Below are 144179 nucleotides of genomic sequence, written 5' to 3' on the forward strand. Positions count from 1 at the left end.
TTCCTGGAATTTTATTGGAAGATCTTGAAGGTCAAAGTTCTGGAAAGTTTTATTCTGTAAATTTAACGTAGTTCCACACCCCTGTGACGTCATAAGATTTTCCAAAGTCAATAATTTAGTGACTGGAACATAAATTTTGGTGGAATCTTTTTTAATAGTTATTGTAAAAAATCTTGTTAGCCATAAAATATTTCAAAAGTCTTAGTTATATTTGAATAGTCAATAATGTGTTTCAAAATATTGAATCCAAGGACAATAACTCTGTTTTCATTAAATTATTTATCAAGTCCATTATGCAATAGATTTCCTATATTTTTCACAAACATTTTACCAAGGTGATAAGGAATTGTTATCTGTGTCTTTTCATGTAATTACATAAAAAATTTAATCCATCAGTGGTTTTGAATAGCTGAGCTGTATGGTGCCAGACTTGGGTTTTTTATTGGGGTATACATACTCTGGAAGCTATAGATTTGAAATTATTATGGAAAGGTATGGATTTTTTTCATAGATAACTATAACAGATGTACATCTACTAATATAAACGGAAAAAATGATATGTAAACCATGCTATAAGGAAGTTGTGTCCATATTAGTTTGTTTTTTAACATTTTGGAGAATAAGGCTAATTCAATAATTTTGCACTTATTATACTAAAACTTGATGAACATATTGAAAATGACATGTGTTTTAGTTATTGACATGTTTCCTGATAAATAAATGCAATTTAAATTATTATTTCTTTTTTCATTTTAAAATAACAACAGATAACTGTTTCCAATGAATTTCATAAAAATCTACATAGGGGTACATGACTTCAGTAGTGACTGTAATGAAAATAAATCTGGAAATCCTTAACTAATTTGCCTTTTTTCATTACTCTGAATGTTAATCTATTGATTCCAAACAAAGAAATGCTACCTAAACCCCAAAAATTCAGGACTAAGGACCCACCTTAAATCACTTTCAAGTTAGCAGTCAGAGAGATTGCCAGTGCTACATAATTGCCATTATTTAAGAATTGAAGGAAATCGGACAATCTATTGAAGACCTTGAAAGTAAGTTCTTTCTTTAATAATTTCCATTAACAATTCTAGAGTATGAATGGAAGTATGAAAATGATGAGTTATAGTTATACATGTATGTAAGACAAAGAGAGTAGTGATCAAATATAAATGTATCCATAGTTTTAAAAGTAAATTACACTGATATAGAATTAATGCTATGTATCGGTAGATATTATAATATCAGCCTTGATGTAAGACATTATTATATATGTTTACATATTTTTTTCGTTAGGTTCTATATTTGTGATCTTGAAGACCACATCAAGAGATCGTTTTCTTCTAATAATTATAAAAGCTTTTGAATGATGTATGCCTCATAAGAATACAAAATCAGGTCAGCTAATAAAGGAACAGAGTTTGTGCCCATGGGAATCAGACCTGATCACAAAATACTACACAGATATGGTCAATGAGGAACTCCAGCATCTTTTTAGTATCAGCTCCAGGTTACTTGTGCTTAGAATCACAGTGATGTTTGACACAGCTTCTTTGGAAGACTGATCACAAGATATGAATATTTTTGTGTTCCATTTTGTTGAAGAAGCAGCTGTCTATGAACCCAGTTTTTACTTTGTCATGAGGAATGGTCGTATAACGAGTTCAAAAGTCATACGTTTTGATGCTGTCGATTCAGAAAGTTTTCTGTGATTTCAAATTTACTAAAAGTGCTTTCGGAATTTTTTTTAAATCCACATTTGATTTACACCATACCTCGCATATGCAATAGTACAATACATCTGAATTGTTTTCCTTCACACGTGTTAATATTTTCGTGAGAAAGCAATATGGGGGCTGGTAGAACATGTATTGGATTCAGTAATATATACCTGTAAAGCATATTGCAATTCAATGGATATATTTTTAATTTAATCTAAAACAAATTTTCCCATATCAGTCTTTAATTCCAAACTACATTAATAGTTCGGGGTAAAGTCTACGCAGAGACCCCCTTATAATCTTTACCTAGAGTGCCAGGGGCCCCCAGCATTAGATGTATATATAGGCATAGGTATACATACACACACATATATATATAAATTTATACATATAAATATCTACATATACAAACACAAACATATATACATACTCATACTTATACAAACACACACATATAATATATGCATCTGTTATATAACAAAATTCATTAACATGTTTTGGCAAAAAAGGTTGTTATTTTTACACACAAAAAACCCAACAACAACGCAACAGTATATGTACATAAAGGACCTGAAACTGCCATATGAGGAGTTGACCATTCAAAAGTTCATATCACAACCCCCATGGCAGCACTACAGGAAGACAGGACCCCTCCTCATAGTGGGAACTTCTTGCAAAATACCAATATATAAAAGGTTTATTACAAATTTTATTTGATATAGAAATATAGTTGTTTGTAATCAATTCAAATTGTTCAAAATGAACTCACATCGAAGCATAATTAAAAATGTGCATATACAGATATTTTTTAAAGGTTTCATATCAGAAAAAGTCATACCTGCAAAGGTGTATAAATTACAATTTGTCTTTAATTGCTTTCATAACCATAGCATATTTTCCCCCTGAATTTTTGTGTACACTTCTGTATACAAATTCAATTTACTTTTTATGTGATTACATATTTCTTGGGGTTTTTCGTCTTTGTTATCTAATCTACAGTACATTTTATACTTGTATATTTTACAGGCAATAAGAGATATTATGCTATTCAAAAAGAGTGTCTTTTCATTGTAAAATCCTATCACAATTGTTTTCCATGATTTATCAAATTTTAAAACTTGTTTAACAATGCCCCATATATGAGAAACATTTTTACATTTTAAGATAAGATGTTCATTGTTTTCTTTAACATCTCTGCAAAAGACACAAAAATCATTTTCTACTATTTTCCATTTCTTCAGCAATTCTCTGTTACACAATAGGTTATTTAACAATTTATAATTAAATTCTGATTTACTTCTGTCTCTTATGGATAAGATTTTTTGTTCATAAATAGATTTCCAAGCCGTTTTTGGTATTTCAAAAGCGTTTCCGTAATATGTTTGGTATAATGGAGATATAAATTTTTCATGGCAAAGAATTTCGTAAATGAAATTTGAATTTATATCACACACTTTAACATGTCCTTTACATAATAAATCGTATGATGTATTCCCATAAAAAATGTTTTCGTATCGTATATTAGAAAACTTATAGCTTTTGAAGGTTTTTGTTATAACTGTTTTTATAATCATATATTCACAAATCCAGTTGTTGTTTTTTTACATATAAGTTTGTCATTAAACCATTCCAAAGGTTTTATGCCATTTTCATTTACAATATCATTCCAATATTTAAAACCACGCTTCAGCCAATTATGAAAAAATATTGGCTTGTTTTTGTACATAAAATTCTTCTTACACCATAACGGTTCTTTCAACAATGCATTCAGATAAAATTGTTTTTTATTTCTTTTACATTCGTTAAAAAATACAAGTATTTCCTTGTAGAATAGAGGAAAATATTTCATTATTTGATAATCATTTGATTTGGTAATATTTGTTTTACATAGATATTCAAAATCAAAGTCTCTTTCTTTGCACAAACTATCTACAAAAAAGAATAGAGTTTTTCTCCCTTGAAATCCTGTTTATCCAAGATACTTTTATGGATTTTAATCTCAAAGATTCAAGGTGAAGATAACGAACAGTGATCAATCTCATAACTCCTACAAGCAATACAAAATAGATAGTTGGGCAAACACGGACCCCTGGACACACCAGAGGTGGGATCAGGTGCCTAGGAGGAGTAAGCATCCCCTGTTGACCGGTCACACCCGCCGTGAGCCCCATATCCTGATCAGGTAAACGGAGTTATCCGCAGTCAAATCAGTGTGCCAAGAACGGCTTAACAATCGGTATGAAACACGTCAGACAGCATTTGACCCAATGCGAGGTTGTATTGACGAACTAGATCGTTATAACGACTATAGAATTTGCGAAATGCTGACTTCAATCGAGACTGTTGAAATCCCTGTTCCATCAACTTGTTTGTCAGTAGCTTACCTCGATTTAAAAACTGACTATACCCAGAACAAGCTCTTGCATATCGAATCAGTTGAGATATATAAACACCATATGCAGGTGATAATGGAATATTGCTACATAAATGTGGGAAGTTGACGATGGAGAAGCTGAAATCATCCCGTTTGTCATACAGTTGAGTTGTCAGTTTGCCGTTAATGTCTAATTTCAATAAAATATCTAAGTATGAAGCAGAAGTGGACGACTCTGTGGTGTCCTTTATTTCGAGCTCACAGGGATATATCAAATCGACATATGAATGAAAGCTATCATTGTTAATAGACAAAACGTCATCGATATATCTAAAAGTCGAATTGAAGGTCACAGCGAGAGATTTTTTCTTCTCACGTAGAAGTTTTTGAATAAATTCTGCTTCATATGAATATAAAAACAGGTCAGCTAACAAAGGAGCACAATTCGTGCCCATGGGAATTCCAACATACTGTTGGAAGACCTGATCACCAAAGACCACGAAGATATTGTCAATGAGGAACTCTAGCATATTTTTTATTTCAACTTCAGAGTACTTGTGCGTGGAATCGGGGTGGTGTTTAACAAAGTAAGTTTTTGAATGACTGATCACTAGATATGAATATTTCCGTTTTCCGTTTTTGTTGAAGAAGCAACTGTCTATGATGTCAAAAAGTCTAGTCTTTAATTTATCGTGAGGAATGGTCGTGTATAGTGTTGAAAAGTCATAGGTTTTAATGCTATTGATTTGGGGAAAATTCTGTGTTTTCAAGTTTACTAAAAGTTCTTTAGAAGTTTTTAGAATCCACATTTGATTAACACCACTTCTGGCATATGTAGTCGCACAGTGAGTTTGAAGTTTCTCCTTCACAGTTGTTAACATTTTCGTGAGGAGCAAAGATAGGGGCTTGGTAGAGCACTTACTGGATCCAGCAATGTATCTTTGTTTGTAAGGGTTTTTATGTAGTTTAGGAAGCCAGTATAGGTACGGTAACTCATATTCATTCGACCCATTGACTGGAATATTAAATGTGTCTAAAACTGAAGCATGGTTTTGAAGAATTTTGTCTTTTGAAAGGGCAGTTGGAGTATAAGTATGATTACCAAAAGTGGAATTAATGCCAAGTTCGTTTAAAATACAGTTGTAATAATGAGCCTTACAAACAAAGACAATGTTGTTACTAGCTTTGTCAGCTGGAACCAGAACATATTCCTCATGTAACCTATCTAATTCTTTTATCACTTCTGGTTTACTAAATACAGAAGGATAGATGGTACGTACTTTTGTTTTCATGTGTCTAATGCGGGATTTTAATATCCCTCTTATGCTTTTAACCCATTCTGACAATGTATCAAGTTCTTCTTTTTCATATTTAGCCCATCGTCTGGCATAATCTTCGACAGAACTTATAATAGAGATGAAGTTCTGTCGCCAATTAAAAGACCGAGGTTCTCTGTATTTAGGACCTTTAAGAATAAGTGATTTGAGGTCCTCATTTTCAACTATATCAACATCACCAGTAATGACATGTCCAGCTACATCAACAATTCCTATGCCTCCCTTTAGGATACTTCCAATCTGTGTATTTCTTTTAATTCTATCTCTTTTGTTCCAATTAAAGTTATATAACAGACTTTGAAATTTCTTAACTACTTCTTCATTTGGAAAGTTCAGAATTGATCCAACATATATAATCTTTGATATTGCTAGGCTATTGATGACACAAACTTTACCAAAAATGGTTAGTTTTCTCCCCCCCCCTACCATGATTCAAACAGTTTTTCTAAGTCATTTACAATTTTTGTCCAATTAATTTATAACATGTTTCTTTGTTGTGTCCTATATAAATTCGAAGAATTTTTATGCTATCATTGTTTACGTTAACATTTCTAATTTGTTTATAATGATATTGATGAGGACCCGTTGAGATGCATTCTGTTTTCGACATATTTAAATACATACCCGAAACATTGCTGAATTTTGCTATCACTTTTAAGGAATGTTCTAGAGAGGTTTCATCTTTAAGAGGAAGAGTACAATCATCTGCATGTTGTATAATCTTAATATTTTTAGTCATTCCTGGTTTTTGAAATTCATTAGTATTTGAATTCGATCTAATAGTTACCGCTAATATTTCTATAACAAAAATAAATAATATTGCAGAGATGGGACATCCTTGTCTTAAACCTCTCTGCATATTGCATGTTTTGGACATCCATCCATGAATTTTTATTCTAAATATAGATTTATTGTATAGTATGTTGACCCATTTGAGAAAGTTTTCGCCAAAGTTATATTTTTTAATTAAGAACTTTCGTCATACAGTTCCATTCAACAGAGTCGAACGCTTTTTGGAAATCAAGATATAACATTATTGATTCTATATCATTTTCTTCACAATATTAAAAAATATCAATAATTAACCTTGCATTCAGAGCTATATTTCTATCTTTTATGTAAGCTGATTGATTAACGTGTATTGCTTTATCCAACACTTTTTGTAGTCTATTAGCTAAAATGAAAGCTATTATTTTGTAATCAGTATTTGTAAGACTAATAGGCCTATAATTGTTAAGACTCTGAGGGTCTCCTTTCTTAAATAAGAGAGTAATTAAAGATAGTCTTTGTGAATATGTCATTGTATTTTTTTGGAAGATCTCATGAAGAGTGCATAATAAAATTGTTTTATGTTTTCCCAGAAAGTTTGATAGAATTCACAGGGTAATCCATCAGATCCGGGTGATTTATTTTTTTCATATTGAATACTGCTTCCGTACATTCTGATAGTGAGGGAAGGGTGTCTAATTCATTTTTTCTTTATCATTTAGAATATATTAAATATTCATTCACTTTATATTATCATTTTCATTATTTGATGTATACAATTTTTCATAAAAATTGCATAGAATCTAATATTTCATCTTCATCAAAAACTGTACCTTTTTCATTTCTTAATGATTTTATCACATTTGATATTTGTCGTCTCTTTTCTAAATTTAAAAAATAAGATTTATTTCTTTCTCCCTCTTCAATCCATTTTGCCCTTGATCTTACTTGTGCTGCTTTTGCCTTTTTGTTTATTAATTCTGTCAATTCATTTTCTAATTTTCTTTTTCTATTCTTATCTATTTTTTCATATGGCAAGTCTTCTATCTTACTAATTTCTCCTTGAATAGAATTTATTTTGTTTTTGTAAGATGTAGATATATTTTTCGATAAATTAATATATTTTGTTTTTATATTCCTTTTCAACTTTTCCCATGATTCTAGTGCATTTTCTATATCAAAATTATAGTTTTTTAGGAATACATTCATTTCGTTTGAGAAAATTTCATTTTCAATTAAAGATGTGTTAAATTTCCAGTATCCTGGACCAATAAAAGAAAAAATTAAACGCTTTTGATCAGACATCCTTGTACCGTTTGAGCGTGAACCAGGAATGTTTTGAAGCCTTATATTTTCACATTGAAAACAAAAGGTATCTGATATTAAAATATAGTCTATTCTACTTGTTGGGATATTTACTCCGTTACACCAGGTATATCCTTTTTTGTCGCTTTTCATAGTTTTCAACATGTCGTGTAAATCGAGCTTGTTCAGGAATTGTTTTAGAATTATAACACTTTTATCTGATTCATTTTCTGTTGAGCAATTAAGGTCACCACATATCAATATATCATCAAAATTGTCTGTATATTTACTAATCCATTCTTTAGCTTGTTTAAAAAAAATCGCATCTATAATTGATATCGTTTGAAGCATATACATTAACTAATGTAATAATTTTTTCATCATATGCTATGTTAACCATGAGTTTCCTGCCTTCATTAGATTTATGTACATTTAGTATTTTGAAATTCAAATCTTTATTAAATAATATTGAAACTCCTCTGCTGAAAATTGAATCGGAAAAGCAATGTATTATCTTCACCTTGCATTGATACACCTCTCCACCTTGCATAATAATTTAGTACATTTTTTTCAAAAGTTCCAACAGTCACAGTAGGTGTGGCACGCTAAAGAACCCTCACTGCTCAATGGCCGTAAGCGCCGAGCATAGGCCTAAATTTGAAGCCCTTCACCGGTCTTGGTGACGTCTCCATATGAGTGAAAAATTCTCGAGCGAGACGTAAGCAAGATACAATCAATCAATATAGTGGGTTTCTTGCATAAATATTATGTCAAAACAGCTATCATTAATCCAGGTATAAAATTTTATACGTTTTTCTGCAGTATTTAAACCCCTACAGTTCACTGAAATAATTAACTTGTTCATGCGTATGACTGACTAGCGTTTTTTTTTTGGGGGGGGGGGGTAGACTTAACTCTGTTTTTTGCCCTGCTTGTTCCTTGTTGATCTAGAGGAATTGTTGGTCGCTGAATTTTCGTCCGTATGCTGCAATTTGACTGCCATGCCGTCGAGGATACGTCCAATCTTATTTTCAGCTGGCCAATGTTGCATTATAGTATGATATGTTCCAGTTACGTTCAGCCCGCTACCCCAATAAGTATCCCATGTCGATTCCACCAGAATATCTGATTTTCTGATTTTTTTTAAAAGCACTTCTGAATTGTGAACAATGCTGTAGTTTGGATTCCAGTATTTCCCGCATAACGGAGGCTTTAGATGAAATCCAAGCATCAGATTCCAGGACCTGACCTCCTACATGTTTGGCATCTAAGGTGGTCTCAGCTTTACTTACGGCCTCTGCACGGTTAAAGTCACCAGAACGTAATGACTTGATGTGCTCGAAAGCATGCTCGGTTGAAGGATAAGTTTGCCCGAAAACCTTTCATCTAAATTACATAAAGATGTGAACTGCCACGCGTCATGCCGACATATTTCAGAAATGAAGTTAAATTCACACCCTACTTTCATTTCTTTCGGAATTTCCTTCAGCCGTTAAAAGAATGGTTTCAACTGGAATCTTCATTAATGTACGTGTGAATGGATTCTAACGCATTGAATGGTGGGGAAATAGTGAATTTGTGCTTACTGAAGAAAGAACACATCCCTTGGACATGATTGATTGAATGTTTGACGTCCCGTTGATAATTTTTCACTCATATTGAAATGTCTGAATTACCTAAAATTTCATGGATAACTATTCAACATGCATGAGCCAGTGTCTTTTCCTTTATTTAAAAATAACATTCACAGACAGATGGACAGACAGCGAATGATGACTCCATTATACCTTCTAAACTAATACAGTAGTCTCTGTGAGAGAACAGATCGTTAAAAAATCTAAAAGAAAAGTTCATAAGTTAAAAAACACATGTAAAATGAAAATAATCATAACTTTCTTGAATGTTAAAGAATTCCAATCAAAATACCAGGCGCAAAACTTCATTACATACTTAATATATACACAAAGTTTAAATAAAATTTTAAGATATACATGTACTCTGGACAATGACTACACCCCCTCAAAATGGAAAAAAATATCCATAACGTCCTTGAATGTATTAAAATCTCAGTCAAAATAGCAGGTGGCCAACTTCATTTTTCATAAAAGATATAGTTTTTAATAAAATCTATTTATCGGTGTTAATGATACTCTCTGGACAAAAGTATGTCAACGGACGGACAAGCTTATTCTAGCTCAGTATATCTCCCTATACTTCGTTTGTAAGGGGGTATTAAGAATGTAACAGTATCAAACACAGACAGCTACAAGATGTTAGTTTATACAGAATTTAGGACAACACGTGAATTTGATTTGAGTCTTAAACAAGATATCATTGTGATGGCAAGCATTTCATAAAGGTCCCGCTTTGTGGCATTAATTGCTAATAAACTCTTTCAAGAAAGATGAACAAATCCCTAACTTATACATAAGCTGTAACTCATTGGATATAAGTTCATGTATATGAATTTTTAAATCAATAGCTGCAGGAACAGACTACAAAGCCTGGAAAATTTTCAAATCCCTGAATTCTAAAGTTCAAGCGTAACTCTTTCAAAAATAGGAAAAGATTGTGATCTGTAATCTATTGATAAATAAATACAGGTATAAATTTTCAAATCAATAGCTGCAGGGATAGACAAAAAGGTCGGAAAACTATCAATGCTCGGATAAAGGCACAGGCTGGTCACTACAGTTTTTTCGCCTATAGGCGGGTCCCTTTCGTCATTGCAAGTATATACATGAATGGATGATGTAAAGTTTAATATTGTCAATTGCCATGAGCGTGTTTTAAAGCTGCAAGAAACAAAAAATTTAAATTAATTAACTATGCAACAAGTGACATTACTTCATATTAGGTAATATTTGACTTTTTAATGTAGACAAGTAATCAATTTTAAAACATTAGTTGTGAATCAGTTTCGTGTTCGTTTCTGATCTTCAGCATATGACGACCCTTCGGTTTGACGTCTTGAGCTGTTTACGTCAGATACACTGGATTCTATTCCAGAGCTGTGACGTGTTTGAATGGCTGTACTGCTGTTTCTAAGGTTTGATGTAGAGTGTGCCTCCCTCAAATTAGGTTCGTTTCACTAGCTGTATGTTTGGTCTCGACAGCTTTAATCTTCAATACACAAAAAGACCATGTCAAGGTGACCCTATGATATAATGTGTACTGTACATGTACATTCTTCATTGTTATGTAGTTTCATGAGCCAAAGCAATTGTACAAGGGACTGATTCAAGCTTTCCCCTAACATTTGGTTTTTCAATTTAAATAACCAAAAGATACTGTCTGTATGAGTTTAAAAGGTTTTTACAAAACAAATCAAGGTTACAGATTATGACAGCTCATTACAGAGAATTTATTATTTGTTGTGTCAACAAAGATTTGGCTGTTATTGTTTACAAAAGTTTTGAAAATGTATGATCATCGATCTAAGTTTTGATGCATATCACATTTCAGGTAGTCTTTAGGCAAACTGTCAAATACATCACAAAATATAAGCAAGAGATGCTTGGAAAACATACAATGTATATGCCCCTATGGTGCAAAATTGAAAAGTGTTATACACATGCATCATTTATTTGATAGTAGTATCACCAATTCAAAATATTGAGCAGAAAATATCTTCCTATGTCAAGAGTGGTTTACCATGTGACCTAATAATCAATAGGGGTCATCTACTCCTTGTGTTGTACCAGTGTACCAAGTTTGGTGTCATTCAAGCAACTAATTCTTAAAATATAGGATACAATATATTACTATGTCCAGTTTAACCCTTGTTCTTTGACCATGTGTCCTTAAAATCCACAGGGGTCATCTTCTCCTGAAGATGTACCAGTGTACCAAGTTTCATGTCTGTCAAGCAAAGGGTTTGCAAGATATTGAGCAGACAATGTCTGGCTATGTCCAGTTTGACCCTTGACCATGTGACCTCAAAATCAATAGGGATAATATTTTCCTGATCATGTAGCAGTGTACCAAGTTAGATGTATGTCAAGCAAAGGGTTCTCAATATATGGAGTGGTCAGTATATTCCTATGTCCAGTTTGACTATCAACATTTGACCATGTGACCTCAAAATCAATAGGGGTCATCTACATCCTTAGGATGTACCATAGCTGCAATAATGTAGCCCTATCCAATTTTTTTTTATTCTGACGTTTTCGGGATAGGGCTACAATTCCATAGGATCTCCGTAATGGTGCAAAATAATTTTATGAATAACCGATAATAAACTCTGTGTATTAGTCCCAAATGTTGTTTACACCAAAAGGAGTAACAACTTTGTGCTCCGGCATGTCTAATAAAGGTGTTTTTCATTAAATATAATGTACAGCATGCAAAATTCTTCGTCTGCTCCGCCATGCTTGTTATCGAGATATCTCGTAGGTGTACCTAATGAAAAGCCTAAACATTGACAATCAGCGCGAAAATGTAGTTACTCGAGCCACTTCGACAAAGAAAGGAAAATCATATTGTTGCAGAAAGAATTTACACTCTGCTGTTCGGCTTTTAACTTGATATTAAATTCAAACCTTTTCAATACCGACGAAATAGCTTTCGCCTCTATACTTGTCCATTGATGTAAATACTACCTTATATGGCATATGCAAATGACTTGACAACCGGAAGTTGAAACTTCAGTACATCAAACATGGCGCACAAATATGAATCGAGAAATTGGAATTTATCGAAATTGTTGAAAACGGTAGAATAGAGCCTCACAAATCTAAAGTTGCAGGTTGTATATTTATATATTGACTAAGAAACATAGAATATCATTTTATTTACGTAAAGAAAGTCAGGAAATATTTAGAATGAGCGCAAATGTTGTGGGAGTGAATCACTCCCGCATTTGCACCATTACGGAGATCCTAAGGAGTTGTAGCCCTCTCCCTAAGAAAAAAAAATCAGAGAGAGCTACATTATTGCAGCTAGATGTACCACTGTACCACGTTTGGTGTCAATCAAGGAACTAATTCTTAAAATATAGGCGATAACATCTTATTTTGTCCAGTTTAATCCTTGGTATTTTACCATGTGACCTTAAAATCAATAGGGGTCATCCTCTCCTACAGATGTACCAGTGTACCAAGTTTGATGTCTCTCAAGCAAAGGGTTCTCAAGATATTGAGCGGACAGTACATTCCTGTGTCCAGTTTGACCCTTGACCTTTGACCATGTGACCTCAAAATCAATAGGGGTCATCTTCTCCTGAAGATGTACCGTACCAAGTTTGATGTCTATCAAGCAAAGGGTTCTCAAGATATTGAGCAGACAATGTTTTCCTATGTCCAGAGTAGATTGGCCCTTGAACTTTGACCTGAAAAGCAATAGAGGGCCTTTTCGACTCATAACCAACCCGAATATGAAATATCATTACGATCAAGTGAATGGTTCTCGAGATATTGAGCAGACAACATGTGGTCTACCAATCGACGGACAGGTACAAAGCAATATGACCCTCTTCTTTGAAAGGGGGCATAAAAATGCAACACAAGATTATCGAATATACATCACAAGATATTGAACATACATCACAATATTACAGAATATACATCAAAAGATATATAATATACATCACAAGATTATCGAATGCATCACAAGATATTGAAAATACATCAGGAAATATTGAACATACATCACAAGATAATCGAACATACATCACAAGATATTGCACATACATTACAAGATTATCGAACATACATCAATATATTGAACATACATCAGAATATACTGAACAAACATCACAAGATTATTGAATATAGCAATGTTTTAAACGCCATAGTTTTTCCTTAAATTATTTTCATATTGTAAATGTTGCTAACACAAAGAGTTGAATAATTACCATCATAGGTGAAACTGGATTTAAACGTACCTTGATTGTTTGGCAATGTCTTCCCACGTATCGATAAGATCTGCCATAGACGGTCTGTGATGCTTTTCTGAATTAACACCACGTACAATAACTTCGTCGTATATTCTTTTGGTAGCGGTATCATATTCTGGAGGCCCTTTGTCACTGTAGATGTGTGGAAGAATCTAAAAGCAAACATGTTCTACGTCACAATGTTGATTTAAGTTAAGTACACTGTTCAAACTAGGACATGACGTAATCTAAACCCCCAATATGCAGCCTCGCTTCTTTCAGTTGAATTTATATCTTTTTCAGCCCGAATCTGCTCTATCGGAAGCAAGTTGACAAACATCTATTTACATAATTATATTGAAATACAGAATAATTTGTAACCCGTCTAAATATTGAAAGAATATTGCCTTAATACAGTCTGACTTGATTCTAATATCTTCCACTTCCGTGGTCCATAAATTTATCACAATAATGAATTAATTAGGTCATGTAAACGTAAGTATCTGTATACGTTGTTTTCCCAATGTGGAGACCCTATCCTTGACCTTCCTCTGCCCCATCATCTATGATCATGTATCAACTTGTCCTTAACATGATAATTTTACTCTAACAAATCTTCACTACCTCACTCTTTCTCATATTTCCACATGGAACTGAATAACGTTCAATCTTCTTGATTCGGTTCGTACGTCGCTTTATCTTTCTTGAATAATGAAGGATTCCACTGACTTCCGAAACCAGTCTTGCGTATGAAAACACGTCACTTTTTGGAGAGTGCATGTTGTTCTGTATCACTTCAGGACTTTGCCTTTGAAAATGAAAAAGTTAACGAATGGTGATTTTAAAATTTAAAGTCATTTTTCAATGTATACTAAGCAATCCCCAATGAAGGTCGCCGTCTACTAATCAGGCTCAACAGAAATGTACATGTAACAGTTATCATTAAATAATAAATTTTCACAATCATATTCTATTACTTGCATTATCGTTATGTTACAAATCCCCTGTACTTCACAAAACTCTGAACGTTAGACCAACTGGTCAAATAGAACCAAAACAAAATTATTCAGTGAGAATGACATTCAGTAGAATTTCATAAACCTTTGCAAACCGACCTAACGTGTATAATACTATTTCTACAACAAAGGATTATTTATTTCAGGTATTAATACAGTTGTTGTTGTTTGTTTGTTTTACGTCCCGTTGAGAGTTTTTCACTGATATTTAGATGTACCTAGCTGTAGTTGAAGTACCTACAAATTTAGACCTCAGCGCTCAGAATCATAGCAGTGAATATTTTTTAACGTTCCAACACCTGCAGTGACATAGGACCAAATCCTTGATTCTCACTTCTAAATGCCGAGCATTTCGCGAAGGAGCAATCGTTATCAATGTTTACATCTTGCAGTTTATGTTGGTCCCCATGGTACGAGCAGGCCTCGAACTCACAACCTTCCAGTCACGAAGCAAACGCTCCACCACTGAGTTACCGCTGTACCATGAACGTGTTTGTATAGTAGCCTGCTTCGATTTAAAAACTGATCATACTTAGAACAAGCTCTTGCTAACAAATCAGTTGAGATACATATACACCATATGCAGGTGATAATGGAATATTGGTACGTAAATATGGGAAGTTGACGATGGGTAAGCTGAAATCATCCCGTTTGTCATAAAGTTTAGTTGATAGTATGCCGTTAATATATACTTTCAACAAAATATCTAAATATGAAGCAGAGGTGGACGATTCTGTGGTGTCTTTTACTTTGAGTTCACAGGGATATATGGAATCGACATATGAATGAAAATTATTCATTGTTAATAGATAAAACGTCGTCGATATATCTAAATGTCGAACTGGAGGCCACAGCAAGGGATTCTTCCTTCTCACGTAGAAGTTTTTGAACAATGTATGCTTCATTATCTAACAAGAGGCTCATGGACCACATCGTTCACATGAGTTACCTTGACCCCTATCTAAAGATTTTTCTGATATATTTGTATGTAAATTTTGGTCCCTATTGTGACCCCAACCTATTCCCCGGGTGCCATGGTTTTTACAAACTTGAATCTGCACTTTGTCAGGAAGCTTTCAGGTAAATGTAAACTTTTCTGGCCCAGTGGTTTTTTAGAACTAGATTTTTTTATTCCCTTTATATTTGTATGTAAAACTTCGATCTCCTATTGTGGCCCCATCCTACCCCCGGGGGCCATGATTTTAACAAACTTGAATCTGAACAATGTCAGGACGCTTTCATATAAATTTGTACTTTCTTGACCCAGTGGTTCTTGAGAAGAAGATTTTAAAAGATTGTCCCTATATATTTTCAGGTAAAACTTTGATCCCCTATTGTGGCCCCATCCTGCCCCTGGGGGTCATGATTTGAACAAATTTGAATCTGCACTATATCAGAAAACGTTCATATAAATCTCGGCGAACTGACCTAGCGTTACATGAGAAGAAGATTTTTAAAGATTTTTTTTAAATATATCAATAGATAAAACTTTGATCCCCTATCGTGGCCCCAACCTACCAATGGGGCCATGATTTGAAAAAAAAACTTGAATCTGTAAAACGCTTTCATGCTAATGTAAACTTCTTTGGCCCAATGATTTTTGAGAAGATTTTAAAAGATTTTTTCTAGATACTGGTATGTAAAACTTTGATCCTCTATTGTGGGCCCCATCCTACTCCCAGGGGCCATGATTTTAACAAACTTGAATATGCAGTATGTCAAAAACCTTTGATATAAATCTCAGCTTTTCTGGCCCAGTGTTGATTGAGAAGATTTTTAAAGATATTTTTTCTATGGATTAGTATGTAAAACTTTGATCTTCTAATGTGGCCCAAACCTACCCCCGGGGTCATGATTTAAACAAATTTGAATCTGCACTATGTCAAAAAGCTTTCATATATATTTTAGCTCCTCTGACCAAGTAGTTCTTGAGAAGAAGATTTTTAAATGACCCCGCTCTATTTTTGCGTTTTTGTGAATATCTCCCCTTTGAAGAGGACATAGCCCCTCATTTGAACAAACTTGAAAGCATTTTACCCAAGAATGCTTTGTGCCAACTTTGGTTGAAATGGACCCAGTGGTTCTGGAGAAGATGAACATGTGAAAAAATTACATCAACGACGACACCGACGACAGACAGTGGACAAAATTTGATCAGAAAAACTCACTTGAGCCTTCGGCTTAGGTGAGCTAAAACAGGTCAGCTAACAAAGGAGCACAATTCGTGACCATCAGATTCCAACAGACTGTTGGAAGACCTGATCACCAAAGACTACGAAGATATTGTAAATGAGGAACTCCAGCATATTTTTTATTTCAACTTTAGAATACTTGTGCGTGGAATTCGAGTGGCCTTTAACAAAGTAATGTTTTGGATGACGGATCACTAGATATGAATATTTCTGTTTTCCATTTTGTTGAAGAAGCATCTGTCTATGATATCAAAAAGTCTAGTCTTTCATTCATCGTGAGGAAATGGTCGTGTAAAGTGTTGAAAAAGTAATACGTTTTGCTATTTCAAATTTACTAAAGCTTCTTTAGAATTTTTTAGAATCCACACTTGATTTACACCACTTCTGACATATGTAGGCGCAAAGTACGTTTGAAGTTTCTCCTTCAGAGCTATTAATATTTTTGTGATGAGCAAAGATAGGGGCTTGGTAGAACATTTAATGAATCCAGGAATGTATCTTTGTATGCAAGGGATTTTAAGAATCCATTATAGGTACGGTAACTCATATTCATCCGACCCATTGACTGGGATATCAAATGTGTCTAAAACTGAAGCATGGTTTTGAAGAATTTTATCTTTTGAGAGGGCAGTTGGAGTATTTCACGTTTTTTGTTTTACAGCTTGCTACATGGTATGTGAAGGATGTGGCGAAAACTATATAGGACAAACCGGGAATAAAGTATCCGACCAAGTATGTGTCCATAAGCAGCAAACTAGGGATTCATCTGTGAGAAACACCCCATGTAGCGAGCACTTTGATGTGTGCGGCAGAGGACGTTTAACATTTTTTCCATTTTTTAAAGTTAAAGAAGAAAATGAACAATTACGGCGGGCAAAAGAACAATATTTCATTGATTTTAACCCGAAACTTAATGCATAATTTACTATAATCTATATGTACTTTACATGTAGAATTGAATTCATAATGTTTCGTGAATTGAAATGTTTATAGGCATGTGAATATGTGTTACATATTACTATAATGTATAATTACTTTGGCGCTTTATTTTAACATTAATTGCGCCAAATCGTTTACGTTGTTTTTTATTATGACGTCATGTTTTTCAAATTCCACTGAAGAGCCGTAGAGCGAAAGCGCTTTGTAATAAATGTGAAATCTTCATCTGAATTTTCTCTCTCAATATTTAGCCTATACCATGGACTTATTTTATTCTAATATACGAGTATACACACAAGTACATACAATGTATGTGTAAAATATTATGTTCAATATCATCCTTAGAGTTACAATTTTTTTAGCACATATTTATGCTGTTAGCATTTGGTCGATGATGTCAGATCTGGCAAGAGAATGCAAGGTGAAGACAACGAACAGTGATCAATCTCATAACTCCTACAAGCAATACAAAATAGATAGCTGGGCAAACACGGACCCCTGGACACACCAGAGGTGGGATCAGGTGCCTAGGAGGAGTAAGCATCCCCTGTTGACCGGTCACACCCGCCGTGAGCCCCATATCCTGATCAGGTAAACGGAGTTATCCGCAGTCAAATCAGTGTGCCAAGAACGGCTTAACAATCGGTATGAAACACGTCAGACAGCATTTGACCCAATGCGAGGTTGTATTGACGAACTAGATCGTTATAACGACTATAGAATTTGCGAAATGCTGACTTCAATCGAGACTGTTGAAATCCCTGTTCCATCAACTTGTTTGTCAGTAGCTTACCTCGATTTAAAAACTGACTATACCCAGAACAAGCTCTTGCATATCGAATCAGTTGAGATATATAAACACCATATGCAGGTGATAATGGAATATTGCTACATGTGGGAAGTTGACGATGGAGAAGCTGAAATCATCCCGTTTGTCATACAGCTGAGTTGTTAGTTTGCCGTTAATGTCTACTTTCAATAAAATATCTAAGTATGAAGCAGAAGTGGACGACTCTGTGGTGTCCTTTATTTCGAGCTCACAGGGATATATCAAATCGACATATGAATGAAAACTATCATTGCTAATAGACAAAACGTCATCGATATATCTAAAAGTCGAATTGAAGGTCACAGCGAGAGATTTTTTCTTCTCACGTAGAAGTTTTTGAATAAATTCTGCTTCATATGAATATAAAAACAGGTCAGCTAACAAAGGAGCACAATTCGTGTCCATGGGAATATAATTTGAATATAATTTGATTATGAAACTGTTATACATTGCATTTGGTATTCAGTTGGAAGCAGTATAGCGTAATAAACTCATTAATATGTCCAGTTAAGAAATACATATTTCTATGAAATTCAAAAAGGTCACTGTGATCTAAAATACAATATAAAATACATTGGGACTTATCACTATAATCATTATGCATTGGAAACGAATATGGTTGAATTTAAAACCAGATGGTAAAATTAAGCCACAAAGTTTTCTATAAACCACCTTGCTAATACAAAGACGTATTTTGGTCACTACACTTTTCAAACTTTAACCCATATAGCCGTAGTCTATGCGCTATTGTCACATGTTTCATATTTCATGATACACTACTGTAACAACAGTTTGACTGTCCTTAGAAGGGATGACGAGTGGAAATGTTCCATAATTTCCACATCTCATTTACATGCTACTATTTCTCTGACTGTATACTGAATTATTTACATGAGATTGATCACTGTTCGTTATTTTCACCTTCCACAAACACTATTCACCATGTTTCAATGTGTGAGAAAGGAGAATTGTGAAAAGTTCATTAACAACAACAACGCAGACGACAAAGAGACTTATAAAAGTAATCTAACAACACAACTTATGACAAACAAGATGACTTCAACTTCACCATCATCAACTTCATATATCTGAGTAGCAATATTCCATTACCACCTGCATATAGTGTTTACGTCTCTCAACTGTTTCGATACATGAGAGCATGTATTGCCTATGATCAAGTTTTAAATCGAGGCAGATTACCGACAAATAAGTTTATGCTACAGGGGTTTCAACAGTTTCGTTTAAAGTCAGCATTTCGCAAATCTATGGTTGTTATCGAATTTTTAAACAGTTCTTTACATACTTTACATACCATGGATTACTCCGTTTACCTGATCAAGATATAGGGTTCATGGCAAGTATAACCGGTCAATAGAGTTGGTTACTCCTCCCTAGTGTATCCAGGAGTCCGTAATTACCCTTCTATTAATTCTGTATTCATTGTGGCAATTATGAGATTGATCACTAATCATTATTTTCGCTTTTGCTCTATAACTGTTTCAGGAGTAAAGGGGACGTCTTTCATATTGTCGTGGAAAAAAACATCCCAATTTACTTATTGCTCTTGGCATGATATTAACCAAAGGATGAGATTAATCTGCCTTGATATTATTTCAATCACTGATTTATTTCTTACCAATATTGCAGTGCCGGATCCCTTTCCAAAATGGTGCTTTCAAGTAAACAGTTATTGTGCATCTGCATTCTAGCAAATCTCCCAATGTTTGGAATGAATACCTGTAATTGAAAATATAACTTAAAAACAGAATAATGCCGATAACGAAATATATTTCACCTGTTATGTTTAGTATGATGATTGATTGATTATATTTTGTTTAACGTCCCTCTCGAGAATATTTCACTCATATGGAGACGTCAGTATGATGATATTGTCAATATAGATGTAATCATTCAAAGAGACTTTTAAAAAAATCACATACATGTACGCACTTTAGATATGCATATCTCTAAAGAGTTATATACATTTTTACATATATTGTACGGATAACATCTTCACCTTTTTATGAAACGGTGTGCAGATATCTATTTATAACGCACTATTTAGCGCATTAGTCCGCACACTGATGTGTATCATCAACACAATGAAAGGCGAAGATGACGAACAGTGATCAATCTCATGACTCCTATGAGCAATACAAAATAGAGAGTTGGGCAAACACAGACCCCTGGACATACCAGAGATTGCATAAGGTGCCTAGGAGGAGTAAGCATCAATGTCGACCGGTTACACTCGCCGTGAGCCCTTTACCTTGATCAGGTAAACGGAGTTATCCGTAGTTAAAATCAGTGTGCCAAGAACGGCCTAATAATCGGCATGAAACATCTCAGACAGCATTTGACCAAATGATAGGTTGTTTTTGGCAAACTAGATCGTTTTAACGACCATATAATTTGCGAAATGCTGATTTTAAACGAGACTGTTCAAACCCCTGCACCATCAACTTCTTTATCAGTAGCTTGCTTCGATTTAAAAACTGACCATACGCAGAACAAGCTCTTACGTATCGAATTGTTATTTTATAAGATATTGTATTGTAAGTTACAATTTTATATTGATGATTTTGACTAATTGTGAGCGCAAGGAACGACAACTTTAAGCAAAGTTATGAATTGGGAGAGATTTAAAAAAAATCACGTGTGGAAATCGAACTAACTGCAAAGTGGACCAATATGGAAGTAATAATATTGTAAGTAGTCAATGCATAGCTAAGAGCTAAAGAGCTCTATACTTCCCAGTAGCTAAGTACTTCGTTACTAGCTTGAAAATACGGATGTATATTTAATTGTTGTTATAAAATTTAGAAATTCATTTCAAAATTAAGGATTATCTCCCTCACGCATAGCTCTTATCCTTAGATGAATTTGACTCCACTCTTTTGGCACACTGTTTTCCCTTATAATAGCTCTAAAACTTCATTGTTATTTCGGATTTCAAACATTTCGGTTGAGCATCACTGAAGAGACATTATTTGTCGAAATGCGCATCTGGTGCATCAAAATTGGTACCGTATAAGTTTTACATTAGCCATTTAATAATTAAGATGTTCAACATCAGCCTGTGTTTGTGTATAGCCCCTCCCTCCCCAATTTTGCATCGAGCAGGACTTTAAACAATATACATCCATCCCACTTTCGCAATATTTATAAAGGATTTTTGATTTGGCAATTCGTACTATTCTGTCAAAATTAAAGAGATAAATTGAAAGGATTTTGACACAAATTGGTATGTTTACTACTTTGCTAACCCTGTGGGTAAATTGACCCCATTTTCCATAAACGACCTTCATTCTCACAGGGTTTTGCCACAATATGAGCCAACTGATATATATATATATATATATATATATATATATATATATATATTTGTACAATTTTAAAATAAAGGGCAGATTTGTTCTTCTCCCTTTTATATGGTGTGTGTATAAATGTACAAGTCTAGTGCCCTTCCAATCTGAATCATTGCACTGTATATTTAGAAATTTCTTATGGCTTATATTGACTTTGAACACATGAAATATATCTAAACTTTTGTAGTTTTCATTCATGCAATCTGGCCTGGAGGTTATAAAACTTTTACCCTACTCATACTCTAACTCAGCCATGTTTGTTTTGAGTACAACTTTGAGCAAGCTCCGAAGCACACTCATAAAATCTTGAGCATATCCTCCACGAGTATGGTTTAAATTATAAAAGTTTTTAACCTTGGCTTTTGAGTACGAGTAAGGTTTAGACCACGGAATTCGAGTATGAGAGTATAATCTCCAGGCCTGGTTCTTAAATCATCATTGATATACATGCATGTTGATTTCCATCATGTTAATATGAAGATATACTGGTTCTATGATTTCCAGAAACATGCCTTACTAGCAAATGGTTTTTCATCCACTCTGCTCACCAATGTTAATGCGGAGATCTGGCCCCAAGATAACGAAACAACTTAAGTTAAAGTCAAAATCGGAAAATTGCAATGAAATGATTGAAAAGTCAATCATTCCAAAAATACATTTGATATATTCAATATTGCTTCATCAAAATTCATCATGTTAATTGATCTAAACAAATGACTTTCAGAATTGAGGACTGAAAACGCTTGGCTAGCATTAATCAGTAAGAAGCACTACAACAGATGTGAAATATACAAATTTTTATTTAATAAGACTTGTCAGCCAAGAAAACTCCCCCCAAAACATTTTCTTTGTATCAGAATTTCACATTTTAACTCACTACACTTTGAAAAAGTTTATCAAATCAGAACAAAATGATTTCATTGTGAAATATATGATATAACATATTTATTTTTACAATCAAGGTACCTCAAATGGCAACATGAAAATACATAGAAATACTGCATTTACGTTTACAAGTAAAGAAAGAAGTGATAATATAACAAATACATGTAAATACAGTGTCATATATTGTTCAAAATAAATTATCCACTTATATTTAGAATAGATGGCGGTTCAGAACATATGCATTAAATGAATTTTTGTTCACCATTAAGCAGTGTAGTAAAATTCTTTACTGTTTTTTGTTCTTTAATATCACCAAAATATTTCTTTCCTCAACAAACTTTTCACATTTGATATAGAAAATGAATCTCTAATATAAAGATAATTTTATGAAGATATAATTTTGAAAACCAAATTACTACTTAATGAGGTACTCTACATCGTCATAATGGCTGACTTCCTTTTAAAACTTGGATGAAAATATAAATATTTGCAATATTAGTATATTCATTAAAAAAAAACCAACGCCTAGCTGAGTATCTCAGTAAGTTAGCATGTCGACTGCTGAACTGTAGATCGTGTGTTCGAGTCCAGAAGGGGTTTTAATTTTTTTTTTCCAGATTTTACTTCAACTGCATTTTTTGACTAAATAAAGTAAATCTGAAAGTTTTCAATTTCAAAATATGGTTGTACATTTCCTCCACTTTTCATCCATATCAAATTTCTCGGGTGTAGAATACCTCCTTAAGTTTAGAATAAGTGCAATTTATTAACATTCATGCCTCGTTCACACGGAGAATTTAATTCGCATCAAACGTCAGTTAATGCGAATTAAATCTGAACTGCGTTCACACGGAGATTTTAATGTGCATTAGTTTACTTCGAATTAAAATTAACGTCGCGATTTAATGCGAATTAAATTTACTTCGCATTAGCTCCGTGTGAACGCTAAGCGAAGCTAATTCGCATTAAATGTACACGAATGCGTAATGGCAAATTTGGGTCACATGCATCATACTCATGGTCAGCTATATATATTAATGTCAGTTTTGTACGAAAAACTGAGCAAAATGATAATAATCACTAAAACATGTACAAACAGCATGCCATTATATAAATATTGCATGTAGTTTAGGGTAACATTGAAAATTTTCACCCCGAGAAAACCATTGTCAACCGAGGCGCAGCCTATTGGTTCTTGAGAAGATTTGATCCCTATTTGTGGTCCCACCCTACCCCCGGGGCCATGGTTTCAACAAACTTGCATCTGCACTATATCAGGAAGCTTTCATGTAAATTTGTACTTTCCTGGCCCAGTGGTTCTTGAGAAGATTTTTAAAGATTTTCCCTACATATTCGCATGTAAATCTTTTATCCCTTATTGTGGCCCCACCTTACTCCCTGGGGCCAATGGTTTTAAGAAACTTGAATCTGCACTATATCAGGAAGCTTTAATATGAATATCAGCTCTTCGGGCCCAATGGTTCTTGAGAAGAAGATTTTTAAATGACCCCACCCTATTTTTGTGATTATCTCCCCATCACAGGGGACATGGCACTTCATTTGAACAAACTTGAAAGCCTTTTACCCACGAATGCTTTTTTGCCAAGTTTGATTGAAATTGGCTCAGTGGTTCTGCAGAAGAAGTCGAAAATGTGAGAAGTTTACATGAAAGGTGAAGATAACGAACAGTGATCAATCTCATTACATTTGGCTCCACTTTTTGGCACGCTGTTTTTGGGTATATTTAGCTCTAAAACTTCATAGTTATTTCGGATTTCAAACATTTCGGTTGAGCATCACTGAAGAGACATTATTTGTCGAAATGCGCATCTGGTGCATCAAAATTGGTACCGTATAAGTTTTACATACATACAAATGGACGGACAGACAACAGGTGATTAGAAAAGCTTTCATGTAAATATAAACCAACTAAAATATAAACAAGATACACTGGCGGATTTAAAATCGAAATCTGCAGGTCAGTGACCTGATACTTCATCCACTGAGCTGTGCAGATACATACCAGCAAATTGATCGATACAAGTAATTTAACAAAACATTTGAATTGCCATCTTGTGACATAATGTTACAAAATCTAAAAGCCTTGATGTAGTGAGCAACCTTACATTTTTTATCTTGATATTATACATCCTTTTTACCTATCTTTTACATCTTATCATATGATATGCAACAGAGTACTTGGCAATGTGGACTTCACAAGCTTACTGTCAAATTAATAAACATATCTGAAATGAAATCGTATCATGCTTATGATAAATTAAGGTTAATCTAAACAATCAACGAGATTTGAATGACATTTTAAACAACTAGGTCATACACATATATCCCCCAATTGAACTTTGCCAAGAATAAGAATGTATTGGTAATCACTCTATCTAGTATGATATCAATTCACATAGAAATTTCCAAAAGTTGCTTTGCAACCTAAAGATATGGTTAGTGAGGTTCGGACATAAAGAGATTTTACAACTCTATCAATACCTTTGTAAAGTCTTAAATGCCCCCCCCCCTCAAGTATTCTATGATACCTTTCCAACAATTATCACAATGAATCCATTTTTTGTTTTCCATATACTGTCCTTCACATTTGCCACAAACACTAGTGTCGCACTCTCCAGCATTTTCATCATCACTATGATCGCAAAATGCGAAGTGTATTGTAATAAATATTCCACGAGTTGGTTTGTATTCCTCTGAAGGGAATTGACTTGTGTCTGAAACCTTAAGTTGGAAACTTTTGAATGAACATCAAACTGGTCTGGTATGTGAACATAACATCGGGAAGATTTAAACCTTGCACAGCAAATTACTGTTCCATATCCATGTTCTCCTCTGTTTCGATGTCATCTTCGGTTTCGTTTACATAGGTTTGATCTTTGTTGGACTGAATTCCTGGGTCAATATTAACTTCAGTGATATTTGTTAATGACTTATTACTTATTATACTCATCACTTGTCATGTACTCTTGGCATTTGGCAATGACGCTTGTAACAGTATTTTCATGAACAGGTCCAAATTCATCTGGGTGAAGGAACTAGGTGAAGGAACTAGGTTTGGGTTCAGAGTCTGAGGTACTAGTACGTGTGTCAACTGTTTTGTTAAGGCATCTAAGATATTGTGCAGTAACTCATCAAATATACTTTCCATGAATGAAATTCTTTTCACCATACTATCCATCAAATTTGGTACATCACTGTCAAATGTATCGCTACTACCAGCTGTGTCAGTACTCCCAATCTGCATGCTTCTGGGTCAATATTAACTTCAGTAATATCTGTTAATGACTTATTACTTATTATACTCATCACTTGTCATGTACTCTTGGCATATGGCATAGACACTTGTAACAATCTTCTCAGGAATAGGTCCAAATTCATCTGGGTGAAGGAACTAGGTTTGAGTTCGGAGTGTGAGATGCAAGTACTTGTGCGAACTGTTTTGTTAAGACAGCTAAGATCTTGTGCAGAAACTCATCAAATAGACTTTCCATGACTGAAATTCTTTACCATGTCATCCATCAATTTTGGGACATCACTGTCAAATGCACCAATACTACCAGTTGTGTCAGTACTCCCAATCTGCATGCATTGTATGTGTAATACAGTGGTGAGTTTTTAATAGAGTTGTACATTTTGCTTCAGTTCCTCAGAGATAACTTCGTACATATTTGATCCATGACATGAAACAGTTGTCCATGTAAGTTTCTTCAGACTCTCCTGTTCAGTATCTTAAGTGAACTAGTATGCCTCTTCGGTGATATTTGTTAACGACTTACTTAAGTTCTGATTTCTCTCCGTTTCTTTGAGGCTTCCAACATCAGACGATGATGATGTCGTAACAGTGATTTCACAATATCGATAAGATGGAGGCTTTCCCTTGCCATCATATTTTTGTTTGTCAGCTGCTGAAGCCTTGAAGCAAGTAGACTTCACATGCATCGTAAACTGGTAGTGAACTTTAGCCAATATATAGCCAACAATATAACGAATTTTTCCTCGAGCTGTGTCACAAAGTGAGTCCATAGAACGGTTACTACACGAACCACTTCTAACGTCATACAATGATGCAATAATAGTGCTTTCACTTGCTGTTTCTTTGCATCCTACATGCATAATATGTTAATGAGATTTGGAAATAAAGGGATTTTACTGACAATTACGTCAATACTTTTCTATGCATCTGTTCAACCTATGACATATGATATTGTAGTAGTTTGGGCTATACAGACATATAGAGCACCTGACTAGTAATGCAGGGTTCCCCAGTTTGATTCCCGGTCCAGCCACAAATTCTCTCCTCTCTCCTATATGATATATATATATATATACTACATTTGGTGCCATTGACCACCCCTGTACAAATTAAGGAGGGGGGAATGTAGTAGTTGAGGCTATACGGATCCTGGATATCCGCCTGGGTAGCTCAGTGTTTAGATTACAGGACTAGTAATGCATAGGTCCAGGGTTCGATTCCCAGTCTAGCCATACATTTTCTCCTCCGTCTTATATACTCCAATATTGTACATATATGTATATATGTATATGCATTTGGAATTGCTTTTGTTAAATACAAATGTAACTTCAATCCATCATATACATATTCGACCATCACCATACACCATTGATGTTGTCTGATAATTCATCAAATGGTAAATGAAAGAACTGTCGATCTTATTATAGGTATTGCACTTTATTTTCTATATGTTGATATAGCAGCATGCTTGTTTTCTTAAATTCCTAGAGATAAGCAATCCACTGAAAATGATAGTAAAAACTCAATTTTGCTATTTTAAAATAATCCACTAGCTATTTGCTATGAGTACAAAGTTAATTTCAATCCCTGCAGCAGGTGTGACACGATGAAGATAAAGATCCCTTCCTGTTAAAAGTCATAAGCGCTGAGCATAGGTTTAAACTTTGCAGCCCTTCAACGACAATAAAAAGACCGCTATTAATTAACTTCCTTACGTTTAATTAATTTTAAAGAAATACAAATTTAAAAGATGTCAATTGGTAAGGACGATAATGACTTGGTACTTATTTCACCTAATTCTGACCACTGTGCAGCAGTTTTGTAAGAGATGTGAAATGTACAAGAAAAAATAGCATACTGTAGAATCATTTAAATTCGTGGGGGCCAATTTTCGTTGATTGCTGAATTTTTACGGGTTCGTAGGGATGTAATTTCTTGGATTTATATATTTGTAAAAAAGATAACTCTGGAACGTCTTTATTCGTTGAGGATGTAAATTCGTGGGTGAGGGGTACCCACGAATTCCACGAAAATTGAGCCACCACGAATTCTAATGATTCCACAGTAAATTATTAATACTTGGTTTATAAAAAAAATTCTCATACAAGTATTTAAATCACAATAATATGAAATGCAAAAGTCGGGTATTTCGGTAGGTTGGGGGTATTTCGGTGTTTTATGGGGTATTTCGGTAATTCTAGTTACCCGGGCTGAAAAAGTGTGAATTTTGTGTTCAGTCTGTTCATATCGAATGTTTGAGTATGGCTAGATCAAGACATCTCATATTGCTTTGAATATGTTAAAACAAATATTTTGAACTAATTACAACTCCGTTCTTACCCTTCTTTCATACAAGTACAACTTTCTATAATATGTAAAAGTTGGCCTCACACCAGAAACTATTAACTTGTAAGCATTGTGTAATAACTATAATGCTATCTACAGACAGAAGTTCTTGATGTACACAATGTGCTTTTTTTCCCCACCATACCTGGTCGTAGATTCAACAGGCAGCCCGTAGTGCAGGTCAATTGTCTCGGCCACACTTGTTGCTGCGGAGCTTCACCGGAAATAGATTGTTAAATATGGTCGACCCGTTTGAACTCGAAGGCTAATAGCTGGTGAAAATGAATCAGAACTCCCGAGTTCAAATATTGTGAGGGTTGCCACAAACAGTTATATTTTAAAAGTGAACCCTAAGATGGAATGAAACGGATGACGGATGCGCAAAAATCAACGTAGTAAAGGAAAATTACATGTAGAGTGTGGTGTAGGGTTAACGACGGCGACCTAATTCTTCGAAGTTGGGCTTATTTTTTCTAAGTTTCTGTGAAGTCGGGTAAACGATTTATGTTTTACAAAACAGAACAATATGCTGGCTTTCAGCTGGGAAAACTTTTTATGCATTATCACAATTAATACTGAAGTTTTGAGAGTTTGAAGCGAGCAACCGAGAATTAATGACAGCTCAGTTTTGTTAGCTCCCTTTTCATTATTATAATATATATACCAATTTGCTCATATTGTGTCAAAACCCTGTGGAAATAATGATCGTTTTCGTGTATGTTGCAGGATAACCTCTGTAGTAGAATTTTTTGTTTGTTTTGATATATAAAAGCCGACGCGTTAGCCGAGGTTTTTATATTTCAAACAAGATTTCGAGACCAAGGATGCTATTTCATTTCTTTATTTCTATTTTACTACAGATTATATCGATTGCTTTGAATACAGTTCAAGAAAAATTTGTCTGTGCATCGCCATGTTTATATGTGCATCGCTTTCGGAATCCAGACGATTGGTTATACTGAATGACAAATATTTTTCAGTCACTTATGAATTAAATTTACAACATATATTGATTGATTTCTCATGATTATAAAATTCAATTATCAGTCATAGAGTTGATTGTTGCATTTGCAAATCTCGAAGTGCAAGCGGTGTGTGTATGAATCAGTAAATACTAGTATGTATGAAGGTCCGTCTTTGCCCAACTATCTATATTATACTGCTTGTAGGAGTTATGAGATTGATCACTGTTCATTATCTTCACCTTTCATGAAGGTAAATACCCGGTATTAGGTTAATGACCACAGTATTTCTAAGAAAAATATGTGATTTTTTTTACTACCCATCTAGGTGATGAACGCATTAATGCAAGTGTGCTAGACAAACATCATATGCCAGCTAATGTTTTCCTTATTCCGCCTGAGGTAGATGCTTACATTAAAGACCTAGTAAATGACAGAAGAGCCTTTGAATTTCTCAAACTCCAGGACCAGGCTCTGAAACATGTACAGAAAAAAGTCTCTAGATGCCTGGGCCCTCTGGCTGAGATAAGAATTGGATGGGTCCAAGATGGGGACAAATCAGGCAAATCCATTCAAGAAGTCACTGAACTCGTAGAGAAAAAACTATCTTGATGATAGGACAGGTCAATTCTGTCTGTATGAAAGACGTTTATCATGGCTAGCTAAATTGTTCAAAAGTGTGGCCAACGCTAAAACCATTATCAAGGACCATAATGATGACTTTGATAAAGAAGCTAAACTCTTTGGATCAGATTTTTACGGCGTATTGGATCTTAAAGCCAAATACAGAAAACAAGCAAGAGAAATGGCAAAGGAAAAGAGACCAGCAAAACGAATACGACCCTTTCAATTGGGACCCTCGGGCAACAGCAGCGCCTCCTCCAAGCCTCAAGGGTCGTCTACCATGTCGATGGCAAACAAACCCATTCAACAGAAAGGGGACAAGCCAGCCTTTAAAGCTGGAAAGGCCAACAAACCCCTCAAAGCAAGGTATGTTTTGCCAAGTAGACATAGACATAAATACTTACACAGCACAGGAAATGATTTTTTTTTTCAAAACAGAAAAGTTACTTCAGATCATTGCAATCTTCATAGTCTGATTTGGCATCTGGGTTTTGTAGAAATAAATCAAATCCAGTCATCATTAGGGGGCAGAATTGCCCATTGTATAGCAAATTGGGAAAAGATAACTTCAGACCAACTGATAGTGTCCACAGTTTGTGGCATAAAACTGGATTCATAAAATAGTCAGTTCAGAATCTCACCATCCCAAATCAATTGACACTTACCAAAGAGGAAAATTTAGCATTAGGTCTAGAAATCAAAGAAATGTTGACAAAACAGGCAATGGAGCTTGTAGATCTGGCGGTGACAGAAAAAAGATCAATTTTTGAGTACTTTATTCATTCGCCCCAAAAAGATGGGGGCCTAAGACGTATCTTCAATCAAAAAAAGATGAACGAATTCATACGATACGAACACTTCGAAATGGAAGGGTTTCAGGTTGTGAAAACAAATCTGAGGCAAGGGGATTTCATGTGCAAAATAGATCTCAAAAATGCTTATTTTTGTGTTCCAATAAACCCAAGCCAGAGGAAATATCTAAGATTCAATTGGCAGGGGAAGTTACTACAATACAAAAGCCTTCCCTTTGGTCCGGTATCAGGTCCTCGCACTTTCACGAAAATAATGAAACTCATACTCGCAATCTTGCGCAGAATAGGAATTCGAATTGTGGTATATTTAGACGACATGCTAATAATGAATCAGACACAAGAGGGACTGATAAAGGACAGAGACTCCTTGATTTGGATGCTACATCATTTGGGGTGGGTGATAAATTGGAAAAAGTCCATAATGAGTCCGACTCAAATACTGGATTTTCTAGGGTTTCATTTGGACTCGAACAACATGATAGTCCCCCTGCCTCAGATAAAGGTAAACAACCTGACCCAAAAATGTTAGAACGTTTTACAGTCAAACCAAATTACAATCCAAGAATTGGCAAGTTTGGTTGTATCGTTAAAAGCAACTGTAGAGGCTGTAATACCTGCAGCTCTGTACATGAGAGAATTTCAGATGCATCACATAAAATGTTTGAGAAGATCTCAGAATGATAAGAATTTTGTAGAAATGCCCAATCATTGCAAAACAGAAATTCAATGGTTGGTCCAAAAACTAAAAGACTGGAATGGGAACAAATTCTAACTGTGAGCCCACAGTTGACAATAGAAAAAGATGCATCAAAAGGGGGATGGAGATTTCATTGCCCGTCACTCAAAATAAGAAGGGGGGGGGTGTGGAACATGGGAGAACAGAATTTGCACATAAATACTTTGGAAATGAAAGCCAGCAGACATAGAAATTAAATCATTGACCAATACCAAGGAAAACATTTATGTACATCTGAAGATGGACAATGTGACAGCAGTCACTTACCTGAACAAAATGGGGGGGGGGGGGCAAATCTTGTATTCTAAACACAATCACTAAAGAAATATGGGAATACTGCATGTTGAAAAAGATCATTCTTACAGCAGAATACTTTCCAGGTTGCCAGAACAGCATAGCAGACTGGGAGAGCAGGAGTGTTCATGAACTAAGCATAAACAGCTGGGGACTAAATCCAACAATTTTCAATCAAATAAACAAAACACTGGGACCTATCAAAATAGACCTGTTTGCAGACCGATGGAATACACAGGTTTTCCAGTACATCAGTTGGAAAAACGACCCATTAGCTCTCTCAGTGGATGCTTTTCTGAAAACTTGGGAGAAAGAGAAGAAAGCATATGCTTTTTCCCCATTCTGCATGATCACCAAGTGTCTATCCAAACTCCAGAGGGAAGGAGGAGAACTAGTGTTAATAACGCCTGCATGGCAGACCCAATCATAATATTATTATCCCCTATTGTTACAGATGACAATTGCAAATCCAATTATATTGCCACCGCAGGAAAATCTGTTAATGTCACACAGGGGAGACATTCACCCAACGATCCTGAAGGGTGCCCTAAAGCTAGTGACATGGGAAATTTCCGGAAATTTCCGGAAATGCAGGGAGTTTCAAAACAAACTTCAGAGTTACTCCCCGCAGCTTGGAGACAGAGTACCCAGTCAGCTTACAACAGCTGCTGGAAACATTGGACTCGTTGGTGTGATCAACAACAAATTGATCCCTTTTGTGCCCCTGTGGAATATGTAGCAAATTTCTTGTCCTCCTTATTTCAAAAGGGTTTTGAATATAGGACTATAAACAATTACAGATCAGCTATTTCAGCATTTCACACAGGGGTTAAAGGTAAAAACAAAATAGGCCGACAGCCTTTGATAATGCAGGTTATGAAAGGAGCTTTCAACTCCAGACCCCCTTACCAAGATATAATGAAACCTGGGATGTTGACAAGGTCATTACACATCTGGAGGATATGGAAGAAAACCAGAACCTACCGCTGAACGAACGGACTTTCAAAACATTGACCTTGATGGCATTAGCTTCAGCTAGTGTAGTCTCTGAACTTCAGAAACTGGACATAAGTTTCATGAATGTTCACAATGATGAAATTATTTTTACAATTACACAATCAACTAAAACTAGAACAGCCATCAACAAACCTCTGATAGTTAATTTTCCAAAAGTGGATAGGGGCAAACTTGATGTATACAGTTGTATTTTAGAGTACATGAGGAGAACAGAACAGTTAAGAGGGGGGGGGGCACCAATTTTCCTTTAGTCATACCAAACCTCACAAAGGTGTAAAACCTTGTACTTTGGCAGGGTGGTTAAAATCAAAGATAAAAAAATCAGGAATAGACACTGATGTGTTCAAAGCCCATTCTACAAGAGGTGCTTCTACATTCAAAGCGTTTAAATTTGGTATGACCCTTGGTCAGATTATGTCTAGGGCTAATTGGAAATATGCAGGCACTTCCAACAGATTTTACAATAAACCAATTAGTGCCAGAGATGAATTTGCAAACAAAGCATTAACAATGTCTACTAAAATATAATATGGGAAGAGAAAGAAAATTATTGCTTTGAACTTGCATATTTATACCTTACATGTACTTCAGCTTTACAAAATGAATTTAGAAATTTTATAAATGAGCTTTAGCGCACGCAATGAAATTAAGATTTTATGAGTAAAGCTGAAGTAAGGTTTCGCAACCCATCCTCCCCAAACACTGATATTTCAATTGATCAATGTTGTCATTAGAATAATGGCTAACAATTTTCTTTCCTTTTTTGTATCACTTTTTGGCAATGAATAATGGACAAGGATGGTTCTCCCATGGATGACATGACTACCCATATAAGTGACCATGCAGCATACTGGAACTGCACCATAATTAATTTTCTATTAAGAGTTGTATTTCAAAACGAACTTTGAAATATAAAACCTTTATATTGTTTTCATAGACAATGATTTTTCTGACTGATGTAATTGTACAATAAAAATATATTCACACAAAACACAGTCTACACATTAATATTCAATATATAGGCTATGGGTTTTTAATTTTTACCTCATTGAAAGAATGGGAGAAAACTCAAGACAAAAACAATTTTAAAAAATCAACCAAAAAACAAAAATGAATATAAATTCATTTCTGCAGCTACTAATTTCTCAGCCTCTTCAAGAAAAGGAAGATCTCGCGAGATCTCATGCTTTAAATAGGCTGGGAATACCGGAAGCTAGAAAGATTACATACAAACTCCCCGTCGAGGCCTCATTACGTCACCTACGATAGACCTCTCCTATGTGACGCACCACAATATACAGATTTGTATATTGTGAGTCCGCGATTATCACGCAGACAAATTACACTAAAGAAGTAGTTCGCAGTTAAAAGTCTGAAGATATTAATATTAAAAGCATTAATATAAAAGTATGGATTTTATTTTAAACATAAAATGATCTAAAGATCATTAAAAAGTAGGGAGACTCTGTTCAAATTATTGTGTAAAGTAATGAATTTGATGTTTACGTTCTTGTTTTGAAAGTTGGTTATATTTGACGTAATGTTTTTTCGTCATTCTACAGTGACGTCACAGTATACGCGGCGTACGAAATCGCTATCCCATAATGCCTAAGTGGAAGAGTTTGGTTTGTGAGCAAACGAACTCTGGTGGAAGTTTGAGATTACATATTCATACTTTACTTCAGCTTTATTCATGAAATCTTAATTTCATTGCGTGCGTTAAAGTGCACTTATTAATTCTTTTCCGTTGTCTTGAAGAAGGGACAGGTCCTCCCGAAAATTTGACTATCTGGTTGTTCGTGTCGTTCGTCATTTTAGTGATTTGTATAATTTCTGTATTTGACCTTGTATCCATGTTGTGGATCCGACACTTTTAGGTATCGGGTGTTGTTTGCCGGGGAAATCAATTTTACTTCGCAATAGCCGTAATTTCGCTATATCCGTGACTTCTGATTTGCCTGATCATCCCTTGTTCAAATTGTATACTAAGGAAACTTTTTCTTTGTGTCTTGCTCTGTCTCTTAAATTCAAATGAAATCTCTGAAATGACGTCCACACATATATACAAACACACACACATCATCTATCTGTCCTGTCGTCTGTTTTAAGTTGTGTACCGCGTTCTTAAAAGTTGGAGTAGAAATTCCAGCCAACCAACTTTCCCCACACATCCGTGTTTTGGATCTTTGAATCAAATGCCACTTTAGCAATGCACATTGACTACCATTATGCATGCAAACAAATAAACAGCATAGAAATCATTCAATTTCCGTTAGATCTTCTCTATGAATTATCCAGTGTTTTAAACCCTGGTCACTTTGCCTTCGTATATGTTTTGCACACGGCATGCTGGGTCAAAAGGTCAAATTATACTAATCGTAAAAATTACACGTATGGAACTTGATTTTCAGTGTCGCAGATAATGTTTCATTTATAGCTTGTGAAGTAGATTTTAAAAGATATCCGATAGCTACAGTAACTTTCATGAATGTCTAGACCGATTCTGAACAGTCACTCGCCTAGCTCTAAAACTATCTCAATCTTCAGCCTGAAATAATCTATTAGATCTATACAGGCCTACCTCTACGTCTGATAAAAGTCCTACCTCTGTTACGTTACCTGTGATATTTAAGAAATGAACATCACTTTTGAGCTGTTCATGGTCAGTATGAACGGATTTGGATTTGAAGCAAATTCTGTGAAGCCTATACCGATCGATTCCTCGAAGATTATTGAGTGTTATAAGATTTAAAGGACATTTGACAAAGTATAAGGTAAGTCTAGTTTGTTTTATTAATTTTAGAAACGGCATACCAACATTTTTATTCTGACCTAATTCCGTCACGAATGTAAACACGCCGCCATTTTGTACGAATACTTATTGCATAATACTGTATCTTTAGACTTAATTTCATAACGGAATAAATGCCATGTATTTAGATGAACAGTAATGAGTATTTGCATTTTAGTCCGTTATAGACCATGCAAAGTAATATTTCTGTAGAGTAGATTTTACAACGGAATAAATGCCAGTAGTATAACGCCTCTCGATAGGGAGTTCAACTGAGTGCAGTTTTGAGTGTGGTCCGATAGGGAGGTCAACAGAGTGCAGTTTGGAGTGTAGTTTGGAGTGCGGGTTTTATAGGCGGGTCAGCGGGGGTCAAGCAGTTGGGCAGGTGGCCGGGAGGCCACCTGGCGCGGTCAAGCGGGTGTGGCGCGGTCAAGCTGGGCAGAGCTGGCGCAGTCAAGCTGGGGAGGTGGGGGATAGCGTGTGAACGTTTTGATATTCCTGGTGTATTCAGTGGCGTAGCTTCCATTGAGGCAACCGAGGCAGCTGCCTCGGTTAAAAAAAAAGAAGACCTTTTACATTGTTAAAATGCCTCGGTAATATTCGAACCCAAGCTACGCCTATGGTATTCCTTTATGTTAAATTTTGAAATAAAAAGAATTAAAGAACAATAGTTGAAAAGTTTACACATTTATTCAATGAACAAAATTACACGCACATAATTTACTGACCTCGTCTAACAACTGCCAGAAAATAGACAGGTGTCAGGTTTCGTTTTCATTTCTCGGAAACGCGGGTATTTTCTGAAAATCGCGTTGACTTTGTTTTGTAAACAATGAACTCAGCTATTCGGTATTTCTATATAACATGCAAAGAGTTTATGCATATGTGCACTAAATTGTGTGGTTTGAGTCTGATCTTTTTGCATCAGGCCTTTGTATTGAATCTTATGTGATTGATTTTTTATTGTTGAACTGGAGAATGTTTCACTCATAAGGAGACGTCATTACGGCCCGTGAAGGACTGCAAATTTTAGGCCTATGCTCGGCGCTTACGGCCTTTGGGCAGGGAGGGATCTTTATCGTGTCACACCTGCCGTGACACGGGACCTAGGGTTTTGCGATCTCATCCGAAAGACCGCCCCATTTAGTCGCCTCTGACGACAAGCAAGGGGAAGTGAGGACCTATTCTAACCCGGATCCCATATATTTTTACGCTATATATTTAAATATAATTCATTTTTACTCTAAAAGCACTTTGGACCTAACTCTATTATGGAAAACAACTATCTGTGCACTTCGCACCCTATGAGATCACATCGAAAAAGTACGTCACGACGTACATCTTACAATTCATGTCTGTATGTTGTCGTTATATTGACTGTCGTTATCAAGTGATAAGCCGTATACGTGAAAAATTTTCTTGTCATATAATATATTATTTCAATTTCGTATCAAATCACTCAACATTTTTATATTTGCGCGAAGGTCATAATTCACATTGTGACCTTGAAATCGCCCCTCTATTTTCTCCAAATCCCGATCATCACTACGTTATGTAAGAAAATCTAATTTACATAATGATTGTGAGCAGAATGTAAAGGGGTAACGATATACCGTGTATGGTGGTGTTTAAAGTGTATATACATTTATATTCCTGTTACCAAAGGAAGAGTTAGGACACACTTCTGACACATAAAGAAACCCCCCTTTCCGCATTTGATTATGTCTGGCATACTCTTGAAAATGAAAAAAGAGTATCCTGCATTAGATGCATTTTAAACTTCCCTTTATCGGAGCACTTGGTCTCTCTGTAGATGTAGGTTTTTACTATATCAACTATCTTTTCTTTCTTTTTTTAATATAGGAAGTCTCATAATTGTTCATGAAAAAGTGAAGATAATGAACAATCTTATAATGATTACACAATTGAGAGTAGGGTAAACACGGATCCTTGTTCAAGTAAATATGAGTGGTGGCAACTGCTATGCATTATTTTTGTATGGGGACGCCTTAATTCAATGAGAAATAATTTCTCGGAATTAGTAAAAGATAAACCAATTTGTATGTTTTACATATTCTTGAACATGCAATTTTTAAAACCATTAAAAAAAACCATATGGAAACGGGTCATACAGTTTGAACGCAATCACACAAGTTCACTCTTCTTTTTTAAAGGTTCCAGGGCTTTGATGGCTCGTTGACCTCATTGCAAAAGTCATTACTTCGATTTCTAGTGGCTGTCAGTCACTTATACAGGGGCCTAACTGTCCGCATTTCTAACAGGGTACACGGGAAAATCTAGCGATCAATGCTCCATTTCACTGCAGATGTACCAGAGGTTGTTATTTTTCGATGCTGCGAGTTTGGTTGAATCTAGTTCCTCCACCTTTTTTCCAAGGATAGCCATGTGCTTGGCGACCTTCTGTTCAATTCAATGATTCTGTTGCCAATGCTGAGGTGATATAGATAATGAAAAACTTTTTTTCTTTGGGTCTTGAGGATATTCCCAGCTCTCTCCTCGGGCTAGTTCGGGGAATAAATAGATTTCTGACAGGGCAATGCATGGTCTGAACCATTTTCACTGGTGAGTATCTAATGTCAGCTATGCAGACCTCTCATACGTTGGATAGTCAAATGCTATCTGACGTATTTCATACCGATTGTTAGACCGTTCTAGGCACACTGATTTTGACTATGGATAACCCCTTTTACCGGATCAGGATATAGGGCTCTAGGTGGGTGTGACCGGTCGCCAGGGAATGCTTACTCCTCCTAGGTACCTCTGGTGTGTCAGGATCTGTGTTTGCCCAACTATCTATTTTGTATTGCTTATGGGGGTTATGAGATTGATAATTGTTCGTTAAATTCGCCTTTCGTGTATTAGGCTGTAATAACCCATTAGGATACTCTTGTGGAGACTGTCGCTTGTTAAACACGCTTTTTATACTTTTTACAACGCCTCTTTTTCCTTTTCTTTCCTTTACCCCCTTGGACGGCTCCGGCTATGGCACTAACAACCATAAGGAGGAGAATGGAAAATATTCTGTGTCCTTTCTGACACCTGACTCCGCGATCATACTTCATCGTAACTCGACTTTTCTCTTCAATACACCTTTCGGAAATGAAGTTTCACTAGTGTTCTACCATTTAAAAAGGGCATGGGGGTCCCCAGAGAGGTCATGATGTGAATGTCGATGGTATCGAAATTGTTTTTTACTCAGTTTCAAATATTCGGCCCTGATGGGTTCCCATTTGGCTTGTTGTCCGTCCACCAGGTGAAACGTACAAGGAACCACCCTTAATAATTTCAATTCGTTGGACCCCACCACTTGAGGGTTCACGACATCGCAATACACGTACATGGATTTCAGATTTTCGTAGACATCCATGGTATTGTTCCCCAAGTAAGTCACGTTGATCCATTTGGTCTCCTGTTCGTTTGGCAGGATGAGTTTCTGACTATCCATATCGAGCTTGTAAGCTAAGGATGTGGGGAAGCGAACGCACAAGGGGATTTTTTTTTAGTGTTTTCCCTTTAAACTGATACATGACTCGCTCGTATTTTTCGAAATTAACTAATTTCATGAAACTCTTCTTTTGGGTTACCCATCGTTTTCCATATCTTTTTCATACTTCCTGCCAGTCCTTCGTTGATTTCGTCGATTAAAGCCTCGGAATGAACGTAAGCTCCGTTTCTGAAGTGAATTCGGACGATAGCCATCTTGCTATCGATGATTTGAGTCCAGGGGGTATTGGGCCATTCGACCAGTACGAGACACTGCCTCAAAGGAAGCAGCTCGACTTTTTCCAGTCGAAATCGTTCCCATTTGAAAATATCCGGATTTTTGACGTGTTTAAGGTACTCTTCTGGGACGAGGATATCGAAATAAGCCTCTTCCACTGTGATGTTTTTCAAGGCATTGGGAAACATCATTTCGGTTAAACCGACTTTCCAATCCCCGTCCGTCAAATCCAGGGATTGGGGTAATAAGATTTTAAACTGAGCTTTCGTATTGCTCGGAAAGGATTCCTTAGACCCATCACTGGGGAGGGTAAAATAAAACCCTTCACGTTGAGCCATGATGACTCAAATGATGAAAATGACCAACTTCCGTCTCTTCATACTGGTGCCCATCTTGTAAAGAATCTTATGTGAGTTCGCTTCGTAATACCCGTGTTATAAAAAAATCACACATTTTTGTAGGTTTACAACTTTTATTTATTGCATATTTCAGATGAAAAATGTCATTTGATGTAGCTTTTTCCTTCAAGTAGATGCAGGTCAATATTTGAATGAATTCAGTTTTTAAAGACAGTGTTTCTCGTTATACAGTGGTGTGATGATTATGTCGCATCGGTTAGTCTTCCTCCTCGTCGTCGTCTTCCTCCTCATCTTCCTCCTCCTCGTCTTCATCATTGTCATACTTATCTAAGTAATATTCAAGTAAATATTTGTGTTTGCGAAGAGCCATCTTGATGGATTTCTTTAATCCTTGATTGTCGGACACAAATTCATCGATGGCGTCCGTCACCTGTTCGTGCGTTGTGTCTTCTTACAACTGATACTGATCGTAAAGGAACCGCTCATACAGTTTTCTAAACTGTTGGTAAGTTTCTCCTTTGGTCTTTTCGTCTGCTTTCTTACTAGCTCTCTTTTCTGACATATTTTGGTTCAAGTATTTCTCGTATCTCTTCTGCCACTCTCCGGCAATATGTTTTCGCGCTTTATGTGCCATTTGACGAAAGACGATATTCTCTTCCTCTGCGTCACTGTCAGTATCACTCTGTGTTGGAGAGACATCACTCATGTCAATATCCTCTTCCTGATCGCTGTCCCCGTGTTTTAGTCTTTTGTGACGCATCATGGCATCTCTGCGAGAAAATAAACCATGACACTCTGAACACTCAATCATGCTAACTGCTCGAATGCATAAAAGTGAATGAATAATTCCTGGCTTTTAGGTTCTTTATATGTTTCCACCACCACCACGCAATTACCGGTCGCATTGCTCAATGATAGAGTGTTTGTTTCCTAACCGGAAGTTCATGAATTCGATTCCTCCTCATGCCATCGCCAACCTCAGACGTAAACATTGGTAGTGATTGGTCCTCCAGATGCACAGCATTTACGGGTCTTTAGGAAGGCCTTATGGTGGTAGGCGTTTGCAGGCTAAAGAGCCATCAATGCTACGGGTAGAACCACCAAGCATAGTATTTCATCCACAAGTGGTGTATATAAGGGTGAAAATTTCTCGGAAGACGTGAAATAACCAGCCAACTACTACCATCCACACTTTTGTTCACATCATGGGGCTCACGGCGGGTGTGACCGGTCAACAGGGGATGCTTACTCCTCCTAGGCACCTGATCCCACCTCTGGTGTGTCCAGGGGTCCGTGTTTGCCCAACTATCTATTTTGTATTGCTTGTAGGAGTTATGAGATTGATCACTGTTCGTAATCTTCACCTTACACACCCTACCTACACTTTCGTTAACACCACATAACCACATACCACAACCCTTATTTTCATGAACATCACATACCACCACTTATACACCACTTACCACCATTCACATTTCCATAAACAACATTTACACACAGCTAATGCCACATCAGATGCTAACACATGTGTTTTAACACCTTTTTCTTCTACACCAATCACACCACTACCTATACAGGTCTGAGAATTGATAGTTTTACATATCAATATCAACGAAAGAGATAGATCTACCGTTATTAGTTTGCACGTATCACCATCATACTACCACTCACATTTCCATTAACACCACCATACTACCACTCACATTTCCATTAACACCACCTATACACAACTTACCACCACTCACACACCACTTACCACCACCTATAAACCACATACCACCACCTGTACACCACATACCACCACCTGTACACCACTACTGCCACATCAGATGCCATCACTTACATCTTCTTTAACATTACTCATACCACTACCTATACAGGTCTGAGAATTGATAGTTTTACATATCAATATCAACGAAAGAGAGAGATCTACCGGGATTAGTTTGCATGTATTACCATCATACTACCATGCATATTTCCATTAACACCACCATACCACCACTCACATTTCCATTAACACCACATACCACCACCTATACACCACATACCACCACTTACCACCACCTATACACCACATACCACCACCTATACAACCCATACCGCCATCTGTACACCACTACTGGCACACCAGATGCCATCACTTACATCTTCTTTAACATTACTCACAACATTACCTATATAGTTTTGCATTTCTTGGCATAACAATATTAATGAAAGAGATTGATCTACCGTTTTTAGTTTGCATGTGTCACCACCATACAATCACTCACATTTCCATTAACACCACATACCATCACTTGTACACCACACACTACCGCTTATACGCTAAATAACACCTACTCCCCATTATCGGCACACCAGTTCCCATGACTTTTGGTTTCTTTAACACTACTCACACTATTATCTATATAGGTCCTTAATTTTGCATTTCTTTCCATAATATTAATTAAAGAGATTGATTTAGTTTTATTAGTTTGCATGTTTCACCACCATATCACCGCTCACATTTTCGTTAACACCACACACTACCAAATTTTCACTAACACCATATACCACCAATTTTGTACCACATACCAACCCTCACATTCTCATGAACACGACTACTGGCACCGCAGTTGCCACCACTCATATTTACTTGAACAAGGATCCGTGTTTACCCTACTCTCAATTGTGTAATCATTATAAGATTGTTCATTATCTTCACTTTTTCATGAACAATTATGAGACTTCCTATATTTAAAAAAAAAGAAAAGATAGTTGGTATAGTAAAAACCTAGATCTATAGAGAGACCAAGTGCTCCGATAAAGGGAAGTTTAAAATGCATCTAATGCAGGATACTCTTTTTTTCATTTTCAAGAGTATGCCAGACATAATCAAATGCGGAAAGGGGGGTTTCTTTATGTGTCAGAAGTGTGTCCTAACTCTTCCTTTGGTAACAGGAATATAAATATATATACACTTTATACACCACCATACACCGTATATCGTTACCCCTTTACACTCTGCTCGCAATCATTATGTAAATTAGATTTTCTTACATTTTATAGAAATACCGAATAGCTGAGTTCATTGTTTACAAAACAAAGTCAACGCGATTTTCAGAAAATACCCGCGTTTCCGAGAAATGAAAACGAAACCTGACACCTGTCTATTTTCTGGCAGCTGTTAGACGAGGTCAGTAAATTATGTGCGTGTAAATTTGTTCATTGAATAAATGTGTAAATTTTCAACCATTGTTCTTTAATTCTTTTTATTTCAAAATTTAACATAAAGGAATACATCAGGAATACACCAGGAATACCAAAACGTTCACACGCTATCCCCCACCTCCCCAGCTTGACCGCACCAGCTCTGCCCACCTGCCCAGCTTGACCGCGCCACACCCGCTTGACCGCGCCAGGTGGCCACCTGCCCAACTGCTTGACCCTCGCTGACCCGCCTATAAAACCCGCACTCCAAACTACACTCAAAACTGCACTCCGTTGACCTCCCTATCGGACCACACTCAAAACTGCACTCAGTTGAACTCCCTATCGAGAGGCGTTATACTACTAATGCCATATATCAAAATGAACACTAATTGCACATTTCCACTTTATTCTGTTAAAGACAAAAGGAAATGTTTCTCTTCAAATTAATTTGATAACGGAATAAATCGTATGTATTAAGATGAACAGTATTGCATATTTGCATTTTACTCCGTTATAAACAAAAAGAAATGTTTCTGTACAGTTTATTTGATAACGGAATATAAATTCAAGATGAACTTTAATGCATATTTGCACTTTATTCTGCTATAGACAAGAAATGTTTCTCTTAAAATTAATGTCACAACTGAATAAATGCCATGTATTAAGATGAACAGTAATGCATATTTGCATTTTATTCAAACAGGAATGGGAGGGGGAGGGCTTTGCCATAAATTGCGATGTCCTTTAGTAACGGAATAAATGAAGTATTTGTTAATGAAAACAATAGATTCAAAATCATGTTAAGGTCCATGTCTTTTTCATTGCATACAAAGGGCAGTGTATTTGGAGTTCATGTACAGGAGAAATGCATTTGTGTACATTTTTAAGTACTGTTAATTATACCATTTATGGCATACAGGAACATTAATCTTCAAGTCAATGTATTTCAAATTTTTATTTCCATGTTCTCATTTTGCACGGACTTTGAATGTGTTGCAATACATGTTGTGAATTAAAAGTCCTTTTAAATGGCTGTAAACAGTCCTACATTGTGTACACTACCTGTAACTTTGATGGAAGGCATTCTATTGAATGAGTCGCAAAGCATGACCGTCTACTACGTGTTTACATATGGGTTTTGTACATTTGAAGCTCACAAGAAAAAGTACATTTTCTTCATCACTTCTTTTGAAACATCGTCTCTCTATATATACTCCTGTTATTAGCACCGTGGTGCGAATTAGTTTTGGCCATTCCACAGATGAAAACGTGCCATTTTTACAGTGATAACCCCAAAAATCTCCAAGCCCCATTTTTCTGATGAACTCCCCTAAAGAAACCCTTTTCCCGGGAATACTTCCCTTCGTGGAGCTTATAATCTCCTGTTATTAGCACGGCGGTGCGAATTAGTTTTGAGGTATTTATATGAATGTCGTCTCTCTATATATACTCCTGTTACAAGTGTATTAGCACCGCGGTGCGAATTAGTTTTGGCCATTCCACAAATGAAAACGTGCCATTTTCAGTATGGGATGACCATTTATTTCAAATAGGAATAAAAAAAATAATCTAAAATTTTGAATTTTCTGTGGATTTTATTTTAAACAGAAATTTCACTACGAATCATCAATTATTAGTATTTACAACTTTTAACGCTTCTGACGTTACGTAAAAACGTCAAATATTATTAGCACCGCAGTACTAATAACAGGATTAAGCCTATAAATATATAAAAATATTCGGAATTTCTCGGCGATATGTCAGTTGTTTACAATAAATATCCAGACATGACGCAAATTGTGCACATGAAATAATGACGTAGTGTCTGTATAACAAGAAAAGATTGGGGTCAAACTCCCCGTCGAGGCTCATCTACGGAAGCATATTAGGGCCGCAGCAGTATCTTTTTTTAGTTTGTTATAACAGATTAATAATTTGTTTTAACAGATTATTAATTTGTTATAACAAATTAGTAATCTGTTATAACAAATTAATAATCTGTTATAACAAATTAATAATCTGTTATAACAAATTAGTAATCTGTTATAACAGATTAATAATTTGTTATAACAAATTAGTAATTTGTTATAACAGATTATCAATTTGTTATAACAAATTACTAATCTGTTATAACAAATTATTAATCTGTTATAACGAATTTAACAGATCATCAATATCAACGACAAGAGATCATAATAGACAATCGTGGATTTTTCTCCATAGTCTCCACATATCAAAGGAAAAGACAAAAAAGCTATGGCCCGGGCAAACTTAGTATGAGAAACGGAAGATGAAGAATTCACACTAAAACAATGTGTCCCCTTTCTGGGAAGGGGAGGTATATTTATTCATAAATATTTTTAAAGAAAAAATGTGAAATACCACCGGTACAAAAACTTTTCAATCAAGAACATGCATGGTTAGCGATAAATGTAGTACGGCCGAAACCCGAAAGTCCCAGATAGCGATTTTTTCGAGATTTCTCTCTTAATGCTGCATGTAATAACACATAATTTGCAGAGGTTGCTGTTTGTAACCTAGGTACATAAAAAATATAAACTTTTTCTGAGAATTCTTCTACAAAAGTACCAAACCAGAGTTTTCACCTGCCAAAAAGCGGTAAATCTAGCAGGTTTTTATAAATGTCGGAACCCAAACACAGTCGAAAACACTGACCGATTCCCACAGCCCCTTTGTAAATACTGGGTTCTAAGTAATCCTATTCATGCAAACAATATTGATTAAGACTACGTTTTATGTTTCTAACACAGAATAATAAAAAATGCTGTATTTTGTAATCGTGATATTGTTTTAATCGGAACAAGCGTAGGTCCCCTTAGTTTGGTAAATTCGTACCTAAACAGCGTACGCGTAAAACGATAGTTGGGGATGTCTGTCGGTAATTAGTCATGATTATGACATTAAACATTGATTCTGTTGCCCAGCTCTGGCCACGCGAATGTTCCCCATTCACCCAGTCATGTTATTTTGAATAAAAATCAAAACTGCGAAAGTAAAGAAACTATACTCCCTAAAGTAAATAATGTAACCCCAAAAGTGTGCTTTTACAATATTTTGTCATTTTGATTAAGAAAGAAAAGGGAATTATGATAGTACAGTCTTTAATCGTCTTGATGATGGAATGATAATGTTAAAATTTGTCATTTCTCTTCGATAAATTACATATAAATTACCTATGATTACTTTAAATCACACTTCGTAAGCATTAGTAACCTACACTACATCAAAATAATAATTGAATTATAAAATTATTCAATTAATTCAATAACGAATATGCTTCAATAACCGAAGTTTAAAAAGAAGCACACTTTTTATAGTGTATATATCAAAATGGATTGAAATATTCATGCCAAGAAATCCCGTCCGGTCTGAATTCGTTGGCTTCAATAGGACCATATTACATGCTGATTAATAGTAGCCGTCGCTTATCTCTTAATTGCGGTCACTGCATGATTTATTACGGTTTTTCTATACCGGAGATTTTGCTAGGAATTTCTTGGCATGGCAAAAGATTGCGTGTACTACACATGTGTAATTACAAAATATGTAGGGTGACACAATAAAATGTATGGAGCGCCAAATTAACATAAACTCAAATAATTGAAGATATCTTCAATTATTTGAAGATAGCATCAATTCATTTGATGCGCTCAACAATTTAATTAAAGATCTCTTCAAATAATTAATGATATCTTCAATTCTGAATTATTGCGCGCATTAATTGAATTGATGATAGCATTACTTCTTCAGCTGAATTGATGCGCGCTTTAATTGAATTAATGATCTCTTCAAATGAATTAATGATATCAACAATTGAATTGATGCGCGCTACAATTCAATTGAAGAGAGCAATAATTGATATAATGCGCGCATTAAATCGATTGATGAGAGCAATAATTGAATTGATGCGCGCATTCATGCATTTGATGAGAGCAAAAATTGATTTAATGCGCGCATTAATTCAATTATTGCTCTCTTCAATTGAATTAATGATATCTTTAATTCATTTGAAGAGAGCAATAATTCTTTTAGAGAGAGCAACTATATAATTAACGATATCTTCAATTCAACATATCCACAATTGAATTAATGATCTCTTTAATTGAATTGTTGCTCTCTTTAAAAGAATTTATGCGCGCATTAATTCCTTATACAAAAGCATCGTAAATAATTAAAGATATCTTCAATTGAATTAAAGAGATCATCAAATTATTTATACCGAGCTCTAAATTAATTATTGCAAGCAAAATTTCTACTGAATTGATACTCTCATCAATTGAATTGAAGAGAACAATAATTGAATTAATGCGCGCATCAAATCTATTATTGCTCTCATTAATTCAATTGATGCTCTCATCAATTGAATTGAAGAGAGCAATAATTGAATTAATGCGCGCATTAAATCAATTTTTGCTCTCATTAATTCAATTGATGCGCGCATTAATTCAAATGATGAGAGCAATAATTGAATTGAAGCACGCATTAATTCATTTGATGAGAGCAATAAATGATTTAATGCGCGCATTAATTCAATTAAAGAGAGCAATAATTGAATTGATGATATCTTCAAATAATTGAAGATATCTTCAATTATTTGAGTTTATGTTAATTTGGCGCTCCATAAAAATGCGCATATAAATGCACCATATATGCAATTGCGATTTATTTAAGTTACCTTAGATATCTAGAACTCAGTCTGATTCAATATTGTCTATAATGCTAAAACGCAGACTTTCGGTAGATCACAAGATCGGCGACCGTGTTCAGGTTTCGAAATTTATAAAACGTACTAGATTTACCGCTTTTTGGTATCCGAAAACTCTGGTTCAATATCTTCTTTATAGAATTTCCAGAAAAAGATTTACGATTCTTGTTTAATATGTCAAACAGTTATCACAATAAGTTTGATGTCATTCTATCAACTATTAAGAGAGAAATAATGCAAAAATCGTTATTCGGGACTTTCGGCTTTCGGTCGTACTACATTTACCGCTTTCCAACAGGCATACATTTTCAAAATGGGTTTCCTGCAAACTGAAAGTTATGTGCTCAATATAAGATCTAGCACCATGTATTAGAAGGCTTTTTAAGTTACAATTATTCACAGTATAACTGAAGTGGCAATAAAGCAAAACAAGAGATTCATGGACCTTAAAGATGGCCTGAGTCTGAGCTAATCTGCAAAAGCTAAATATAATATGAATAGAATTTACATTATATGTACCTCAGATATGCAACCAGGAAAATTAGTATCGATTCCATAGCCTTTTGCAGTAGTGACACTTTTAACTAATGCTCAGGTTACCAATAAAGCATGTGGGCCTCTTGTTAAATTAATGATTTTAAATAGCAATTTAGTAACTTGAAATAACAAATTGATAATTTGTTATAACAGATTGATAATTTGTTATAACAGATTAGTAATTTGTTATAACAGATTAGTAATTTGTTATAACAGATTAATAATTTGTTATAACAGATTAGTAATCTGTTATAACAGATTAATAATTTGTTATAACAGATTAGTAATTTGTTATAACAAATTGATAATCTGTTATAACAAATTAATAATCTGTTATAACAAATTATTAATCTGTTATAACAAACTAAAAAAAGATACTGCTGCGGCCCTAATATGCTTCCGTACTCATCTACGTTTAGTGAGAAAACTTTTGAGATTGGGGTTTCATTCACTCGACATGATCATTGCTTTTCCAAATTTATTTGTGATCAATTTGTTTGGGTAAAATTTCAGCGGTCATCAATAATAATGGCAGGTCAATGTCATACACGTGCAGTGATAGGCCCTAGTAAACATGGCATTTTGCAGTCAACTTCTTCACGCCACCCCACCCCCACTCCGTTTTTTAACTGAAGATGCAACGACGTGGCTGGATAATAAGCCATCGTTTACACATTGAATGCAGTTTTTGATTTATTATAAGATATTCTCTTTGAGAACATTTGTGACTTGGTGAATACCCCCTCCGAAATACCACAAAGATGTTAATGGCCATATGGGTCCAGTAGTCGGTCTAGAAAGGTATTGATTCACCAACATTTGACATGTTTGAACGATAATTACTGTATTGATAATGTTAACATGCAACTAAAAAAAACCACTGAATTCTCTAATCATGGAAAATTACTATTTTATAGTAAAATTAGAAAGAACTAGGAATTACAAGACTATTCGAAATTTCAAATTAAAAAATAAAGAAATAAAATAAAAATGTGAAAGTAGCACTCTCAAGATTAACCAAGCTAAGAATATCTGTCTACCCTCTAGAAATTGAAACTGGTAGATATTCAAAATCATGTATTCTAAAAGAATGTCTTTTTTGTCACTTTTGTATAACTACTGTTCAAGATGAATTACATTTTTTATATGACTGCTTCATGTATAAAGATATAAGAAAGAAAAATCAATATATGCACCCAGGGGTGCATAAGCCGAGTTGCATGGGATACATTGTAAAGTCAGGAATGATGTGGCATATTTATAATTGTGAAGAACTAATTTCAGTTTTAAACTTTTCAAGTTACTGTCCAGAAACCATATTTGTCTGAAGTTTTCAATCTATTTTTGGTCACTGTGACCTTGACATTTGACCCATTTTCTCCAAAATCAATAGGGGTCTTCCTTACCTGGTACATAACAATATCTTTAAGTATATATCAAAGTTTCATTTGATTCGGATTTAAACTTTCTGAGTTATCATCCGGAAACCAAATTTTTCTGAAATTTTCATTCTATTTTCGGTCACTGTGACCTTGACCTTTGACAATTTTTCTCCAAAATCAATAGGGGTCTTCCTTACCTGGTACCCAACAATATATCAAAGTTTCATTTGATTAGATTGTAAACATTTCGAGTTATCATCCGGAAACCAATTGTTGACGCCCAACCGCCCGCCCGCATCACCAAACCAATAGCCGAGTTCAACTTCGTTGCAACTCGGCTAAATATTACCCTTTGAACACTTACAATTCAATTCAAAATATAATATATCAAAGGAAACCCATTGTAAAGCCTTGCCAATGTAGTTCATGCTAGAAGGTTATGTGAATTTTGAATTGCGCAACAAAGTAAAGTGCTATAACACAGGGGCTAAGTCCGTTTTGGGACCGAACTCTGTGATACCATAAATATAGATCACATAGTTCGGGCCCAAAAGGGGCTTGGCCCCAATCTAATTAAAATTAGATCCTATGATCCGCTCATCTACTATCGCTACACTAGGTAGCGATAGGAGATGAGCAGATCATAGGATCTAATTTTAATTACAGGGGCGTATCCAGGAATTGCGGTTACGGGGGGGGGGGTGCCACTTTATGAGGCAGGGGGTCTGTGGGCCGCCTTGAGGCCCCCCGAAAGCTCCTGGATTTCACAGGTTTTATAGAGCTTGAAATATGTCTCCTATTTAATCATTTGTACTATTTTCTATCATTTTGTGAAAGTAATAAAAATGACGCAAATTTTAAGGGTCTTTGGAAAACATTAAGTTCTCCCAGTAAAGTAATTCAAGAAATCAAAAAGATTTTGTCATTTATTTCTCCGGGAGTGGAAGGAATTATTGCTTCTTTTATCGTTTAATACAATTTTCTAAACAAGATACCACGATTTACCTTAAATTTAAAAATTTTAGGAGGGGGGTTGCGCAAAAATCCGCCACAGTTTTTAAGTTTTTGCCATCATATATCTCATATTGTGTAACATAATTCACATTGTATGCCAACGTGCTTGGTGAATCAATAAATTTAATAATTCTAGGAGCTAAAAAAGTAACCAATAAGGTTTCAGAATTTTCACTTTGAGGCCAAATGGGGAGCGAAACCGACATGGTTTCTCTCTCTCTCTCTATATATATATATATTTATTTTATGCGACAGCCAAATCATATTGTAGCTTCTTTGCCTCACACAAACACACAGATATATATATATATATATATATATATATATATATATATATGATCCAGCGATATGGAAAAGCGCGGAGGGGGGGTCAACAAGATGATCTAGAAACTGCACTATATCATATCCCACGATTCGATGAAAATAATTATATGTATACCACCCAGTGCTAATTAATCTATTATTTAACTTCTACATGAAAAGAAAACTGGCATACAAATTGGCAGTATGTTGAAAAACTACAACTACCCGGAAACCCCCCCCCCCCCCTCTAGATCCACCAATGAGACGGAGAGTATATTTAAACGAAAACACTTGCGTGCGGGTATTACTGTCTTATGACAGCAACTACTTTGATAATTTGTTAGTTTTAACTCTAATGAATGAAAATAAATACACTTTTCAAACTTAAATCAGATAAAACCGCGAGTATGGAGTTACCTTAAAACACCTCTTATGAAGCATGATTTCACTATCGAAAGAGTGATACAAGCTCTCAATTATTTTATATGATTTTTTGGGGGGAATTTTTCACGGAATGATTAAAAATACTCGAGAGCTTGTATCATTTTTTCGATGGTGAAATCATACTTCATAAGAGGTGTTTTAACGAGCTATTAAATAAAAAGTTAGTGCTACCTTAAATCGCAAATGCCCCTGAAAGTGCCCATATGGATGAAAGACTATGAACAAGTGAAAATAACGAACATAAACCATATAAAGAGTACAAATTACAGACGGGAAAACAAGAACCCCAGAGGTGGGATAAAATGCCAAGGAGGAGTAAGCTACCCTTGTTGACCATTCACAACCGCAATGCGCCCTTGGTCAGGTAAACGGAGTAATCCGTAGTCAAAATCAGTATTTTAAAGAAAAGCCTATAGCTAACAATTGGTATGAAACAAAACTTAAAGAATGACAATTTTGGACCCGTCCGAGAGTCAAACGCTCAAATATTTTTCTCAAATCTATGGCAAATTCTACGCGCATTAATGACGTATATGGACATTTTTGGATCATGCTATTGATCTGCGTCCGTCGTCGTTTATCGTCAGTCGTACGTTAACAATTGAACATTTTTTATTTCTTTTTGATGCATGTTTACATGCAATTGTCTTGTATGTTTGTATATATTTTATGCAAAGTATTGATGATCAGACTTTTGATCTATAAACATTTTTTCAGCACAATTTCTAACTCTTTCATTTGATTTACATATCAAGGGGAGGAAAGAGGAAGGATAAATATTATTACCTTTAGCTCATTCTCTTTACGTGAGAGGAATTTGTCGTCTACGACATAAACATTTCTGGAACGCAAGCAGTTTACCATCCATTTAGCATCATGGAATGCTTTCAGTAAACAGGCTAACTGGTGTAGAATGGGTATGTAACCCTCTATGTGGTCACCATAGAGTGCATCAGTAGCAATGTCAAATAACGACTCCCCAGGCAAGCATTGGTAATTCTATAAGAAACGTCATAATTAAAATATTAGTGCAGTAGTTGTATGATACTGTATATCGAGTCATCTTATCAAAAAATGAAAAGTTGTTGCTTTATTCTTTGGCGGATTTTTATTTTGCATATTTTCAGGTCACCTTTACTCCACAATAAGTCACACTTATCAATAGAACTGATATACAAAATTCTAACTGAATTTCTCAAATTTATTCAAAATGTTTGCTTTTATGGCGTGCTACAATTTTAAAGTTCGTCATAATTATTTTTTTTTCAAATATGAAATACATGTTTTGGTTATTTTTCGACTACTTCCATTATTTCCTTCCTCAAGAAACGGATTAAAGAAAGAATAAGGATAATTTTGGCAACGTTTTGTGCTATTAACCTTGCAAAATTGTATAAGTTTCGGAATATATGCCACTGTCCAAACTGACAGCTTGACAAATATACATTACATACCAGTATCCATAGTTCTATACTGGAATGTTTTCTTACCATTGTCAGCTTGCCCTCCTGTAATCTAGCCTTAAGAGGCCACATGTCTGAAACAATACACAGAGCCTCCTTATTTAAGAGAGATAATTCGTCTTTCCACTCAGGGAACAACTGCTCCGAGACCTCGAGTCTAGCCATCTTCAAGAAGAAACTTTGTATCATAACGATATATAGAAGACTATCACGTATTGAAATCTCTCTTGTATCATTTTTCTCCATTACTAATACCTGTACATTGAGGACCCTCTCCACTCTGAATTCGCTTTTAATGTCGTCTGGTGTAACAACTACCATTCTTCTGCTGTTTTGTTGATTACAAATATCTTGGTAACTGTCATACATTGTATAAGGACCTATAACAACATGAAACCATGAATACCACAGTTGTAAACTGTATTTGGCATAACAATGGTGCCAGATTTTCATTGCATAATTTGTAATTTCATTTCCCTACGTGTAGAATTATATCGATAACTCCCTGTAGCCATATCATTATGATTATATGTGTTTCAGGAAAAAACTTGTTTTTAATAATCAAGTCCCTCTATTATTTTGATCCCATGGAATGACAAATATAATATTGCCTCTCTTGGCGGGAAACATCACGTCCACTACATGCACTAGATATAACCTATTGAAACAAGTGTAGCTCTACTCGGACCCGACAACTGTGTCGTCTCCAGTCGACTAAAGATGCAATGAATTGACCATTATGTCACATCATTTGTCGAAATGCGCATCGGGTGCATCAAAATTGATACCGTGTAAGTTTTACATTACGACCCCTGGGTCGAGGCCTCTGATGGTGGACTGTTAGTCCCCGAGGGTTTCTACAGCCCAGTAGCTTAGTACTTCGTTACTAGCTTGGAGACACTAATGTATTAATAATTGCTGTGATAAAATTTAGAAATTCATTTCAAAATTAAGGATTATCTCCCTCATGCATAGTTCTGATCCTTATACGAATTTGACTCCAGTCTTTGGTACTCTGTTTTTTAGGGGGTGGGGGGAGGGGGGTCTTACTAGTTTATTGTTATTTGGGATTTCCAATATTTCCTAAACAAGACACCTTGATTTACCTTAAATTTGAAACTTTTAGGGGGGGGGGGGGCTGTGCCCCCTTAAATCCGTCACTGGATTGTATATTGTTTAACGTCCCTCTCGAGAATCTTTCGCTCCTATGGAGACACCAACATTGTCGGTGAAGGGCTACAAAATTTAGGCCAATGTTCGGTACTTATAGTCTTTGAGCTGGGAGGGATTTTTATCGTGCCACACGGGATCTCAATTTCTGTGGTCTCATCCGAAGCACCGCCCCATTTAGTCGCCTCTTACGACAAACAAGTGGTACAGAGAACCTATTCTAACTTGTATCCCCACAGGAACCAAGTATCATGTACAAGATTTAGAAAAATATTACCATTTTTCCAGAGTATTATGTAAAAGATTTAGAAAAATATTGACAATATCGTCGTGGTCTTTGGTGATCAGGTCTTCCAACAGTATGTTGGAATTCCCATGGGCACGAATTGTGCTCTTTTGTTATCTGACCTGTTTTATATTAATATGAAGCAGAATGTATTAAAAAAACTTCTACGTGAGAAGAAAAAATCTCTTGCTGTGGCCTTCAAATAAAAGACACCACAGAGTCGTCCACTTCTGCTTCATACTTAGATATCTTATCGAAAGTAGACATTAACGGCAAATTGACAACTCAAATGTATGACAAACGGGATTATTTCAGTTTCTCCACCGTCAACTTCCCATATTTATGTAGCAATGTGTCACCTGCATATGGTGTTTATATATTTCAACTGATTCGATACGCAAGAGCTTGTTCTGCGTATGGTAAGTTTTTAAATCGAAACCAATCTAATTAAAATTAGATGTTAGATCCGCTCATATATTCGCAACACAAACATCTAACAACATCCCATAGAGAGTCACGTCAGAAGTCAAATTTGCAACAGCCAATCAAATTTCCCCCTTCATATCGATAGGGTATTATCCCACAATTCCATGCATTGTTTACGTAAGGAAGAGAAAAAAAATGGCGGCACCCACGATCGTGACTTATTTATCGCGTGTTTTCTTTAAATTTTAAACTATGGCGACATCGGGGGATCTTTTCATGTATACTTCAACAAAGATGACATTTAAGTAACTGTTCTTGTTCATTTTCAAAGCCTCGAGATCAAATACCTTCAAAGCGGTTTTAATCGCTTCCATTTCTTCATCGGTCGCCATCTTTGATAAGTAACCAAATACAGTATATAATGAGGATTTTCATTGGATGACGATGACATTCCACCTTTGTAACGATTGGTTAATTTTTCATGCAAATTTGACCTCTGACGTGACCCTCTATGAGATGTTGTTAGATGTTTGTGTAGCGAGTATGTGAGCGGATCTAACATCTAATTCTAATTAGATTGAATCGAAACAAGCTACTGACAAACAAGTTGATGGTACAGGAATTTCAACAATCTCGATTAAAGTCAGCATTTCGCAAATTCTATGGTCGTTATAACGATCTAGTTTGTCAATACAACCTATCATTGGGTCAAATGCTGTCTGGTGGGTTTCATACGGATTGTCAGGCCGTTCTTGGCACACTGGTTTTGACTACGGATTACTCTGTATACCTGATCAAGACATAGGGCTCACGGCGGGTGTGACCGGTCGACATGGGATGCTTACTTCTCCTAGGCACCTGATACCACCTCTAGTGTCCGTGTTTGTCCAACTATCAATTTAGTATTGCTTATAGGAGTTATGAGATTGGTCACTGTTTGTTATCTTAACCTTTCATTATATACGGAACATATATAACCAAGAAAACATGGAAAGTGGTGACGGACGGACAAAAAACTGAGATATCAATATAGCAATCCGAATACCGGTATTGCCTCTAAATTCTTTGAAAATGCTCTCAAGTTATCATAAATTATTACGTTCCAGAAAAAGTGCCATTATCTCATTAATATTATTTTTTAAAGGTCCCATAACTCTGTCAAGGCAAAGCCGATCAGTCTGAAGATAATATGGGTCTTCCTCTACCCAAATTAAGCTACATCGATCATTGTGTGGTGTCATAGGTTTTTACAAAAATCTTTATTAAATTAAACTTTGCGCATTACAAAACTTTATGTTTCATTCAGTAAACTATTGATACAACTGTAGTTAAAATGTTTATATTTTACATTTAATAATGAATAAATGTTGTCAAGGACAATAATTCCTATGCTAGTATTTCCTCTACTGTATGTCTCTAATACAATGATTCCCATAATATCCACAATAAGCAGTTTTTATAAACTGTTGTCGACATTTAACCATTTTCATTTTAACAAGTTCTTATCTATCTTTTATCATTCTATTTTACGAAAACGTGTGATTTTCTGATGTTGACCTATACTTTTGTTTTTGAATGTCTGACATCTTACATTTCAAAATGGCGGGAAAACACGTCCCGATTACGAAGACAATATTTTGAATTCCCAGACCGATTACTTGCAAGTTTATTTTTAGAACATACTGCATATAAAATGAAGTGGAAATAAATTCAACCGTTTATGTATTTATTCAAGTACATTGAACTCTGTAAATAATCGGTTAAAACAATTAGCTGATTCCCTGAGTTTCAATTTATCCGGAGAAGACTATATGTCAATTTATTTACCATCCGGAGATTTTAGCTTAAACTTCATTTATTTCAAGAACATGATTAAATACATATAATTTGAATTGAACAAATACATATGCACTTGTATCAATTTCTCTCTTATCCGGAAATTTTGAAGAGGGAAAATGTCTCTATATAAGCACACGCTTTGCTTTTTAAAAAAAAGAGAAGGGAAAAAAAAAAGGAAATTAGGAACAAGAAGCCCATGGGCCACATCGCTCACCTGAGTTACATTGACCCATATTTAGAAATTTTCCTTATATATTTGCATGTAAAACTTTGATCCCTATTGTGGCGCCAACCTACCCCCGGGGGCCATGATTTTTACAAACTTGAATCTGAACTATGTCAGGAAGCTTTCTTGTAAATGTAAAACCCCTTGGCCCATTGGTTCTTGAGAAGATTTTTCATGATTTTCCCTATATATTTGTATGTAAAACTTTGATTCCCTATTGTGGCCCCACCTTTCCCCTGGCGAGCATAATTTTAACAAATTTGAATCTGCACTATGTCAGGAAACGTTGATGTAAATGTAAACCTTTCCGGCCCAGTAATTTTTCAGAAGATTTGTAAAGAATATTTCCCCTTATATTTGTATGTAGACTTTGTATCCCTTTTTGTGGCCCCATCCTACCCCAGAGGCCATGATTGTAATTGTAACAAACTTGAATTTGCACTATGTCAAAAAGCTTTGAAATAAGTTTGTACTTTCCTGACCCAGTGGTTCTTAAGATTTTCCCTATATATATATATATATATATATATATATATATATATATATATATTAAAATGTAAGACTTTAATCCCCTATTGTGGCCCTATCCTACCCCGGAGGCTATAATCTTAACAAACTTGAATCTGCACTATGTCAGGATGCTTTCATGTAAATTTCTACTTTCCTGGCACAGTGGTTCTTGAGAAAAAGATTTTAAATGATTTTCCCTATATATTAAAATATAAAACTCTTAATCCCTATTGTGGCCCCGAACCTAATACTTGGGGTCATGGTTTTAGAAACTTGAATCTGCACTATGTCGGGAAGTTTTGTTGTACATTTCAGCTCTTCTGACCCAGTGGTTCTTGAGAAGAAGATTTTTAAATGACCCCACCCTATTGTTGCATTTTTGTGATTATCTCCCCAATGAAGGGGCGTAATCCATTTTAGACGTGTATTACAGGCATGTGAATTACTAGTATAGTGAAGAAAATGAATTATAAGCATTGGTACTAGAAATCATTTTGTTCATCAACAAATAATCGAATTCCAAACCTTCTATTAAAGCCCAAGGTTTGTGTTTTGTAATAATTTATGCTGCCAATCCTATACTGGCACAAAACTAACGAACCTTCTTTAGCCTTCCTTAATTCAATCAGTTCTTTGGGTGTACCCTAAAAATGAAAATAATTTACCTTATACATTTATTTCAAAAATGTAAAACTCGAATATAGGATTAAACATTCTTTTTGAAGAATTTACCGATGTGTAAACTCCAGACATTTTACTCACAAACTGAATAAAAGTGCGAAGCATTTTTATGTTAAGTTTGTGAGTAAAATGTGCGGAGTTTACACATCGATAAATTCTTCAAAAAGAAAGTTTGATTCTTATAATTTCAATTAATTCACTGTATTAACAATTTCAAAAATTGGAATAGTTTCCCCGCACTACGGTATTTGTTTTCAGGCGCGTCGTGTAAACTCTCGTTCAGCTTTATTTTTGTCCAATCAAAACAATTGTAATGAATAACATTGGAATTATTATGTTATATTTCGTGCCGAAATGGTAAGTACTGAATACATAATTACCCTCTCAATGTGTTCAGGATCCTTACTTTGTAGACTACCCATTGCTGGTATACTCTTTGACCCCCATACATCTTGCATTCGATTGTATATTTCTGATATAGGTATTAAAAGCAATAGGCAAGTATCAAACAAAAAGTATATTTGAAAAACGCCCTACCTCCAACTTTAGCCAGGAACATTTGTGACAAATTGACGCTGATTTTTATGAATAGTTTTTACCCTAAATATTCAGTTTAGGTATGAATCATATATTCAATATAGTTCAATCATTATGTTTACGTTTAAGTAGCAGATATACAGACAAACACGCATATAAAGAGGTAGGCGGGAAACAATATCACCTCATTCTTCTATCTCACATAGAATTTCTCTAATATTCAATTGTTTCTTTTAGCTAAAACGTTTCCTTGGATTTCTTACTGTAAGGCTGAACTCTGCGTTTAGAAACTTCCTGCAAAAAGTCGCAAATACGTTCCTCGATACTGCTAAGATCAAGTCTGTCGTTCGGCTCATTCTCTAAGGCGTCTAGAAGTATTTTGTTGACCTGGTCTGGCATTTGTTTTGTTTGGGTTGGTTTCCGTTTATTTATAGTCACCTACAACATATCTTCAATATTATTTATATTTAATGTAATTGATTCAGTAGATGGTATCATTTATCATAATGAAATCAAGATGCTTAAAACATATTGATTCAAATGTGAATTCTCAACAATTTCAAAAAACTCTTAGTAAATTTGAAATTACATTTTTTCCCAACATCCAGAGTATAAAAAACTACGATTTCTAATACTTTACACCATAAAAGTAAGACTAAGGGTCTTCACATCAAAGACAGCTGCTTCTTCAATAAAAATAAACTTGGAAAAATCCATGTCTTTTATTTACTTTGTTAGACACTATTCTGATTTAAGGAACAAGTAATCTGAAGTTTATATTAAAAATATGCTGAAGTCTCTGTGACAACATCTATGTAATCTTTAGAGATTATGTCTTCCAGCAGTTTGTTGGAATTCTATCGGCACAAATTATTCTCCTGTCTCAGGGAATCTGTTTTTGTATTTTTGTGAAGCAGAATTCATTTAAAACCTGGCTACATGAGAGGAAATTTCTTGCTGTGACCTTCAACTCAACATTTACATATTGTACATACATGGACGTTTTACCTTTTAACAACATTCATTTACATATATGGACGCTTCACCTTTTAACAATGTTCATTTTTATTCATTTCTCGATTCGATATACATGCATTCCAATAAATTCGAAATAAAAGACACCACAATGTCATCCACGTGTATGTCATATTTGGATGTTTTTCAGAACATAGGTCTACGTTAACGACAAACCAACAACTTAATTTTCTAACAAATAGTATGATTTCAGCTTCTTTATTATTACCTTCAACTATTCACGTAGTAATATTTCATTATCACCCGCATATATGGTGTTTATGTCAACTGATTTGATACGAAAGAGTTTGTTCTGTGTATTATCAGTTTTTAAATTGAGGCAGACCACGGACAAACAAGTTAATGTTACAGGGGATTCAATAGTATCGTTTAAAGTCAGCATTTCGCAAATTATATGGTTGTTACATGTATAACGATCTAATTTGCTAATACAACTTGTCATTGTTTCAAATGCTGTCTGGCGTGTTTTATGCCAATTGTTAGGCCCTTCTTTACATACTTATTTTGACTATAGATTACTACGTTTACCTGATCAAGACATAAGTTCACAACGGATGTGACCGGTGGACACTGGATGCTTACTCCTACTTGGCACCAGATCCAACCTCTGGTATATCCACGGGTCCGTGTTTGTCTAACTCTTAATTCTGTATTCCATTTGATTGATTTTTCACCTTTTTACTACACACAGAAACATAGATGTTACGCACTTTTGATTGTGATATTCCTCTTATACTTTTTATCCATTCTGACATGGTCAAGTTATTTTTCATATTTAGCACATCGTCTGGCATAATCTTCGGTATAATTAAAACAAGAGGCCCATGGGCTACATCGCTCACATGAGTAACTTTGGTCCATATCTGAAGACTTTCCATATATATTTGCAAGCAAAACCTTGGTCTCCATTGTGGCCCCAACCTACCCCTGGAGGCCATCATTTTTACAAATTTAGATCTGCACTATGTCAGAAAGCTTTCATGAAAATGTAAACTTCTTTGGCCCAATGGTTCTTAAGAAGAAAATGTTAAAAGATTTTCCCGGGCTATATATTTGTTTGTAAAACTTTGATCCCCTATTGTGGCACAAGCCTAACCTGGGAGGCATTATTTGAGCAAACTTGAATTTCCACTATGTCAGGAAGATTTTATGAAAATTTCTATTTTCCTAGCCCAGTGGTTCTTGAGAAGAACATTTTTAAAGATTTTATTTATTCCCATGTATAACTTTGACCCCCTATTGTGGCCCCAACCTAACCCCGGGGGCCATGATTTGAACAAACTTGAATCTGCACAAAGCTTTGATGTACGTCTTAGCTCTTCTGGCCCAGTGGTTCTTGAGAAGAAGATTTTTAAAGCATTTCCCTACATATTTCTTTTTTTTTTTGTGTGTGTAAAACTTTGATCCCCTATTGTGGCCCAACCCTAACCCTGGGAGGCATGATTTGAATAAACTCGAATTTGCACTATGTCAGGAAGTTTTTATGAAAATGTCTACTTTCCTTGTCCAGTCGTTCTTGAGAAGAATATTCTAAAAGATTTTATTTATTCCCATGTATAACTTTGGTCCCCTATTGTGGCCTAAACCTACCCCTCGGGGCCATGATTTGAACAAATTTGAATCTGCGTAATGTCAGGAAGCTTTCTTGTAAATTTCAGCTCCTCTGGCCCCGTGGTTCTTAATTAGATTTTTTAAATGACCATACCCTAATTTTGAATTTTTTGTGATTATCTTTCCTTTAAAAGGGACATAGCCCTTCGTTTAAACAAACTTGAAATCCCTTTACCCAAGGATGTTTTGTGCCAAGTTTGGTTGAAATTGACTCAGTGGTTCTGGAGAAGAAGGTGAAAATGTGACGAGTTTACAACGACGACACCGACGACGACAGACAACGGACAAATCTCACTTGAGCATTCGGCTCAGGTGAGGTAAAAAGATATGAAGTTCTGTCGCCAATTGAAAAACCAGGGTTCTCTGAATTTAGGATCTTTTAAAATAAGTGATTTGAGGTCCTCATTTTCATCTATTTCGATATAACCGAAAATAAGAAGTCCAGATGGACTTGAGAGAAGAACTTCTAAGTGGATTATATATCTATCTAGGAACTGTAAAGTTTGTTTGTAATCAAATATTTGAGTCCAATAGTAAAAGTATATTTATAGGTAATACAGGGTATAGACTTGGACTTAAAATATGTTTGAATACAAGACTGAACTTTTTATGACACAGAATGTTGCTTATGTTGACGGCATCTAGTCGTTTGTTGCTAAATTTGAGTTTATGGAACTGGTGGCATGATTCGGAAAGATTATTATCCAAAACTCGCGGTGGCTTAAATAGCCTGAGATGGACAAAATCCATAAATATAGAATTCATTCTATATTCTGGTGTTGAAAAATCTAAGTATGGACTAGCTTTGACTTCTTCAAATAATGTATTCAAAACCCTCAATGGAACAGAGTAAAGTTTCGTAAAATATTATGTGGACCTAATTGTCTATTGATGTGAGGTAAAAGTGAATCAAGTCTGAATGCACTATACTTGTTCTTTCATATGAACGATGTCCATAGTTCGAGTTATCTTGATTTTATCATGTGTTTTGGGGTAGGTTACTTACATTGTATATTCAGAATGCGGTCTGCTTACCAGTTTGAACGCTGCTCTTTGTTCTATGAAGACTTTAGCCTATCACAGAGTGAGTATTCATGTTAAAACTTGTGTTTTACACTGTAATGATTCACATATGTGTATATATTTTTCAGAAGCTTAAATCAAATTCATACAGTATACTTAATGATTTCATACAAACATTTTGTCATCTGTCAAATTTGCATACTTACCGACTTGTGTTCTGTGTTACTTCCAGTGAAAAATCTCTAATCTTATTGATGATTGGTTTATAAGCAATTAGAACAAATTTTTGATGTATTATTTGTTGCGACATGAGAGCTCTACTGAGTTACTAGGAGGTGCATTTAGTGGAACTTTGAATGCTTAAGTGGGATAGAATGCACTTACAGTCAGTGAGGAAGATGATAAAATGTATCAAAAGTGACTTCTCTTTAAATATGTAAATGTAGGAAATACAAAATACTATCGAAAGAAATGTTTTACGAAGTGGAATCATAAGAACAATGTCATATTTGCAAGTAACATCCTAAATATGATACGTACGAGGAACGAAATAACGTGATGTAATAAGAATATTCCCTGTATTTAATTACTCCCTGAATACTTATCATTTACTTGGCTTGTGTATCAGTCGAATTCGGGTGATGAAACTACGTATGAGAAACTTACCGAGCACATATATATATTAATTATATCTGTCTCATTTTCGCATGTAAACAAGCTGTTTCGCGCATTACTATGTACGAGAGTTCGCCAAAGGGAAATAACGGATTTACTCGGATGCACATGTATCTCGAAACCGGTTTATTTTGGTAAAGTGTCATGCTGCAAAAATTTATTTTGTATGGAATCCCATAAGTGTCGTGACTCTACTTTGTAGTCTCTGTTTTGGTAATGCTCTCAATACTCGTACTATTTGTATGAAATACATGTTCATTTCTTGTCTCATTTTAATTGTTCTAGTTATCAAAATGTCAGAATTTATTGGGTATGCAATTGTTACATTGACATTTTGTTGATGTTTCAGTCTTTTACCACACACACACACTGCTACATCATTGTGATCAACATTCAACTTTATGCAAATAAAGAAGTGTAAAAAGCAATTTGAGTTACACATCTGCACGGTGGTAGAGCCAAGGCAGAACAGTTTATGTCTTCGTGAATTTAGAAAAAGCCCCATCACATTCACGTTATTTCCTTGTGAACAAATCAAATTTCCTACATTGTATACATTATCATTACATCCATATGCGGTACCTAGAGTCTTGATCCAGTGATCTTCTCGCTGTCTACGAAAAGGGGTACTTAATGTTGGATTATTTGTATGATGGTAAATTTTTCTAGAATCCTGACCCTCATGGACAAGATGGAATGGTCTGGGGAATTAAAATGTTTATAAAGAAGTTGGTAATCATCATTTATTTGAAATCTGTTTCCCAATATTCTTTTATAAAGTGAACCCTTAGTTTCCCTGATATAAATTAAGTCACAGAGGTTACACGAAATAACGTAGACAATGTTAGACGATTTATAGGTTAAATTTTCAAAAGTTTTAGTACAGAAACTACTGTCCTAAATGAATTTCTAGTGATCATACTATACTTTATACTTACGTGAACCATTACGTGCTCTAATGATATGTCTTCCTCGTTCAAACATGGCCATGCTCCATAATTAAAAAGTTCAAAACCGAACATCCCTAGTTGCCAAATATCTGACTTGACATGAAATACTGCTTCCAGATGACTTTCCGGAGCCGAACTTAGTGTAGGCAGTTGGTCACAGTTTGGATCTGAAGAATAATGAAAGGTGAAGATAACGAACAGTGATCAATCTTATGACTCCTTTAGGGAATACAAAATAGAGTTGGGCAAACAAAAAAAAAGCACCTCAGTAAGGCAAATGGAGTATTCCGTAGTTAAAATGAGTGTGCAAAGAACGGCCTAATAATCGGTATAAAACACGCCAGACAGCATTTGACCCAATGATAGGTTATATTGGCAAACTAGATCATTTTAAAGACCATAGAATTTGCTAAATATGTTGCCTTTAAACTGTTTACTGTCGTTATTTATATTACCTATTTTATATTTTCTGGGCTGGTCACCTTCTTCCCACAGAAAGGTGGCAATTTTAAATGAGCTCAATTTCAATATTTGATCCTTTGCGTTGTTTGTTGTGTGAACCTCAAAGCTTTTTGCGATGATATCCCTGTGAACAACTCCTTTGTCGTGCAGGAACTGCAATGCTTTTATGCAATCCAGGAGAAAGTTCAGTAAAATTTCACTTTTTATTGGTTTTTTTCTTTTATTGTGCCTCAGAAGGTATGTCAACAAGTTTTCACCCTTACCCTCAGTTACAAACATAACTGGTCTCGGAACCAATTGATGGATCATCAGGTGAATAATGTTTTCATGAGATCCTCTGTAGTGAATACTAAGAAGTATGTCTAATTCATTCAGAGTTTCCCTGGTTTCTTTCTCATCTGCATTTTCTTTGTAATCGTCATATGGATCTTCAGTAGCACAGTCCATAGACGGGAGCAACACGGTGCATGTTCCATATTTTCCCAAGATGGAGCACTCATATTTCCTCCAAAATGGTTTGGTGAAAGTTGTATCATCATAAACTACTTCTGTTTGTTTCGGAAAATCAATGTCGAGAACTTTTACATCTTCTTCAATGCATCTATCATGAATTTAAAAAAAAACAACTATTGGCCACAACTTTCAAATGCATCAGATTTCTCTACTATCAATACTAGGCATAGATATGCAATAACTTAGTTTATAAATATGATTTACACAACTACAATAAAAGTGAGTGAAACAAACTTCATCTACAATAAATGAGCATGTTATGATTTTGAATTCCAACAGTAAGCGAGATATTGATATTTGGATTATTCAAAAACTTAAAACATTATTGCGTATGACGTAAATGTTGTGTCATAAACCTTTGTAATGATATACAATGTATTGAGATAGTGACAAATCCAAAACAAGAGGCCCATGGGCCACATCGTTCACCTGGGTCACATTCACCCTGTGACTGTTCAGCTGTTCTGATTTTTAAAAGTTTTTTTTTTAACAATCTTTATTCTCATGAAAAATTTTGCCCCCATATTGTGGCCCTAACCTAGCCCAAAAGAATCAGAACATACATGTAACTGAAAATGAATTCACATAACAAAGAGATGCCTCAACACCAATGTGACTAACATGATCTTGCTGTTCTGGATAAGACCAAGGTCACAAGGTCATTGAAAATGGAGACGTCACCATTGCCAGTGAAGGGCTGCAAAATTTAGGCCTATGCTCGGCGCTGACTGCCTTTGAGCAGAAAGGGATCTTTATCGTACCACACCTGCTGGGACACGGAGCCTCGGTTTTTGCGGTCTCATCCAAAGGACCGCCCCATTTAGTAGCCTCATACGACAAGCAAGGGGGCACTAAGAACATATTCTAACCCGGATCCCCATGGTATGATATGAAGACCTTGCCATAAGAAATCTATATACAGAATATGAAAGTTCTATCTTAATTAGTTCAGGAGATATTAAATAGGTAACAGTTTTATTATAAGACTGTCAAACTTCCAGGTCAAGGTCAAGTTTCACAAAATAATAAGGCCTTGCCAATAAGAACCTATACATAAAATATGAAAGCCCTAACTTGAATAGTTCAAGGGATATTGAATAGGTCAGGTATTTTTTTTAAAAAGTAGGTCATACTCCAAGATCAAAAGATTAAACACTACTGTGACAAGGTCTTGCCATAAAGAATCTATATACAAGATATGAAAGCCCCATTTAAAATAGTTCCGAATATATTTAATATGTTATGCTTTCTTAAAAGTTGGTCAAACTGCGAGTTCAATGTCACAGGGTCAAAGATCGTGATATCAAATGAAAGTTCTTGTCATAAGAAATATATATACAAAATATGAGAGAGTTCAGGATATAATAAAAATAGGCAAGATTTTTATCAAAAGCAAGTCAAACTTCCAGGTCAAGGTCACAAGATCACAAACCACTGCATCACATGAAAGGTCTTTCTATAAAAAATGTATATACAAAATATGATAGCCCTAGCTTAAAGAGATAGTAAAGCTCATTTTGGTGAGGGGGGGGGGGATTCTCACCCCAAATCATCTTATTCCTTTCTAATATGATTAAACAAGAGGCCCACAGGCCTTAACGGTTACCTGAATATTAATGAAAATATATCACAAAACAGTGCAACATTTACCTCTGGACACGACAAAAGTCCGGAGTTTCGCCAACCCTTTTATTAATTAGGATACAGATAAACCCTTTACAAAAAAAGATGGGATTTTCTGTTCACAAGACATGCACCAACATTTACACTTGTAACTATTGTAATTTTTAAAATATTTCACCTGAAATCAAAAAATCCCATGGGAATTTGGTGGGATTTTCACTCCCACCAAAAATCCCATGGGAGAAAAAATATAATTTCTCACATATGATTTTAACTCCCATATTTAAACTTAATATGGGATATAATGTCCCATAGGAGGAAATGTGCCATAATGAACATGAAATGGCAGTAAATATCCTATTTGAACATGAATGGGAATAAATATCCAAAATAAAGCACAGGATGAGGATTTTTATCCCATGAATATAAAAATAAAACAGAAAAATGTATCTTAAAGAGTGTTGTTTGTCATGATTCTTAAAAATGTACTTCCAAGCCAAGGAATGACATTAACTTTTGAATATATGTAGTAATTATAAACTCCTATATGTAGGCCTATGCATTTGTGAATAAATGTCTAAACAACATGAGAAATAATATAGGATATTAGAGCTCTGCATTACTAAACTCTGTCCCATGCAATTTTATGTGTATACATATAACCCTTTCACAAAAATATCCGTATAAAATTGGACGGGACTATATTATTGCAACAAGCAGACAAGAACACTATGAAATACTCATGCACATGCATTTGCTCACATTCACTATTTACAACAGAAACCGGTAATTTTGTCTGTGATAATAATAGTGTGGGTATATATACCATACCGTACCATCCCCTAATGGGGAAAAACCTACAAGGATTGATACTTTACTCACAGGGGCTTCTTATCCATTTTGTTCTCAACCTATATATAAATATCTAACAAGGGATGACAAGAAAATAGGATACCGGTTATAAACAAAGCTCAAAATCACCTTAGTTCCAAGAAACAGATCAAATCTTCCTATCCAAATGGCGTTAAACATCCCCTTATATAAGTCTGTCCAAATGGTTGTATGATGCGTACAGTGTAAGTGCTGAATTGACAGCCTTACCGTTGGATAGCAGCTTGCTGCGAAAGGGGAGCAGCCATGTGCATTAGTCAACCCTTCCAATTACAGCCTCTCATACAGCAAGACCTATGTGACCCAGATATGGGATCCTCCACGAGGTGACAGATGGTAACTGGGTACCTTGCCGCCTCAGGCAAAATCACAAGGTCTCGGAGGAATCTAGGCCCCTAGATACATGGTATGTCAGGCCCACCGGCGTGTGGATATGCCCTGATACCTGCAAACCTAGAACCCAGCTATGGGTCAAATAGTATCATTGCCCTGTGATGGACTTTTTAGTCAAAGGCTATGGGAGACAACCCAGACAGAAAACCGGAGAGATGACATCCGTTAGCAAAGAAATGCAATCATCTACGGGAAGGATAACCCAGAGAGAAAACCCGATCCAACAGAGTGTAGGTTGTGTGTTGGGCTAGCATTCCAAGCCAAACGACCTAAACAATTTATATACATAAATTGATTTTATTTTAAGAACCATAATTGAAGAGACTAACGAATGGAATTCATCACTATACATAAATTTCATAGATTTTGAGAAGGCCTTCGATACTATTCACAGAGACTCTCTTTGGAAAAATTTTCAGCATTATGGAATCAACCAAAAAATTGTGAATATCATTAAAGAAATATACAATGGATTGAGATGTGCAGTACGGCATGATGGTGAACTCACAGATTGGTTTTTCATAACATCTGGAGTCAGGCAAGGATGCATAATCTCACCTCTACTTTTCATTCTTGCAATAGATTGGGTCATGAAAAGAACAACGAAAGAACCAAGAGGCATTCAATGGGGATTAACGAACACATTGGAGGACATGGACATTGCTGACGACATTAGTCTGTTTTCACACACATACCAACACATGCAAATGAAATTTGATGATATAAGCAAAGAAGCAAAGAAAATAGGACTAAAAATAAATGACAAAAAGACCAAAATCATGAAGTTCAACTGCCGTAACACAAATAACATCGTCATGAATGGACAGTCAATTGAAGAGGTACAAGATTTTTGTTATCTTGGCAGCACTCTTAGTAGTGATGGAGAAGTGATGAAAGAAGTGAATATTAGAATAGGGAAAGCAACATCAGCCTTTAATAAACTGTCCAACATTTGGAAATCGAGAAAAATATCCTACAAGACAAAGATAAGGTTATATAAAAGCAACATAAGATCAGTTTTGCTATACGGCGCAGAAACATGGAGAACAAACAGGGAAATTGAAAGGAAACTGAGAGGAGTAGAAGGCAGGCTACTAAGGAAGATTATGAACATCAAATGGACAGACAGAGTATCGAACATCGAACTCGCAGAAAGAACAGGAATCAACAACATCAATGATGAAATCAAGAAAAGAAGGTGGAGATTTACAGGACATATACTAAGAATGGATAACACCAGGCATGTAAAAAGAGCACTGAGGTGGACACCGGCTGGCAAGAGGAAACCAGGAAGGCCAAAGGGTACATGGAGGAGGACGCTTGAAAGGGAGATGAAAGAGTTGGGATACAGTTGGGGTGAATTAGGAAGAAAGGCAAAGGACAGAGCTGGTTGGTGGACCCTGTTGGAAGCTTTATGTGTTACCTAACACGAAGAGGATAAGAAAGCAAGTACTATAAGTCCAACGTAGTCCAATCCTTTCATATTTAATTTAATGAGTTTTATAAACGAAAATAATTCAAGCTGTCTGCATTGTCGTCAATCACACAGAGGAAAAGATAACTCCTGCAATGAAGCGGAAAAGGATTGGACTACGTTGGACTTGTATTAGGGGATGTTTAACGCCATTTTGGATAGGAAGATTCTATCTGTTTCTTGGAACTAAGGTGGTTTTGAGCTTTGTTTACAACCGGTATCCTATTTTCGTGTCATCCCTTGTTAGATATTTATATATAGATTGAGAACAAAATGGATAAGAAGCCCCTGTGCTTTACTCAAAACTTCGTTTCAAAATAGTTCTTAAAATTATCGTCACCCACCATCCTTGTGGTTTTATAGCGAGCGAAGCTCGTGTCGCTTCTTTGCGACGCGACGAGCTCGCTCCAATGATTACACATATGAGTCACGTGATTTGCTCTTCATCAGCTGAAAAAAGATGAGTATTACCCATAATGCTTCTGGAAAAATGTCGCCGTCACTGCGGTATACTTCATCGTAGTTAAAATAATTAAATTGTTTAGAAAATATCTGTATCTCGAATATGGTTTGTCTCGAATACCCCGCTTGAGTCGAAGTCGACCGCCGGTCCCGGCCGTTTTCCCTATATAAATGATTTTAAAAACTTCTGATATCTCGAACACGGTAATCTCGAAATACTCCGCTTATGTCGAAGTATTTTCAAGGTCCCACGCCCTAATTTCACCTGGCTTATCTCGAAGTGCAGTCAATTTTCCGGTCTGCTTACCATACCTGGCGTCGTTAAAACACACGTCTCCGCCCGCGGCACATTGTGAATGTGATGTTTATAGATATGGAGAAAAAAACACCGAAATATTTGCCTTTGAAATTCCACAATATCAATCAACTTGCATTATAAGAGACGGTAACGGGATTGTTGTTTATAATGCAAATCCCATACTATGCATCATATATCCCCCTTCAAAAAAAAAAAAATCAAGATCGATTTTGGATATCTCGAAGTTTTTTCGAAGTCCCTTGAACTTCGAGATAGAAATATTTTACTGTACCATAAAAGTTTTTAAATTCCAGACAAGCTTTCTCATAGCTTCAAATGTTTTGATCCTGTGGGGATCCGGGTTAGAATAGGTCCTCAGTACCGCCTTGCTTGTCGTAAGAGGCGATTAAATGGGGCGGATGATACCGCAAAAGCCGTGGTCCCGTGTCGCAGCAGGTGTGGCACGATAAAGATCCCTCCCTGCCCAATGGCCATAAGCGCCGAGCATAGGCCTAAATTTTGCAGCCCTTCACCGACAGTGGTGACGTCTCCATATGAGTGAAATACATTTATTGCATGATAGTGAGGGATATATATATATATATATATATATATATATATATATATATATATATATATTATTATTATTATTACTACAGTAACGTGATCCGAGGAGTCGGATCACGTCGAGTTGACAGGCGCGGATCATCAGATTACACGAGACGCGTAGCGTCGAGCTTGATCTGATAATCCGCGCCTGTCAACGAGACGTGATCCAAATCTTCGGATCAAGTTACTGTAGTAATGATAAATTTATTATATACCCCCTATGCATTTTAAATCCACATTTATATGATACTAAATGTAATCCAAATTATCAAAAATACAGACATACAGTGAAATTATGTTTTGTGTATGCAGTATTGTTTGTGACGCGGCAATATACTTTTAGCAAAAAACGTTGCGTTGACGTCATTGTGACGTTATCAGTTTCAGAAGATACTGATACGGAATCAGAAAACCACAGGGTGGTGATCCGGAAAACCGGATCACACGCTGTGAAATCCACAGTATCAAAGAACGATACATTGATGGGTATATAATAAGAATATTTATTCACCCAAGAAAAATCATATTCCCCGAGGGCAACGTTAAATATATGGAAATGCACGAGGCCATGTGTTTGTTGTTCCCTGCGTCATTCGGAACACTCGGGTTTGTTCATTTAACTGGACACGAAAGTGAAACAAGAGATTTCCGAAGGGTTGGAACACAATGTTTTGTAGTCTCGTGCAAACAGACGCTCTGCTTTTTCCGTAAATATCCGAAGAGCAGAGAGTCTGGTAAAGATACGCGATAACGTTTGTAACGTCAGAACGAGGCTTACCAAACTTTCGGTATTTAATTTGATTGGTTGATTCAACATACCTTCAAAATAACGACTACCGAAGAAATTTGTGATAGATTGAATTCGCCGTTTAAGCTTAAGGATTTACAACTAGAGTGTTTATAAAAACTTTTGTAAAAGGAAAAGATTGATTTACTGTTCTACCGACGGGAAATGGTAAAACCATTTTATCAAAATTACTTTAGGAAGCAAAAGTGAAAGTACAATTTCCAGCTGACAAAGAGCGTAATTTTTTTTATTGTACATGTAACAATGATTTTCCCATTAGTAACACTAATGAAGGATCAACTAATTAGCATCAAATTTCGGAATTGACTGTTTATATGTCAGAGAGAATCCAACGGAAAGTTAATTAGCGCTCCCTAGCGGTAACAGTTTATAGGGAAAAGAGTACCAATTCATTTCCCATAGACCTCAATGTTAACCTTTGGCCCTCTCACTAATTAACTATATCGATTTTAAACAAATGACCGCAAACATTTCAAAGTTCATTCAAAATGTTGATAAAAAATGACAAAAAAATATATAGGGTCCCGTGCCTTTTATAGGCCATATTTGTACTTTTTTTTACAACACATAGCAATCTGCAGTAAATTACACACTTCATTTTAAGCACACCCCTACCATGGTAATTTCCTCAGTCATTTGTGCGATAATTTTTCATCCTGACAATTAATTTGAACCTCTATAATATTTCTTTCAATTCCAAATAATTTCACTTTTGATATTAGCCAATCACGCAACACCTAGACATTTATACCTCCGCTCAATCTTGGGTAAACTGCGTCCGGGTTACGCATACGGGGGTTTGGTACTCTCATTCCTATACTCATAATGTTAACGACCTTAAAATAAGGCAAATTTGTTATTTTCAATGACTTTACATACTGAAGTGTATATGGATGAAAATTTTGTTCTGTAACTTCAATGTGAAGGGTACTGTGAACCCCCTAGACATTTATACCTCCGCTCAATCTTGGGGTAAACTGCGTCCGGGTTACGCATACGGGGGTTTGGTACTCTCATTCCATTATCGCGTGTCTTTACCAGACTCTCTGCTCGTCGGAGATTTACAGAGACAGCCGAGTGTCTGGTTGAACGAGACTAGATGTTTTGTTGCAAGGCAAACACGACGGTCAAGTGACCTTCTCTGCCAATCAGATTCTGTTTTACTAGTGATTCTTTATATGAGGTATAATAATATTCAATCAATCAATCAAACGTTTTGTTTTTGCTTGGTTTGAGAGAAGAAAAAACATTGCAGCTAATATGACGTCACAATGTAACTGTTTACATCCACCGCGTTATATTTCCCGCGTTAAATGAAGAGGCGGATAAAATGTCTATAAGTCGTTTTCCAAGATGTTTTAAATGGGCTTCGCTTGTCTCAACGGTCACACCGTACAACATATTAAAGGGTAGCAGTATTATTATTGCCGATTAAATTACCCGTTCCTCTTATATGTTGTTGAATTGTGGAATAGGCCTATCTTATTACAACTTGTTTACATATTTTAAAATTAGTGTTAAGTGTTTACGGTGAAAGATGAACTCTGCTAGGTGATTAGTGAACCGAATCAGACATCTCAAACAAGATTCTCGATGATTTAACAACACAAGAATCCTTTTACAAAATTCATGCTTTGGTCCATCTTTCTCCCTCTAACAATCACATTCATTCTCAAGTCAAAGTACTTTCTTCGATTTCGACCATTACCTTAAGCGTCGAAAAGACTTTGACAGTCGTATCCGAATAAACGGTTAACAGACTCTATGGAAGTTCGGCTCTAAGTGTTCTAATTAAGTAGGACAAAATGTCACAGGACATAATATTGATTTTTATATAAATTCAGGGGGAAAATCTGTTCCTTTTGTAAAGTTTATGAAAATGCATGTGTAAAATATGTTATATTTTTATGAGATTTTTTTTTTTTCGATTTCAAACTATAAATTTTGATAATTATTATTAAATGCTAAAAAATATTCCTTTTATCGTATCTATTGCAAAATACGAATTGAATTAAAATAGGTTTTTTTTTTACTGATATAGACTACTAATAGGCTTTGAAATCATTAGGTTTACAAATTGCTACACAAGATCTGACATTTTTCACATAGCCTCTGTATACATGCATGTCATTTGATTCCATATCAACATATCAATTATACAAAATACGCAAAATTCAAAATGTGAAAATACAATTTAGTGTTCTTAGGTTTGTAATCAAGAATGAAGGAGTAAATGATAACCCAGTGGCGGATCCAGAGGGGGTGCTGGGTCGGGAAATGTTGCTAAAATAAGGTAAAAATAACTTATTTTGAGGGTTGATTTCATTTATAATAATAATCCATGAAAACCAAAATTAATGGTCAAAGTCCTCTCTCTCAAAGATTCCTGGATCCATCCCTGTAAGCATTAGACAATCATTAATTTGTCATTCCATTATTCATAATTTCTTCATCGGACACATGGAGGCCAACTCTCATATGTGTATATATAGACATAATTCCAATTATTTTGAAAATAAAGAAGTCAAAGTACCAAATTGAATTCATTATAAAATATATAAAGAATATCTTATCATGGATATAAAGATTAATACATTTCAATCATGTTCCTTAATATATTTTAGGTCAGTTGATTCTCTCATGTGACCTATTGCTAGTGGTCAGCTTCTGTTGTGATAGTGAACAATGTTGTTTAACTTCTTGAGAACTACCCTCCCAATTCTTTTTAAATTTGATAAGAAGCATCTCTGGACAAGGGGGATATAAAATTTAATTTCCTGGACTCCTGTGTCCCTGGGGCCTTAGGAACTGACATGAATTAACCAATTTCTACAACCATACACATATGTAAGAAAAACTAAATGCATATAGTCATATACATATAGCACAGGCACTTGTTTCTGTAAATTCATGCTAATGACAATTAATACCAGATGTTGTAACTTATTCATGGACCAAAATTGTAAATTTCATGACCCTTGGGGTAGAGATTGGGCAAATTTGATTTTTTGTGTTTATGTGTAAATATCAAGATTGTAAATATCATGATTCCTAGGGTAGAAATTCTGACTCAAGGAGGAACCAAACTTGATATATAGTGCTTATGTGTAAAACATTAGATAACATCTTCCTTAATGTTATTGATGCCTTTAGATATATTGAACATAGAAGGAACAGGTATTTGTAAATTCCATGACCTCAGTGATAATAATAATGAAATTTATAATTATACAGCCTTATACAAAACAATTAATTACTCTAAGGTGCTTTACAATAATATAATTTAACTTTCCTTTAATACAAACAATGACAAGAGGGGAGGCAGAGTGAAAGGTTACTTATATTGTTTTCTGATTAAATTCTGTTTTGTTCTATTCTGACTTAATTTGAAATATGATTTCTTTACAGCTTGAAACAGAAATCCAAACACTTGAGAAAAAAGAAAAAAGGTTGGATAACGAGATTCAGCAAATGAAATCATTTTTAAAGAGTAATAACTCCTCATTCATATCAACAGTTAGACCAAAACTATTAGCATCAAATCCTGCAAGATGCAGAGGTAAGGATGGAAACCAAACTTTACAGAAAGACATGAGATTATTGAAAGTATAGCTACTGGTGGCAAGATTCCAGAAGTCAGTACACGTGAAGGTTTAATGTCTCTCATTGAGAAAGGCCAAACCAAGGTGTCATTCATTTGTGATACTTTTATTGAATACAGTAATAATGATTTAGATAAGTGTACAAAGATTTCTTCTATCAGTTCAGAAAAATCTACTGCATCTGCCACTGCTGTCACGTGTGCTCAATCTACATCTGCGTGTATGAATGAGGCATTGCATTCACCAAATATTCAGTCACCAATTATGAAAATGTCTCCGTTTACACCGCCAACATATGATCTACAGTCCTCAATGGCCGTGTATGGATTACAAAATGTACATTCTTTTTATGGGTACCCCTATGCATATGGCACTGGCAGCCCTTTCTATGGGATGGAAAACAGGTTTCCATATTATCCAGCTGGAACAACAAGTACAGTTAAATCAACAACTACTTCAACCAAGCAGCCGCCATTGCTAACTGAGACATATCCAGTTAACCCTCGGTTACCATTAGAACCATATCCAGAACCAAGCAAGGAGTAGTTGTACTTTGTTGGATATATGTTCCTGTTAATGATTTGACATTTTTTTATTTTCGAGTTTTCTGACATCATTTTATAAAACTTTTTACTATTTTTTTAGTGAGGAAGAATTGATTAATTTGCTTTTTTTTTTAAAGAAGAAAATCTTTGGATTCAACATTCTTGATTTATGTTTCATTAGGAAAGAATCCTTCTGAATTTAATTTGTTTAATACAGTTTACTTTTGCTTTTTACAAGAACATGTATTACATGTATTCACCATGTTCACAAATTTAATTGAGGGAAATATTACTTGCCATTGAACAGCAGATATTGCCTATCATTTAATTCTGGATTTCAGACACAGCATGAGGCCCGTAGGAAGCAATTTCACTTGGGGGGGGGGGGGGGGGGCACCACACCAAAGTAATTTACGACAAAAAAGTGATATCGACAAAACCATTAGTAAAAAGATAACTGCATAAATATATGCAAGCATTGAGGTGTACGTCATGTACATAAATCTAATTATGTACATAGAATCTAATTAGTTTCCCAGAAAACCCCTCAACTTTAATTTTAAGTTTTGTTTGTTTGGTGGTTTTTTTGGAGGGGGTGTTAAAGATTTTTTTTTTTATATCTTTATCATTTTGTTATCAATCATACGAACATATGTAAAAGGTTTGAATAGTAACCGTTCTGGGTTGTTTTTATTGTTTCCTTTTGTAACGAAGCAATCAAATCACCAGTAATTAAACACTCTTCTGACAGGGAACTTTCAAAGACATATTGCAGTGAACTTTTGTTTGTGGACATGGTCACAAAAGTGTTTTCATTCGTGTAGCGCTTCAGGTTTGAAACAAGTTCAAACACAATTCGTACCCTCATTTCCTTAAAATTGTCCTCATGTCCAAACACAAGAAAGAGAGAGTTCTGCATAAACAATTCCCATCACCATATATCTGAATCGGGATAAGCTCAGAAGGAGCATCATTTGGATAAAGCTCTGAGGAAACAGCACCTTTTCGAATATTCGAAGTTGGGATATTACGTATGCTTGTTGGAAGAGGATATTTCTTAAAAATTTGCCCTTTGAGTCTAACAAGAAAACTTAGTGCTCCCCATCCCTTTTTTCCTGCATTCCTTGCTTCTTCGTGGACTTTTTCGAAAAATGCCTTTCTTTCGTCCGTATGGGCATACATTGTGAAATATAATCAAAGTTAAAACTGTGCGGAAGGTTGATCTTACACTGATACGATAGTGTCTACTCTTGGACCAAGAATGAAACAGGTCTTGACAGCCTGAGACTTTACAAGCTTTGAAAAAGTTTTTACACGTCATGACCTACGTCACATTGGGGGTGTTACGTCACTGATAAATAGTACTTCACACATTTTCGGGTTTACCTTTACCATAAAAACTGTGATGATAAAAATGTCAACAATTCATCATATTAGCTTTACAAAAAGATTTTAAATACATACAAACGTTGAACTGGTATTAGAGCAGTTGGGCAGAGACATTTTTGTATCAAGACGAAGTTTCTATGAACAAGCTATCTAATGAATTATTAGACCTTGAAAGTTAGTCAAGGTCACACATATTAGATACCTTTTGATCAGTCGTCCCTTGCGAGATTATTTCACTCGTATGAATCGTCAACAAATACCGGTAAAGGACTTTAAACGCCACTAGTACCAGGCACTTGGCAAAGGAAAAGTCACTACATATCATAGGTTTGACGCCAGATGCGGAGCTGGGAACGAGAACCGAACCATTACCTCATGATTACGACCTTTTGGATGTCGCCCTAAGAAATGTTAAGGATTTAAGTGCTTTTCATAATATTTATTTTTATTTAAGCTAAAGGACAGTCACACTGACTGACTCTGAGTCTATTTGAATTAAATGAACTTTCTGCTTAAAAATAATTATACATTACACTATATGTGAATTTTACTATATGATTTTTTTTTTAAATATGGGGGGGGGGGGCACGCCCCCTCCCCGTTCCTACGGCCATGCACAGTATTGTATTTTTATGTTTTTCTTATCAATAAACATGTATTTCTCATTTATAATATAGAAGCAATATCATTTTGTGATGAATCAGGTTATACCAATCAAAGAAACTCGGGTGGTATGGGGTTTTGCCATGGTGATAACCTGTTTTCCCTACAGTGAAATGGACTGGGCCAATGCTATATATACAGCGGTCGACTGCAGATCAGTCAGTCTGATCTCCGCAGCTGTGCAGAGAACACCATAAGAGAAGCTGAATAAGCCGATCTTTTGTAAGTAAAAGGCTACCTTGGGGCTGAATAAGCCTTATAGTGTAGGTTGGCTAGCTGATCAACCATCGTAGCTTTGACACTTGGCAATAAAGGCTGAATAAGTCTGTACCCCAGTGTCAAAGTGAGCTGGAGACATCAGCTGGTAAGAAACCTCAGGTCGGTAGTCTGAACCATTGGTAAGGGCCAGTTGTCCGGGGACATTGAATTTAGGGAAGTAAAGGGTTAGGTTAAATCCTTGTTGAATTATATCTTGATTTTGAAATACGAATCGTAGTAAATATATTGATTAGGTAAATTGGCTGAAACAATCATCGTAAATATATTGAATAAGTTCGTTTCTTGCCTTGTAGACAACAGGCATTCCTGTAAATCATATGCACTGCAGAATCCCGGGTGTAACCGGGTACATGTCCACAGATAAATAGTGACCGCTCGGCTGGACACACGTTACAGAATTTGGGTGGCAGCGGTGGGATTTTGCAGTGCAGGGAGTCACTTGATTTGTTTTATAATTTCTGTTGCTATAATAAAAGGTATAGTGTTTTAGTGTTCGGTGTGTATGATGACTACTGCTGACTTAGAGCGGGAGATGACAGTTCTCCATGAGGAAATAAGAGAGCTGGAATCGAGTATTAGGCAGTTTGAAAGTGTTATGCATTCAACGCCAAGACCTCGCGAATCTGAAATTCAAGGCAAATACGACTCGGGGATTGCCAGTGGTCGACCTTTGATTACTCCCAGGAGTCCTTTGGCTGATCATTTTCCAGATATTAGACCTGATAAGCAATATGACAATGCTTATGCAAGAGTAAGGTTTCATGAGGAAATGGAGGTGAGGGATGAAACAAACAGAAAGGGCACTGGAGCTGGAGTAGATACAGGTAATATCACTGAGAGGCGTTATCGCAGACCAATTGTCCAAGGAAAAGAACCTGAGACTAGGAAACTAAACAGAAGGGAGGTCAAAGCCGCAACGTACGATGGGAGTTGTTCATGGTTGGACTATAAGACACATTTTAATACAGTTTGCAAACTTAATGAGTGGACAGAAGAGGAGAAAGGTTTATTTCTCGCGGCATCTCTTCGTGGTCAGGCTCAAGCTGTCCTTGGAAATTTACCAGGTGATAACACCGATTTTTACTACCTTGTACAGGCTCTAGAAGAACGCTTTGCCCCACCCAATCAAACGGAGTTGTATAGAGTCCAATTAAGGGAGAGGCGGAAAAGAGCAACAGAGACTATCCCAGAATTGGGACAAGCTGTCAGAAGATTAGCAAATCTTGCTTATCCAAAAGCCCCATCCGAAGTAAGGGAAACTCTGGCAATGGAACAATTCCTGGATGCCTTGCCTGATTCGGACATGAGAATAAGAATTAAACAAGCGTGCCCTAGGGATCTAAACGATGCCATAAATCATGCAGTAGAACTGGAGGCATACCTAAGGGCAGAAGACAAACGAGGTTACAGGGCTTACCAACACCAGTTAAGGGAAGAAGTTACTACTGATGAAGGTTCTTTCAAAATGGAATTGAAGGACTGGATGGCATCAATAGAAAAGAATATGGCAGACATAAACAAGGAAATTCAACAACTCAGAAATGGTGAAGGGCAGAATAACAGAAAGCCTTACAAAGAGTCACCTCGACCAAGTAAATATATGGATACAGTAGAATGTTACAGATGCCATAAGAAAGGACATTATAAAAGGAATTGTCCGGAGAAAAACAAAAGTATTGATAAGAAGAGTTCAGGAGAGAAAAATACTGAGAAAAAGTATGATTATAAGGGTTCAAATGGTCTTCTAACTGGGAGAATTGAGTCATGTTCAAATGAAGCAGGAATGTTCATTTATGTAATGGTTAATGGCATAAAAGTGAAAATGTTGGTGGACACAGGGGCTACTGTCACCATGTTATCAACAGCGTCAATGAAGAAAGTAAAAGACCAAGGGGAATTACAGATCCAAGAGCCTGGCATGAAAGTTTTTACTGCAGATGGCGATGAGCTGATGTTGGAAGGTAAAGTCAGTGTTGAGATGGAAATTGGGAAACATCATGTCAAGATGTTAGCTTTGGTAGCTGATCTTCAAGTAGAGGGTATATTGGGATTGGATATGATCAAACATTTTGATATGATCATAGATGCAAAACAAGGGGTCTTGTCATTTCAGGATGATCGTATTCCAGTGGTGTATGAAGGTAAATTTGGATGCTTCAGAGTGGTGGCTAAAGAAACAGTCAGCATACCACCTCGAAGTGAATTAATTGTACCAGGGAAAGTATGCACCTTGAATGAGAGACAATTACAATCCCAAGGCATTGTAGAGTCTAAAGAAAGAGACGATACAAACAGACCATTGACCGCCAGAACATTTGTCCAACCTTTTGAAAATATTGTGCCAGTGCGGTTGTTGAATGTGGACCCTGAACCAAAGGTGGTGTATAAGAACACAGAGATTGGAAAATTCCAAGAAACAGATGAGGTAAACTCGGATGACTCCTGTTATCTAGCAGAACGACCTGATATCGAACAATTGTATCAAGACTCTGTAAAGCATCTAAAAAAAGATGCAAGCCAGGGTAGTGAAGTCTTTTCTATGGAAGTACGCATCTTTGTTTGCCAAGAGTAACAATGATCTTGGGAAAACCAAGGTAGTTAAACACAAGATTGATACAGGGGACGCAAGACCGATAAAACAACCTGTTTGCCGTGCCCCTGCGCATTTATCGAAAGAAATTGAAAGAAATATTGACGAAATGTTAGAGTACAATATCATAGAACCTTCGATAAGCCCATGGGCCTCACCTATCGTGTTGGTGAAAAAGAAAGATAACTCCTATCGGTTTTGTGTTGATTACAGGCGTCTTAATGCTTGCACAGTTAAAGATGCATATCCTTTGCCCAGGACTGACGAATCCTTGGAACAATTGTCTGGATACAGTTGGTTTTCCACCTTGGATATGTTTTCGGGATATTGGCAGGTTGAACTTGACCCTGCAGACAAACTTAAGACAGCTTTCGCCACACGGAGAGGTCTGTTTCAGTTCCGAGTAATGCCCTTCGGACTTTGTTGTGCACCAGCCACGTTCGAAAGATTAATGGAAACAATATTGGCTGGATTACAATGGGATGTATGCCTGGTATACTTGGATGATATCATCATAATGGGAAAAACATTTGATGAAATGATGGTTAATTTAGGACGAGTGTTCGACAAACTCCAGTCTGCTGGATTGCGATTAAAGGCTAAGAAATGTCATTTGTTCCAGCGATCTGTAAAGTTCTTGGGCCACGTTATTTCCGAGGAAGGAATAACAACAGATCCTGAACAGATTGATAGTTTGAAAAACTGGCCGGTACCCACCAACGCAAGTGAGGTAAGATCTTTTCTTGGACTGTGTGGGTACTATAGGAAGTTTATAAAGGACTTTGCAAAGATCGCTAAGTGCTTGCACAAGTTGACTGAAAAAGGTAGGCCATTTGTCTGGGATAATGATTGCCAGGATGCTTTTGATTTATTAAAACAAAAGCTCATAACTTCTCCAGTGTTAGGTCATCCTGATTTCGCAAAAGAGTTTATATTTGATACAGATGCTAGCAAAGATGCCATCGGGGCTATACTTTCTCAGGAACAAGATGGTCATGAGAAAGTTATTGCTTATGCCAGTCGTACCTTGTCCAAGAGCGAAAGAAGTTACAGTGTCACCAGAAAGGAGCTCCTTGCAGTTGTCCAGTTTGTTAAGGGTTTTAGGCATTTTCTTGAGGGAAGAAAATTTCGTATAAGAACGGATCACAGTTCCCTGAGATGGCTAATGAAATTTAAAAACCCGGAAGGCCAACTGGCAAGGTGGCTTGAGGTACTAAGTACATACGACATACTGATCGAACACCGACCTGGAGCGCAACATCAAAATGCCGATGCCCTAAGTAGGATACCGTGCAAACAATGTGGTTTCTTTTCTTCTTGGGATCAAGAAGAAGTATCTGGGTCTGTCAATACAATCCAGAAGAATGAGGATGAAACTCAATTACTAGATGATTCGTCTCTTAAAAGTATTCAAGAAAAAGATTCAGATGTTTCTTTGGTCATTAAATGGTTGAAAGCCGGAACAAAACCAAAATCAGAAGAGCTGGCAGGAAAAAGTATTTTTGTCAGAGACATTGCGGGACAATGGGACATGTTACTCATTATGGATGGATTACTTTGCAGGAAATGGGTAGCGGGAAAGGGAAATCCCATCTTTCAGGCTGTTATACCAACGAGAGAAAGGCGAAAAGTACTCCATTTTTGTCATGATTTTAAAGGGGCTGGACATCTAGGTCATAAAAAGACACTAGAAAGAGTGCGAAGCAAATATTATTGGCCTGGATGCAGGAAGGATGTGAGAACATACGTTGCAGGGTGTGACAAATGTTCTAAAAGAAAAAGTCCAAATGTCACAAAGAGAGCTCCAATGAAGGTGGTTGAATCTGGAATCCCCATGGAAAGGGTGGCCACGGATATTTTAGGAGAATTACCAAAGACGGATCAGGGTAATCGGTATATATTGGTAGTGTCCGACTACTTTACCAAGTGGACAGAGAGTTTCGCCATGCCCAACATGGAGGCCCAAACTGTTGCTAAAATATTGGTGGAGGAAGTCTTTGCAAAATTTGGAGTGCCTAGAATACTTCATTCGGACCAGGGCAGACAATATGAAAGCCATTTGTTCAAAGAACTTTGTGCCCTTTTACATATTGAGAAAACCAGAACATCACCTTACCACCCACAAAGCGACGGAATGGTAGAGCGGTTTAATAAAACCCTTACCACCATGCTTAGTGCATACGTGAACGATCATCAAACAAATTGGGATGAATTTCTCCCATATGTAATGCAGGCCTATCGATCAGCAGTTCATGAGACCACTGGCTATACCCCTAACTTTCTAATGTTAGGTAGAGAGACATCTACACCCCTGGATCTCATGTACGAATTACCTGGAGAGTTGAAAGTCACACCTCGAAACCAATGGGTTTGGGAGTTACAGGAACGCCTAGAAGAAGCTCACAAAATTGTACGAGAAAACACAAAGCAAGCTATGTGTCGGCAAAAGACATATCATGATCGAAAGCTTAGCTTTGAAAAGTTTGATCCTGGTGATATCGTTTTTGTATACTTTCCGGTTAGGAAGATAGGAAGATCCGCAAAACTGACCTCATTCTGGCATGGTCCGTACAAGATCTTGGGCAAATGTTCAGAATTAAACTATAAGGTGGATTGTGGACAAAAGGGCAGAGAACAAGTTGTCCACGTAGATCGGATCAGACTCAAACATCCCCAGCTTCTAAGGGGAGAAACTAAATCCAGTGGACTAGATGAATTAGTTGATAAAGAAAGTCTGAAAGATACCTTTGAATGTAAGGTATCTGATGTAAAAGATCACTTTGAGAGTGCGGATCGGCAAGTAGATGACGAAATATCAGAGTCAATTTTGGAACCAAGGGGTCAAATTGGCATGCGGTCACTAGACCCAACTAAAAGGGAAATACGTCCTCCAAGGTGGATGTCAGACTATATAAGAGATTAAGCTCTTGCTTTGGAAATAAATAATTTTGTATAGTTAGATTAGTGTTTTTGATTGTTAGACAGGTAGTTTAACATCTGCTTTATATTTTGTTTAGGTTACGATGCCAAAGACAAAGATTACTGTAAATAAGGGCAGAGAATGTCCATTCTGTCCTTACCGGTTCATTAAGGATGAAGAATTAGCAACACACATCGCTGAATGTAGTAAAGGATTTCTATTCTGCAATTACTGCGATTTCAACCCTACGACTTTCAAGAATCTGAGAAGACATCTCAAGAGACAGCATGATATTGATGAAGACAATGGTGGTGAGGTAGGAGCAGTTCGAAGTAAAGCTCACTGTGAAAGTCACGAGTCTGATACAGAATCTTGGGTCAGAAAGGATCCTGGAGATCTTCAAGGGGTACTTCCCGAAGATATACGTGAGAGTGAAAGTGACAATGGAGACATGGGTGAAGAAAAGAGTAAGAAGGCACTACCGAGTAATGGCGATCCGCAGATTGAAGAAGGTAGACTCTTCCGGAAACCAACTAGGCCCATGCCTGTTTTTGTCCTTGCCAAGGTTGCTGCTGTTGTAGATGCTGTGTCTTGTGAGCCCATAGTGGAGAAACCATCAGTCCAACACAAAGAGTGTCAGACTGACCCCGTTTACTTTACAGAAAGTGTGAAGATAGTCACCAGATGGGTTGAAGAAGGTCGGAAGATCAAAAAGATTAAAAAAAAGAAATTATTGTAAATCATGATCTGTGTAAAATATTGAGAATGCGCAAACTTGACATATAGAAAGATATTCTAGTGTCCCTATTTAATTGTGTATCAATCATAAGTAAAGAAAAATAAACTGTTACTCTTTGTTCCTTTCATACGGGACGTATGACTTTAAGGGGTGGGTGATGTGATGAATCAGGTTATACCAATCAAAGAAACTCGGGTGGTATGGGGTTTTGCCATGGTGATAACCTGTTTTCCCTACAGTGAAATGGACTGGGCCAATGCTATATATACAGCGGTCGACTGCAGATCAGTCAGTCTGATCTCCGCAGCTGTGCAGAGAACACCATAAGAGAAGCTGAATAAGCCGATCTTTTGTAAGTAAAAGGCTACCTTGGGGCTGAATAAGCCTTATAGTGTAGGTTGGCTAGCTGATCAACCATCGTAGCTTTGACACTTGGCAATAAAGGCTGAATAAGTCTGTACCCCAGTGTCAAAGTGAGCTGGAGACATCAGCTGGTAAGAAACCTCAGGTCGGTAGTCTGAACCATTGGTAAGGGCCAGTTGTCCGGGAACATTGGATTTAGGGAAGTAAAGGGTTAGGTTAAATCCTTGTTGAATTATATCTTGATTTTGAAATACGAATCGTAGTAAATATATTGATTAGGTAAATTGGCTGAAACAATCATCGTAAATATATTGAATAAGTTCGTTTCTTGCCTTGTAGACAACAGGCATTCCTGTAAATCATATGCACTGCAGAATCCCGGGTGTAACCGGGTACGTGTCCACAGATAAATAGTGACCGCTCGGCTGGACACACGTTACAATTTTATAAGTACATACAGGAAGTGAAAAACAAAGTTCATGCATAATGGGGGGGGGGGGGGAAATCATCAACTTTTAACATGTACAATAATGTTCCAAACAAAGAAAACACGAGACACTAAAAACAAAACAAATTTCTTCCTTCTGTAATATTTTTTGTGAGAACGCTATAGTTTAACATTATATGATTTTAACGAAATTCTAGAATGCTTTTGATTATCAAGGTCAAAGTTCAAGGACACTGTTGTACACAATGTTGTTTCATGGTGTTTTTCCCTTGCAAACAACACTTGAGTGAACATCTTTGAATGAATTTTAACATCACTTGGCACAAGCTTAGATATTCTACAACTACATGTATTCTAAAAATTGCTGGACTTAAGATTGCTGTTTTAAGGTGTTTTTCTTCTAGTTAACACACTATAGAGTTGCTATCCTTTAATGGATTTTAACCAATCTTGGTACAACCTTGGTACTTATGAAACTCTATATGTCTATTGATTTTCAAAGTCTTAGGGCAATTGTCATGGTTGCTGTTTGACATAGTGAGAATTTCATTTATAGGTTTGAATAGTTTTTGCTCCTTTCAGAATCCAACATTAAATCATCAAAGATATACTGTTCAAAAATTTATGGCAGAGGGTTGAACTTATAATGTCAAGTATAAGAAACAAAAATGGAAATGGGGAATGTTTCAAATAGACATTGAACCATCATGGATGGAAAAAAACTAAGACCACTCATATCAAAGACATACATGTACTTAAATGAAACTTGAAATGCATATGTTCCAGTACTAGACAAACACAGATGCACTCCTATCTTTTTACCTTGACATTGAATTCTTTGTTCAGTGACCTGAAATTTCAATTGATGTAATAGCAATGCATACTGAAGAAGTAATACCAAATATCAAGTCTAAAGGTGCAATGATTAATGTTGGAAAATTTGCATTGTGGACATTATATATTGAAAACCGTCATGCTTGTACTAAAGTAGTACAGGTATACCAAATATCAAGGTACTATGATTTGTACTTTCTGAGAAAAATATTACGAAAAGTGTTGTTGAAAATTTAAAAAAAATGGTTTAACAGTTAATGTGTGACATCCTTCAAAAAGTACAATAATATAATAAATATAGAATTTAAATATATACTTAATATCAAGGTGCTATGATTTTCAGGGGAAAATGTTACAAAAATAGTGTTACAGACAGATGGACACAAGTAAAACAGTCAACCCCCTCTTCTTTAAGTAATTTACTCTATAAATTTTGGTATTAAATTATTCTGATTAATCCATTTCAATTTGAAAAACCACTTGTAATTTTCTGTTTACATAAACTTCAAACATATTAAACAAAATATACATATAAAAATATATTGGCGTTCCAATTGTGTTTAATAACAAGTTTTATATACATGTATTTCTTCATAGCCCTTCTTACTCAAGAGAAAGGAAATAACTCCTTCAAAATTTATCAACTTCTAAAATCCTTCCAATATGCACAACTTAATTTGGTGCTTTATTAAACTGTCACAAAGGTCCGTGACGGCACTGGTTTCATAACGTCAATCTATTTACAAATTTATTTACAAATCTACATATATATAAGGACACGTTCACAAGTATATGAAATTCACAATCCAAAAATCACATGCTTTCACCTTCACTGTTAAACTCAATCTCCTCTTTCTCACGAGGTACCTCCTAATTTAATCCACTCACACAATACCCTTTCTAAAGCAAAATACATAAATTCATCAACTCTTACTTTCATCTCTCAAACTTCGATCATTCAACAGAGACAGAAAACATTCAAACCAATTAACTCAGAAAACCCTGACATTCGCTCTCTTCTCTAACTCACACGACACCCCTGGGAAAAGGCTAGACGACCAGCGCCTTGCACTTGTTACTTCAAACACACATCCAATCTCTCTATTCCACGATAATTAATTGACAAAGAGATATAGCTCTATTACAAAACTGTATAACAGGTTTCATTAAATTCTGTTGTTTCAGATGTGCTGTACAATTGCTGACAAGCTTTATGACCTACATTTGTATATTGTATATTGTATCCCCCCCCCCCTTTTAGGTCACCTGAGTAAACTCAGATGACCTATTGCAATCAGTTTTCGTCCGTCGTCGTCCGTTAACAATTTAACATTTTAACTTCTTCTTGATAACTACCATTCCAATTCCAATTCTTTTCATATTAGGTATGAAGCATCATTGGGACAAGGGGGACATAAATTGTAAATTTCAGGACTCCAGCACCCCTGTGTCCTAGGGACGGGCCAAAAAACTGCCCAAAATTGACAAATTTTTAAAATTCTTCTCAGGAACCACACACATGTAAGAAAAACTAAATGCATAGTTATGTAGAGCAGGAAAGCCTCTACCAAAATTTTAAATTTCATGATCCCCGGGGTAGGGCTTCTGACCCCAGGGCGGGGCCAAACTTGGTATATAGTGTTTATGTGTAAAACACTTAAATACTATCTTCTTTAGTGCTATTGATACTGAATTGAAAGTAAATAGATATTTAGAAAGAACAGGTAGTCCTTTAACAAAAATGTAAATTTGATGATCTCAAGGCTAGGGGTTTTGGTATCAGGGTGGGGCCAAAATGGTCAGTTATTAAGTGCGTGAACAATAGACATTTTTAACTTCTTGATAACTATCATTCCAATTCTTTTCAAATTTGGTATGAAATATATTTGGAACAAGCGGAATATAGATTATAAATTTTACGATTCCTGCACCCCTGGGTCCTTAGCGGGGGGAGGGGGGCAAAAACGGCCCAAAATTGACAAAATTTCAAAAATCTTCTTCTCAAGAACCGCACGCATGTGCGAAAAACTAAATGCGTAGTGATGTAGAACAGGAAAGCCTCTACCAAATTGTAAATTTCATGATCCCCAGGGTAGGTGTTCTGACCCCAGGGCGGGGCCAAACTTCGTATATAATGTTTATGTGTAAAACACTTAACTAGCATCTTTTTAGTGCTATTGATACTAAATTGAAAATAAATTGATAAAGCAGGTAGTCAAATAATGATCCCCAGAGTAGGGGTTCTGACCCCAGGGTGAGGCAAAACTCAGTATATAGTATTTATGTGTAAGTTTGTTGATACTGTAAAAAATCTAAATGCATACTTAGGAATAGATTTCTAGATTTCATAACCCATAAAAGTAGTGTAAGTGATACTTTTTCATTAGTATTCATGTGACCGATAAGGCCTGTGGGCCTCTTGTTTAATCATATTAGAAAGGAATAAGATGATTTGGAGTGAGAATCCCCCCACCAAAATGAGCTTTACTATCTCTTTAAGCTAGGGCTTTCATATTTTACAAATATTATTCAATAAAGGGTGACTAAAATATTCCAAATTAATATCACAAAAACAAAATGATAAATAGAAATTGTTTTTGTTGCAAAAAAATGTCTCCCAGCTCCCCAAATTGAAAAGTGCTACAATATAAGATGTTATGCTTTAGTACCAGTTAAAGGAAAGTGAACACATCCTCTACTGCAAAAATAACTCAAGTGTGAACGATAATACTTCAGTATTTCATTCATAGTTTAGTTAAGGTTCTTTCGTGGAAAGTCGACAAATCAGATTAGCTGTTTCATAACTAGGTGGGACAGAAATACAAATTGTCAACATTGAAAATGGAGGATGTCAAACACAAAGGGAAACCTGTTAGCGATGAAATTCGCCTGAAAATATTTTCCCTCTTCGAGCAAGGGTTGTCTTATGACCAGATTTCCAAACAATTAAATGTTACAAAGGAGGATGTTACAAAATAGTTCAACAGTTTATCATTTCCGGGTCAGTTCATCCAATCAAAGTACTGAAAGACGGGGTCAATTATTCAATGACTAACTTTCAGAAATGGTGCAGTTATGCCAATATGACAATTCATATGAAAACTCTCCAGACAAATACTTTAATCAGACATAGGTCTTGAATTGCAGATTTACGTACAACTTCCTATTCGTGTTTTGATACAAGAAAAGAAGTGTTCAAAATCGAAATTTTCTTGAAGTCTGTTCCTTTTTTATGATATGGTTTTGAGGCCAAAACGAACATCTAAAGGAATGCTTGTATTGTGACCTCCTAGTCTTGTGGCCAGTTTTGTTTAATCAATATGATCCAGAACTCGATATTCTTGGTTATCATTTCGCCGAGATACATGTAGTTCCTTCCTTATTAAACCTCAATATTCTTGGTTTGTATTTTATATTGAGGGTCACCATTTAACTTGTGCACTTAGCTCTTCAGCTATTCATAGCTAAATCAGGTGCTGAACTCTTGTGAAAAAGCATGAATGCTATAATAAAGTAAATGAAAAGAAATATAGATAAAGGTATGGAACAAAGTTTAATATGTCAACAGAACAGAAAGATAACATATGATAGATTGATATAATATTATGACAGTATATGTTTAATAGCTTATTTTGTATAGACCAACATAATGAAACCAAATGTTAAAGATAAAATTGATAATGGCATACTTTGGAATTGCACAATACAACCTGTCAATAACACATGAAAGGTTAAAATCAAGTGGATATATAAACACTCCAATTCTTTCTTTACAGAACAGTGAACTCTGATTGTGTAAAGAATATAATACAGTTGCAATGTGAGATTTTGAGTTAGTAATACAGACTGATCAGGGTTAAATAAATTGCAATGCTGAGTTTCCATCGCTATTTTCAGTATCACAGAAAAGGTTATAATGAAATGGATATGTAAACACTCCAAACTTGTATAAAACAAGATGTGTTTGTGAAACACAAAATGCCCCCGATAATGGCCAATTCCGAAGATGGCCAAAGTCACAAAGACAAATATCTTGGTACCAGTAGAAAGATCTTGTCACAAGAAATGTTCAAGTACAATATGAAAGCTCTAATATTTACCATTTAGAATTTAAGACCAATGTCAATCTTTTTAAAAGTAGGACAAATGGCAAGGTCAAAAGGTTCAGTACAAACGGAAAGGTCTTGTCACAAGGAATACTCATGTGAAATATCAAAGCTCTATCACTTACTGTTCAAAAATTATTAGCAAGGTTAAAAAATTTAAAAAGTAGGTCAAACTCCGAGGTCAAATGGTCAAAATTGTTGGTACCCACATAAAGGTCTTGTCACAAGAAATGCTCATATCAAATATCAAAGCTCTAGCTCTTACTGCTCAAAAGTTATTGGCAGGGTTAAAGGTTTTTGAAAAGTAGGTCACAGCTCTAGCTCTTACTGTTCTAAAGTTATTGGCAGGGTTAAAGGTTTTTGAAAAGTAGGTCAAACTCCAAGGTCGATGTCACAGGGTAAAAAATGTTGATACCCATGGAAAGGTCTTGCCATAAAGAATACTCATGTGAAACATCACTTACCGTTCAAAAGTTATTAGCAAGGTTAAAGTTTTCAAAAAGTAGGTAAAACTCCAAGGTCACAGGATCAAAATTACTGGTACCCACAAAAAGGTCTTGCCACAAGAAATACTCAAATGATATATCAACACTCTGGCTCTTACTGTTCAAAAGTTATTAGCAAGGTTAAAGTTTTCAAAAAGTAGGTCAAACTCCTAGGTGGAGGTCACAGGGTCAAAAATGTTGGTACCCACGGAAAAGTCTTGTCACAAGGAATACTCATGTGCAATATCAAAGCTCTATCACTTACTGTTCAAAAGTTATTAGCAAGGTTAAAGTTTCAGACAGAATGACAGACAGGACAAAAATAATATGCCCCCTGATCTTCGATTTCAGGGGCATTGAAATAGTTTCTAAACTACTAGAACCGTAAATATGTACATGTAAATTGTAAACATTTTAACAAACTATTTACATAATTTCAAATTTTTTGACACACATTAGGACTAGAAGTTTCCTGTGCAATGAAACATACATGTATATACATGTGATTGTCAATCATAAATATACAAGTCCACAAGCCAGACATCTTTTATTAAATAATATAATATAAAGAGCTGTAAATTATATAATTTCAAAATATTAAGCGTATGGCCGAGTTGCAGTTTAGAAAATTATGCACGCTTGCATTCACGAAGTAAAAACATGCACGTATTTTATATAGTTTATAAGTATGAACCTTTGAATAGCCGCAATAGGTATTTAGTGTGATAATGACCTTGACCTTTGGATTTCAAAAGGAACATGAATCTTGAATGTCATCAGGATTTGAAGTCTGATAAACATGAACCAGCAATTACATGTATAAAAGTTTGAGGCAAGCTCAAATCTACAGTACATAGTGAAAAAGAGACTTTGACCTTTGACCTCAAAATAAATAAGGAAAACGTCCAAAAAACTCGCCTGTACAGTTGTCGGGGGGGGGGGGGTAATACTGTTGGCTTGCATTAAAACTATTTTTGCGTGCATAGAATAAATAACACGACAAACTCCGGATACATTCGCATATTCTCGGTTTCTTCTGTAAAAAAGGCCGGATGTAAACAAATAAACAAAGTAATAATATTTGCTCATGGAAACAACAATCGTTTCTGTTTGAAAGATAATTCAAATTCATCTAATATATCAATGAAAAATAAAAAGATTGGTTTTTTCAAAATATTGATCTTATATTTTTCAAATCTGTGTACAAAATGATCAGCGCAATTTATGCACTCTTTTCTTCCACGTAGATTCAATTCATGTGTTCTCCGCACGACTTTCGGTTTGAGGCCTCGACTGACAGTAAACTAATGGACGGAGTCACGTGACCCCGTCTAAAAACGAGAAAGTCGCGCTCCCCAGTTAAATTGACACGAGACGTACTTTCGTTCATAGAGTATCATAAAAACAAGAAACCTAGTATAAATTGTAAGGAAATACATGTACAGCGGATAACGTCCCATCGATCAGCCTGATTCAAAAAGCTATACAAAAACACTTGGGAATGTCTTACAAAAGTGCCGTCGGAGACACTAAAAGATGATCATCAACAGAGGGTGAATAATTTCTTGGCAGAAATATTTAGTTATCTTAAAGAACAAATTCATTTTTTTTTTATGAAGCCTCAATTATCAAGACTTCAGGCAATAGAAATCATGGACATGCCCTAGTAGGAGAACGAGCAGTAGAGGTGCAAAAATATGGCAGTAACGTTGCATATACAATTAACTTGTGCTGTGGATATTTTGGAATTGATCATTATGATCTTATTGAAGGCCCTTCAAATGCATATTTTGATGCTGCATTACAACAACCTTATGACATGGGCAACCCTGTATTTGCCCGTGGAGATTGCGTAGTCATGGATAATTGCGGCTTCCAACACTACAGACTTGATCAGGCAGTATTGGAAAGAATGTTGCAAGCTCGTGGTTTATCATTAGTTTTTCTTCCTCCCTACAGCCCAGAGTATAATGTCGCTGAATATATATTTCAACTGATGAGAGTTGGGTTAAAACAAAAACATTATTTACATTAGACTTTACTGAACTTGCTGTAATAGAAGCAATGGGAAACATTCCATCCAGATTTCTGCCAAGTTTATTTCGAAAGTGTGGATACATATAGATTAAAATAAAATGTTTGGACATTTTATGTTCTTGAATTAGGCTTTCAATTAATCATCCCATAGGTAATTTTTTTTAGTAAGTATAAATTAAAATGTATGTCTTCCCTACTTTGTAGAGAGACAGGTTATATGTCTGTGACAAAATCCTCTGAAAAAAACTATATCAGAATTTAATGAAACTTGGTTTTTAGTTAAAACTTCATATTATATTATATGTAGTTGTGGATATAACAAGGATTTTTTTCAATTGGACAAATTTTATAGGATTTATTGAATTTAATTTATTTCCCCACTGTACTTAAAAGCAAGAGGCCCACAGACCTTATCGGTCACATGAATACTAGTGAAAAAGTATCACTACTTCCATGGGCTATGAAATCTAGAAAAAAATTCCTGTTCTGAATATGTAAACTAAATTCTAATGTTCAGCAACAGTATAAAACAAGATGTGCTCTTAAAACTTCACTGCCCTCAAAAGTGCATACACTGATGAAAGGATTTAAATAATAGGTGCATTAACATTAAAACATCTGCAAGTATGCGTTTGGATTTTATACAGTATCAGCAAACTTACATATATATATACTAAGACTAAAGTTTGGCCCTACCCTAGTGTCAGAACCCTTACTCTGGAGATCATCAAATTTACAATTTTGGTAAAAAACTACCTGCTCTATCCACTTAGTTTCAATTCAGTATAAATGGCACTAAAGAAGATGTTATTCAAGTGTTTTACACATAAACACTATATAACAAGTTTGGCCCCACCCAGGGTCGGAACTCCTACCCCGGGGATCATGAAATTTACAATTTTGGTAGAGGCCATCCTGCCCTACATCACTATGCATTTAGTTTTTCTTACACGTGTGCATTTCTAGAGAAGAAGATTTTTGAAAATTGGTCAATTTTGGGCAGTTTTTGCGCCGCCCCTAAGGCCCCAGGGGTGCAGGAGTCCTGAAATTTACAATTTAGTATCAATAGCACTAAAGATGTTAATCAAATGTTTACACATAAACACTATATACCAAGTTTGACCCAGCCCTGGGGTTAGAAGCCCTACCCCGGGGATCATGAAATTTAAAATCTTGGTAGAGGCTTTGCTGCTCTACATCACTATGCATTTAGTTTTTAGTTGTTTTTTTTTTAAACAAGTGTGTGGTTCTTGAGAAGAGAGTTTTTGAAAATTGGTCAATTTTGGGCAGTTTTTGCCCCGCCCCTAGGGCCCCAGGGGTGCTGGAGTCCTGAAATTTACAATTTATGTCCCCCTTGTCCCAATAATGTTTCATACCAAATTTGAAAAGAATCGGAATGGTAATTATTAAGAAGTTAAAAATGTTCAATTGTTAACGCACGTCGGACGACAACCAATTGCAATAGGTCACCTGGGTTTACTCAGATGACCTAAAAGATATATGAGTGATGTATTTCAACTTTGAAATGACTGCATGTTTGTCGAAAAGTTACACTTGGATCTAACTTGTATAGAAAGGTGAAGATAACGAACAGTGATCAATCTCATAACTCCTACAGGCAATACAAAATAGATAGTTGGGCAAACACGGACCCCTGGACACACCAGAGGTGGGATCAGGTGTCTAGGAGGAGTAAGCATCCCCTGTCGACTGGTCACACCCACTGGGAGTCCTATATCCTGATCAGGTAAACGGAGTTATCCGCAGTCAAAATCAGTGTGCCAAGAACAGCTTAACAATCGGTATGAAACACTTAAGACAGCATTTGACCCAATGATAGGTTGTATTGACGAACTAGGTCGTTATAACGACCATAGAATTTGCGAAATGCTGACTTCAATCCAGACTGTTAAAACCCCTGTACCATCAACTTGTTTGAATGTAGCTTACCTCGATTTAGTAGATTCAATTTTTGTCCAGGAAGTAAAAATTCAGAAAACTTTTCTTCTGGTCCGGTGGTTTTGAGAAGATTTTTTAAAGAATTTCCCTATATACTCGAATGTAAAACTTTTATCCCCTTTTGTGGCCCCACCCTACCCCCAGGAGCCATGATTTGAACAAACTTGAATCTGCACTACTCCATAAAGCTTTCGTGTAAATTTCAACTTTTCTGGCCATGTGGTTCTTGAGAGGAAGATTTTTAAAGATTTTCTCTATACATTTGATCCCTTATTGTGGTCCCACTCTACCCCCGAGAAATATGATTTGAACAAACTTGAATCAGCACTATGTCTGGAAGCTGTCATAAAAGTTTGAACTTTTCTGGCCCAGTGGTTCTTGAGAAGATTTTTAAACGACCCAACCCTATTTTTGCATTTTTCATTTGAGGAAACTTGAATCCCCTTCACCCATGGATGATTTGTACTATGCTTGACTGAAATTAGCCCAGTGGTTCTGGAGAAGAAGATGAAAATGTGAAAAGCTTACAGACAGACTGACGGACAGACGACGGACAAACAGTGATCAGAATAGCTTACTTGAGCTTTCAGCTCAGGTGAGCTAAAAATTAAAGGAATTGCATGGAAATAGCACATACTTTAACACAAAGTTGTGTATAGTGTGATGGCCTGTCATAAGAACAAAGGAATGGATTAAACAATTTGTCACCATTATATTGTCCACAGTTATAATTTATGAAGACATTGGCATCGCTGAGGATGCTTTGCGCAGCCTTCACATGTATCTTTGGCATTCGACCCTGATTCCTCACCTTAGAACTGTGTTTTCAAGGGATGCAACATCAATACACCTTTCGCGCATTTCCTTCCCTAAACCCAAGAATGCATATCTTCTTCGTGCCTCGGACTGGAATAGGTCCAAAACCGTCAAAAGATTGTCCTCCAAATGAACATCTAACTCAATAACTGAAATAAAGAGTTAACTTTGTAGATCTACCAACTGTTTGCTTATTTTTAATTTACACGATCTAAATGAAAATATGATTTCTGAATCCTATCTACTTGTCATATTGGTTAACTGATTTTTACTTTCTGAAATGTGATACACACTCAAGTATTCCTCGTCCGTGATTTAGAATTTGAAGAACTAGTATGTTGTTTACTTACAATGTGCGCAGAAAATTGATCTAAACAATAACTTTAACTAACTTTAACTTGTCATTAATTCTTACATTTATATAGTGATAACTAAACGTTAATTGTCACTTAAACTAAACTAACTTTTGTGCAACTGGACCATGACCGTTCTGTGTGTTTATTTTAGCTTACTTTCTTCCACTCTTTTTTCAAGTATTGTCTCCGAAAGCATATTCAGATAAGACTTCAACATTGTGCCTTGAATGTCATCTGAGTCGTTTCTGTTGGCAACTGTTTCGGCGTAAGACAAAATGCTCTTTGTAGCATACCTTTTGTCATTATGATGCAACACCTACAATGGAAAATAAATTATCTACATTCTCTGTATAGTTCATTCAATGATTTCAATCTCTTCGCTGAAGCATATAAAGAAACTGAATACCATGGCTATCTCGAATAATATCGGTAATCGTGGTGAACTACAATCAAACGCATTGAACAGCTGTTGAAGTGGTAATTTTTCGTTTGTACGGAATGTTACGAGCTTTCTATTTAAAAACGTTTGATGTTACGCAATGACATGCCCAAGTTCACAGAACATTCGGACACACCCCTTATATCACCAAAGACCACATGAAATTTTATGAACATGCAAGTCAACGCGGAAATATGTACACATGTATCTCACTGGCGTATTTCCAGTAATGCAGGGGTGGGGGTCTCAAGTCCCCTTTAATGTGTAGGTAAGCGTTTCGCCCATCCCCTACTCATTTTGGTCTAAACAGTAAGTAAGGGATGTTAAATATGAAACAGTTCTTTGAATGTTTAAAAAACTCCCTACCAAGCATTAACACGAGTTCTTCCCGAGCTCTCCCCCATCCCGCGAGTACAGCCCGGTGAATGCTCGAATTGAACATTATGAACGACTATTCAAAGAACTTGTCGTGTTACAGTGTATATCTTGTCCCGCTTTATCTACCCGATGATCTATGGGTGATTTCTTGTAAAATATTCAATTGAAAACGGTGGAACTGGGTACTAACTCATCGTGCACGATTGGAAAACATCGGATTGAAATTTCAATATTAATGTGCTGTTTCTAAATTGATTTAAAATCCACTTAGCTTCATCCTCATTTTGTACATAAATGAATACTTTTACAAACGTATTTTTATTAAATATATGAAAGGGACTATGCAAATGAGACAGTTTAATCAAGAAGTATATGTTTATGTAAAAGTGGATTGAAAATCAACTCAGAAATAGGATCAGCGATTAGTTAGTATCCGCCTATTGCATTTGCCTGTAAACAAGCGTTTGACAAATCAAAGTATTACAAAAATTCAAATTTTCAATATACAAATTTAGTCAGGTAGTGATGAGCAAAACGAAGTATTTTTATTCATTTAACTAACTGTTATAATAAAAACAAAAGAAATTTGGCAAGTATTTTACATGAAATTCGATATTCTCTCAGAAACACCTCAAATGTCAGATTCACGCAAAATATCAAATATGATATTACAGTTTCTTTTTTTTAATGGGCAGATCATTTTGTTCTTCTTCGGCACGTGTTGCTGTGTGTGGAAGCACGGTCGAGACCGGGGTGTTCGAGTTGAATAGGGAGTACATAAGGTGGGAAAAGTTGCATACATGTATTCACATTTCCCGGGTTGAGAGGCACAAGTAGGTTTTCAGAATTTGAAGAGAGGGGCATGCGATCAGAATTTGGCGTACTTTCAGAGTTTCTGAAATTTGGGAAATTGACTCCTTTTAATTTTCTCAATGAAAAGGCGCAGAGGATCTTTAACTGATCGCAAGTCGAACACCTTTACTTTTCTACGTATTTGCATCAATTCACCGAACTGTGTACGTTATATAAATCAAGAGGTATATCGAAAACCCTAGTTAAACGTTTGTTTAATATGTTTTCATTTTGGCAATCACCTACCAATTGTATGGAAACACGGAAAAAGCCCGAGAGATTAGAATTGACCGCGAGTCGAACGCACTCGCCCACGAGTCGGACACGTTGATATGATGTCGAACGCCGTGAATATTGAGTCGAACAGGAAAGGTATGTTTATTTTTGAATAGGTTATGCGTCTGTTTCATGAGTTTGGTTTTTTTTAATTAAAGGATATAAATACCCATTTACACATATTATATTCGTCCGTATAGGTTTTAAAAGTTCATTAAATTTAGATTTTGTTAATGGCACATCGTTAAATCAAATATCTAGCAATCACATGTTAACAGAATGAAATGAATAAACTTTAATATTTTAGTTTGCATTGTTTGATTTCTTTTTCTTTGACATTTTTTCTGTGATAATCTTTTCCTTCTTTTCTGCTTTCATTTGTTTTTGAGTCTCTCTTTTGAGTTTTCTTTCCTCTTTTAACCGGGCAACTTCGGTCTTCTCATTTTTTCTCTTCTTCTCTAAATCATTGTATCTTGGGAAATTCAAAAATATAATCGATAATGATATTTGGAATGCTCTCATTTTCTTCAATAATTTGGTCGGGTGAACCTGTCAACTCTGAAATTCCGTCATTTCGTACTAGCAATGGAAGATCCGTCACAACGCCCTGTATTGGAACGGTTAATAGAATATTTTTCAGATCAAGGTCGGTAGAAAAGCCGTCGATTTCAGGTATCGTGGCGTCGTCCAACATGTCTCCAAGTTGGAGATCAATTGGTGATGTCGACAATGGCTCAATGCTATCTTCGGATGAAACTGTAACAACAGCTAGTGGTTCTACAGGTAAAGCTGTTAGTGAGGTTTTGTGAACTTCTGTTTCCCGATACAGCTGTACAGGAGTGAAAGATTCTGACGGAATTGCCTCTGATTGCAGAGGAAAGATTCTTGTAGCCCCAAAAACCCGTAATAACATTCTGTGGCTTAATTGCTGCAGACCATGCCCGTTGAAATAGCTTTAGGATTTGAGCATGACCAACAGCAATATTCCAGTCCTGTAGATGAACACATCAACTTCGTTATTTCAAGCCGACTCGAGCGATTTAAACACTGACCGATCTAGGAGTTCGACTACCACTATATTATTCTTTCTCGCAATTTCAATAAATTCAACATTATTGTGAGAACCATGTCCATTACATACTAGAATCTGGAGCCTGTCATTGCCAATATTATGGTAAGAACGTTTTTTTCAAACCACAGCCTGGCTATTCCGTCCTTTGTCCACCCACTATCAGAAACAGAAAAATTGTCATATTTTATTACAGATTCTTTTGAAATTTCCTCTATGTCGTATCCTTGTAAAGATCTACAGGTTTTGCATGTAATGATGAAATGTGGGGGCGTTGATGATCCTTCAGGATTGACACATGCAATGACTGTGATCGTTTCTCTCGACCCTGCTTTTCCCTGCACAGTCTTTACGCCTTTCTGTGCTACTACCTTTCCAGGCTTATGCGACATACTTATGCCCGTTTCATCCATGTTCAAACGGAACTAGCTTTGAGATGCAGGTCATACTTGGAATAAATTTCACCCAGGTCATGGCCTGATGCCGAACAGAACTTGTCGGTTCTGCTGTTCTGAGCGTAAAATTTGAATGCCTCTGCTTCAGTCGTCTCCACCACATTTAAGAAGGCACTGAATTTTTGAATTTCTTGCCTCTTGTTTTGGCGAGCTCAGAGGCACATCTCAAGAAATTGCGTTTTATGAACCCAATTTCAAGCTCCGCCCTTTGCTTTGCGTTTTCTAAAAGATCAGTTTCATCTTTTTTATCGAGGTTTGGAGCCCCTCCCCACCCTGCGCCTTTTGTGATTTTCCCTGTCGTTCTGTTGTTTAGAGACGATGAGGAAATGAGTTTTTCTTAGCGGCCTTTCGGATTGAAAGTCCGTTCTGTTTCACATCTGCTATAGCAGAAGACATGGCTTCTTCTGTCCATGTCCTATAATTAGGATTTTTCCTGTTCGTTCTTTGCCGCTGCGATTGATATAATTTTTGACATCTGCAATTTATTAATTAAACACTATTTTGATTTCCAAATTAATTATGTTAAACTTGGCTTTTTTACTTTCAAATAGAATAGAATACACAATTTTTTTTCAGCATTATTGAATATCTCTCTTTCAAGCTCTCAGCTGATTTTCACAAATAAGTTGCCCAGAATGATTTTAAAACTGATTTGAAATCTAATAATGAAAATGTGGACCTTGGTGTCTTGCCTAGAGGATTTTTTTCACATATTTCGAACTCTGTAATCTTGTATTTATTGTGTGTGTGTGTGTGTGTGTGTGTGTGTGTGTGTGTGTGTGTGTGTGTGTGGAGTCGAACACGATCAATATCGGTGTTCGACTTCTGCATGATCACTTTATCTAATTTCATAAATGACCTTAGGGCAAGTTATCTGTGAAAAACAGGCCATTGAAATATAAAAAAAAAATACGGCACCTAAAAGTAAACACTTTTACATATTTATCATTTAAAATGTTCTTGGGTTCGCCAGCTAACTGTATATAACATTAAAAAGTTATTGATAATCCAAATCACAACAAAAATCGTAATGATTTACCTTCAAATCTTGCCGCCGTTCGACCTTATTTACGATGAGTGGAAACAAAGAAGGATAACTCTAATTTATTAGAGTGACCAAAAAACAAGAGAAACCAAAGAGTTGCGAGTTCTTTATTAGTTTGGAATGCTGCCAATAAGACATCAAAAAATCGGTCAAGATCTCTCGATCTGTTTTCTTTCAAACAATTTTGAACATGTTTGCTTGCCACTTTAAGATTGTCTGCCACTATCCCTCTATAATACTTTTTAATGCAGGGCCGTAAGTAGGGTTCTAAATCAGGGGAGGCAGGGGATTGGGGGCCGCCGATTGACTTTACGACTGAAAATGACACTTTTTAAATCCCAATTTATCATGTTTGTGTTTCATTTGTACTATGTAAAGAATCGTAATATGGTGTCAAAGACAAAGGTGCTTGTCTTCATTTTAAACATATATCCTATAATATAACATTTATATAATTTTATTTTCTTTTTTGCCAAAAAATCAGACGAGGCAGTTGCCTCGTCTGCCTCATCGGCAGTTACGGCCCTGTAATGACTGCCAAGTCGGGATGGATAGCCCCCCCCCCCCCCCCCCCCCCCCCCCCCCTTCGCAAAGACCGAAGACCATACGCTCCTATAGCTAACATCCAAGACTGTACTCGTCAATGCTGGTACCGGATATCCATGACTGTACCAAACTCTGGTCAGCTCAGTATATTCCGTTACGCTACAACCTCACTATTCGTAGGGGAAAGTAGTCCCGGAGAATTGACACTGCACGGAGTTTGTTACTGTACCAATCGGAACTCCACGAATGTCTCGTGTCGAGTTATGGTTCCCCGCTGATTGGTGCTACACACAGACATAGCCTAGGTCACGCAAGCCGTTTGACTCCCCACTCAAACGTCTTGGAGCGTTCTATTTAAAATTATTACACCGCGAGGGGGCGCTATCGAATAACAGAAATGGCGACACCGAAGAAAACAAACACCACGGCTGTTGTTCCAAATGTCAGTTTATGTGTCGTTTGTTCTCAAGAAAGCAAACAGCATTATTATATAAAAGGTAAAAATGGTTCGGATGGTCCGAGCTGTGAACTAGTTGAAATTTTTTACCATGTTTCATTTAATTCTGATGAAAATAATGGCAGTTTCTTGTGCATTGGATGTATACGGTTGCTGCAGCGTATTCTGGACATGGAGAAGCAGACACAAAAGCTCGTCCAGAAAGTCAACCTCAAATCACAAAAAATAAGCGTTCGGGTATCTCAGAAAAGACTGATAGAACTCACCCCAAACAACAGAAATGAAAGGGCCAGTTTGACATATTCTCCAGGTACTGTATTTCTAACACTGTTTATTATTTACATGTATTGTCTCGTAGAACTCTGCATTGACAAACGTGTAGGTGACCTAGACTACACACAGACAACGGGTAAGTGGTACTTTGGTTAGCCCAAATGAGCCGATTTCATTGGTCAGTTGATTTTTATGTCTCACTAGAGAGATTCCGAATGGTAGAGTCGTTGTAGTCTATTTATGACATCAAAGTCTACTGCGCTACGTTACGAAGTTTCGCGCTTCCTAGGCCTACTTCACTGTATTCGTAACGTAGTGTAGTCGACTGTGACGTCAAAGTTAGCGTCATTGTTATTTTGAAAGGAACTCTCGTTATAAGCGTGAGATAACGATTAAGCCCAAATCAAGGCTGTCAAAAATTGGCGCTTACCTGTTGTACATGAGAGAAGCGAGGTCAACAGGGTACCAGTTTAGTGTCGAGTGTGCGAGACATTCGAGTAGTTCCGATTGTGATTGTACTAAACTGGTACCCTGTTGACCTCGCTTCTTTCGGATTTAACCGAATTCTCTCTCTTCTTTGGTTGGAAAAAATACCCTCACTGGTTATTATAACAGAACTTATAATAAACAGTGGCCTAGGGTATTTTTTAAAAGGGCTTATTTTGAATTATTTTGGACTTTATGGGTATGCAAGACGTTGTTGACATGCATTAGAAATATTTTCAACAAAAAATTAATTAAATCAACTCGTGTAGCTTATTCGGAGTGGGGGGGGGGGGGGGGGCTGAACCCAAGCACCTGCGAGATCATCAAAGATGTGCATGTGGTAGATCTTACGAATAAATAGGTTGATGCCTTCCTGGCAAGCAGTTAATTACACTAATGCGAAGGGGAGATGTGAAAAAAGGTTATTTTTCGAAATTCCCTACTCAACCAAGTCGTTTGAAAAGAAAAGACTACGTAAACTGTGAATCCATCATTTGCGTAATGACAAGTTGAGGTTTGAAACATTTACATGTAAGAAGAAACGAGTACCATCTGCCTGATCTGCGACTTGACTGAACGTCTTCTTTTCTCAGTTTCTTCTTGCGAAAGAACGGGCTCAAATCTATACGGCTCCAAACTTAACTGTTCGTGACTTGTCATGTTTACAGTGCTGCTGATGAAATAAACCGGAATAGACGGTATGACGTCATAAATTAAACTCCAATGGCCACTCTCTTAGCGGCGGATAATTTAAAATACATGACAGATTAATATTGAATTAATTGTTAAACAAGGATTTTTGTAGTTAAAGACTGTCAATTACGATATCTGTAAGTGATACTTTATTCATAAAAGCAACTATGTGGTTATAGGGTTGCCTTTCCCTTTAAGTGAGTAGTTAGTGAGTTGCTAGACCAGGAGAAGAATATAATAGTTTGTCTTACATGTACTTAGATGTGACTGCTACAATTTAGTAAATCTAAAAGTACTAGGATTGTTCCATACAACACCTTTACCTGTAAGTAAATAAGCTATTCAAAATCTATAAAATCACTGATTTAATTCTATAATTAATGAATGAGAAAAGTATTTTAAATGAATTGCCAAACTTGTATGAAAGAGAAGAATGGAAGTTGCTTAATGTTATGAATGTCTATTTAGCTATTGCAAGATTTTATTTTAATTCATGCATCCTTAAATACGAAGGGTTTGTGAATATTGTTATAATTGATATTTTAATAGGTCAGTATATAAAGCCCACTTTTAAACCAACTGTATAGGGGCTAACTTGGTTCCATAAACCGGTATGTACTGTACATATGATTGACTTAATCTAATTACTATATTTTAATCGCAGAAATAGTGTAAATCATAAATTCTAAGCATTAATTTCTATTAATTGAATGTTCTGTGTATTTGTCATTGTTGAAATATGATGTCTTAGTATTGTCTATGTGTTGTTTGTATGTTTATATGTTGTCATTGTTGTTTTAGGGTAATCTCATCTCATCTCGTCTATGTTTTATTCCATTAATTCCATTGCTGAATAAATGAACTAGCTCACTACCCTACAACCATCTTGTGAAATTTATCTTCAAGAACAGTTACAAAAAATGGCGCCCAGCGTGATTTAGGAAAACGAATTGGTGGATCCAATTGGTAGTTCCCGCGCACTTCATGCCGTGTACGAATGGTTTCCATATATGACTTTATCAACCGGAAGTGGCATTTTCAACTTAATGCGTGTTTCACTTCAAAAATACAAAAATTCCGAAATACAAATAACCAGCCTATAGAAATTTAAAACCAGTACACTACCTATCAAAATGTACCTTCTCTCACCTAGGCTACTCAATACCTGGGACCTGGACTTAACCATTATAAGAAATAGGGGTGTTTAGGTTTATTTAAACACATACACACAAAATACTGAATTTAGTAGCGCTGTGCATGAATGAATGCAAGCATGAATGAATGAATGAATGATAATCTGAATTAAATCTAAGTACAATGTAAAATAATAAAACAAAAGTCCAACTATCACACTTCTCCCCCATTTTTAAAGAGGAGTTGTAGAAAAAAAATCAAAAATCCATAACTCCAAGAATTACGACAAGCAATGGCTAATGAGGACCTATTCTAACCTGGATTCCCGCGGGAATGCTAGAATATTAATGTAGTGACATATTTTGACAAAATGAGCAATTCTAAGAGTACATAATATGTTTGAATAGTAAAATATAATCCAATGTCTATATCTAGGTAGACATAAATAATTGCGCGTTGATTGTTATAGAGACACAACATACGTTTAGGTGTAAGTTTATGACTTTGAGTGTATTTCTCTATCTCTTTTTATTTTGGAATAATTCTCAATCAAAGAAGCATTTCGTCCAAATCCACATAAAATCAACTCATATCAGTACTTTGATTATTCTTCTGGGGGGTGGGGGCATGGATAATTCAGGCTCAGTTTTCTTTGTTTTCCAACAATACCTCTAGATCTTGTAGATTTTTTAATATAGGAATGTAAGAACTATTATGGTTCGCCGATTTTATATATAAATTAAATGTGGATATTAAATACGCGAAATACTTCTTCCTCTTCTTACCATGCATTCGATGTCAAAGATTTGTGTACAACTCGAATTTATCTTTACGGTCGAGCTCTTTTCAAACTGTCTCAAATTACGTCAATACATTTCAACACAGTCTTTTTATTCATAGCATACCGAGTGTGAACAAATTGTTTAACTCATATTTTTTGTGCCACAATTATCAATAGTCAATGATTAAGCACATTTTGATCGAATATTCAATCTATTGCGACATTAAAAAGCTATGCCAAAATTTTATCCTTTAATACTCTGACATATTTTTCCCGTTTATCGTATTTTAAACTTGAATCTAAAACTCTTACCATCAATGTTAAATACGTCGGTAGAATAACTTTCTCTTGAAATGAAAGACAACCATAGCACTCGAGAAGCAGTTTGATTTGTTCTGCATGCGTCAGCGATGCTTGCCAGTCCTCTACACTAAGAGTTTGCAATGCATTTCCTTTTTCCAAGCCAAGCACAAAACTTTTATAGCATTCCATCATACAAGAGAGTTTTCCAATGTTTCCTTTCGGAAGCGAAGATGTTAATCCAGCAATCCCCTTCATTGTTTCTGATCTCGCCTTTGTCACACAACCGCACACATACAGTAGCCCGATGTTAAGAAGAATTGGAAGTCGAATTGCATTGTTTTTAGAACAAGCAATTTCGGATATGAGGTTTCCATACGATACTTTTATTAACCTGCATCCATCTTCAGTCTGCGACTTTCTTCCTATTTCAAAGAACAGTTTCAGCAAAAGATACTGAAGGTTGAAATGAATCAGACTGGTAATACTAATCGCTTCAAATCGGAGAAACTCAAATAGTTTCTGAAGATCTTCAAACGCAGAGCAAGTTTGGCTAACGATACTGAGTTTAATATGTCGTTTGATATCGTTGTACTCTTCAATGTTGGTCCTGGTGTTCAACATTAGGTCGAAGAATTCAAAAACATCCGCTGTCTCCGCTTCAAAATAAAGAATATATTTGTAGTATATGCTAAGAAATCAATCATTGTTACCCTTTTGTGTGGAATACACTTTTCTTCATCATTAACATACATGTTGCTTCTTGAACATATATGCAATCATTGTCTGTTTCCATTGTATGTATGAACATGTTTTTAAGAAAGCCTATTGGTATCATTAAAAAACTTCTTCCACTATCTCATAATTACGAGCTAATTATCTCGTAATTATGAGATCTTTTCTCACAATTACGAGACTTTTTCTCGTAATTACGAGACCCTTTCTCGTATATGAATATTGGTCACATTATATCTTTCTTTATATAAGCTCTTCTCTCCTTTACCCGTCATTGCTTTTTGAATGCTGTTTTAACAGGTGATGTTTGTAAAATGTATGCCCCTGTGGTGCAAAATTAAAAAGGGTTATACACATGCATCATTTAATTGATAATAGTATCATTAATTCAAAATATTGAGCAGACAATATTTTCCTATGTCAAGAGTGGATTGATCATGTGACCTAAAATCAATAAGGGTTATCTACTCCTTATGCTGTACCAGTGTACCAAGTTTTGTCAACTATTATCATTATCTTATTATCACGATTTATAAAACGCACAATTTTACAATAAAAGCAATCAAAGGCGCTGACATAAGTAAAACATTATACAAGTAAAACGTTAAAATCATAATAATTAAAATGTAGTAACAGTTAGTAAAAGGCAGTAGTGAAATAAAATGTTTTAAGCTGACGTTTAAAATTTGTATTGCTATATAAACAAGTTAATGATTTTTCCTTTCTTATTATCTAATAATGAACATTTAATAATGAACTGAATGTGCTAAAGGTGGCAAAACAAACACCAATAATGATGATATGTATTCCCTTCTACCTCCTATCCACTGTAAGAAATGTCTGGTGTCTGAACAACAGCTTTAGTGAGCATTTGGGTACCACCTGTTATTATTATCTTAAAAGTATATATGGGGTCTCATTTGCTAAGTCATTTTTGTGACTTTTCTACATATTTTGTGACTTTATGTCCAGTGACGTTTATACTGTGACTTTTTTGTCCGTATACCAAACATGAATTCTATTTTGACTAATTTCGTGAAACTGAAACGTGTCCTTTGTAAGCAATTATAGTTGGGGCATAAGTGAACATATATACGTTGACCTTGAAAATAAATAAATAGATATTAGGTAAATAAAGAAAAAGAAAGCCGCCAGACGTTAGTTTTGTTGTCTTATGGTTTTCATTGGGAATAAGAAGGATGGCACGATCCCTCATGCCTGCTGGTTTCTATACATGACCTTGCTATATATATAGAGTCTAGTTGGTTAAATTTTAACACAAAAACAATTATCTCGTAATAGGAAAGTCTTCCACTTTTGTATAAAAAACACCCAAAGTAAACCTCCAAGTTGTATACAGTAGATGTGTGGTTGTTCGCATATCGGAGATAATTTGAATTCAGATAATCAGAAAATATATTTGAAATAAAAGAGTGTGAGAGAAGAAAAATACTATGCAAAATTAATTAATGAATAATAAAACAATGTTGAATATTGTTCGTAAGTTGGTCGAGTGGTACTTGTAATTATACGATTACGAAGGTTGGCCACGGTAGAATAACCTGGTGTTTACAGGTAATTGTTTACACCTGCACGTTAATAAAATTTTAAGACGTCTAGCTGTGCCTTATTCACACCTGCTATCATGTGATTAAAATATAAAAGATGACTTAGGAATTGTTATGGAAATAAGACTATTGTAAATATGCTTTGAATAAAAAGCCATTGTTTTCAAGTTGTTTATTCGTCATTAGATATCTTAGACATAATTCAGAAATCTTATGCATTAAATTACCAATTTTGGAGTTTGATAATACAAGTTAATTTGTATCTTTCAAGTTATGATGTGCATACGAAACAGAAAACTGAGATGGGGGTTTATTATTACTATGGATTTAAAACCAATGGGGCACCGCTTCGAGTTAAACATCACGCATGCGCAGAAGCCGGTGATTCGGGTAGTTCTTTTCCCTATATATTCTATTAAGAGCGACCCTGGTCACCAGCGACAGCCACCACGGTTACAGTGGGACCGCGATTTAGTCAGTACCGAAAAGAAGACAGGTTAGAGATAAGAGTTTGAAAGGAAGGAAGAAAGTCAATTAAAGAGATGCAACACATAGAGAGAAACAGGTCTTTTCATAGCTTACGATGAATGTTCAATTTTTTGTAAAGCATTTTTCAAACATTTGTTAAATTCGTTGTACTTAAAAATTTTCAGTAAAATAAATTTTTCAACATATAATCGACTAATTACATTCTTTTTAGGGTCTGAAAGCTCAACCTCTTTGAAGGGGTAAACTTGTTTGTATAAATATAGTATTTAATTATTAGAATTATAAGATTTTCCAGACTGTGTAATATAACATTATTCAATTTACGAAACAAAATTGAATTTCTGCTTGTGTTTATATCAATATATAATGTAGACTTAAACGAATGTTCTACCTCTAACCAAAGATCTTTTATTAAAAAACATTCTGAAAACAAATGATCTAATATCTCTGGCAATTGATTGAGAGCATAGTGTAGAGTCTTTGATACCACATATATTCAGGTAGTAGTTTGTAGCAGATAATCTGTGAAGCATTTGGAATTGAAACCACTGCAATTTTGTTTCTGCAGTTGTTTTAAAAGGAAGCATATAAAAAGTATCCCATTCTTTTCTGCTAAAGTTGATACCATTTTCAATCCATTTATTTTCAGAAGTTGGATATTTTTTTCTTTGAGATAAGGACATTATACATAGCTTGGCAACCTTTCTTAGATATGAATATTAGTTCAATAGTAGAGGGATATCTGATATTGTAATATTTTACAATAATCTTATTGTTCTGTTTTATATATTTCTTTATTGCTGTAACAAGACCTGAAAACTGATGATGGAAATTTGAATGGAACCAAACCTCATTTGAACTCTTAGGAATAAAATTCTCTATAAACCTTGACGAAATGATAAATATGAATTAAAACAAAAACCCAGAAAACATACACAAAATACTTGCTCAATGGAAATCAAGAAAATTAACCCCAATTTGCAAAATTGCTGTCATCAAAACAACACTAATTGTGCCAAAAATGAACCATTTGATATTAACTATAACAAGCCCTTTTGATGAATCCATTAAGAAATTTGAAAAGTTGGATCAGAGGATTAATCACAGCTCATAATTCTAAATGGAAAATGTTGTTTGAAACTGAGTTTGGAATTTCAATTTAAGGCGTTCTGAACTTTGGCTCAAATTACTTAAAGTTGTTAAAACACAAAACAAGTAACAAATTTTGGATCGATACTCTGCAAAGCTGGATTAATATAAGTAATGCTGACAAATACAATCGTCAAAATATTGCATGTGATCATCTGTGGTGTAACCCAGATCTAAAAATTGATGAATTACAAATACTCTGTAAAGAGTTCTCGAAGGATAATATAATGTACATTGGTGACCTACATGTATGTAATATGGACATTTCATTTACCGGTATGTCATTTACAGAATTTAAAGAGATGTCTACAGGAAAAGAAAACTTCCTCCAGTTTTCAGGTCTTGTTACAGCAATAAAGAAATATATACTGTTAAAGGTTAAAATAATGAAATGGTAAGGGCGCTATCATAATTCAGTATTTTGATAATCCGGATGGCGTGTCTCCCATGAATTAAAAAAATACTCTGCTTAGTATAATCATGATATTATATTCTTTAGATACATGCAGCGACCCTTCAAGTAAGTGCATTTCTTTACGTTTTTACACATGTAATTTATCTATGTTCTTTGATTTTTGTGACGTTTTACCTCTTGATTCCAAAACACTTTTTCTGACAAGGTAGCCAGCATGGACATCATCTTTCCTTGTCCTTAAATTCACTAGTGGGTCTTCATCATAATCTTCATAGGGAGGGACATCGTTGTCAGTGTGAAAATCAGCACTTAAATCTGTCTTATTCATCAGCTTATCTCTGCGACAACGTAAGAGAGTGTCGGGCGGTCTATCCAGAGTTTCAGAGCTAACACTTGACGCTGCACGGTCAGCTGGTTTATGGTAAATGCGCCCTATAAATGGATTGGATTCTGGAGTGCGCATTATCCAGTTTGCACTTTTATCCTCCTGATTTCTGGATTCATTGGAAAGACTTTCATAATGGTCACTTTCGTCAGAACTTCCAGTTGGATCAGACCTTTGTGCCATCTTGTACTCCTGTTAACTCTTCAAACTGGAAGCAGAATTCGGGATTTTATCAATCACATATAAAATCTTTAACTACTTATTACCATTAATATCGGCATTTACCTAATCACGTGTACATTGGTAAATAATGAGAAGCCAGTGACACGTTTCAATGTCTATCGGGTTCATCATTACAAAATATTTTATTCAATTGAATTTAAAAACCATAAAAAGAACTTCCCGATATATTTGTATATGGACTTGAATTTTTTTAAAGTTTTTTTTGCCCAGTCCTCAGAACCAGAAAATAATTTAACCTAGATTTTAATCTACAGTGTAATGTTTTAACTTTTAATCAATTCATCAGTCTGGATAATTGACTCTGACAAGAGAAACATTAACTCCGCACAGACTCCGATTAAATGGACATTGTCTATAATAGTTAAAGTCATGTATGCCAATTATTCTTCAGTGCTGTTAACCCAGAGCCTGGGTATTGTTTAAGTATCATTAATAGATTTGTAGTGCAAGCAATCACAAATGTTGTTTTTCCTTGTGTGAAACAAGAAACATTATAATGGCGACGAGAATACATTTTCAATAAGAAAATTTTAGCGGAATAGATCTGGAATTATCAATAATGGCGACAGGATTACCATCCTTTCTAAGGTTTGATGTCTGTGATCCTCGGGCTTGGGGTAATTTATGGAGTGGAGTGGAGTGGAGTTGTGGAGTCATGGAGTGGAGTCCATGAATAAAATTCATGTTTATCGTATATAGGATAAACATTTACAAACCACAACACAGGACTTTGATAGAATTGCTTACAAATAAAATAAAAGAATTAACATGCATTACTGAAGGAATTAACTGACCATGATTTTGCAACTCTTAACCAGAAATTAATATAGCATTAGCGTAATTTGACTATTAGCATAAAATAATTGCACTTGAATTATGGCCCTGCTAATTATGCAACATAACTATAGCCAAACAAATAAAATAAGTTTTAAAAATCATTTAATGTCTTAGCCCCTCTTACACTGCTGTGGAGAGAGGCTAAACCCCTTCCATTTTAATCTGTCTCATGTGCTACCCAATAAAATACTAGATTTACTTCTGTCAATTTATCAATAATATTGATATGTTATATCAATCTATAATTCATAAAAAAAATACTCAGTTATTTTAATAAAAACTCATGAATAGGAAATGCCATTGCCAAAGCCATGCAGTGCACAGTGTTAAAATGATGAAGGGATTATCTGGCATTGCAGGTCATAGATCTGACCTCATTGTTAGCGCTTGTGACAGAAAAAATTTCCTCACACCTAAGGAGATGAAGGGGCTTTGACAGATGTGTGTGCAACTAATGTAGAACAAACAGATTGAACCAAATTCCAGCACACCCATTTGTACCGGATGGGGGTGTTGAGAGTTACATTACTCTAAACTAAAGAGTGGCGGTTGGGGGATACATGTAATACTGATAATAATGCACAGAGACACCTCTCCATGACTCCACTCCGCTCCACTCCATAAATTACCCCAAGCCAATAACTCGTGCCGATCGTAAAAGAGCAATGCTTTTGCATTATGCGGGAGAAGATGTATTTAGCATTTTCGACACTCTTGCAGATACGGGAGATGTAACGACTACGAAATAGCAAAAACAAAACTGGAAGAACATTTCAACCCTAGGAAGAACTTAGAATACGAAATTTATAAATTCAGGCAGGCTAAACAAAACGTTGACGAAAAAATGGATGCGTTTCATACACGATTACGACATCTCGCCGAACATTGCGAATTTGACGACACAGAGAGAGAAATAAAGTCTCAGATAATCCAAGGTTGTGAATCGTCAAGACTAAGGAGAAAAACGTTACGGGAACCTGATATCTCCTTACAAAACATTCTTGATTCAGCGAGGGCAATGGAAATTTCTCAACTTCAAGCTTCCGGTATGGAGGAACAAAAGGACACAGTGAACACAGCCAAGTATAAACCAATAAAACACAAGAAACAATTGCAAGTTAAGAAGTCGACAACTTGTTTCAATTGTGGAAAAGCATGGCCACACAAAGATCATCCGTGCCCAGCGAAGGACAAGGAATGTCACAAATGCAAGAAAACTGGACATTTTGTAAAGCTCTGTAAATCAGAAAAACAGAAAACTCGTCCACAAAAAGAGAAACGGGTAAAACAAAGGTTAACAATGTGGATGACCTCAGCAGTGATGATGAATATACTTTCAGTGTATCCGAATCGCTTGCGCAAAAATTGCCAATCACAACTGTAAAAATAAGCAAATTTCAAACAAAAGTTCTGGTTGATTTCGGTGCTAGCATCAACATTCTAGACAACGAAACATTTGGGAAATGGACAAAAATAAGAAAATCAAACTGGAAAAAGCTACTAGCAAGATTCTCACATACGGCTCAACGTCTAAACTTCCGGTCAAAGGAAAATTTCTAGCCGAGATCGAATCAAAGGACAAGACCACTAGCGCTTATGCTTATGTTTACGTTGTGGAAGGATCCAGTGGATCATTACTAAGCTGCGCCACTGCTCAGGAACTTGGGTTAATGAAACAGTGCTTAAATGTTGTTTCACATGAAGAGATCTTGGAGGAATTCAATGATAGATTCCAAGGTATTGGTAAACTGAAGAACTACAAAGTCAAACTTCACATTGACGAAACCGTCAAACCAGTTGCGCAACCTCACAGGCGTATACCGTTTCATATCCGCAAAAAGGTGGAGCAAGAACTACAAAATCTGGAGGATTTAGATATTATAGAAAAAGTAGAAGGGCCGACACCATGGATTTCCCCCATAGTAGCAGCACCCAAACCAAAAGACCCTGACAAGGTACGAATTTGTGTTGATATGAGACAAGCTAATAACGCTATACACAGAGAGCGTCACGTAATGCCAACTGTTGATGACATGATCAACGACCTAAATGGTGTAAAAGATTTATCAAAGCTCGACTTGAATTCAGGTTATCATCAACTTGAATTAGCGCCCGAATCCCGCTATATCACTACGTTCTCCACACATGTTGGATTGCGAAGGCATAAGCGATTAAACTTCGGAATATCGTCTGCTGCAGAAGCATTCCAAGTAATAATTCAACAAGTTATAGAAGGGATCGATGGAGTGCGCAATCTCAGTGACGATATCTTTGTTTTTGGGAACACACAGGAGGATCACGATAGAGCTTTAAGAAGTGTCCTGACCAGATTGAGGGATAAGAACATAACACTGAACAAAAGAAAGTGTGAATTCAACGGATTTGTATTTTCGGGAAATGGAATATCAGCAGACCCAGCCAAGGTTGAAGCAACCAAAAATGCAGAGAATCCGACAAATGCATCGGAGATGCTAAGTTTTCTTGGTATGGTAAATTACTGTTCCAGGTTTATACCAGATTTTGCTACTGTATGTAAAACTTATACGATACCAATTTTGATGCACCAGATGCGCATTTCGACAAAAAATGTCTCTTCCGTGATGCTCAACCGAAATATGTAAGCCGCTACGCGACCTGACAAGAAAGAATCAAAAATGGATTTGGACAAACGAACATTCAAATGTCATGAAGACACTAAAGGATGTCATTACAGATAAAACTCGTACTTTGATCCGACGAAGAAAACTGAAGTAATTGTAGATGCAAGTCCCGTAGGACTCAGTGCAATCTTGTCACAATACGATGAAAATAACAACAGGAAGATTATTGCGTATGCCAGCAAAACTCTATCACCAGTAGAGCAAAGATATTCACAAACGGAAAGAGAAGCTTTAGCTATCGTCTGGAGCTCTACTTGTTTGGTCAAGAATTCAGGTTAGTCACCGATCACAAGCCACTTGAGCTAATATTTGGAAACCCGAATTCCAAACCTCCAGCGAGAATTGAAAGATGGGCTTTACGTTTACAGCCATATAATTTCAAAGTAGTATACAAACCAGGAAAATCTAATCCGAGTGATTACATGTCACGTCATCCGATTCATCAAACAGAAATCAGAAGTTTAAGAGCATCAAAGGTTGCAGAGGAATATATCAACTTCACAATAAGTAGCGACATACCAAAGTCAATGAAATTGAATAAGTTTAAGACTCACACCGACAAAGATCCGATGCTACGAGAACTACGATCATCGCTGGAATCTGGAGATTGGACAAAATTTGCAAAAAGTAAGACTTCCGATTGGAAATCTTTTTATAAACTTAGAGATGAATTTACACTCGCCGATACAGGTATCATCTTGAAGAATACACGAATTCTTACACCAAAGTCGCTCATAAAACGAGTAGTTGAACTAGCTCATGAGGGTCACCAAGGGGTGGTGAAAACAAAATCATTTTTGCGTGAAAAGGTCTGGTTTCCAGGAATTGATAAAATCGTAGAATCCACAATCAAATATTGCATCCCGTGTCAAGCAACGGTAGAGACAAAACGCATAGAACCATTACAGATGTCACCGCAACCAAGTGGACCGTGGACTGAAGTTTCGATGGACTTCTGTAGACCATTTCCATCAGGAGACTATTTGATGGTAGTCATTGATGAATATTCGAGATATCCAGTCGTGGAAATCTTGAAATCAATTTCAGCAAAGTCCGTGATGACAAGGTTTGACAAAATATTTGCTGAATTTGGAATTCCGTGTACTTTGAAATCAGATAACGGACCGCAGTTTAATGGATCAGAATTTAAACAATTTGCTGAATATCTGGGTTTCAAACACAGAAAAATCACACCGCTATGGCCTATGGCGAATGCAGAGTCTGAAAGATTCATGAGAACCATAGAGAAAACCATTAGAGCTTCAAACGTGGAAAGTAAAAATTGGAAACAAGAAATACACACGTTTTTAAGGAATTATCGAGCTACACCACACTGCACGACGAAACTGTCACCATTCGAGATTCTATTTGGACGCACGTTGAAAACAAAGTTAGATGTTGAAATCCTTACCGAAAGAAAAGGAGAAGAAATTGAAACGAAAACTGACATTCGTAAAAATGATGAAAAAGCTAAGATGCAAATGAAGCAGTATGCTGACAGCAAATCCGAAGCCAAGTTTGAAAGAAAACAATCTCGAGATAGGAGATTATGTACTCGTAAAATAAAATAAAACGAACAAAACACCCTACAATCCAAACTCAATGGAAATCATAAACAAAAAGGGGACATTGATTACAGCACAAAATTAATGACCGTGAAATTACAAGAAATTCAAGTCACGTCAAGGAAGTAAATACTGAAGCAATAAACGATCGTGAAATTGACAATGCAGAAGATAAGAGCTATGATATTCAAACCAAACTCAATCCGAAACCGCCATACGAGTTATGAAGGTCAAGAAAAGCGCCGAAACATCTGGAAGATTATGTATGGAATGAGAGTACCAAACCCCCGTATGCGTAACCCGGACGCAGGAGTGAAATTATTTGGAATTGAAAGAGGTTCAAATTATAGAGGTTCAAATTAATTATCAGGATGAAAACTTATCGCACAAAATCGAGAAATGACTGAGGAAATTACCATGGTAGGGGTGTGCTTAAAATGAAGTGTGTAATTTACTGCAGATTGCTATGTGTTGTAAAAAAAAGTACAAATATGGCCTATAAAAGACACGGGACCCTATATATTTTTTTGTCATTTTTTATCAATACTTGGAATGAACTTTGAAATGTTTGCGGTCATTTGTTTAAAATCGATATAGTTAATAGGCACGTTTCGAGTTCATCCGGAACACCCGGGATTATTCGCATTTAGCCACGCCGATCACGTGACATGAACAAAATGTTCAGCAGGGGTACTTCCGGTTGATATTATTTACTCTGGTAACAAAACTGTCTTTAACAAAATATGCATTTTATGGCACGAAAGGTCGCAATTCAGATAATGGAAAGAAAGGGGTGTATATCTACTTTGGATGATGTTAAAGTTCACCCTTTCCTAGCTGCAATAATGTAGCCCTCTCTGATTTTTTTTTTTTTTTTTTTTTTTTAGGGAGAGGGCTACAACTCCTTAGGATCTCCGTAATGGTGCAAATGCGGGAGTGATTCACTCCCGCAACATTTGCGCTCATTCTAAACATTTCCTGACTTTCTTTACGTAAATAAAATGATATTCTATGTTTCTTAGTCAATATATAAATTTACAACCTGCAACTTTAGATTTGTGAGGCTCTATTCTACCGTTTTCAACAATTTCGATAAATCCCAGTTTCTCGATTCATATTTATGCGCCATGTTTGATGTACTGAAGTTTCAACTTCCGGTTGTCAAGTCATTTGCATATGCCATATAAGGTGGTATTTACATCAATGGACAAGTATGGAGGCGAAAGCTATTTCGTCGGTATTGAGAAGATTTGAATTTAATATCAAGTTAAAAACCGAACAGCAGAGTGTAAATTCTTTCTGCAACAATATGATTTTCTTTCCTTTGTCGAAGTGGCTCGAGTAACTACATTTTCGCGCTGATTGTCAATGTTTAGGCTTTTCATTAGATCCACCTACGAGATCTCGCGATAACAAGCATGGCGGAGCAGACGAAGAATTTTGCATGCTGTACATTATATTTAATGAAAAACACCTTTATTAGACATGTCCGAGCACAAAGTTGGTACTCCTTTTGGTGTAAACAACATTTGGGACCAACACACAGAGTTTATTATCGGTTATTCATAAAATTATTTTGCACCATTACGGAGATCCTATGGAATTGTAGCCCTATCCCGAAAACGTCAGAATAAAAAAAAATTGGATTGGGCTACATTATTGCAGCTAACCCTTTCCCAACCCTGGAAAAAATGTCCACGCAGAGGAAACGATGGCGTCATTTGTTTAGAAAACCACGAGCAGCAGAACAGTGCAGAAAATTAGAGCGATTACTACATTCCGTAAAAGCTAAACAAACACAGAAGCATCCCTGTTCTAGCCATTTCACCATATGAGAGGCGACGTTAACAAACAGTGATCAAGTTTTAAGAAAGCCAAGAGGTTTGTACTGCCCTTTACAAATAGATACTGCGTGACATTAAAATAGGCCTAGTTGATACCCTCATCCACATAGATCTGAGCAATGTATGCATTTTACAATGGTGATCATGTGGCACTAAATTGATAGTAAATTATCATATATCAGAGAATTTACAATTCGAACTCATGGTTTAGGCTCATAGGCAATTTCGGGGGGGGGGGCATATAATTATAATATTGGGGGATCTATTCTTACAGACATAGATTAGGATTTGCAATAATCATTCATCCAAGTTCCATACAGATAGTTCATTTACTTCCAAATAAATTTCAATTCATATCAAAGAACTCTCATTTATTTTTGCTCCAACTTGACCAAGCAGTGTGCTTTGTATACATCAGAAATTACATGTATGTACACTTCCACTCATATTTATGTGCCCTCCCACTTCTTTCATTTAGTAAGAAAAATGAGCACGATTTTCTTTCTTCATAATCTATTCAACATATATACACAGGTTGATAACAATGACTGTACTCCTTATGTTGACTGGAATTATTGACTGGTATGCAGTAAAACAGCTGAATGAAAGTTCAACTATTAATTCATTTCAGCCCGGTAAGAATCAATATCCTTTTGTGTACTATACATTTGCAATTCTTTTCTTTTGCTGCTTCAAATCTTGTGTATTTGAAATTTTAATTCTGATATTCTGGTATTATTATAGGTAGTCTGGCAGTATTATAGGTAATCTGACAGTAATGGCATGACATCATGAGAGCTAATCAACATGGTTAATGATGTATAGAGACACTGTCTGAAGACCTCGAGGGAAAGGCACAGAAAATGGATGATCCACTTCCTATATCCCTGTAAAAAAGAGGAAGGATACCACAATATTGACGATAAATTATTGTCAATTCAAGAAGCAAAGTTGTGAAAATGCAAAAATAATAATTAATGTATTTGTTAGAAAAATTTCATTAACTGCATATATATTTTTTGAACTTATTCAGGAATACATCAGATGTAGTCATTCATATTAAAACCGAATCTATGAATTTTCATAACTTTTATCAATAAAGTTTACTATATTTATTTTACATGTATCTAATTTCCCTAATACATTGTACTCATGGGAGTTTTCTTGCATTCAATGTTCTGACATGAATCCGAAAATGTGCATATTTCATCACAAGAGTCCACCTGTCACTAAGCATGTGTCATGTATAAAGCAGACTCAAACAAGATCTACCAACATAATATTTGAATGAACACAAACGGTCTTAGATACTCTCTTTTTTTCTCTGCAATATATAGCATTAAACAGCATTCATTCTTTTTTTTCAATTTTGTTAATATATACAAGTCAATTAACTTTTCCCAAACTTTGATGCATGTAATGGATTTTCTCTGTACTGCTACACAGAATGGAAATGATGTCACTAACAGGAATATACCTTAATCATGAGCAGATATATTTTGTTCAATGATAACAATATGAGCAATGATCACAAATACTCATGACATTGGAATTATGAAAAGTCATTGAAATGCATGTATCTACTTATTCTACTACTAGTACTAGAGTCACTTTCATACTAAAAATTCTTCTTATTAATTGAGTGACTTATAAATGAAAGACTTGTGATGCAAGTATTAGTTGATAAATAATTATTTTCAAATATCAATGTTTAAATTAGGGAGGATATCATTTATAACTTAGTAGATATGATTAAATTATTCTCACCCATATAACATTTTTCTTTTGTCTTGGTCATTTTTGGTCGCATATATTGCATTCTGTTGTGTCTTTGATGAGTACGACGATCATTTATGTAGAAATATTCCACAGCTTTGACATAATCAGCATGGTCAGAATGAGTCAGATGATACCACTGTCCTGTCCATAGTTTAATAGCAAACCATTCAGACCAAAGCAGGTCATATATGTATACCATCACAGCACCTGCAAGATATATATCTGGTTTTACAAGCATGCATGTATTGAACAAAAAATTTTAAGTTCAAAATTGCTTCACTTATTTTGTGAAATCTTTAAATACATGAACAGGTCCAGTACAATCTCTATATTAAGCTATAGAGCTTGATTTAGCTATTTCAAATCTTTTATGAAATTAACTTTGAAAAGTGTAAAAATCCAATTTCAGTACATGTTGTACATACAAAAAAAATTTAAACAAATAATATATTGTAAACTACATTCCTTAGAAATATAATTTTGATTCATAAATGTTACTTTTCAAAAATGCCTCACTACACCTTAGAAAGAGTTTCCCAAATCAGCATGAAATGATTTAATTATGAATGAGGATCAACAAAATAATGGATATTAGGCAATCTGAGTTTACATACAGAAAATCAAAATCGGTAAAATTCAAAAGGCTTTCCATAAATTATGACATTGTTAAATTTGTTTATAGAAAAAACCCAAAACAAAAAGCAGTCCACGTTTAGTTTTGCACTCAGAAAAATGCAGCGAAATATTTGTGAGACTTTACACCCGCACTAGGAATGAACGAATACATTGTATAAATAGCCTAACCCCCTCGTTTCCACAGAAGTCAGTACTGGGCACGATGTCGGCTTTTTGAATCACTTTAAGACATTGTGTTCTGTTTAATCATATACAACGTTCTACAAAAAAGTAGTAAATATTTTGATTTACCTATTTGGTAGGTTTCACCGAGTCTAACACGTTCTTTTCATGTCCCACTATGGCTACTACTGTACTACATGTAGATAGAGCCTAGGGTTCCTAGACAGCTAGGCCTCCTGCATAGATCTGCAAGTTACACTGCAACATCGTCGTCTTGTCTAAGTCTTCCGTTGAATTTGATCAAACGTTGACAAACAAATACGTACCCCCATACACCCCAAACTAATACATTTAATACACGAAGTGTTGGTAAACAACGAGAACCGGAAGTAGTCCTGATGAACATTTTTGAAGCGGCGTGACTAAACACAGAATAAAAACCGTGTTCCGGAGGAACTCGAAACACAGCTATTAGTGAGAGGGCCAAAGGTTAACATTGAGGTCTATGGGAAATGAATTGGTACTCTTTTCCCTATAGAGGCCTCATCAGGTAACTTTTCAATCCGGAAATAATGTTGATTTCACTTTATTTGAAACCATAATCACGTTTTTCATACATTTATATGAAAATTGGATCACACAAGAGCCAATGGGATTGAGATCACAAAATTTCAGTTTTTCGAGGTTCTATAACGATAATTTAGTATGGGGTTTCTGAAAATATTCCAGTAAAGGGGGAGGGTAATACCAGAGAAGTACCAGGTGCCGCGCATAAAGTACAGAGATGCCTCACCAGGTGTTAGTATCTTACATATCAACCATTTCTGTCATTAAAGGCTGTGTATCGGCCTGGAGATCCTGCTTTGTCTCGGAGGCAGATTTCTACGGAAGGGGGTGGGGTACAAGTTTTATCATATAATGTAATCTGCAGGAAACCAGGTAATAGCCATTTTATTTATTGGGTACCTATATAGTGTCAGTTTCATAATATAGTAAAAGTATGCAGAATTCTTAATATAAGAGTATATTTCAGCAATTTTTGTGGCATTTTCAGGAAATTTGGGGTCATTCTCAAATCCCTGATGGAGATATGAACAAAATTTTATCTTAAAATGATTGTATATCCCATAACAAACAAATCACATGCGATTTACAGATATAATATTTATTACAATCGTCAGCTAGATGGCGAACTTGGGACAGGTGTCAGAATCATTCCTTCCCTGTAACGGCACTGTCAGCAGACGGTACACTTGTTAAGGGGGTTCACAGTACCCTTCACATTGAAGTTACAGAACTAAATTTTCATCCATATACACTTCAGTATGTAAAGTCATTAAAAATAACAAATTTGCCTTATTTTAAGGTCGTTAACATTATGAGTATAGGAATGAGAGTACCAAACCCCCGTATGCGTAACCCGGACGCAGTTTACCCAAGATTGAGCGGAGGTATAAACGTCTAGGTGTTGCGTGATTGGCTAATATCAAGAGTGAAATTATTTGGAATTGAAAGAAATATTATAGAGGTTCAAATTAATTGAACAGTCAGGTAGTAAATGCTTACAAACATAAGATTCCTCGCATTGGTGATATTCACATACCCATTACCATTCCTGATGCCAACTAGACAACAAAAGTATTATAGTTTATTATGTTTATTAAAGACTAATCAAAAGGGTACAACGTATGTTCCGAACTGTGATGGACATTAGGGAATTGGCATTGAAACGGCCGCATTGTGGGATATACAATAAAAAAAATGGGTCCAGAAGGGATAGCTGGTATACCGACTAATAAGTACCGGGCAAAACCAGTGGCCCTGTGTTGGGCGCAGGTGCCAAGGATCCCAAATTTAGGTACTAGACATTTGGGTCCGAGATGGTTGAGAGCACATCTGTATACCCTGTTTCCCGGTGATTGCTTCTGGTCAGTAGTACTCCTCTACCCAAGTACTCCAGTACTAAGTCTCCCCTCCTGTTATGAGAGGTGGAGAGGGCCCCAAGCCTGCAGGCTTTGCTATGACCCCAATCGGAAACTTTGCCTTACATGGTATACATTTGTAGACAACCTGTCTACCAAACATTTTTTACTTTATAACATTGCTCTACATGGCATACATTTGTAGACAACCTGTCTACCAAACATTTTTTACTTTATAACATTGCTCTACATGACATACATTTGTAGACAACCTGTCTACCCAACATTGCGCCCACCACTATGCATGATGGCTGGACAGGGAAACAACGAGCCAGATATGCCCACAACCCTCCCATCCATCCCTACGGACCCGCCACATATATCGATATGATGTTCCTCCATTACTCAGGGGATACCTTCCCCCTGGATAGGGACAACAAACCCTTTGTTAGATGATTATAAGGATGTGTTGCAAAGCTCAGCTACGGGAGTACCAACAAATTTGTAGTATATATATATTGAATTATATATAGGAGAGAGGAGAAACTCTCTTCGGCTGTACCGGGAACCCCTGCATTACTAGTCAGGTGCTCTAACCACCGAGCTATCCAGGCCGACATTCACGGTCCGTATAGCCCTAATTACTACATTCCTCCCTCCTTAAACAGTCTTCGCCCTCGGAGACACATAACCCAGATTCTGACCCCTGACAGGACCTGCGACTGCAAGACCAGGGGTAGTCAACGGCACCAAATGTAGTAAATATACAAGTTCCTGGGAGACATAGAGTTGGTCGGCCAATGCTATCTTGGAGAGAGCTGACGGAGAAAGATCGTAGAGAATGGAAGCTCTCTACTGCCGACCCTCATGACCGGAAAGAATGGAAATCTGAGGTGAGATCCGCCATGCGTGCAGCTAGCCAGATACCTGGAAGGGGGCCCACTACCCGTGATACTGCACGGAAATAAAAAGGGACCGACAACAAACAACATATAGCAGGGTACGAAATTTACCTCTCCAAGCACCAGGCCGCACAGATTGGTCACGAATGATATTCACTAGTACGCAAAACATTTCACTAGTCCGTCCAGTATATGATATTGTAGGATCTGAATGTTTTATAGTAATTAATGAAACAAACACGTCACAGTTGCGAGCAATTGAGTTTCTGACACCTGCAGAAGAGAAAGACCACCATACTTTATTTATTTTTTTTTTATTTTTTTTTGCAAAAACATATCGTACCTAAGTGGGTTTGGGATCGACGTTCCCGTTGTTTTCGTGCTCAGAGTTGGAGTCACAGGAGTTTGAAATTTTATCAATAAAATTCACTCGATTGACCAAGCCATGGGCTAAAAGTGTTACGAAATCCTGTGTTGAGTCGTGTATGAGGAGAACATATGCGCACAAACGTGCATGTTCTTAGACCATACTACTTGCCGTCCTTGCACCTCGAACCCGTTCTCGTGATGCGTATTCGGCGTTCCAATCCACAGGAATTTGTGCTCGTTCCAAGAACGGCAGTCCCGAAGGCACATCATGTGTTTGGAAGATCAGGAAGTCATAGTCAGCAAACACTTAACCAGCAAGTAAATGACCATAATTTAAGTTAACACATCTAAGAGACTCAGACAAATCTTGCCAAAATCTTAACCAATTTAAGATTGATTTCCGGATTTGCACTAGTACAGACTAGTGCTATAGAGAATTTTTTGTTTTGTTTTTTGCGGACATGAGGTAATCTCGAACCCAGTATAGGAGAGATTGTTTTGTTTTTGTTTGGACCGGGAAACGAACCTGGAACCCCTGCATTACCAGTCAGGTGCTCTAACCACTGAGCTATCCAGGCCGATATCCACGGTCCGTATAGCCCGGATTACACAAGGCTAAACAAGCAAGATTGGCAACAGATATGTTGCAAGAGAAATTACACCCCCACCTAATACGGACAAACTTTAAGATATATATTACTGTTGATTCTGGGCCTATGTGGGTAGGTAATTGTCGTGAGGGACAGAATTATCCAGGGTTTATGATTCCCCAGATGAGTGTGGATCCGAGACTGTTCATATATGTAAACCACCCGTTCCCAGATCGGTAGACTGCCATTCTAAATCCCTCCAGTATTTCAAGAGTTCATGGACCCTTGTTTTGTACATTTCTAACCTAATGCTAGAAAATTACATGCAGACGTTCATTCGTCAATAGACAACATGTGCAAGGATTCGCTTCACTAGGCACATGGTGTCATCGCGTATAGAAAACACCCCACCCCCCAACCAGGGGCCCCCAAGGGGCAGCATGAAAAGTACATATACCTGTTACAAGCAAAGAAAGAGGGGATCACCAACACACAAACACAGTGTGGAATTGTTAGAGTACATGGTTCTTTTTGTTATGATGAATTTAGTAAAAACTGTATAAGAATCTGACCGAACGTGTCCACGGGATCCTAGATTTCCCACGCAGATTTTAAAAGGAAGACCGATGAATATATATACCATCCCAGATTTTACGTGGCACGTGGGCGCCAATTGGGTTGAAAAAACTCGGGGTTTGAATTAGAATTATGAAATGGAGAGCCCTGATTTCGGCACTACTTGTACGTGTTATATGTGGGAATATTTTGATTTTACATTGTGGCACATGGGCGCCAATTGGGGTATGTGGGAATATTTTGTCGACTGGAGCTGGAGGTAGCAAAATATTGGTTTCTGATTCACCCAATAGAGTGCCTGTTTCCTCGTCGATGCATTCCCAAAGTGGTGGGTCGATAGGGTCAGCCACTGTTGTGGCATTTGACGTTGATGTGTTGGAGCGGTTGTTCGTTCCGTATCTCGTGGCGCGTCGTCTCCCAAGTGCTTGAGCTGCGAAGATGAAGTTCTCAAATCACTCCCTTCCGCTTCTCCTATTGATGTCGATGGAAAATTCTCCTATTGTGAGGCATGATCATGATGTCGATGGAAAATTCTTAGAGAGCATCTGCTATGTTTCAGTGCTAATCTGACCTTCTGCGTGTAAAGCAGACGTGATAACCACTACACCACAGAACCGAGTAGTACTTCTCATGATGTCGATGGAAAATTCTTTTATTGTGAGGCATGATGATGATGTCGATGGAAAATTCTTAGAGAGCATCTGCTATGTTTCAGTGCTAATCTGCTCGTGTCTGGGACGGAAAAGGAGGTGCTATCTGCACATTAACTCGTACTATGATGGCTTTGGTTTTGATTAATTCGTTCGATTTTTAGATCGGCCAACATGGAAAACAGTTCTTCCGTCAATTAAATGAGATTAATCTGGCATGAAGGCAAATTAATCTGTATTAATTATCAGGATGAAAACTTATCGCACAAAATCGAGAAATGACTGAGGAAATTACCATGGTAGGGGTGTGCTTAAAATGAAGTGTGTAATTTACTGCAGATTGCTATGTGTTGTAAAAAAGTACAAATATGGCCTATAAAAGGCACGGGACCCTATATATTTTTTGTCATTTTTTATCAATACTTGGAATGAACTTTGAAATGTTTGCGGTCATTTGTTTAAAATCGATATAGTTAATTAGTGAGAGGGCCAAAGGTTAACATTGAGGTCTATGGGAAATGAATTGGTACTCTTTCCCCGTATGTGATTAGTGAAAATATACAGGCTATGCTTTGAGGCATACATGTAATAATCCTCTAGCTTGTAATTTAGTTGTAAATAGATATTGTTTATTTGTTTATTATACACTTTCAATAACAAGACAGTTAATTCTTAAATATGATTTCAGTTTTTAATTTGCTAAATTCATAAAGAAAGGGATGGATGTAATGTTTTAACTTTTAAGTGTATTTCAATTCATCAGTCTGGATAATTGACTCTGACAAGAGAAACATTAACTCCGCACAGACTCCGATTAAATGGCATACTATAAAACCTGGCCTGGCCTGATTGGCCTGGCCTGACCCCAATTTTGGCCTCTAATTATGCTCCATTCCAAATTTTGGCCTGGCCTCAAAAGTTGGCCTGGCCTCAAATTTGGCCTCTAAAATTTTTTTTGGCCTCAACCAAAAAAATTTTTTTTATTCAAAACTTTGATTGATTTGATTGATTTATTATTGGTTTTAGTTTTTCAAAGTCATATCACATAAATGATACTTTTCTGTTGTTTTGTAAATGTGCACTTTGAAATAATCATGAACTACCACCAATCTGATTGATTTTATTGACTATCTTTTGATCAGTGTATTGAATAAATCATTTTCTTTTCCCTTCATATTTGTATGTACTAGTACACAACAAAACCGATTGCACAACTAATGAAACAATTGGCATATTGATTTTGTTTCAGAATTATGATTAATTTCATTGATTTATTATTGGTGTTAGTTTTTCAAAGTTGTAGAAATAAAATGATATATGTACATTAGAATAAACATGAACTACTACCAATCTGATTGATTTTATTGATTATCTATTGATTAGTTTATTGACAAAATCATTTGCTTTTCCCTTCCTAACTTATGTACTAGTACACCAAAAAGTATACTGATGAAATGATTGATTTATTGATATATTTTGTATTCAATTTGATATCAATATCATATAATAACTTTTAAGGTAGGTCCCTAGTCCTGGACCTACTTGTGATTTCTCAAAAATTTGAGTTTAGATACTTAGATTGTTCATTTCAGGGTATGATAAAAACAAAAAAATGGGGGGTTGTCAGTATAATGAGTAAATTATGGTATTTTTATTACGTGTACCCCCATTTGTCAAACGGCAATATCAGAATTCATTGAAGAAGTCCTAGAATATGTCCATAAAATTTTGTTTGAGGTATGATGCTGCAATTTTTTTCCTCAAATATGAAATAAATATGTTTAACTAAATAATTAAAAGTGAAATTTTAACATAGTTTCATGTTTTTTAATAATGGTGGTACAAAATTGAACTCAATACAGGCCCTCGGCAGTCAAAAATACGGCACTGCAACACCACTAATATGAATATTTTAAAAATTTGACTTGTGATTTTTCATTCAAACTCACATATTATGTTCATATATGAATGCTTGATAAAATACATTTAAAAAATCTGCCCTTTCTCAGCATAATATTTTCACAGCATCTCAATTTATATTTACATTTTTGGGCCAAAATAACCATTTTGAAGATGATTTTCACATAACAGAAGATAACAAATATATAACAAGATAACAAATATATAACAAATGCAGAATTGTTTTATTTAATTCCACAAGTGCATGATTGCATATCATGAATTTTTTTTAATTTACAGATAATTTTAACATGTAATACCCCGGCCTGTATATCAATTAAACAAATATGTACCTCTGGTTTTATGTGTGAATTAGATGACAAAAAATGGAAAGAAGATTGGATCCATAGTCTACTTAAATATAAGTGATGGAGTGTTATTGTATTCATTTTACTAAATTAAAAAACATCCAGGTAAATGTAAAAACAGTATAAATCCACCCAATAATAATAGTACGTGAACCAATACTGGAGTTCGATCCGGACATGACGTCACGCTACTAGACCCCTACTTTAAATTGATGACTTATAAACGATGCTGATTGGTTGAAAAATTCTTTTGATTTCTCTTGTCAAAATTTCGTTCGGAGTTCATCTGCACTAAGCACGCGGGACTACCTTTCTCTGGAATGCGTCTTCCCCGTTCTAATTTTAGCGCTATTTATAGAACGGGATTTTGCACACAAGCATTATATATAACAAAATGCATTTGTTTTTCATTGCTATAAAAATAAACACAACTAAAGATATGAATAAAATACAAATTAATTTAAAGAAACAACATACATAGGCGATGACGTGGCAGAATAGTCAATTTGATGACGTAGACCACTTACTGGTAGAAGTAGACAGATTACATGAGTTCCCGGTATGAATCGTCTGCTTTACGAGATCGATAACATGACGGAGCAAGTGGCGACTTCTGATCTGGTAAATATCAATGAAATTGAACTGCGTTATATGGGGCTCAGTCAACGAGTACGTTTTAAACGTTTTCCTCGATATTGAAATGGAGCCGAATTGCATTCCACCGTTCCAACGACACAACCAGTGTTCAACGTCTCCTCCAACACGATGCAGCATAAATCCAGTCACCACTTGTTATCTTCCTTTATATTTAATTCAGCTTTTAACCATTGCACCTTTAATTTGGCGTATAATCCATTTAAATCTGCACAGTAACTGTTCCTGACCTGAACGCACAGCCATGCCGTTTTGTTTTTGTTTTCATTCTTGCCTATATGTATTCCTACGCGCCTTTTCAGAAACGTTAATTCAAGCTTTTTGATGGGAGAAACTAATTGTTTTTCTATCTTAAAAACATAATTAAATGATAAGAAATGAAACTTATAATTCTTTGTTTGATGCATGTATCAAACGAAACATTGGACGGAAAACTTTTTCATCAATGCGCTATGCGCATTGATGAAGTTTTCCGTCCAATGTTTCGTTTGATACATGCATCAAACAAAGAATTATAAGTTTCATTTCTTAATTACATATTATGAAAGTGTTACAATTGTGTTGTCATTATAATGAGCAGCGCACATTCAGAACAGAGCATGTGGTCTTAATGTTTTCAATGTGCAGATACCGCGCATTTAGTGTCACTTGTTTAATTTCCAATGCATGATAAATGACATTTTTAAAAAATCAAAATAAACATAGTGAAGTGTTTGCTAGGATAATGATAATAGCCAATGATCTAAGGATTTTAGATTTGTATTTTAGTCTTCATTTATCTATATTTCACGTAGAATGAACAATGTTGATTAAAACGGATGTGATGTATTATAAATATTTCTTTCTCGATTTCATAATTCAGTTTCAATATTCATTGCAAAAGTGACAAGTTCCCATGCTCTGAAGGCCTTTCCTGTCAGGATAAAGGGAATATCTCTCACCATATAAAAGAATGGTGATGAAAACTTTGCTGAAGTTGGAAATTCCATTGTACAGAAACAATGGAGCAGTCCAACATTTGCAAATGGGGTGTGTTTGATACAACAGAAATATTTTAATTAGTAACTCATCTTATGATTGTGCCTAAACTAAATAAGGTATACAAAATTGTCTGTCTGAATTTTCAAAATTGTGATTTTTTTTTCTGGTTTTGTGATAAAGCAACAGTAAAACAGAACTAATTAATTACAATTATTACATTGAATCTGTCCACCCTCTTCTTATTCTATATCAAAGCCTGCATGAGTTTAACAAAAGCATCGTTTATACCTCCATCTAACCACTGCAGCAGCTATATCTAAGCAAATATCAGATACATATAATGCTCATAATATTGTCTTATAATGGAGAAAAAAGATTTATGCATCTATAAATTCACAAAGTGCAGCTTTAATTCTGTGCTTTACTTCTTAACGTTTTTAGACTGTCATCAAAATAATCATCTTTCATTCCGATAATTATTGAAAATAAACATTCTGTGCAGAGCTGTGTGACATTTCAAACCGTAAATCATACTAGATTAACCTCAACTTCCTGTCAAGACCGGCGCTGTAGAACTCTGTGTTAAATTAATATGTTGTAAATAATCTGATATCCCATTACAGCACTAGTGTTATATGTTTATTTCAAATAGTTTAAACAGATATGAACATCCTTAATTCATCGAAAGTTGTAGTTTCAATCTGTATGATTTATGGTAGTATTTTTATTTCTAGAGTACCATCTATCCTTCTGTGTTTAGTAAACCAGAAGTGATAAAAGAATTAGATAGGTTACATGAGGAATATGTTTTGGTTCCAGCTGACAAAGCTAGTAACAACATTGTCTTTGTTTGTAAGGCTCATTATTACAACTGTATTTTAAACGAACTTGGCATTAATTCCACTTTTGGTAATCATACTTATACTCCAACTGCCCTTTCAAAAGACGAAATTCTTCAAAACCATGCTTCAGTTTTAGACACATTTAATATTCCAGTCAATGGGTCGAGTGAATATGAGTTACCGTACCTATACTGGATTCCTAAACTACATAAAAACCCTTACAAACAAAGATACATTGCTGGATCCAGTAAGTGCTCTACCAAGCCCCCATCTTTGATCCTCACGCAAATGTTAACAGCTGTGAAGGAGAAACTTCAAACTTACTGTGCGACTACATATACCAGAAGTGGTGTTAATCAAATGTGGATTTTAAAAACTTCTAAAGAACTTTTAGTAAACTTGAAATCAGAATTTTTCCCAAATCAATAGCATTAAAACCTATGACTTTTCAACACTATACACGACCATTCCTCACGATAAATTAAAGACTAGACTTTTTGACATCATAGACAGTTGCTTCTTCAACAAAAACGGAAAACGGAAATATTCATATCTAGTGATCAGTCATTCAAAAACTTACTTTGTTAAACACCACTCTGATTCCACGCACAAGTACTCTGAAGTTGAAATAAAAAATATGCTAGAGTTCCTCATTGACAATATCTTCGTGGTCTTTGGTGATCAGGTCTTCCAACAGTCTGTTGGAATTCCCATGGGCACGAATTGTGCTCCTTTGTTAGCTGACCTGTTTTTATATTGATATGAAGCAGAATTTATTCAAAAACTTCTACGTGAGAAGAAAAAATCTCTCGCTGTGACCTTCAATTCTACTTTTAGATATATCGATGACGTTTTGTCTATTAACAATGATAGCTTTCATTCATATGTCGATTTGATATATCCCTGTGAGCTCGAAATAAAGGACACCACAGAGTCGTCCACTTCTGCTTCATACTTAGATATTTTATTGAAAGTAGACATTAACGGCAAACTAACAACTCAACTGTATGACAAACGGGATGATTTCAGCTTCTCCATCGTCAACTTCCCACATTTATGTAGCAATATTCCATTATCACCTGCATATGGTGTTTATATATCTCAACTGATTCGATATGCAAGAGCTTGTTCTGGGTATAGTTAGTTTTTAAATCGAGGTAAGCTACTGACAAACAAGTTGATGGTACAGGGATTTCAACAGTCTCGATTGAAGTCAGCATTTCGCAAATTCTATGGTCGTTATAACGATCTAGTTCGTCAATACGACATCGCATTTGGTCAAATGCTGTCTGACGTGTTTCATACCGATTGTTAAGCCGTTCTTGGCACACTGATTTTGACTTCGGATAACTCCGTTTACCTGATCAGGATATGGGGCTCACGGCGGGTGTGATCGGTCAACAGGGGATGCTTACTCCTCCTAGGCACCTGATCCCACCTCTGGTGTGTCCAGGGGTCCGTGTTTGCCCAACTATCTATTTTGTATTGCTTGTAGGAGTTATGAGATTGATCACTGTTCATTATCTTCACCTTGCACCAAACTCATTGTTCTTATCAATGAGAGTGAAGGCGGTACACTACATTGCAGTGTGTGAAGTGTGATGATTCATCATTAAACTAGTGTGAATTTGTTTTTTAAATTCATTATCAATAAGTGAAGTGGATCATTAGTAAAATGAGAGTTTTCAATGTCATATTTACAAAACAACACAAACATATCATTTATGTACAACAATTTTGAAAAATCAAAACCAATAATAAAACAATGAAATCAATCATAATTGGGAAAAATCAATAAGCCAATCATTTCATTGCTTCCGTATACTTTTTTGGTGTGTACTAGTACATATGTTAGAAGGGAAAAATATTTCATCAATAAACTGATCAATAGATATTCGATAAAATCCAATCAGATTGGTGGTAGTTCATGATTATTTTAATGTGCACAGTTACAAAATAACAGAAACATATCATTTATGTGCTATGACTTTGAAAAACTAATACCAATAATAAATCAATGAATTCAATCGAAAGTTTTAATTAAAAAAAATTTTTTTTTTGGTTGAGGCCAAAAAATTTTTTAGAGGCCAAATTTAAGGCCAGGACAACTTTTGAGGCCAGGACAAAATTTGGGATGGAGTATAATTAGAGGCCAAAATTGGGGCCAGGCCAACTTTCAGGCCAGGCCAGGCCAGGCCAATGGGGCCAGGCCAGGTTTTTTAGTATGCCCGATTAAATGGACATTGTTTATAATAGTTAAGGTCATGTATGCCAATTATTCTTCAGTGCTGTTAACCCAGAGCCTGGGTATTGTTTAGTATCATTAATAGATTTGTAGTGCAAGCAATCACACGTGTTGTTTTTCCTTGTGTGAAACAAGAAACATTTAATAAACAGGACGTTTATTGGCATTAAATTCCAAGAACAAAATCGATTGTTTAAATTTTTTTTAATATACATTATTTCCAATGTAAAAGCTAGGGACGTAGCTTCGTAAGGCTCGACTAGGCACGTGCCTACACATTGTTTCCTTTTTCAAAAATAATTTTTGTCCATGAATATTTGCAAAAAATAATACATTCATATAACTAATTTTTAGAATCTGATATAAAATTATTATTCATTGACTCACTCGACTTAACTGTTTAAAAAACTTCGAAAAGTTGTAAAATAATTTTAAAATGTCTAGTGCAATTAATTTGATGCTCTTAGTAGTGGAAATGAGTCCCAATATTTCAATATTAACCCCCGAACACCCCCAGCGGGAAGGAACAACCTCCTCCCACCCCGCTCCTCGGCGCTTCATGCCTCGGTCAAATCTTCGTCGTCACCTTTCGGGCCTACACATGGAAATAGCCCTCGCTACGCCCCTGAATTACCGAATGCAAATGCACGAAAGATATGCAAACTAGGTAAATCAAAATGAATTCATATCAGTGCGTGTTTGGTGTAAAAATGCACGCTATTTTGACAGAAATAAACGGAATCACTCAATTCCCCTTAACAGATGGATGGGGAGGGTAGTTCCGAGGGCGAAGACCCTATTGCGATGAAGTAAAAGTATCTATACTTTGGACCTTTATTTCATATATTTACATTTTCAACTGTTCTCTTTTATATGACACTATTACGAGCAATACGTATTTATCACTGTATAAATACCTATACGGAGTCAACAGAGATCACGTTGTACTTATGAACATTTGTTAAAGGTAGGTTACAGGTACTACCTTTAATAATAATAATAATAAATTCTTTTATTTAGACAGGATAGCACAATTAGTACAAATGACTAGTTTACATTGTGGTCCTGTATAAAACATATTCACAGACAGATAAATGAGAGAATAGAAAAATAGATAACATAATATAAAATATATACATAAAATACACACACGAATTCCAAGAAAAATAATTACTTTACTAAGGCAATACACATCTAGACTAGTCCGCTTACTACAGAAGTCTAGGTTCATCAATAGATGAAATCAACATCACAAAATGTATTTGTGATTTTATTTGTATTCCAAGCAGTTGACTTTCATCGATGACAAATACATTTCTGTAAAACAATGTACATGTATGTCTAAAATTTCGTCTGCTGCACCCTGGTTACCCTTATGTAAACAATGGCTGAATTTGGCAACTTTGATATTGGTGGTACGGAATTGTACCTACTGCTAGACGATGTAAACCTATAACAGAAATTTATCAAGTCAACAGAAGCATTCAGTGAGCTCATGTTATAATTACAAATCCAAATCGTCCCTTATCTTCGTGCACTTCTACATCCCCTGTCATGTCAGGAAAATTCACTGCGTTCTCTGTCCTGTCTAGAAATGATTTGTCTACACCTGACGACTGCTGCCCTGTTCTTCAAGTTCCTCCACCTCACTCTTCTGTTAATTCCGTCATGTCCACAAAATATCTTTCAAAGTCGGTCTTCAACTTTCAAAGGCGCATCGAAACAGTAACGTTGCGCACCAACAGTGCGTTTTATAAGTTTTTCCAAACTTACCAATTTAGACAAAGTTTTGAGTCATATACTCCTGAGTTAATGTACACGTCTTTGTTGATATACTTGCTTTTCCGCGTCAAATTAAAACAGTTCTTAATTTGATGGAACTTTATTTTGTGTTTTCATCATTTTGAACGTTCAGCGTTATGTAGGTCAACAATGTGAAATGTATAGAAACGTGTTGTTAACACAATTCCGCAATAGTAATCTTCGGGTTTTATAGAATTTGATCACGTGACCATTCCGTATTTATATCCCGATAGATATTTTAAAATGATACCTCATTTTTCGCATACCTTCCTTCGAAAAATACTCGGTCTAAATCCTTTCTACCAACTAGTACACCCTAACACCTAAATGCAGCATTATTTACAAGCCTTTAACGTGATAATTGGTTTTTTGTCGATTAAATCTAATCTGTTTATGAAATGGCTAATAGACGTTTTCAAACCCGAGGGCGCATGTGACATTACACATAAGGGAGCGTAAAATAGTGAAGTAAATATGCATATCGGAAGATTTGAATTTCTTCGTTTTCAAACTCGAAAACTACGCAAAATACTTCATTAAAACACATTTAAAGTAGTTTTAGGCATGAAAAGAATTGTTTTTGCTGAAAAAAATGAAAAAGTTTAGAAACATGCGTTGTGTCCTTTAAATAATTAAAGATATACCATCGTTTTTAAAAGAAAAGTGAAGACTTGCAAAATAAACTCGGTCTCTAACAAATCTGAAACAAATTCCGTAATAAACAAAGCAGACTTGTTATTATTTAGGTGGTGTAATGAAAGGAATTACGTAACCAGTGCCTGTTGTACTGTAATGAAATCAGATGCATTGATAGATTTCCAAAATTTTAAGCAAACGGTACATAATACGCCCGTGAAATGCTTACATAGGGTGTTTTTCTTGTGCTATAATTTGTATAACTTTGCTTCAGGTATTATCAGCCATCATGAGGCTGTGACAAACTTTCATATGAACAAAGGGTCTTAACTTAAAAATCTAGATTTCCTCAAAATGGACCAAGTTCAACAACCTGTAATTTTCTCAAAAATTGTAGAAAATCAAAATCCATCCCACATGCACATCTTCAATACCCATACAAACACTCCACAAAATAAGAAGGTTCTCACTTGAAAACTGCGGGTGGAGTAGGGTGGACAAATTATGTACCCTCCATATAACAATTATTTCCAAATAAAGGGGCAAAACTCCTGGACAAAAGGTCGAAATGGATCAAAATTGCAGTATGATCTAGAGTGACCCACAAAGAAGCTACACAGCAAGTTTCAGCATGATATGTGAAAGGGAAATGAAATTATAAAGAGAAAACCCCGAACGGACGGACAGATGGACGGACGGACGGACGTACAGACATCGCTGTACCATAATACGTCCCGTCTAAAGACGGGCGTATAAAAACAAGCGATGTTTGACTCCTTACAATCGTGGCAACTTCCAAAATTGTTCAGATATCTCTGCTGTTTAAATAAAATCGGTACTTTTACTCGACATGTAGATACTTATCATTTGCTTGAGCATCCCGCATTTTGTTGTTTGCCATCACTGAAGAAGGGACAATGTTTCCTCCAGTGCCCAGCGGATTTACAGAGGAAGCAGATATCGTAGGCTGAGGGTTGCCTTCTTTACTAGGAGCCACTAAAAAGCTGCTGTTGGTTTCTGGCCGCTGTATGAATATTACCAGAAGTAGACCGAGGAGCACTGCCACCAGATGGGCGTAAAGCTCGTAAAGTTGTTTTCGGCCTGGCGCAGTTTTCTGTTATCGTAAGAAACTGATGCGATATCGTTATACTCATACTGCTCTTTCTGTAGTTTTTGAATATCCGAGTTATTTCCTCGTTAAATTCAAACTGAATTTTGTTATACCCGGTAACTTTATTGAGGAAGCTATGTCCTCAACTTTCTTCTGTAGATCAATTTTCCGATCTGCCTGGCTGTCCAATATTTCTTTCTTAGAGAAACCGAGTGAGAAATTCAAATAACACATTAATAGATTGAAAACATAAGTTATATCTGTACATGGATTAACAGGATTATTAGAATCCTTCTCTGTGTCTACGCCCAACAATCGTTTTTGGAGTCGGACATTGTACATGTACGGCATGAGAACAGCGTAAAGTCTTGAACTGGAATGACTGAAAAACAGAACCTGCTATTCCTGTGAAGGTTCCCTTGCTCCCTGAAACCACCGTGAAGGGCTTAGTGGAGTTTATGTCGATGCAGATCTGCGACTGACAGCACTGGTCACTAGAATCCGTCACCAGTATGTTCATGCTCACATTGTTTCGTATTATCTAAGCTAGTGAAAACAACACGTCTTGTCATTTCATCGTTACTTGTTTATCTGAACTAACCGTTTACTTTACAACAACGTCATAGCACGTCAAAGTCATTATGACGTCACATACACCCACACAGCAATACATTTCGCGACATTGTGAGGTATATCTAAGGAAGTTTTAGAGGATAAAGTTTGGTAACTGGTTGCGTTGTGATTTTGTTTGAAGCAGTGTGGATTTTTGCTGCACGTACTAATCCATCGTTTCCTGTAATGAGTTCATCTATCATAGCTAACTTCCATTTCGTACGAGGCATATTCTCGTAGACTTGAACTATGTCACCAACCTTAACTTTGGTATCCCGAAAATTTATGAAACTCGCGTAATCCCGTTAGGTATTCCATTCTCCATCGTTTTAGAAAATGTTGTAGAACCAATTCTTTTCTCTCCAATTGTTTATTTGCTTCGGTATGCGTAATGTTTGTATTTTCCTGGGAGACTGACACTGATGGCGCAGTTTTCATTCGTCCATATAAGAGATGAGATGGCGTTAACGGCTGTAAATCTTGAATTTCAGATGAAACGTAGGTTAACGGTCTGTCGTTAATAACGGTTTCTATTTCGTTTAAAATAGTACGGAGGCTTTCTTCGTGTATTTGAGCTTTCCCCAGGACCTTTTTCAGTGTAATCTTTGTCATTCCGATTAGTCTTTCCCACCAGCCGCCATACCAGGGTGCTCCCTTTGGAATAAATTTCCAATTGATGTTGCAGTTTAGAGTTTGCACTATTTTTGCATGTGCAGATACGAATGTTGCGGCGTTGTCCGAGTACATCGTTTGAGGGGAATATTTACTGCTCACAAAACGTCTAAATGCCAGAATAAATGAATCCGTTGATAGATCTGGAACTAGTTCTAAATGGAGTCCACGCACATGTAAAAGAGACAAATGTATATTTTCCGTTGAGTACCATTGTCCTTTACATATAAGGGTCCTGCAAAGTCTACACCTGTAATATGAAATGGCACAGAGTCTGTTACTCTATCTCGTGGTAGATGAGGTGGGTCAGGTTTCGAATATGGTTTCCCAATTATTTTTTGACAAAGAACGCATTTTCTCAACAAGTAATTCACGCATTGTCGGATCTGTGGAATCCAATATTTCTGTCGAATTTGAGTAATCGTCTGTGATGATCCCGAGTGTAATCCCTTGATATGGGTATCCAAGACAACTAAATCGGTGAATTTATGTTTTTTGGGAAGCAGAATTGGAAACTTTATTTCATCATTTAGTGGTGAATTTCCGATACGTCCTCCACAACGTAGAATTTTAGAGTCGTCCTGAAATAAACGCAATTGGTTTATTATGGAAGATTTGTACATTTTCCCCTTTGTAGATGACAAACTGTTTATTTCGGAATGAAATTCGTGAGTCTGAACTCCGAGAATCCAATGTTTCAAAGCTGAATCGATTTCCTCAGACGACAATTCCTCCGCCTTCGAGATACCAGTTTTTCTCATCCTCAAATTGTATCTTCGTTTCGTTTTACAATTTGAGATAAAACGCAACACATAGGCGGAAACGCGTAGCAGTATATGTAACATATTGAACCTGGTAATGTCGACGATCCTATGAATTCCAGTCGCGTTGACACTTGCTGAGGTTAAAATCTCATCAACATCTGTATCAACTTCCAACAAAACTGTGCGATTTTGAGGTTTCCATACTGGCCATTGATCCTTGTTATTTAACCATTTTGGTCCATGCCACCATAACGCTGACGTTTTCAATTGTTCCGCAGACAAACCACGAGTTTGTAAATCAGCAGGGTTCGTATCCGTTGGTACGTATTTCCATAAATGTGGCGCAGTAAGCTTTAAGATTTCACTTTTTCGGTTCTCCACAAATTTGTTGGGAGATTTTGACGATGACAGCCAATGTAAAACAACTTGACTATCGCTCCAGTAAGTTACTGAATCAAATCTAGGCATATACTTTGTTGAACATTGTTTGCTAATCTGGCTCCTATGACAGCGGCCATCAGTTCCAGCCTAGGAAGAGTGATGTTTTTCAAAGGCGCAACCCTGTTTTTTGCTATTATCAATGTTGCATTTTCTCCGTTGTAAATATACACACACGCTCCATATGCTATTTCACTCGCATCCACGAACACATGTAGCGTAGATGGGTGATTTTGAGTCGATTCGTTGAAAAAATGTCGAGGGAGTTTAGTTTCCGCTAATGCCGATTGTATATCTCGTGACATATCAATCCATTCCGAATGTATGTGTTTCGGTAATATCTCATCCCATGACAGTTTTTGCTTCCAAAGTTGTTGCATCAACAGTTTTGCCCTTATCGTAACCGGTCCGAGAAGTCCAAGTGGGTCAAATATAGATAATGATTGACGTAGTATTTCACGCTTGCTGATAAATCTTGACTCTGTGTTACTGACTTTCTTAGCAAATGTTAGTATGTCCTGTTCTGGATCCCATCGCATTCCAAGAATTTTTGTCTCTAAGTCTTGATCAATAACTGCTTCTGTTTTCGCTGTTTCTTGAAGAACTGTGCTGTTGGAGGCCCAAGAACGTAAGTTAAATCCAGCGTCGGACAACAATTTTCGCGATTCGTGAAAAAATTTCCGAGCATCATCTTCTGTGTTAACACTTGTTAGTATGTTGTCAACATAAATGTCCCGTTGTATGGTATCCGCTGTTTCCGAAGGATTATCTGAAACGTGTTTCATCAGTGTTGCACTCAATATGAATGGCGAACAAGTTGCTCCAAATAAAACAAATCTAAATCTATACGCAATGAGTGCACTGTTTGGATTTCGTGGATTTTCCAACCAGAAAAATCTAGTCACATCTTTGTCGTTCTCGTCCAGATTTATTTGAAGAAACGCCTTTTCGATGTCCGTTGAAATTCCGTATTTCTTTGCGCGAAAACGTGTCAAAATTCCCGTTAACTCGTTCAGGATAGGTGGGTCAGATGATAGACAATCATTCAGACTTGGTGATGAGCCATCTTGTCTACAACTACAGTCATAAACTATCCGTATCGGCGTTGTGATGGAATCTTTTTTCACTGGATGGTGAGGAATATAATGTATCTGTTTTTTAGTAGAAATTTCTTCTGTAGGCACTTTTTCCACAAAACCACGACTCTCTTGGTCTCTAATGATATCTCCGTATATTTCTAGCATTTTTGGCTCTCTCGCTAGGCACTTCACAACGTTTGCTGTTCTCATTTTTGCAATGTTCTCGTTTGTTGGTAGTTCCGGATATTCATTTTTCCATGGCAAAATTGTATAATATTTATTGTCCCGGAAGTATATATTATTTTCTTGATAATGCTTAATTTTCGCATCCATACTTTCGTCGTTTTCTTCTGTCGATATGCCTAACGTCTCCAATTTCCAGAACCTTTCCAAATCGTATTCCACATTTTCTCGATGTGATAAGATACGCAACGCAGCCGTTGACGCTCCTTGGTATGTAGATTTCCTGTTTGTAGGTCCGGATAGAAGATATCCTAACTTTGATTTGACGGCAATCGGGCCATTGCCGCGTATAACATTGTCTTCCACAAAACTCCAGTAGTAATCCGCGCCGATTAATAATTGAACTTCGAATTTGTCGTTGACAGGTATACGGTGTGCTAACTTCAAATTCCTGATGTACGGTAGCTTGCAAACGTCCTTCATACACATTTCAATCGGAGCTGCTATTTCCGGTACAATAACAGTTTCCATATTAATGCTGTGGTGGTCTTGAGTATGTACATCAATACGAATTTTCTCCACATGTCTGACTAGCTTCTTATCACCGAATCCAGTTATGTGAAGTTCCTCGACTCCTAACGATATATAATCCAACGTGTTTGCGAATCTTTGGCAAATAAATGTTCTCTGTGCTCCTTCATCGAATAAAATGTTACATTCGTAACAATTTCCGTCACCGTTAGAAACCAAAGCAACTGCAGTTTTCAATAAAACTTGAGGTGGCGACACCTCCGAAGTAGCGTGCATTGCCGTGGTATCATTATCGGATTTCCTTTCCGTAAGACTAGTAGAACCATTAGAATTCGGGGCCACTGTAGTTTTCGATAAAACTTGTGACGACATTTCTGTAGCCGCGTATATGGCCGCAGTTTTCGTACTCGGTTTATTTTCTGAAACCCTGGCGTGATTTCCTTCTTTCACGTAGCATATACTCGTGTGGTGTATTCGTCCACATTTTTTACATGTGTTTTTTTATTTACAATCAGAAACACGATGTTTCGCAAAACAGTTAAAACAAAGGCCTTTCTCCTTAATTATTGCTTTTCGCTCGTTGACATCGGTCACTTTACTGCATGATGCAGGGGCATGAATGTCACAGCAAAACACACATGGTTTTGATGTGATTTTATTTTTCCTCTCGTTCGGAACAGGCGCGCGATGTATTTTCGTCACAAATGCTGCTGTAGGCATGAAATCATCGGACACACTACTAGTAGATGAACAGTAAGCATTGGTACCAATGTTGATCCGTAACTGTCTGGGTATTTTCCCAGTGACTCTAAACCACGGACATAACTTTCCATTTTATCATAAAATGATTTCAAACTTTCTGTATTTGACACAGGAGCGGGCAGTTCGGCGAGATTTTTCATGAACGTATTTGTAAGTCTGTGTTCTTGTCCGAATCTTTCCTTTAACAACTGAATTGCAGTTGGATAATTTGCATTTGTTATCTGTAACCCAGCAATACACTGACTTGCTTCACCAATTAAATGAGATTTCAAATAATTGAATTTCTGTGCGTTTGTTAACAAGTCATTTTTGTCTATAGCTCCCTCAAACGAATCCCAAAACGACTGCCAGTTTAACAGATTCCCGTCGAATTTAGTAATAGTTAGCTTCGGCAGTTTGTTAAAACTTAAAGGACACAACGCATGTTTCTAAACTTTTTCATTTTTTCAGCAAAATTAACTCTTTTTATGCCTAAAACTACTTTAAATGTGTTTTAAATGGAATATTTTGCGTAGTTTTCGAGTTTGAAAGCAATGAAATTCAGATCTTGCGATATGCATATTTTCTTTCGCTAGTTTACGCACCATTATGTGTGACGCCATATGCGCCCTCGGGTTTGAAAACATCTATTAGCCATTTCATAAACAGATTAGATTTAATCGACAAAAAACCAATTATCACGTTAACGGCTTGTAAATAATAATGCATTAAGATGTTTTGTGCCGTGCTCGGGTGTACTAGTTGTCGGTAGAAAGGATTTAGACTGAGTATTTTTCAATTTTTCGAAGGAAGGTACGAGAAAAAAGACGTGGATAATTTTTTTGTTGGAGCAAGAACTATACCTTAAAAAAAACACAGGCCTATAGCATACATTCTGTTTTGCTCTTCAAATTCAATACACACTCGGATCAACTGACCTTCACCTTGTAACAACATATATCGACGATACAATGTAACTTCCACCAACTGGTAGATTTACAACAACAAAAAATAAAGATACAAAATAATTGAACTTTTAATTATACAAATAATAGAATATTGTATTTCCTAACTTTAAATTGAATTATAAAATTATTTCTTTATTGAACTCGTAGCATCTTGAGTGCGTCAGTAGGCTATAACGCCGTGCTCCCACTTCGTACTTCCTAAAGACGTGCAGATCACAATTCAAAAATAGTAATAAGATTGCTTTATCAAAATAAAAATAATGTGATTACCACTTTAAATTTGAATATTTTTATTGATTTGTGTGTGTGTTGTCTTTTTCTTTCTTTCCGAAATGCACGCATGACAATAGCTTGTCAACAATTTAACGTATCATAATTTGTCTAATCCAAAAATAAATAATAATTGCACTGTTTATTTTAGAAAAACAGCGCCAATTACAGATGTATAAAGGAATAACATCCCCAAACAGTTTGTAGACAGCGACCCATATAAACATTATTTACTCACAATTTTGCCGATTTCATACACGCTTTACTCGCTATATTTGGGTATTTACATCGTTATGTGTGTGCACTGGTGGCGAACACATATAAAACTCGGACAATTTATCAACATCGGTTTAAATGTTGCCCATGGTAAATTAATTAGGCCCCTAAAAGTAGAGTTTTTAATAATATCTCGCAAGTCTGTATTGTGGTTAATTATCGCAAAATTTCGGCGAACGAACTATTAGAATTAATTACTATAAGCATAAAGAAGACAAAATGCATGTAATATTGTATACTTTGAAAACATGAGATATGTCCTTTAAAGAGTGGTTAATCCCGGATGATGATAAACTCCTTGAACTATCTGGATAAAGATTCGAATTTACGGGCATGAAGACTGGAGCATTTGGATTAAGCGAGGATTTTGACAATCTCGTTAATTTTGAAATAGTTTTCTGAATAATCAAATCATACTTGTCTGTTTCTTCTATTTCGTTGTCGATCTCTTCTTCCGTTGTGGTCTCGATAATTTCACTGTTTAATTTGGACAACAGTTCCTGTTTCCGATGTACATGTAGTGTCTCGATGGTTGCGGTGATTTCGTCAATATCTGTACATTCCTCGATTTCCCCGTATTTGTTGACTATTCTTGTAATTGTGCGTCTGTGTCCGCCGCGGACAACCTTAAGATTCGAACTCATAGTCACGGCACCAAATGTTTCGTATTATCTAAGCTAGTGAAAACAACACGTCTTGTCATTTCATCGTTACTTGACAACAACGTCATAGCACGTCAAAGTCATTATGACGTCACATACACCCACACAGCAATACATTTCGCGACACACATAACCGGTCTTACGTGCAAACTCCCCGTCGAGGCCTCATTACGTCACCTACGAAGTTTGGTTTGTGAGCAAACGAACTCTGGTGGAAGTTTGGTCTTACGTGTACTTGTATGACTACGCCTGAATCCCTTCACAAACTATAAATAGCAACACATGTAACTTGATATCACTGCTGCACAAATCACGTTCATGGTCTTGTTCAATTGCTATTTTAAGAAAATGATACCGGTCTGAGCATTTTTGTCAATTATTACATTCGAAATATTTGAATGATTATTTACGCTGTGGACTGATAACATTTGCGCAGCAATAATGATGCATGTAAATAATTCTGCTTATCTTTATACTAATATTGTCTCAATCTATCTAGTGCATGTCCTTGTGCAAAGTCTGTATTGTTGATACCATGTTTGTTTTCATCCGTAGTAAGCAATGCATTATGTTTTAATGTGACATCATAGACAAACCTACGCAGTACCTGTCATATACAACCAATATTTACATGAATATGCTCAGAATATGCACAAGGAAAGTGTTAATAAATAATATGCATTTTAATCATCTTATTTGCACAGAATTAGCCTTAACTCACATGCGTTTCAAAAGTTTACGACTGCCACACGACAACGGACAAAAACAGAGAGCAATAATTCAGGCGACCCAAGAATATTTTGAAAAAAAGATCATCTACATATATATGAAAACAAAAAAAATGTTTCAAAAACATGTACGGCCCCTGTGGTGCAAAATTGAAAAAGGCTATGCACATACTGTATGTATATAAATGATAGTAGTGTCAAATCAATTCAAGATATTGAGCAGACAATACCTTCCTATGTCCATAGTGGATTGACCATGTGATCTAAAATCAATAGGGGTCATCTACTCCTTAGGATGTACCAGTGCAAATAGGGGTCATCTACTCTTTATGATGTACCAGAGTACCAAGTCTGTAAAGGAAAGGGTTCTCAAGATAATGAGTGGACAGTATCTTCCTATGTCCAGAGTAGATTGACCTTTGAACGTGTGACCTCTCAAATTCAATAGAGGTCATCAACTCCTTAAGATGAACCAGTGTACCAAGTTTGGTGTCTGTCAAGCAAAGGATTATCAAGATATTGAGCAGACAGTATCTTCCTATGTTCAGAGTTGACTGATCTTTGACCAAGTGACCTCAATATCAATAGGGGTCCTCTTCTATTCATAGCCAACCCACAAATGAAATATCATTATGTTCAAGTGAATGGTTATCAAAATATTGAGCAGATAACGTGGTCTACCGACCGACAGCTGCAAAGCAATATGCCATTCTTCTTTGAAGGGGGCATAAATATAGTAATTTTTCAATTGTTGTGATACTTTTCTCCATTGTCGTACATATACAATGTATGGCCCTTTCATGTTTCATTTAAAGTTTATTAACTAATGCCAAACAATGTAATAAATCAGGTTGCCATTTTTTCCATATTTTCAGCCTATCTGTAACAAATTGGATGATCCTTGTAGATTTCTTATAATGTCTTTCTTTTAAATTTTCACTATTCTTATCCCATTTTATTGATTAGATATTGGAAACTTATCTATAGTATATAAATAGCATGACAACCAGTTTCGATTTCTCTTAAATGAATTAATGTCACTAATTGTAACACATCTACAGAACATGTATTGTACATTTATTACATAAATTTTCTTCTTTATGATTGCTGATTATACAATAATACAAGTAAAACACTTAACACAATATATACATACATTACACATTAAAGTCTTTAGAGCTTAATTTATACAAGCATATCATATGCAGCTTTTCAAACATGTACAGACTGTAGTTCTTTGTAAAAGCTCTCTAAAAACTTTATTCTTATCCTTAATCCAGAAGATTCCATTGTCATAGTAATGTGTAGCATCTAAAACTTTGATTTTTTTAATCCAATTTATTCTAAGAAGCACAACGTATTGAAAATATGCAGCAGACTCAATGAATTGTTTTATCCATGCAGAAATGAATACCATCCAAAAGCAGTTCACATGCAGCACTAGTGTTCGTAAGTTTCTGATTGTCTAAGAAATTTTGCCTATGAGAAGAAGCATCATATGAAATACACGTACTATGTGTATGACTAGGTAGATACCATTCTGAATCCGGATAATGCACATCTTCTGATCTCACAACAGTACTCGGTAAAATGTCACTATACATTTCTGATTCAGTTTTCTGTGATTCACCATAAACCACTGGGTAAGTAAGTCCTGGTTCTGATAGCACTATCCACCGGTAACTCAGTGAAAAATTCTAGTCCTGTAATTAATTCTACATCTCTCACTCGCGCTTCATTGTCGCTAAGGTAATCTTCCACCGACTGCAACAGATCAAAAACTATTTATAGCA

At 35.9% G+C, this 144179-nt stretch overlaps 5 protein-coding genes and 1 long non-coding RNA gene across 8 annotated transcripts in view; 1 reads left to right on the forward strand and 5 right to left on the reverse strand.

The window, feature by feature from the left end:
* Positions 1-9219: 9219 nt before the first annotated feature.
* Positions 9220-58739, reverse strand: LOC125672928 (uncharacterized). Its single transcript, XM_048909135.2, has 9 exons — positions 58149-58739; positions 57689-57731; positions 52886-53010; positions 52658-52795; positions 51954-52166; positions 19996-20096; positions 14008-14191; positions 13393-13556; positions 9220-10631 (listed from the first exon to the last, which is right to left on the reverse strand). Exons 1-9 carry the CDS (start codon positions 58224-58226, stop codon positions 10586-10588), a joined length of 1092 nt encoding a protein of 363 aa, XP_048765092.2. The 5' UTR covers positions 58227-58739; the 3' UTR covers positions 9220-10585.
* Positions 58543-98690, reverse strand: LOC130053739 (probable myosin light chain kinase DDB_G0284661). The gene is made up of 6 exons (XM_056161227.1): positions 98472-98690; positions 95420-95579; positions 94903-95056; positions 64055-64662; positions 63588-63766; positions 58543-58743 (listed from the first exon to the last, which is right to left on the reverse strand). The coding sequence occupies exons 1-6, from the start codon at positions 98688-98690 to the stop codon at positions 58543-58545; spliced, it is 1521 nt and encodes a 506-aa protein (XP_056017202.1).
* Positions 98691-111112: 12422 nt separating this feature from the next.
* Positions 111113-114499, forward strand: LOC125672921 (uncharacterized). Its single transcript, XM_048909128.2, has 3 exons — positions 111113-111550; positions 111699-112757; positions 113087-114499. The coding sequence occupies exons 1-3, from the start codon at positions 111113-111115 to the stop codon at positions 114497-114499; spliced, it is 2910 nt and encodes a 969-aa protein (XP_048765085.2).
* A 2598-nt stretch (positions 114500-117097) lies between these two features.
* Positions 117098-119287, reverse strand: LOC125672936 (uncharacterized). The gene is made up of 3 exons (XR_008802232.1): positions 119044-119287; positions 118105-118323; positions 117098-117224 (listed from the first exon to the last, which is right to left on the reverse strand). It is a non-coding gene; the product is annotated as an uncharacterized LOC125672936 (long non-coding RNA).
* A 17669-nt stretch (positions 119288-136956) lies between these two features.
* Positions 136957-139113, reverse strand: LOC125672920 (uncharacterized). Its single transcript, XM_048909127.2, has one exon. It carries the CDS (start codon positions 139111-139113, stop codon positions 136957-136959), a length of 2157 nt encoding a protein of 718 aa, XP_048765084.2.
* A 4333-nt stretch (positions 139114-143446) lies between these two features.
* LOC125670329 (uncharacterized) overlaps positions 143447-144179 on the reverse strand; it is a 113748-nt gene continuing 113015 nt past the window's right edge. For all 3 annotated transcript variants that reach the window (XM_048905424.2, XM_056161970.1, XM_056161971.1), the window contains one exon: positions 143447-144150. In XM_048905424.2, the coding sequence (XP_048761381.2) occupies positions 144013-144150 (138 nt within the window). In that variant the 3' untranslated portion in view covers positions 143447-144012. The remainder of the gene's footprint in view (positions 144151-144179) is intronic.

The sequence above is a fragment of the Ostrea edulis genome, chromosome 4 (assembly GCF_947568905.1).
Source record: "Ostrea edulis chromosome 4, xbOstEdul1.1, whole genome shotgun sequence".
In the NCBI taxonomy this organism is placed as follows: Eukaryota; Metazoa; Mollusca; class Bivalvia; order Ostreida; family Ostreidae; genus Ostrea; species Ostrea edulis.

What these genes read in the sequence shown, in the direction of transcription:
- LOC125672920 (XM_048909127.2), bottom strand. Translation starts at nt 139,113, where the DNA reads ATGTCGTCACAAGTTTTATCGAAAACTACAGTGGCCCCGAATTCTAAT.
- LOC125672928 (XM_048909135.2), bottom strand. Translation starts at nt 58,226, where the DNA reads ATGCAAGATGTATGGGGGTCAAAGAGTATACCAGCAATGGGTAGTCTA. An exon ending in AGAGGGTCCTCAATGTACAG is followed by an intron (nt 52,796 to 52,885) that starts GTATTAGTAATG and finishes TTCTTCTTGAAG; the next exon opens with ATGGCTAGACTCGAGGTCTC. An exon ending in GAAATATGAGAAAGAGTGAG is followed by an intron (nt 13,557 to 14,007) that starts GTAGTGAAGATT and finishes GTTTGCTTTTAG; the next exon opens with ATTCTTCCACACATCTACAG.
- LOC130053739 (XM_056161227.1), bottom strand. Translation starts at nt 98,690, where the DNA reads ATGGATGAAACGGGCATAAGTATGTCGCATAAGCCTGGAAAGGTAGTA. An exon ending in CTTGAAAACACAGTTCTAAG is followed by an intron (nt 64,663 to 94,902) that starts GTGAGGAATCAG and finishes AATTCATGATAG; the next exon opens with ATGCATTGAAGAAGATGTAA. An exon ending in TAGAGCACGTAATGGTTCAC is followed by an intron (nt 58,744 to 63,587) that starts GTAAGTATAAAG and finishes GATATGTTGTAG; the next exon opens with GTGACTATAAATAAACGGAA.
- LOC125672921 (XM_048909128.2), top strand. Translation starts at nt 111,113, where the DNA reads ATGGATGCGTTTCATACACGATTACGACATCTCGCCGAACATTGCGAA. An exon ending in GTCCACAAAAAGAGAAACGG is followed by an intron (nt 111,551 to 111,698) that starts GTAAAACAAAGG and finishes TTTCGGTGCTAG; the next exon opens with CATCAACATTCTAGACAACG. An exon ending in TGCTAAGTTTTCTTGGTATG is followed by an intron (nt 112,758 to 113,086) that starts GTAAATTACTGT and finishes AAATAACAACAG; the next exon opens with GAAGATTATTGCGTATGCCA.